The sequence below is a fragment of the Eumetopias jubatus genome, unplaced genomic scaffold (genome assembly GCF_037043125.1).
Source record: "Eumetopias jubatus isolate StellerSeaLion01/CBP00866 unplaced genomic scaffold, mEumJub1_p1.0 scaffold_10, whole genome shotgun sequence".
NCBI lineage: Eukaryota > Metazoa > Chordata > Mammalia > Carnivora > Otariidae > Eumetopias > Eumetopias jubatus.
Window position 1 is genome coordinate 68760128 of NW_028274816.1, and position 113672 is coordinate 68873799.

Sequence of the window (113672 nt, forward strand, 5' to 3'; positions counted from 1 at the left end):
TGGAGAAATGTCTATTCAAGTCCTTTGTACATTTTAAAAATTGGGTTGTTTTGTTGTTGACTTTTAGGACTTTTTTCTACATTCTAGATATTAACCGCTTATCCAGGTATGTGATTTGCAAATATTTTCTCCCATTTCATGGGTTGCCCCTTTACTCTGTGGATAGTATCTTTTAATAGGCAATCAAATTTTTCTACATTTCTAGTAGCGGCCTCTCTAGAAGTCTGTAAACTCTATTTCAAAGATTCCTCAAGTGACATGAACAAACAAGCTTTGGATGGCCACGTTTGGGTTTGGAGGACCCAGAGCAGAAAAAGCCAGTTGCCCAGAGAATACCTGATATTCAGGTTGTCTCTCTTGACCCCAGAAGTAGGAATGATTCTCGTGTAATTTAGGAAGAAACTGAGGCCCATGGGGATTGTGACAACTATAGAGATGTTAAGACTCTTAGGAGGTGAGTCATAGTTCAGAACACTTGTGTTTCCCCAAGGGTAAACTGGAAGCAAATACATCTCTGTGGGCATCATAAGCATGGTGGGAAACGAAGCCTAGAGAGCCACGTCATGTCGAAGCTGGAGGCAGAGAAGTATTGGAGACCCACTCCTGGGCCAGGGCTCCTACAGGCCTCCACATTGGTGTGGGCCTCCCTAGGTCCCAAAGGGCTTTCACAGAATCTTCTTTAAACCTTACACATAGGGCACCTGAGTGGCTCAGATGGTTAAGCATCTGCCTTTGGCTCAGGTTGTGATCCCAGGGTCCTGGGATCGAGTCCCGCATCAGGCTCCCTGCTCAGCAGGGGGGAGCCTGTTTCTCCCTCTGCCTCTCTCTCTTTCTCTCTGTCTCTCATGAATAAATAAAAATCTTTAAAAAACCCCAAAACCTTACACATAGATATTCCTATCCACAGTCTACCATGTTATGTCACCTTGCAAGCACTGGACTTGGAATTGAAAGCTTTGCTCTCAACTCTCAGCCCTGCCATTGAATAACTTGAGCCGTCAGGCCAGGCACTTTGCGTGGCTTGTAATCTCTCTTTATAGAAGGTGGATGAGAACTGCAAGCTCAAAGCTTAGGAAAGCCCCTCTCTAGCTCAGAGCCTGGTACATAATAAACAGTCAATAAGTGTGGTTGGGATCTGAGGAGGATGTGACACCCACAGAGGAAAAATCACTTACAATGGCCCTGGTATTTGAGAACTTATGGGCAAACAATGTGCCTGGTGCACATTTTCTTAGCAACCGTGTTTTCCCATTTTTAAGATACAGAAACAGATTCCTTTTTATCTAGAACAGTCCCACTGCCTCACCTCCCAACGCACCTTCCCATCCTTGGCAATTGTAAAGAGTCCAGGCCACTTATAAAATGTACCACTTTCTAGATTTGTCTGATGTTTCCTCGTGTCTAAACACAGATACAGTATTTTGGGGCAAGAATTCCAGTAGGAGATGCTGTCTACTTTATAATGCATCATATCAGGAGGCATCTGACGGCAGGTGGTAAGGCTAAGTTGGAACACTTCGTCCATGCGGTAATGGGGATCCGCTTTCAACCTCTGCACAAAATAAGAGCCACCAGGCTTTCAACTCAGCTCTCTTGACACCTGCAGAGTCAGCTGCGCTTGGAACCCGAAGTTCAGGGTTCATTGCCCAAGATTCCCTCTGGGTCTCCCAAGCTCAGCTCAGGCCCAGCTCCGCCCTGGTGGGTACAGCATGGCCCCGCCCCGGCCCCGCCCATCCTGGCCCCGCCCCGGCCCAGAGCGGGGAGCGGGGGGCGGGGGGGGGAGGCCCAGCCCCGTCGGCCCAGCGGGCGGAACCAATAGTGTCTGGCACTCAGCTCGACGTCGTCCGTCCGGACTCTGAATCCCGGAGCGCCGGGCGCACGAGGACGCTGTTCTCCGTGAGCTTCCGGGCGCACGCAGTTCTGCCGCCGCCGAGAGGGCGGAATTCCCGGTGCCGCTGCAGTGTCTGTCGGTGCTCCGGGTTCAGCCGCCACCATGGGGATCCTGGAGAAGATCTCCGAGATCGAGAAGGAGATCGCTCGGACGCAGAAGAACAAGGGTGAGGGCCGGCCTGGCGGGGCCTTCCTTTCTGCCCGCCTCAGTTTTCCTGTCTGTAAAATGGGGGAACAACTCCAGCGATAGAGCGGATCGGGCTCGAAGGCAGCAGAGAAGTGCCAGAGACGTGACCAGGTCTCGCAGCGCGCTGGAGGCAGGCAGGACCAGGCGGGATCCTGGTACCAGCGCGCTGGTCTGATTGCAGACGGTCGCTGTGAGATCGGCTCGGTGCCAGACCAGGTGCCCGATAGAGAAATCGCAGCGCGCAGCCAGCGTGTGACCCAGAGAGAGGCATGGTCGGGCTTCAAACCCGGGTCCCCTTTTGTGCTGGAAAGCCCAGGAGGAGACCTTTCACGGGTATAGCCTCACCCAGCATCTCGGGAACGGAGGCCATCAAGACTCGAGCCTGGCGGGCCTGGGTTTGAACTCCAGCGCCACCCGTACCTGCTGTGAAAGCTTGGAAAGTCACTTCGCCTCTTTGAGCCTCAGTGTCCTCATCTGCAAATGGGGATCATAATCCCCGTCTCATCTTAGCTCACAGCTAAATTAAACTAGATAGTGTGTGCAAAGTACTAGGCACATGGTAAGCACTCTGTATTTAAAGTAACCCCCCCCCCCAACCCCGGGCGCCTGGGCGGCTCAGTTGTTAAGCATCTGCCTTGGCTCAGGTCAGGATCCCAGAGTCCTGGGATCGAGCCCCCGGGTCAGGCTCCCTGCTCGGCGGGAAGGCTGCTTCTCCCTCTCCTGCTCTCCCTGTTTGTGTTCCCTCTCTCGCTGTGTCTCTCTATGTCAAATAAATAAAATCTTAAAAAAAAAAAGTACCCCCCCCACAGCTTAGATAGCACATAATAAAGGATCAAATTTGGAGTTCAGATTGTAAGGGCTGGAGGAGCTCACAGGAGAAGAGCAGTGGGGAGAAACAAATGATGACACCCAGGAAGGCTTCCAGGAGGAGGTGGGACTTGAACTGGTTAAGGGGAGGACACCCCCGGTGAGGGGCACTGCTGAGGCAAAAGCATGGCAGTCTGGGTGAGCATGGTGTGTTTATGGGGCAGTTCTAGATCTAGAACAATCTAGATCAGAAGGAGGGTCTGGAGTAATGGGGGATGTAATTGGCCCGGGTGGGTGAGGCCGGTTGCCTAAGCAGTCCTGCTGTGGGGTTGCAGAGGCAGGAAGCGGGGAATACTAGGTAGCTAGTCTCAGTGTCTGTCCTTCCTTGGCTCTTGTTTAGTTCTAGAGGCTGAGAAGTTGGGGGACCTCATTCATTCATTCATTCATTATGTGAATCTTCCCCAAGCCCTTACTATGTTCTAGGCATGAGACAGCAGGCACATCCTTCCCCTCGTGGAGCTGACCTTCTAGTGGATAGTCTTTAAACGAATAACCAAATAAACAAGATCGTTTCAGCCAGCCATAAATGCTGTGAAGACAAATGAGGTTGATCTAACAAGAGTGTGGGGGGGTGGTACCTGGGCCTACTAAGGTAGAATGATAAGGTAGGGAAGACCTCCATGAGGTGGGGACATCTGAGCTGAGACCAGAATGAGAAGGAACCAGCCATGCAAAGATCTGGGGCAAGACTGTTCCTGGCAGAGGAAGGGACGTCGCTGAGGCAGGAACAGACTTGGCTTGTTCAGGGATCTGAAGGTCTGGGGCTGGAGTGCAGTGATGGCAAAGGAAAGAGCCAATCATGGAGGGCCTTGTAGGTCATGGGAAGGTGGCAGTTGTGTTCTCAGGCAGTGGGAGTTAGTGGAGGGTGTTAAGCAGGGGAGAGACATAGTCTGATTTCTGTTTTGTTTTATTTATTTACTTATTTGAGAGAGAGGACAAGCAGGGGGAGTGGCAGGAAGAGGGAGAAGCAGACTCCCCACCGAGCTGGGAGCCCGACGTGGGGCTTGATCCCAGATCCTGGGATCATGACCTGAGCCGAAGGCAGCCGCTTAACTGACTGAGCCACCCAGGCATCCTCTGATTTCTGTTTTAAAAGTTCCCCCTGGGCGCCTGGGTGGCTCAGTTGGTTAAGCATCTGCCTTCAGCTCAGGTCATGATCCCAGGGTCCTGGGATCGAGTCCCGCATCAGGCTCCCTGCTCAGTGGAGAGCCTGCTTCTCTCTCTCCCTCTGCCTGCCTCTCTGCCTATTTGTGCTCTCTCTATCTCTGTCAAATAAATAAATAAAATCTTTAAAAAAAATAAAAAATAAAAGTTCCCACTGGCTGCCCTGTGGAGTATCATCTACAAGGATTGAGGAGAGTAGCAGGGAGCCTTTGGCAGTGGTAGAAGAGGGGATGTAAAGATGATGTAAGGATTAAGACCTAGTCCTTCCCTTCAGAGGTGCTCAGAATCTTACGAGCTGGGATGACAGGAAAGATCAGATGAACCTGACGCTTGCTGAACCCATTCTTGACCACTTGTCACTGCCATCAGTTCACTCCTTCACTTGGTAGACATTTCCTGAGTACTTGCCCTGTGCCACCAGAAGCCGGGATCCTGCCCCATTTGAGTGAGGGAAGTAAAGAAACAAGATAGTTTCAAGTGGTCATCAAAGCCATGAAGACAATAAACAGGATCATGAAGCCAAGAGGAAGGGTGGGGGTTACCGTAGATCGTAATAATAACCAACAGTTATTGGGTGCTTACCGTGTGCTAGTCATTGTTCTTAGTGCTTCCTGTAAGCCTTAGGAAAATCCAGTGGAGTGGTTTCTCCTGGTAACATCCCTGCTTTGCAGATTAAGAAACTGATATACAAGAAGATTACATAATTTTTCCAAAGTTACGCCCAGGAATGGCCGGGTGGGATTCCAGCCCTGGTTCTTCCCTTGGCGTGACATTGCCCACAGCCCCCTCCGGCTGGGTAGGGGAGGCCTCTTTGAAGAGATGCCATTTGAGCTGAGCCTCGAATGTTGAGAAGGAGCCAGCCCTGGGAAGATAAGGTTGCAACGGAAAGAATAGCAAATGCAAAGGTCCTGGGGCACGAATGGTGGCAGCTTGTCCTGAAGAAACAAGAAAGCCACTGTGGCTGGAATGTAGTACATAAAAGAGCAGAAGGAGATGTCGGAGAAGTAGCAAGGGACCAGGTTACCTAGCCCCAGCCCGCTCTTGTGGCGAAGATTTTGTAACACCTCCCTTTACTGTCATGAAATGCAGCTCCCTTTCGACAGCGTAACTTTTATACACACAGAATTTGAGAAAAATCAATGCCATGCCCTAATCAGAATACAAAGGAGGAGAAAAAAGAAAGTTTAATTAAAATAGTGTTTTTTTCAATATTTAAATGTTGGGGCATGGCCAGGTTGCAGCGATGTTACAATGAGGGCGTGAGATGGTTGCACCTCTCGGTGGCATCACTGGGTATGTGGCAGCCCCACGCACAGTGTGATGTGTTGGTGACTCAGGCACCCTACAAGAGGCATCACTGGTGATAGCCTGGGATCCCAAGCTGGTGAGCACCTCTAGGTAAAGTTTCCAACAACACATGCTAGAATCTTTCCTTAACATGCACGGAAGTTGCATTCCTGGAAATTTCAGTGTGTATTGACATTGTAAAAAAAAAAAAAAAAAAGTGCCCTGTGTTTCTATGTGAAACAGAATGAGGCTCTAGGCTCCAGTGATGCTAACCCAGGTTTTCCCTCTGCAGATGTCTTAGGGCTGTGAAAAGTCATATGGAACGTAGGAGGGCTGATGGTTGTGCCTCACTGACTCACACTTTGTAGGGCTGTGGGCTTTCCTGGTCCCTGCCTGATAAATGCCAATGGGGACTTCGCCATCACACAGACAACAGAAAACATCCCCCAGAATCCCCCAGGGAGTGGTGCTGCGCTGCCCCCCCCCCCCCCCCCCCCCCCGTTGAGAACCACTGACCTCGGATCGCACGGTCTCAATAAGGGGACTACCTTCTATCCTAAATGAAGTGAGAGGCTAAGGGGACCTTCTAAGCAGGGGGGTGTTTTCTTCCCTGATCTGGTTCTGATGTTTGCAGCTAGCATTTGGTTGTATGTGGGGGCGCACCTGACCCACGGGGCTTGGAAACCCTGGATACTTACCTTCCGTCTTGCTTTACGTCTTGTAGCCACCGAGTATCACCTGGGCCTGCTGAAAGCAAAACTTGCCAAGTATCGGGCCCAGCTTCTGGAACCGTCCAAATCGGCCTCATCCAAAGGAGAGGGTTTCGATGTCATGAAGTCGGGTGACGCCCGCGTGGCACTGATTGGATTTCCCTCTGTGGGTAAGGTCAGTGATGGTCAGCATGGGCCCTGGGGAGGAAGCAGGTTGTCTTCCAAACACGACTGTCCAGTGCCACCTCTTGCTACTTTTCTGAATTAGCTCCAGGCTCCGAGGAGACCCAACCTCCCCCAGGATCGGGTCCCACCCCTTTATCATCCTGCCTTGGCAACCATCGTTGTCTCTGTGGGGGAGAGGTGTTGCCACTCAGTCTCGGACCCATCCATCACGTACGAATGTTTACTGAGTGCGTACCCTGTGCCAGGCTCTGGGCCGGGCGCAGGTGGTACGGCAGAGACCAAGATAGTTCTGTCCAGTGAAGAGGCTGCTCAGATACAGGCTGAGGGAGCAATGACCAGGTGGCCTGGACAGGTGCTGGTGGAGCAGCTTTTAAACCAGTTCAACTAAAACGTGTCAAGCCCATTACTCTGGGCCACGCGTGAGGGGAAGTTGGTAGCAGCCACCACCTCTTGAGCGCTTATTGTTGGCCGAGCGGTATAGCTGTGTTTTGTACAGGTTTGGTTTTATTTTTATTTATTTTGTTTATTTTTAAGATTTTATTTCTTTATTTGACAGAGAGAGAGATAGAGAGCACAAGCAGGGGGAGCAGCAAGCAGAGGGAGAGGGAGAAGCAGGCTCTCCGCTGAGCAGGGAGCCCAATGTGGGGCTTGATCCCAGGACCCTGGGATCATGACCTGAGCCGAAGGCAGACGCTTAACTGACTGAGCCACCCAGGCGCCCCTGGTTTTATTTTCCCCTTTGCCTGGATAAGGGGTGTGTGTATCACAGGAGGTGGGGATCAGTCTGCTCTCTATTTACACACACACACAGTGAAGGTGGGATTATAGCTACGCTGGCCACTGGCACGTTTACTTCTCCATGGCTGTCTGTCCCATTCATACATTAGAGTTCCCTCACCTCGTAATGCCTGCCTAGAAGCCCCCACTGTGGTCCTAGTGTCATCAGCCGTCTGCTCCTTCCCTCCCGTGCCGATCGCCCGTTCTGGAGCTGCTGTTTCTGGAGGACGCATTCCTCCAAGTCAGCCCAGGGGCTCGAGGTTGTGGGTTTTAAAAATGCCCAGCAGCACTGCCATTTGCCCTCCGGAGAAGCTCTAGCTGACTCCATGTGAGGACAGTTAGGAATGTCTCCGAGCATCTGCTCACGGGATGCTGTGTCAGCACCGGGCAGTGAGCTGGGCCACGGACAGGTTAGAGGAAGACCCCAGACTCGGCGTCAGGGTCCGCAGAAGGCTTCCTTCCTGGTGGCTTGTAGGTGCTTCTAACTCTTTGGGAGCGCTCGTACCCCAGCTGGACTTTTATCATCAATACCCATCTGGATGCACTGTCCCCTTGCCCTCCGTCTGTGTGGGCTCAGGACACACAACATCCTTTTAGTTACCATCCAAGCCAGGTGGGATGAGGAGGGGAAAGTTGCTGGAGGCGAAAGTGACGCCAGGTGCTGGAAACGAGCCACTGCCCTCCGTGGCCCTTCCTCCTCCGGACCGCTAACAGTTCATCCAGCCGACACCTTGCAGCGCTCGGCGTCAGACCTGAGTGCCCGTTTGACACGCAGCTTCCTGGCCAGTGCTCAGATCCCTGTAGTGACGGGGTGCTTATGACCCCTCAACTTGACAAAAGCTGGACACGGAGCAGCGCAGGGGCCTCCTGCTCAGAAGGAGCTGATGCCCGCACTGCAGGAGCCCCTCGGGAGAGCTGGGACCGTCCCCATGTGTGCCCTCTGCCGGCTGAACCCCCTCATGGTCTTCAGTCCTGGCAGGGTTTCCAGATCCCTCTCTGTCTCTTTGGCCCTTTCTCATTTTTCCCCAATTCTGTATACTAGAACTTCCAAACATAGAAGAGGTAAAAGAACAAGTACAGTGTACTCGCTCTCTGAATCCATCGATTTTGCCATACTGCTCCATCTCTTCAGATTTGTGTGTGTGCGGGTGTATGGGGTTTTGTTTTTGTTTTGACTGACCCATTTGAGAATAAATTACATCATGCTTCAGGACCTTTCACCCCAAAATATTTAAGCTTGTATCTCTAAAAAATAAGGATATATTCCTACTTAGCCACAAACTATCACACCAAACAAAATGAACAGTAATTTAGGAATGATCTAACGCCTGGACCGCATTCTGATTTCAGCACTCACCCCCAAGTGACCTTTGCGGCTGGTCTAGGCTGTCTAGGACCCTGTAGGTGTCATCTCTCCGCCTGCCCTAATCTAGAACGGTCCCTTTTGTCAAGATCCTAATTCTGAAGAGACCAGACAGTGGTCCAACAGAAAGTCCACGCTCTGGAGCTCTCCGCTTGCTTCCTCATGGTGTGCTTTAGCTTGTTCGTCTGTTCGTTGTATTCCTGTGAGCCTAGAGTCAGGTAGAAACCCAGGACTTGGGACCAGGTTCCACACAGGAGCTGGAGTGGACCTCATTTTGTACCATGCCAAAGAACCCCTGACCGCTGTTTGCATCTCCAGAATGGCTTAGGGGGAGGGATGCCCTGTCTCCCTTCTGCATGGTCGTGTTAGCCTACCTACCCTCCCAAGCCCAGACAACTGGAAAGTCCGCTGCAAGGTGCTGCTACCGTGGCACGTGGAAATCAGGCCCTGTCAGCATCTCCTTAGTGACCTTGACGCCAGTGAATTGTCCTTGCCTGGGAGTTTTGTTAGCTGCAGTATGATGTCAATTTTCCAGTTCTCCTCCTCCTCCTCCTTCACTAATTAGCTGATGTTCCTCTGGGGAGTAGCGCTTTCTCTCATTGGTGTCGGCTCTTTGGTTAGCCTGAAAGAGTTCCTGGAAAGGCAGGACAAGTGCATATGTGCTGCCCTTAAATGACCAGCAAGATGTTGGGGTCAGAGCTGTCCCACAGCGTGACCGGTAACTATTTTTAGGCTTTAATTCTTGGGCCGTTGTTATGGACATCATCAGTTTTCGCCTGTTCTGGATTTTACTTCCAACCTGCCAAGGGCTTCTTTTCCAAGCCCAGGCTGGGAGAAGTGCTTTGTTTACCAAGGGTTGCGCCCTTGAGGGTCTGGCCCTGTGGCCAGATCCCACCGCCCTGCTGGGGATCTGGGCCCTCCAGCCATGGGAGGGCCAGGCCTCCCCCCCTGCAGAGGCCAGACAGGGTTGGAGTTTCCTCCTTTGGGCCTGCAGCAATGGTCACTCAGGGTCTTGGCAGCCAATGCTCTCAGGGCCACCCCACCTACCCATACCTCTCTGCCCCACCAGGTTTTTATCTCTCCTCAGGTTTCTGAGAGGCCCCCAGGGCGGAGAGTTTCTGGATTTGAGGCCAGTGTTTCTTTCGAGGTGTGAGGGTTTGAGTGAGAGGTGCCCCCAGCCTTCCTGGTTGCCGGAGAGGCAGGGTCCAGGCGGCCTGGTCACAATTGCATCTCAGGGTGTTTGTTCCTGATGCCCCGCTGACTGGGCTGCGGGGGGCGGGGCAGGAGGCTAGGGCTGGGTTTCTTCCCCCTCTGGCTCTGCCCACTGCTTTGCCAGCCCTCTGGGCCACTGCATCCATTGCTGTGGTCTCGCCACACTCTGGGCTTGGCGTACCGTGTGCCTTCTCATCTCCTTTCACTCCACGCAGCCCCCCACAGTGGGGACCGAGCAGATGGCTAGCGTGCATACGAAGGACTCGGAAGCTCCGGAGGAAGAAGTTTCTTGCCCGGGGGAGCCCAGTCTCTCTGACCCCCAGCCAAGCCACGGCTGTGGTCCCACAGTGCACCGTGGCATGAGCTTGCCCAACCAGATCCTTCCCAGCTCACCCCTTCCTGCCTGACACCACCTTCTCCTGCCAGCTGGCTCTGTCTCAGACCACGTCTGTCCCCTTGCACATCTCACCCCTCCCTGGGTGAGCAGCTGCTCTGAGTGCCATGGGCTGTTGCCTGCTTGAAGTTCTCTGGGGCCCAGGAGTGGCTGGCGGGTTTGGTGGAGCTAGGGAGGGGGCCCCGATTTAGAAACCAGTTCCCTGTGTCCACCTGAGACAGGCCTTGAGGCCTCCAAGGAAGGGACTGGCCCTCTGGTGCCCCACCCACCCTGGGCAGGGCCAGAGGTGACGTTTCCGGCTGTCTTCTGTCCCCACGCTGAGGCTGAGGAGTCTGTGCTGCCTGCATTCGGCAGGCTCCCGGCCTGTGGGCAGCCTCCCAGGAGGCTGGGACAAGACTCCTCACTGCAATGAGCTCCTTTTTCTCCTAGTCCACCTTCTTGAGTCTGATGACCTCCACAGCCAGCGAAGCTGCATCCTATGAATTCACCACCCTGACATGTATCCCTGGGGTCATCGAAGTAAGTTGGGGTGTGCTGGATTCCAGAAGGGGGAAGGGTGTGTGCTCGGGTTTGCAGTGGTGTGGAGGGATGTGGTGTGCGGGTGGGTGTCTGTGCGGAGGGAGACGGCTCTGAACTGAGCTGCTTTGCCCCAAAGCCCTGGCACCTCAGGATTCTGGCTGCCGAGACCCCAGAGATGCCTGACTGGTTCTGGGAGTCGGGCCGGCCCATGGCAGCTCTCCCTGGCACCCCGTCGTGCTCCGCTGTCCCACACCACCCCAGCTTGGGTCACTTGTTGCTGGCTGGCCGGATCCCCCTGGCTCCCCTGAAGCTTCAGAGCCTGGGGCAGCTGGGGTCCCGGGGCCTGGAGCCTCCGTGCTGCAGGGACGTTTTTGTGGAGTGCTCTTCGCATCACTGAAGATCCCACCGTGGTGGGATCGTAACACCTCGAGAGCCCCTCCCCAGCGGCTCCTCAGCTCGCGGGAGAGGGTCTGTGCGGGGCTGGAGCGGTGAGAAGACAAGGCTTAGGCCTGGCCCCGGAGGCTGACCCCAGGGTTTCCCACAGCCCCTGCGGGGCAGACTGTTGTAGGGCTCCTGGGGTCAGGCAGGCCCTTCCTGCAGGGACTCCTCTCCTGAACTTCTCTTCCCCATCCTAGTATAAAGGAGCCAATATCCAGCTCCTGGACCTTCCTGGGATCATCGAGGGTGCAGCACAAGGTAGGAGGTGGGGACAGGAGGGTGGGAGACAGGGTGGCTCTCAGCACCCCGGCCCGCCCTTCCAGAGGGTGTTGGGTGTCCTGGCCTCACTGTTAAAATCGGACGTGGCCGAGGGCTTGGACGGGTAGGGGGAGGCTCGCAGCCTCTCACACTGCTCCGGCCTCGTACTGTCGTGGCTGGCCCCATCTGAAAGCCAAGGAAACCGAGGCCCCTCGAGGTGAAATGACTTGCCCAAGATCACATAGCTCGCCTGACAGGTTTGAATTCGCTCTTCCACTCCATGGGTTCCAGCGCGGCCCCGCAGGGAAGCCTGCAGGGAGCGGACACCTATCAGCTGTGCTGCTCGTCCTGGAGCCCCATCCTTTGTCGTTTTGGTTTTGTGTGTTCTGAGATGGGAACATGCCCGGGGCTTCTGGGGGCGGCCCGCAGGGGGCGCCCCGCAGCCTCGCAGAGATGGGAACCAACAGATGGTTCTCTGGCAAGCGCCGGGCTGTGTGCTAGCCGCGGTCTCAATCCTCAGCTGGCCCTGTGAGTTACCGAGTGTCACCATTTCCTTTTCATAGCTGGGAGGGACGTCAGGGATGATAGGTAAAGGGTCTGCCCTGAACGACTGTTGACCGACTAAGGGGCAGAGCTGGGGTCGGCGCCCGCCTCTCTGGCTCTGTAGCCCCGGCATGGCCGGGCAGCAGGGCCTCCTCCCTGCGGGTCCAGTTGCTATCTCTGCCCTGTGCCCTCCTGTACCCCACCGTCATCGGGGCAAAGTCCTGCCTGCTTGGACCGGGGCAGGGGGAGTGGCGATGGTCCCCCACGAACCTGCTGTCCCCGCTAGCATCGTGGGGCCTGGAGGTGGTCTGGCCACGGTGGGGGGCAGTGTGCGGGGAGTGTCGGGAGGTAGCTGGCCCGTGAAGATCACCAGGCCCAAGCCCCTCTTTCTCAAAAGAGGGAGGCCAGTCCTGGCTGAAATCTATACTACCTAGATCCTAGTGCTGTGACCTTGGCAAGGTGCCTGGCTTCTCTGGTGGTCTCATAACCACAGCGTCTGATCTTTATGTGGCAGTTCCTAGAGCTCCTCTTCCTGTGGCGTCCTGTGTGATCCTTTCTGCAGCCCTGTGGAGGGGGGGTGGGTTATAGCGCCCGTTTCCAGAAAGGGCAGATGCGTGGAAATCCTCACACCATGGTAGCTTTGTGACCTTAGGCAAGTGATTGAGTGTCTCTAAACAAGGTCTCGGTTTTCTCATCTGTAAAATGGGTGTGGTGATGCTGCCTATACAGGATCGTTTTGAGGATTAGGCGAAGAAATGTTCATGCGGCCTGCCACACAGTAGGGGCAGGGGGAGAATGTTACTTCTCCTAGGGTGGCGATGTCAGATTGCCTTCTCCCCACAAGTCTCCATGAGTAAAACAGAATGTGGATTAAACAACAGCGCCGGGGAGATCCCAGCCCAGGGCTGGCACGTGCCAGAGACCATGGTGGAGCTGTTAAGGACAGGAGCCTGGGGCCCTGTGGGCTGGGGGCGGTGGGTGTGTCACGCAGGGCGTGCCTCTGTCCCCGTGTGACCCCATCTCTTCCACCTGTCCAGGGAAAGGCCGTGGCCGGCAGGTGATTGCTGTGGCACGCACGGCTGACGTCGTCATCATGATGCTGGACGCCACCAAGGGAGAAGTGCAGAGGTCCGCAGGGTGGTGTGGCAGCGGGGGGGGAGGGGGCGGGGGGCGAACTGATACATCTGGGGAGGTCCCTGGGTGGGCTCGTGGGATGCTGTGGCTACATCTGCTGTGTCCCTGAACTCATGATGGGTGACCCAGGGGCTGCTGGGGCCTCTCCCACATGGGAGCAGCAGCAGGCCTGTCCACAGGCTAAACCCGTGCGGTCAGCCTGGAGCATCCTCCCAGAGAGGCTCGCATCTGGCATGGAGGCGTCTGGAGGCTGAGGACTGCGCCGTGCTGGCAGAAGCCTCGGCCACCAGCCCCTAGCTGGCACAGGCCGTCCTGGCTCTGGCTCCTGCCTGCCGAGGCTGAGGTGCCTCAGTTGCTGCCCAGAACCCACCGGGAGCCCAGCCTCAAGCAGCAGCTTTATTCGTGCCCTGACCTGCTGGCTAAGGGGCACACCGGGCCTCCTTCTGTGTGCCAGTCGCAGACCCGGCCAGTCTCCCCTCCAACTGGCCAGAAGGTCCAGAGGCTCCCCCTCTGCAGCTTTGGCTTGTTGGGAAGGAACATTCTGGGTTCCTAGTGGTGGGTAGGAGAGCACTGGTCTCTCTCCAGCTGGGCAGGGGCTTCCTGTGGACCATGGAAGCCACCCGGCCTGCCTCTGGGCACTTGTGAAGGCTCATGGGGGCTCTACTCAGGTCTCTGCTGGAGAAGGAACTGGAATCAGTGGGTATCCGCCTCAACAAGCACAAGCCCAACATCTACTTCAAGGTGAGGCCCCTCTCCAGGCCTGGGCAGGTTTGGGATGATTGCAGCTGCCCCTTTGTGAGCAGCTCTCCCTTCCTCTCTTCTCCAGCCCAAGAAAGGTGGTGGCATCTCTTTCAACTCAACGGTCACGCTGACCCAATGCTCAGAAAAGCTGGTGCAGCTGATCCTGCATGAGTACAGTATCCTTTCCAAAAGCAGCAAAGGAGGGGCAACATGAGACAGGAGGCCTTGTGGCCCAGGATGCTAACAGACCACACCCCAAGCCACCCTGGATCCATCCGAGCAGCTACCAGGAAGGCTGCAGCCCGGTGACATGGGGCACTTCCTGTCCCCTTTGCCTCTGTGCTCACCAGGCTGCAGGCTGGCTGGGCCACAGCTGTGTACTCAGCAGGGCCTTCCTGACTCCCTGCCGGGTTCTAGGCACTGGTAGCCAGTCACATCTGGAAGGAAGGTGAGATGGTGAGGGAAACAGCCCCCAAGGACAGGGTTCCTGGCCTGGGGAAGCCTCAGGGAGAACCAGGGGCCTGGCTGTTCACCGCTAAAGTAACGTTGGGGGCCTAGGTGAGTCTCTGGAGGACCCTGGAAGACAGGGCAGAGCCCCAGAGGTAGAGGAGCTCAGCATATGAAGAACTAACCATGGGACAGGCTGTCTGCAAGGTCGTGAGGCCCCTGTCACCACAGGTATGCAAGCAGAGGCAGAGTGGCCTCCAGAGGAGAGCTTTGCATGGGGGAAGGTGGGTTAGACCGGTGCTTGCAGACAGTGCTCTTGGCACTGAAGCCTGGGGTTCCACTGAGAATTCTGGCAAGTACATTTTTCTTCTTGCCTAACTGTGAAGATTGAAGCCACTGATTGAAACTTTACATGTTCTGGTTCCTTTTGGAGAAAAAAAAAAAATGAGGGCACTCCCCAAACTTTACCATCTTGTAAAATCTGCAAGGCAGATGCCCTCTGAGGTCCCTTGTGGCACTGTTTCTTGGGTGGCCCTTCCGGCCCCTCTGGCACGGGGACACGAGGAGCCACTGGTGCCCAAGTGGCCCTTAATCCGAGCCCCTCAGAGATCTTCAATGCGGAGGTGCTCTTCCGAGAAGACTGCTCCCCGGACGAGTTCATTGATGTGATTGTGGGCAACCGGGTGTACATGCCCTGCCTGTATGTAAGTGGCGCCGGCCCCCAGGGTGCGCGTGCAGGAGGGAAGCTCTCCAGGGGCTGACCCGGATGCGAGGCAGGCTTCCCAGAGGAGCAGGAAGAGCCTGGGGCTGCCTCCACCCTCGCCTCCCCTCTCCCCTGGGGGCTGCATGAGGCTTGCAGACCTGTCTAGCTTGACACCGGGGCTCTAGTCCAGCCTTCCCTTCTGGGCGTGGACAGCGGCCCCAGGCCCCTGCAGCCTTTCCCCATCCTTGAGGCGGCAGGGAAGGGAGGACATTGGCATTGGCATTGCGCCGAGGCCTGCAGAGGGAGGAACTGTGGGCCAAGCCGAGGCATTTGGGGACCCATTTCCTGCACTACTTTGTTCCATTCCTTCCCCAACACCTGCCTCCCTGGTCTCAATCCCAGGTTTATAACAAAATCGACCAGATCTCAATGGAGGAAGTGGACCGCCTGGCCCGGAAGCCCAACAGTGTGGTCATCAGGTGAGCACTCAGCTGCCCTGAATCCTTCGTGTATATGAGCTCGTCAGGCCTTCCGGGCACCTTGGGCCAGGCAAGCCTCCCATGTGCGCCCGGGGCAGAGGAGACCATCTCAGTAACGGATTTGACCTGGTCCTACCCCGGATCGGCCTGGGCAGAGTGGGTGATGTGCAGTGGGCTCTGGTTAAGAAAACAGAAGGGAGGGGCGCCTGGGTGGCTCAGTTGGTTGAGCAACTGCCTTCAGCTCAGGTCATGATCCTGGAGTCCCGGGATCGAGTCCCGCATCGGGCTCCCTGCTTGGCGAGGGGCCTGCTTCTCCCTCTGACCCTCCCCGTGCTCATGTACTCTCTCTCTCTCTCTCTCTCTCATTCTCATGCTCTCAAAATAAATAAATAAATCTTAAAAAAAAAAACAGAAGGGAAATAGTACCACCAATGTAGATGGTTAATAATCACTAAGAGACTACAGAGCCTAGTAATTAAAGGCAGGCCTCAGAAAGCCCAAGAGTGTGAGCCAGCTGCTCCTGGTCCTCTGGAAGATGCGGCTTCCCCGGTGTCCTCAGCGTCCTCCGTGCCTGCACCGCGGGTAGCGTGGACGGTAAAGGGAACCGAAGTCGTCAGGTGGGTGGGGCCATCCTGGCCCCGCCCCTCTGGCCCTGCTTGGACGCGTGGGTCCTGGGGGTGCCTCCTGCAGTGTGGCTGAGGGCTGTTTGTTCACTAGTCACCATCCCTGCAAATTCCCCCTTTGGAGCAGCCTCGGGCTCTGCTCTGCTGGCGGTGCAGCTCAGACAAGGCTTACGGGGAGCGGGATGCTGAGGGACTAGGTGGGGTGACTGGTGCAAATGGTGGGGAAGGGTCCTGGACCATCTCCCGGGCATTGCCGGCTACTGCCAAGAGCGGCAGAGAGCGGGCATCCTTCCCGAAGGACAGCTCAGTTCCTCTCCTGCTGCTGCGCCCCAGACTCCCTTCAGGGGCTGCACGAGGACAGGCTGGTCCTCCGGGCGTGAGGTCACCTCCACACCACACCTTCACCTGCTGTGCTCACAACGTGTCAGCGGAGGTCAGGGTACCCGCTCAAGGTCTCGCCTGCACAAACGATGAAGCCAGGGGCCACGCCATCACTGACATCCCCACTGGGCTGCCCTGTGCCCGTCGCTCTCCTCCCAGCAGCTGGCAGGAGGGAAGCCCCCGTCCAGAGCACCGCGGAGACCCCCAGGAAAGACAGCCGAGCTCTTCTGGGCGTGACCGTGGCTGTGACCAGAGGCGTGGGCAGCTGAAGTGTCAAGCTGCCGTCAGATCTGTGGGCTTGGTCCCCCATGGGTGCCAGATGGGCTGCACTGGCCCCAGTGCCCTTGTCTCTGAGCCCGTGGGGGCTGCTCTGACTGGCCGCCTTCCTCCCTGGCAGCTGCGGCATGAAGCTGAACCTGGACTACTTGCTTGAGATGCTTTGGGAGTACCTGGCCCTGACCTGCATCTACACCAAGAAGAGAGGACGTGAGTTCGGCGGCAGGTGGCCCTGGGCTGAGTCGCCGTCCCTGTGGGGCTGCCAGGCTCTGCCTGTGGCACCCAGAGGTCCCAGTGCCCCTGGCTCAGCTTGTCCCGTACAGACCGCAGCTCTTTTGCCATCTCAGAGCTGGCAGTGCCCTCGGGCCCAGGCTGCTAGAGCCCTCGGCTGAGCCTTTACAGAATGCCGCTCTTTGGGGCTGCTGGTCTTGAGGATGCCCCGGGGTGGGGGGGGCTGTGGGGGGCAGGGCAGCGGGCTAGAGGCCGGCCCGTGGTTCCCCACGGGCTATAGCGATCACCCCCCTCCCACGCCCCCTGGGTCAGCACTTGAGCACGTGAATACAGAGGAGCCTTCACCATGCCCCCCCCCACCCACCCCCAGTGGCACACGTCTCACACCCTGTGACCTTGCGGCGGGGTTCTGGCAGTTTGCGGGGCCTTGACCTTGTCGGCAAGGGAGGAGGTGCAGCTTCCCCTGACTTGTCACCAGCAGCTGTCACGTCTTGCCAGTGCTGTCCAGAGACTCTGCGTGGCTGCATTTAGTTAGGGCTCTCGTGGCTGATGGGGTTGCAGGCCGCCTGAGTCGTGGACGTGGATTTCTGTTGATTTCCTGTGTTAAAGTCAAGGTTGCAGAACACCGCACAAGGATCTGTAGGGAGGGTGTGCCGAATGGCGAGGAGAAGGCTAAGCCAAGGCTGGGGGCTGGAAGGGCCTCTGTCCCCTGGTGGAAGGCAACCACAGGGCAGCTTGGGGCCATAACTGGTTGCCTCCGTGTCCCCCCACCCCCAATCTCTACCTTTGCAGAGAGGCCAGACTTCACAGATGCCATCATCCTCCGGAAAGGGGCCTCCGTGGAGCATGTGGTGAGTTGCCGAGACGCGTCCAGACGGCGGGTCAGGGAGGTCTCCGTGCCCGCTGCGGGGTTTTGCCGAAGGCTCTGCCAGCCCTTCGCTGATGTGGGTGACCCGCTGTGGTAGCAGAGTGGCTGTGGGCAGGCTCTGGAATTAGACCTGGCGTCGCCTCCCGGCCACCATTCCCAGCTGCGTAGCGAGCCCCCAGGCCTCCCCCAGAGGCAGGGGTGTACCGCCCACCCCAGTGGTGGTCTTCCGTCCGCATCCTGTCACACGCTGCTGCCCTGGGGCATTCATTTCTGTATTGTTAACTCCAAGTTGTGTTTCCCCAGTGTGCCGGCCTATGGCTCAGAGTAGCCGCCTCCATGCCCTTGGCCCCTCCTGGCTTCCTGTCCCCCAGTCAGCCCCCCCCCCCCCCGCAGCCCTCCCTGCTCCCACATCCTGCCCCCGCCCCAGCCCCAGATGGCTCTGAATGCTTTTTGCACTCAACACACATTTACTGAGCACTAACAGTAAACAACACAGCCCCGGTTCCGGCCAGAAAGGGTCCTTCAGGGGCAACAGATGCCAAACACCCAATGGCAGAGCTAAGAGGTCACACCTAAGGGGGAGTGCAACAAAGTAAGGGAATGGGGAGTGACCCTGAGTCTACACAGAGAGGCCACATGGTCTCAGGGGAGGGGACCTGATTGGGCCTGTAGACCAAGGAGGATCTGACTGTGAAGATTTAGGGGTGGTGGAAACCCTCCCAGGCAGGGCAGCGAGGTATGCAAAGGTCCTGAGGCAGAAGGGCGCTGGGCTGAGCCTGTGGGCTCAGGGAGAGGAGTGTGGGTTCCATATCTGGAGTTTTGTTGCAGGCTCAAAGGTCACCTGTCCCAGAATGTGACCCTGCACCACTTTTTACGAAGGTATATGGGCCCTGCAGGAGCAGGTGATAGCCCAAGAGCCTGGGACGGTGTACCAGGTCACACAGACAATTTAAGGCTTTGGTTTTGGGGCGTTTTGTTTTCCGTCTAGCTCATTTCTGTTCAGGATCTGTCCTGTGGGTGGGTGGTGGGCTGGCCGGCAGGCTATGCTCCCGCATTCATTCATTCAGCAAGCCCAGCCTGAGACCCCCGCCAGCTAGGGGCCCGGATACAAACGGGCAGGGTTCGGCCTTGAAGGCCGGCATGGCCGGCAGAAGCCACCTCCCTTAGATGACTCATAAGGAGCTCCGTGGGGGAGTCCCTGTCCCTGAAAGCCTGTTTCAAAACCTGTGGCAGAGGTGTGTCCCGGGGACTGAGCAGCTGTTGGTACAGGGGCCCCCATGTGCTGGTCCTCTGTGGGTTTCCGCTACACCCCCTGTGGGTACTTTCCTCTACCCTCTCACTCCCTGGCTGCTTGCCCAAGAGGACGTAGGACTTCAGCCACTCCAGGAAGAAAAGCGGGAGATGGCAGGAGAGTGGTTTTCTAGGCAGGGGGAATAGCAGGTACAAAGGCCCAGAGGCAGGAGCGAATGTGGGGAATGCTGGCTGTTTCCCATCAGCTGCACGGAGGGCCAGAGGCAGGAGGGGTTAGACCTAAGGGTGAGAAGTGCCCAGGGGTGTGGGGAGGGGTTTGGGGGGCCCGGCTCCAGAGCCTGGACTCTGTCCGCGAGAGGCTTGCTCTTCAGTGGTCACCTCCTCCCTGCTCGCTCTCCGCACGGGTGCCTCCCTCCTGGGACATGCAACTGTCCCAGGTGCCACAAGGTATATGAGAAGGCCTGCCTGGATGCCGACAGCAGGGGCCCAAAGTAAAGGAACCACGTAGACACCGGAGCCAGGCAGACTCAGGGTCATACCCTGGTTCCCCCGTACTGTGTCAGCCTCCCTGTGCCTCAGTTTCCTTTTCTGGGCGTAACTGAGCCCCAGCCCCAGGGCCTCTGTAATGCACCCAGCCTCGGCCCTGGTATGCATTCAGTAAGAGCTGATGAAGGCCTTGCCTCCAAAAGGGTCGTGGGCCATAAGCCCCCAAAGCAGCGAGGGCCTCGCAGGGCTGTCAGCAGTGAGAGGCGCGGTGGGCACGGGGGAGCAGAAGTGTCGCCGTCATCAAACGGTATGCTCTCTCCCCTCGTAGAAAAGATGGCCTGGGATGACCTTCCATTGTCCCCCACTGGTAGACACAAGTGCAGAGAAAGGCAGAGGAGGCCCAGAGCAGGTGGGAAATGTTCTCACAGGCTCAGCATCCGCACAGGAGCGGGGGCCGAGGCATCGGGGCTCTGGCCAGGACCCATAAGGCTTGCGGGCACCTGGGGGGAGAGGCAGCACCACACGGCCTTCCCTCCGGCCCCCGTCCACTTCACCTGCCCCCCTGATCCCAGGGGGAACAGCTGCCCGCCCCTCCAAGGCCCCCTCCTTCCAGCTTCCTTTAGGAGCCCTGGGATTCCGGAGGTGGGGCTGGATGATGTCCTGGGCGGGCAGCCCCAGGTGCCAGCCGTGGCCAGGACGGTGACCAGGTGTGACTCCAGGCTGAGGTGGGGTGTCCCGAAAACCACCCCTGCCCATCCGAAGGATGGCAGGAAGGCTGCTGACAGCCAGAGCCAGATCTTCTTCTAAAGGCTTCGAGAACATTTTTTTTTTTAAGGATTTTATTTTATTTATTTATTAGAGAGAGGGAGCACAAGCAGGGGGGCGGCAGGCAGAGGGAGAAGCAGGCTCCCCGCGGAGCAGGGAGCCCGATGTGGGACTTGATCCCAGGACCCCGGGATCATGACCTGAGCCGAAGGCAGACACTTAACGACTGAGCCATCCAGGCGCCCAAGGTTTCGAGACATTTCTAAAGGGCACCACAACCTTTGGGCCAGCCTGGAAGTGGGAGCATCAGAACAGCCTGCAGCCATGAACACGAGACTGGATCGAGCCAGTGGTGTTCACAGGCCACGGCTCTGAGCGTCTGCCTGGGGAATTGCTACTTCTTGGCACCTGCCTGGGGCTTGGGTGTGTGGCCAAGCTCAGTAGGCTCGGGTAGAGATTCCTCTCACTGTTCCTCTCTCCCACCCTCCAGTGCCACCGCATCCACCGATCACTCGCCAGCCAGTTCAAGTACGCGCTGGTGTGGGTGAGTCTCTGGGCCGGAGATGGGCGGGGGTCATGCCCAGCATCGCCCCCGGGTTGGACAGGAGCACGGCGTTCGTGCTGCTCCGTGCGGTGTCCCAGTTCAGGGGCGTGCGTGCTGACCCCTGCTGACCTCTCCCACTTTGGAATCCGGGGATGGTCAGGCCCCTGGGGACATCCTCCTGTCTGCGGGCGGTCTGCCAGTGCTGGGGCCCCCACTTCAGACCCTAGCATTCACACACCCCCCAACTTACGTACAGCCACACCCACCTTCCTCCTGTAATAGCTATACCAGGCGTGGCCCTGCTCAGGACAGAGGCTGATGTGGCCCCTTTGTCCCCTGCCTAGGGCACCAGCACCAAGTACAGCCCGCAGCGGGTGGGCCTGACCCATACCATGGAGCACGAAGACGTCATCCAGATTGTCAAGAAGTAGTGCCTCCTGCGGGGCCCCCTGCCTGCCCACCCTGTCTCCCCCGGGGAGTCGGACCCAGCTGGACACACCAAAGCCCAGACAGGAAATACATACAAATACATACCCCCCAGGAAGGGGTCTCTCAAGTCTCTGCTGTTTCTGGAAGTTTCTTCGGTAGGCAGATGATGAAGAGTGTACTGGGGCAGAGGGACATGGTTGGGGAACTTGGGCTGGGCTGGTGGCATGTGCCGTGAGACTGGCACCTTGGGTGGGGGTTCTGTGTTTGGAACCCTGGGCCTGCGCCCTACCCCTGGCCCCCCACTCAGGCACCGAGGGGGCAGGTTGCCCACTTGCCCTGCAGCCAGGGCCTCACGCAGACGGCTTGCTCAGTGCTGGGGCTCAGAGCCAAGCCTGCCCGGGTCCCTGGAAGCTCTAGTTTCTGTTGGGGCACCTTGGGCCTTCAGCTCCTCCCAGCCTGTCTGACACTCAGGGAGGGGGCCTCCCAGCCCTCTGCCCCGCCCCAGGGCTGCTCCATGGTGGCTTTAAGCCCCAGTTCATGCCCTCCTCAGCCCGAGGAGTCCTAATGTACTGCCCCCTCCCAGGGCCACCCCTGCCCAGCACCGACCCCAGGACCCGGGGCCTGCACAGACGCCTGGAGTGGTGGCTTTGGTGTTGGGTTTCTGTACTTTTTCCCCAAGCCCCTGGTCTTGGCTCTCCTTTCTACAATAAAGAGTGGAAACAATCCCTGTTCAGACTGAGGACAGTTCTGTCAGTTTGCTGAACTCTGTTGCCAGGCTGGGTCAGGGCCAGCCATGAGCCTGGTGATCCGAGGATGGCTGGAGCCTGGGCTGTGGGAGAGCAGGCCCAAGTCTGGGGTACAAAGGAGATATGGGGGACCTCCAGGGTGGTCTCTGCCCTGGAAGGTTGGCCAGGGACCGTGGGCCCCAGATGTGGCACCTCCTGAGGCCAGGCCTGGCTGCCAAGGTGGGCAGAATTCTCAGAAGGCCCTTGCGGCTTTCGGGGTGGCAGGGAGGCTCCCCTGTGAGAGCAAAGTAGCCGGATCTATCATCTGTTACCTCAGCAGGCAGGGCTGGACGGGCCTTGGTGTGGTGCCAAGGAGTGGCAGCAGGTGGTCACTGAGCCCCTGCATGCCAGGGTTGGTGCAGGGCCATCCCAGCAGCCTGTTCTCCAGGGACAGCAACTTGCCCTGGGCTTCTACAGCTTGTAAGTGCAGAGCTGGGATTTGAACCCCAGCTGGGGCTTCTGAGCCACAGGGGAGGCTTCCTGGAGGAGGTGGGCCTTTTGAGAGTGAATCGTAACAGGTTTTATGGGGCTCCCAGGCACTGGGCTGGCAGGAGGCGGCGAGGGCTTCCCCGGGGGTCTTCCGGTCCAGCTGGGCTGTGGAGCAGGCCCCCTGCCCCCCTTTCCAGGCTGTTCCTGGCTCCTCTGTCAGCTGCTCAGGCTCCTTTCCTGAGACAAAACAGGAATAATAGACATCATTAAATATACATGGAGCCCCAGGCGGTCGGCGTGGTGGGCTGGGCCTCCCTTCCCCGCAACACTGAGCGGCTCTGCTGGGCTGGCCATGCTCCTGGGGCCAGCCACAGGACCCCCATTAGACGGCATGCAGGCAGGGAGCAGGCCACGGGACCCAGGTAAGGAGAGCCCAGCCCTGGGCCCTTGGGGTCTGCCACAAGTACCTCTCCCCGGGTTGCAGGGAGGGGAAGAAGGGAGAGGGCAGTGGGCCTTGCCCCCTAACTCACAGTGAGGCACTCCCTGGGCCTCGGTTTCTTCATCCATAAAATGGGCATGATGCCCACACAGTTCCCCTCTCAGTGGGAAGGTCGGATGCCAAGATAGGCAAGTGCTCTGTGGCTTACCTCAGCCCTTCTCCCCACGGCCACCAGGCCCAGCCGTGAGGTCCCACGTAAGGGTTTCCGTCTGGGTGATGGTCACTGCTACTTCTTGCCTTGCAGGTAGGGAAGGTCCCCATGTTCACAGAGCATCAGATCCAGGCCTATTCTGTGCACCAGGCTGGCTGGGAAAGGGTGGGAGATGAGGCCAGAGGTCCTCAGGCAGTATGGGCTTGGGGCAGGCTTTGCCAAGAGTCTCCAGCCACTGGGCCACCATGTTCCCTACCACGGACGGGCTGTTTCCTGGGCCAGGTCTGTGTGTCCATAGATCCGGGCAATCTGCTTCTCTGTGTTGAACGTTTGGTTTTCTCGATGGGTGGCTGGCATGGTTATGCTGTCTGGGCCCGAGTGAGAGCCGAAGGAACCACATGCTGTGCACACCCAGGTCAGTGTGAACTGACGGCTTGCAGAGGAGTGTCCTTAGGGCTGGAGAAGCCCCTCTAAGAGCCCCTGAGGTCCCTGCCCCTCCCCCCCCACCAGGGTGAGTGCCAAGCGTTGGGCCCCACCCCAGACGGCCACCCCGTTGCCACCGCTCACCCTCCCTGAGCCTTCCAGCCAGGCTGATCCGAAGCCCCTTCCTGCTCAGAAGATCGTGAAGGTCAGTGATACCCACGCCCTCACTCAGGCCCATCCACAGACCACAGGGCTGCATTCCCAGAGGGCCCAGCCTGCAGCTTGCCTCGGGGGCAAAGGAACCCAGGGCATGAATATTCATTCACATCTGTGTTGTTTCTCTCCATGTCCCTCCTCTTCTGCTTAGATTCCCTGCCTCCTCATTTCAGAAACCTCCTTTGGCAAGAATCCCTCCCACTAAAGCTCATCTGCCCTCAAGATCCCCTCTGGCCTGGCCCCAGGAGCGGGGCTGGGGGGCTTGTACCGTCTGTTGGGGAGGGTCTCCCCACAGCAAGGCCTGCCTCAGGTGCTCCCTCGGCAGCTCTTCTAACCACCTCTGCTCCCCTTGAACCCCAGCTGGGAAACTCCTCATCTCCAAACGCTCCGGGCTCATCCACACCTCCATGATGGAGAGGCCGAGTCCAGGCCACCTCCTCTGACCTTCACACCTTCACACTGTGTGGATGACTCAGCCTCCCTCTGTTTCTCTCAATTTCTCGCTCTCTCTCCTGGGTCCGTCCCACTGATTTGCCAACTAATCTGTATTAGTTTGCTGCTCGTGCCGCCATAACGAAGCATCGCGGACTGGAGGTCCTAGATAATAGAAATTGATTCCCTCGCCTTTCTGGAGGCTGGAAGTCTGCGAGCAAAATGGCAGGGTTGGTTTCTCCTGAGGCCTCTCTGCTTGACTCAGAGGCTCACGGCAACCCTCATCCGGCCTTTTGTCTGTGCGCCTCGTCCACGGAAAAAATTATGAGCCCCTGGACGTGTCATTCCCTGTGGCCACCTGCTTTTCGTGGCTTAGCGCCTCCAAGTACCCCGCCCCCGTATCAATCTCACCCACCAGCTGTCCCCAACATGCTGCCTAAACAGCTCCTGCCCCGGCCCGATGGGAAGAGCAGTGCCCACCTTACCTATCGTGCGAATCTAGTGAGATACTAGAGCAAAGCATTCTGGACCAAGCCTGGCCCACAGTAAAACTTGCCAGTGTTGGTTTTGTTATTTTCAAAATGCATATGTGGTCTTGGCACTCCTGATAGCCTAAAACCCTTCCGAGGCTCCCCACTACTTTAGGGATAGAGACCAAAATCCCACCCCAGCCTCCAGGTCTCATGGGGCAGGTGCCTCCTGCCATCCTGGCTGCTTCTCACTCCACATGCTCTGCATCCCTTTGCCCCTCTCACCACTTGGCCTTTGCACATGCTGTTCCACCTGCCTGGAACACTATTCCCACTTTCATTTGAGTCACTCCCTCTCATCCTTCAGATCTTGGCTCAGGGTCACCTACTCAGGGGCACCTTTCTGGTCTTCCAATGCACTGTTCGCCCACCTGGCTTGTGGTGGGCCTGGCCTCCAGAGCCCTGCTCATGGCTAGCAGTGTCCCCCTTAGGGTGGCTCTTTGCTTCAAGTCTGTGTCCCTGTGACCCAGGGAGTTCCACGAACACAAGAGAATGTGGCTGGTTCCACTCAACTGTGGGGGCCCCTAGCACCCAACACAGTGGCTGGCCCCGAGATACACAACCAACATTGAGGAATGAATGCATGGGTGAGAAACTTGATCTCTGTTAGCCCCTCCGTGCGTGCTGCCGAGGCCGGGGACACTGAGAGGGAGATGGGACCCACAGCCACCGGAGAAGGGGCAGCCCTGGCTGACTGGGGCCACTCTCCCCATAGCCGAGGGGCAAGCCTGGGCCCCGGAGACCAGAAAGGACCATGGGAGCAGGCCGGGCTGCCCACAGTCACCCAGACCACCTGCCCAGAGCAGACAGGATGCCATCATGATGGCAGTTAACTCCAGGCTAGGCTCTCGAATTCAGTGCTTGCCTCACTTCCCTGCACGGGGAAGGTGCTATCAGTACCCACATTTACGGACGAGGAGACCTAGGTGCAGAGGCTGCATGACTTGCTGTGGTCGGATCCAGGACAGGAATGGGACCTGACCCAGGGCTCTGAGCCACCCCGCTCCACATCTGCTGGGCTCCCCAGAGCGCCGTGGGCCCTCCTGCAGCAGCACGGTTCACCTCTCTGAACATCAGTCTCTTCATCTGAACCAAGGACCCTCCACTTAGAGCAGACAAAGGATGTGGCTCTGGGACATGTCCTTGAGCCCGAACCTACCCTGCCCGCTCTCCCTGGCCTCAGTTTCCTCAAATGTCACATGGAGCTGGGGGACAGGGTTGGATCTTGTGGTCTCAGGCCGACATTCTTCCAAGAGCCCCTCTAATGGGGTGTTCCCACTCGCTGTTTCCAATCTCTTTTTTCCATTAATGCACTCACATGGTTCAGAAATCTAAATGATACAGAAAGGTTTATAGCCAGATAACCATTTTCATCAATTTCTCGAATACCTTTCTCAGTATTTCTACGTGTGAATAAAAGCAAAGAGCAATTTATATTCCTTCCCCCACACCTGTTACGAGAAAGGAGGCCCGGGGCTGTACTGTAGTCAATACCGTTCTGCACCATGCTCCCGTCATCAGCAGGTTCCGCGGATCATCTCCTAGCCACACACACACAGATGGCCTATGCTCTTTTTCACGGCTGCGTAGTAATCCATCGTGGACCGCACCGCGGTGTAGGTAGCAAGGGGCAGCTGAGCGTGTATGCCATTCTCGTGTGCACAAGGGCTCTGCAGGATGGAGTCCCGGCAGTGGGCTCCTCCCTCCCGCTCACCCTTTTCTCTAACAGCTTTGAGATATAATTCCCCCGCCACATGGTTCACCTTCTGAAGTATGTTTGATGCGGTGGGGTCTGAGACGTTCATGGGCACGCATACCCCGTGACCACCGCGTTCTTGGCTTCCTTGAACCTTCTCCCGTCGGGCTGGGACCACCCTCACCCCCACCGCTCTGCTGGGACCACCCTCATGGTAGCTGCATCCAGCGCCCAGCTCTCCGTCCTTAATCAACCCGCCCCGTGTGCCCATTTGCCACAGCTGCCCTGCCCTCCTCCCCAGCCACTCGCCACCTCCTTGTCCCCAACAGTGCAGCCCCGGGGGGTTCATTCCTTCTCCATCTGCACTCATTCCCTGGTGTCATCCTCTGGAACTGTCCTTCAACACCACCTAGATGCCCCTGACGCCCTGACTGATGTCATGAGTCCCGATCTCTGCAGTGCACGCCCCCTGCTCCCCGCCCCCACCGACTCCCTGGCGATGCCCGATGGGACACCTGAGACCAGCACGTGCAAAGCTGATGTCTGGCCATTCGTCCTCCACCTGCTCTGCCCAGTCTTCCTCACTCAGCCAGTGGCATCTCCATCCTTCCCCTTGTGTAGGAAGGAACCCTCGGAGGTACTCATGACATCCCTGTAAATCCTATTGGCTCCGCCTGCGAAATGTACCAGTGTCCCACCACTGCCCCCCAGCTCTGCTGCTTCCGGCCCAGGCCAGGCCCCCGGTGTCGCTCACCTGGACCACACACAGTGGCTTCCAGGCCAGTCTCCTTCTTCTGCCCTCACCCCCTGCCCTCTGTCCTCCTGAAGCAGCCAGAGGGGTCCTGGGAAGACTGAGGCCAAATTCCACCCCTTCTCTGCCACAACACTCCCACCGCGCCCCCCTCACTTGCTGTCAAGGCCGACTCCTCACCCTGACCTCTGACCTCACCTCCCACCTTTGCCTCTCACTGCATTCTGGTCACCCCAGTCTCACTGCTTCTGCACCACATCAGGGCCCTCCTGCTCCGCCCAGGGGTCCCTCCCTCACCTCCTGCAGCTCTTGGTCCCTGTGTCACTTCCCAGTGTCACCTTCCCCAGTCCCTACTCAGTGCTGCACATACACCCCCTCCCTGCTTTTTTTTTTAATCCACAGCGCTCATCACCACCTGACCAATTACAGCTCTTCCTTATTTTCCCTGTTTGTTGACAATCCCCCCAGCCCTGTGTGTCAACTCCACAAGAGCAGGTTTTCTCTGTCTCCTTCTTTGCTGTATCCCCAGTGCTTCGACAGTGCCTGGCCCATGAATGAACAAACAGCAAATGCATGCTGGCTACAGCACCCCGAGGACAGAGGCCAGGCTGGCTGAGGAGTCCGGGGGGAGCCCCAGACAGGGACACGGCCTGGGCCATCGCTATTGACCCATCAGAGATAAGCACCGTGGAGGCCTCGGTGCCTGATGGATGGAGGCCTGACTGGGTCTCTGGCTTGCCCAGGGGTTGAAGCAGGGCCTTCAGCCCTCAAAAATCCTGGAAGGCCCAGGCTCTGGAGTCAGCTTAGTTAAGCCCCTGCCTTCACCTAACATTAATTGAAGATCTGTGTTCAGTCATTCTGAGCCCTGTATGCCCAGATCCTTGATCTTTGGGCGGGGAGAGAACCTGAGGCCTCAGGTCCCAGAGCTGCTGCCCCTGAGTTTACAACCCCCAACCCCCTCCCCACCCCACCCCCCCACACACCCACTGTCTAACGAGTAACAGCCCCTACCACTTATGACGCAGATTCTCAAAAGTGGACTGGTCACTGGCCAGACAGTGGGTACCTGGCCTTGGGGTCAAATGTCCACACTGGAGCAATCAGCTGCACCCAGAGAAGGCAGGGGCCACAAGAACACTGCCTTCTCAGCAAAGGCAGAAACCGGGAAGAGAGGCCAGGGCTGGGGAGGCATCCCAGATACGAGCCATGTATGTGGCATCTCCAGCCACTTATGACACCCAGCAGCTCCATCAAGTCTTGCTTCCTCATGAAGGAGACAGGGCATGGCTTATCACTCCCATCCTACAGATGAGGAAACTGAGGCCCAGAGAGGATAAAGGGATTTCCTGAGGCCACAAAGCCAGTCGCCGGCAGAGCTAGGAGTCAGAGCCAGGACTGACCCACCCTCTGTTTTTGCTACCCCAGCCCCCCGGCCTGGGGCTTCGCAAGGCCCTGCTGGAGTTCCACTAAGACACCCCCACTTTGTCCTGCCTTCTGAGCTGGCAGCCCGGTTCTCCCCAGTGCATTATTCATGTTCCCGAGAGCTGGCCAGCTCTGGTTACACTGACCACAGCCCTGGACACCTGCTCTGCCCACTCCCCTCCTCCCTTGCCCAGGACCTGCTGGATCCAAAGTTCCCCTCCAAGGCAACTCAGTGGGCTTTGAACCTCCCACCCTGGCTCAGGAGAGGTGGCTCCCCTCTGGCCCAGGACGCATGTGCTAGGTGTATTCCCGCAGGTGGATTCCCTCTTCTGGGACTCAGAGTGTCCCTCTGTGAAGTGGCAGTGACCCAAGCATTCACCTCGGTGGGCTGAGGCGGCTGCGGCACAGGGAGGGCTTGACCCGACGGCTCGGTTGTCCTCCTGGCGATTCTGAGGCCAAGATGGCCTCCCCTGCTCCCTGGTAAACAACACCTACACACTTTCCACCACTGTTGGGGTGAAACCCAAGGCGGCTCAGGAGGAGATGAATTATGGATCCGCCCTCCCGGAACCCGGCTGCAGCCCGCAGCAGCTTGGCTGTCCCTCCCCAGGCCACCCAGGCCAGTCCCGGCTGCTCCCAGCCCCAGGAGGCCGTGCGTCCAGCAGCGGGCAGGAGACGCAGCGTGTCCCTCTGTCTCCAAGCCCCAGGGCTCGTGACACGGGCCGAACCCCGGTGGGGAGCAGGCAGCCACCATGGCAAAGGAGGAAGAGGATGAGAAGAAAGCGAAGAAAGGGAAAAAGGGGAAGAAGGCTCCGGAGCCGGAGAAACCCAAACGGAGCCTGAAGGGGACGTCGCGACTGTTCATGGGCTTCCGCGACCGCACGCCCAAGATCTCCAAGAAGGGCCAGTTCCGGAGCGCGTCGGCCTTCTTCTGGGGCCTGCACACCGGCCCGCAGAAGACCAAACGCAAGAAGAAGGCGCGCACCGTGCTCAAGTCGACGTCCAAGCTCATGACGCAAATGCGCATGGGCAAGAAGAAGCGGGCGATGAAGGGCAAGAAGCCGTCCTTCATGGTCATCCGCTTCCCGGGTCGGCGCGGCTACGGCCGCCTGCGGCCGCGAGCCCGATCGCTCAGCAAGGCGTCCACGGCCATCAACTGGCTCACCAAGAAGTTCCTCATCAAGAAGGCCGAGGAGTCCGGCAGCGAGCAGGCCACGCTGGACTCCTGGCTCAACCGCTCGGGCTCCCGCGTGGGCTCCCGCAAGCTGCCCTTCCCGTCGGGCGCCGACATCCTGCGGCACGGAGGCCGCCTCCGGAGGTTCCCCCGCAGCCGCAGCATCTACGCGTCCGGCGAGCCCGTGGGCTTCCTGCCCTTCGAGGACGAGGCCCCGTTCCGGCCCTCGGGCTCCCGCAAGTCGCTGTACGGGCTCGAGGGCTTCCAGGACCTGGGCGAGTATTACGACTACCACCGCGAGGGTGACGACTACTACGACCGGCAGTCGCTCTACCAGTACGAGGAGGAGGAGGAGCCCTACCTGGGCTACGGCCCCTACGGCCCCTACGGCCCCTACAGCCCCTACGGCCCCGCCTGGCCACCCTACGGAGACCACCCCCACGGGTACCCGCCCGAGGACCCCTACGACTACTACCACCCGGACTATTACGGCGGCCCCTACTACCCCACGTACCCCTACGGCTACGACGATTACGAGCCCCCGTACGCGCCCCCAGCAGGGTACGCGTCCCCCTACAGCTACTATGATGCGTACCGAGGCGAGCCGTACCCACACGGCTACGACCTGGACCCTTACGCACCTTATGAGGCGCCATACCCGCCCTACAACCACCCGTACGACCTCCCGTACGACGTACCCTATTTTGATCCCTACGGGGTGCCCTATGGCGCCCCCTATGGCGCCCCCTACGCCGAAGACATCTATGGTGGCGGGGACCAGGCCATCTACCCTCCCGAAGCGCCCTATCTTTACCCAGAGGAGCCGGCCTTCGCGTACCCGTGCGCACCGCCGCCCATCCTGTCGCCCCACAACCCGTACGCCCACCCCATGGATGACATCGCGGAGCTGGAGGAGCCGGAGGAGGCGGGCGGCGAGCGGCAGAGCACCTCCTTCCGCCTGCCCAGTGCGGCCTTCTTCGAGCAGCAAGGCATGGACAAGCCCGCCAGGTCCAAGCTGTCCCTCATCCGCAGGTTCCGCCTCTTCCCGCGGCCCCAGGTGAAGCTGTTCGGGAAGGAGAAGCTGGACGTGTCCCTGCCCCCGTCCCTGGACATCCCTCTGCCCTTGCGGGATGCGGACGAAGACGAGGAAGAGGAGGAGACGCCCCCGCGGCCCCCGGGGCCCTATGCCCAGCCCTTTTGGGGCTTCCTCAGGCCGCGCCAGCGCCACCTCCAGCGCGCCCTGTTGGCCTTCGGCGCCCGCCGGCGCCTGGGCTTCGACACCGCCTTGGGCCGCCCCCCGCCTCGCCCGGCCACCTCGCTGGCGAGGTTCCTCAAAAACACGCTGTCGGAAAAGCAGCCCATCCCGCGGCTCAGGAGCAGCCAGAAGGCGCGGCTGCGAGGCCCGGCGGTCCGGGAGGCGGCCTACAAGCGCTTCGGCTACAAGCTGGCGGGCATGGACTCCGAGCGGCCCAGCACGCCCATCGTGCTGAGGAGGGCCGAGGCGCGGGCTCGCAACAACAACAACTCGCACCGGCCGCCCGCGCCCCCGCCGCGGCCGCCCTCTCACTGGAGCGCGCTCCTCTCCCCGCCCGCGAGCCGGCGGCCGCCCGGCCCCGGGCCCCCGCCCGCCCCGCCCTTCGCCCCGGCCCTCTCCGGGCTGCCCTGGGCCGCGTCGCCCGACGGCTCCCTCCGCCGGCACCCGCCGCCCTGGGCCGCCCCGGCTCACGTGCCCCTCACGCCCCCCGCGCCCTGGTGGGCCTTCGTGGAGCCCCCTCCCGCGAGCCCCGAGGTGCCCCCCGACCTGCTGGCCGTCCCGGGCCCCCGGCCCTCCTTTAGAGGCTCCCGCCGGCGCCCGGCGGCCTTCGGCCTTCCCTGGACCCCGCTGCCCTCGCGCCAGCCCTCGCTGGGGAGCCCGCCGCTCCTGGGCTACCGCTCGCCCGCGGGCGGCCCGAACCCTCAGCCATCCCTCCGCGCTCCGCCTTTCCAGCCTCCCTTCTCGCCCCCGCCCCGCCGGCCCCGCTCGCTGCGGGAGCCCCCGACCCCGCGCCGCCTCTCTGGGCGCCTGGGCGCACCCCTCTCGCCCGTGCTGGGCTCCCCGCGGCCGCCCTCGCCGCCCCCTCTGTTGGGCTCGCGGTGGCGCTCCCTCAACCTGCCCTCGCGCCTCCCGCACACGTGGCGCCGCCTCAGTGAGCCGCCCACCAGGGCCGTGAAGCCGCGGGTGCGCCAGCCCTTTCCCCCGCCTCTCAGCGCTGGCTCCCGGCGGGTGGCGGCCGCTGCCCCTGAGACCCCGGAGAGCCGGCGCGAGTCTGAGGACTCAGACACACCCTGGACGGTGCCCCCACTGGCCCCCAGCTGGGACGTGGACATGCCGCGCCCCCGGCGCCCACCCTCACCCTGGCCAGGAGGTGCAGGCAGCCGCTGTGGCTTTTCCAGAACACCCCCTGTGCCCGAGAACCCCTTCCTCCAGCACGTGGGCCCTGTGCCGTGCCCTGCCTCCCGGCCTGAGGACGCAGCCTCAGACCTGACCAATGTCTTCCTGGGTAGACACCGCGACCCAGGGCCTGGACAGTTGGTAAAATCAGCCAGCCCGATCCCTGAGAAGCCGGAAGAAGAGGCCACTCTGGGGGAGCTTCAGCCACCAGCAGAGCCTGAGCCCTGGACCTCGACACCCCCCAAGGATTCCCCGCCAGAGCGGAAGGCGCTAAGGCTCAGCCTCTCCTACCCACTGGCCACGTGTGATAAGATGAGAGCCACGTGGCCACCATGGCGCCGCTGGGGGACACTGCCCAGTGCCCCAGCCCCCTTGGCACCCACTGGGGCCTCAGGGCCCCTGCCCAAGGCGGGTGAGCGGCGCCAGGCAGGCCCTGGGCGATTTGCAGTGGTCATGCCACAGGTGCAAAAGCTCAGTGCTTTCCAGCGAGTTCGTCCTGCCGCCCTGCAGCCCCCTGTCCAGGTGACCCAGGACCCAGAGCCCTGCCCCAAGCCAAGAGCCTGGAGTTTGCGAGGGTCCTGTTTCTGGCTGCCGGCAGAGGCCCGTAGACCCTGGCCACGAGTGCTCACCAGCCCCCAGTCCTGTCACCTGGGCCCTGGAGCCAATCGCCTGCCCCATGGGGGCCCCTGGGACGAAATTGGCCCCAAAAGCTGGTGGAACAAGGTATGAGGGCATAGCTCAGAGGGAGGGTTTGGGGGTTCGGTCCTGGGAAACAGGGCAGGAGACAGCCTCACGATCCTGGGGAGCTGCTGCCTGCTTGGGCCTCAGTCTTCCCATCTGTAACCTGAGGAGAACAGCCTTTGGGCTCCCAGAGCCTCTGGAAGATTGAACAACAGGATGCCCAGCACAGGTGGGCACGGTGCAGAGACTCCAGAAACTCCTCCCGGTCGGTTTAGGGAAGGGATCTTGGCCCAGCCTGCGCTCTGAGCCAGTCTGGATGGCGTATCTGTCCCCAGCAGCCCCTCAGAGATTTTGTCCAAGTGCAGAACTTCAGGACACGCCTGTCCACCCTGTCCTATCCTCACATCCACGTCCCTACTGTTTCTCTTGCCACCTGCTGACCCTCCCCCGGGCTGGAGTCTTCCTCTTTTGACTTCCCGCTTAAGGGCAGTTCCCTGGGCTGCAGGATTCTGAACTGTCCGAGGGCGAGGGGCTCCGGAACCCAACTTCCAGTGTCCTCATGGAATGGGGAGGAAACTGAGGCCCAGAAGGTCACACGGCAGATCAGGGGCCAGCCCAGGAGTCTGTCTGGGCCCCCCTGTGGGGTGCAGGGCAGGCGGCTTGTCTGAAGGGTGCCAAGCTTGTGCCTGGCTACCATGCGTATGGCGGAACGCGAGCCCGATGCTGGGTGGCCCTCAGTGGAGGGGGGTGGTCACCGGAGACTCCCCCGGGACGCCTGGGGTGGGCGGGGCACGCAGGGGCGGCGGGTGTTTCTCAGTCTCTGCACACGGTGCCCCGGGGAGCGGTCGGCTAGCCGGCCCGGCAATGGCGACCGGGGCGGCCTGGCTGCTGGGGGGACCCTGGCCCCGGCGCCGGGTGCCCCGTGCCGTGTGGGCCGCAGCATTGTGGGAGCGGGGCGCGGGGCGCCCAGGGGTGAGGGGCAAGGATGCCTGGGCCCTCCTCACCCTGGAATACGTGAGTGGCTGAATTATTCAGGGTTTGTGGCCACTGGCGCACATGGCCAGACGGGTGGGCGGGAGGCCAGGGCCTCCAGGGTGATACTCGCTGTGCCCTACTTAGGGGTCTGGTGACAGGCATGCAGTGTGCAGGGCTCCCTCCCGGTGTCCCCTTTCCCGGCCTGCTCTGAGAAGGGTGCGGGCTGGATCCAAGAGGCTGCAGAGGCGGGATGCACACAAACAGGCTTTTATGCCTGGGACACGTTCTTAGGTGTACTGTGGCCAAAGAAGGAAAGCGTGGATGTGTACTGTGTGTGTGCCAGGGTCTGAGCAAATGTAGCATCCTCGGTGGCGCGAGTGTGCACGTAGATGGGCCCGGTGGAGATCCCGCAGCCCACAGGTGGGCGTTGAGACCCCCCCCCCCCTGCAGCTGTGGTGGAGACAGCCCCGGCCCTCCACGCACTTGCGAATGGGTCAGCTGGACGTTGAAAGCGTGTGCCTGCACGTGTGTGTGCCTCTAGCCAGGCAGCCCAGGCCTGCATGCGTGTCCATAGGCATTTTGCAAGACCACAGGTGTGTGTGAGAGTTGCATGAGCTGCAAATGCCCTTGCGTATGGGTCTGAGTGTAGAGGGTCTACATGTTTGCCCTGGGATGGATGCAGGGATAGGATGCTGAGTGGGACAGTCTCAGTGTCCACCCTCCCCGAGGCCCCCTCCACCGGGACATGGGTATTCATTAGATTGTCACATAAGCAAAGATGTGGGGTCCACCCGGGGAAAGGGTGTCAGCACTGGGAGAGCATGAGGTTAGGAGGACTTCCAGGCAGGGAACAGTGTGTGTGTGTGTGTGTGTGTGTGTGTGTGTGTGTGTGTGTGTGTGTGTGTGTGTGTGTGTGTGTGTGTGTGTGTGTGTGTGTGTGTGTGTGTGTGTGTGTGTGTGTGTGTGTGTGTGTGTGTGTGTGTGTGTTCGCCCCCAGGTCAAGGATACTTGGGAGCACACGGGAGCACCTGCCACACGGAACACATGGGCAGAGGACAGGCATGTGTCCCCATGAGTAAAGCTTGCATACAGCCTCCACAGGCTACAGTATTCCACAGCAGGGAGGCCCCAGGACCCGGCCTGGCCTTGGCCTTGGGGTTCTCTCCTCCGCAACAGGAGCAAGTCCCAGGCGTGTCTGGGCCGGGTGGTCAGGCATGGGCACCCTCCAACCAGGCCGACCACAGACTCTCTCTGACAGATGCACTCCATCCGCAACCTGCCCACCACACGGTTCCACGAGCAGTCCCAGGAGGATGGTGTGGAGGACATGACGCAGCTGGAGTGAGTGGAGTGGGGCGCGGGGGGGGGGTCGGCAAGGGATCACCACGGGGTTGCCCACTCCTGGCCGAGCGCCTCCTCCTGCTAGGGATGCCTCTCACCTGCTGGAATGTTTCCAGAGCCTCCATGTTCTCATCTATGAAGTGGGGGGCATGTAGTGTCACAAAGCCAGTGTGTGTGTGTGTGTGTGTGTGTGTGTGTGTGTGTGTTTGTGTGTGTGTGTCTGAGCTGTGAGTCACACAGGCCTGAGTTCAAATCCCAGCCTCACCACTTCCTGGCTGGGAGACCTTGGGCAAATCACTTTGCTTCTCTGTGCCTCAATTTCTCATCTGCGAGATGGGGGTGGGTGGCTGTTACTGTGCAGGTGCCGGCATTTTGCAGGTGCCCAAAATGTGAGGGCTCTGCTGGTCAATATCATTATCCAGTCGCAGTGACTCACACCTCACATCTGCTTCCCGAGAGCATCTCCCCGCCCAGGGAGGTAGAGACAGTGATTCGTAGAGACATGGAGAAACCGAGGCACAGAGCAGTTAAGGACCTTGCCCGAGGCCTCACAATTGGTTGGTGTCAGACACGGGACTCGAACTGAGGCCTTTCTGACCAAGGCCCTGCACTGAGGGGGAAGGTGGGCCCAGATGTCCCCTCTTTATGCCCTCCCAGAGACCTCCAGGAGACCACCGTGCTGTCCAACCTCAAGACCAGATTTGAACGGAACCTCATCTATGTAAGTCCCGGGGCTGACTCTTCCCTGGGGTCAGATCAGAAAGGTAGCTGCCTCGTGGGGCCACAGTGGGAAGCACAGATTTCTCCGCTGAGCCCCCATTTGTGGCCTCTGGTTTGAATTCTGGGGTTTCTACCATTTGAGTATAACATGCTAGGGCCTAGGGTTCTAAAATCCAAAGTCCTAACACATAGAATTTTAGGATGGTGGGTGCCACCCGCAAGGGCTCTGGACACCTCAGAATGCCCTGGGCTCCCGAATCCCAGCCCACTCCCGGCCGTGGAGGTTTGACCTCACTTCGAGGCAGAAGCCTCTGGAGCCTGGCCCTGACTTTGCATAAATGAAGTACACGACAGCTGACACGGCCACCTTTGCAGGTTCTTGGCTATGGGGTTTTGCTGACTTTGGCTTTCTCCGAGCCTCAGCCTGGTACAGTGCCTGGAATTTTCCAACCAGAGTAGATGACCCATCGAGCAGTGAGAGGGTCCCAGGCACAAGCACGGAGGCTAGGCGGCCAGACACCTGGCCGCATGGAAACAGGGTCCCGGAAGCAGGGGAGGAGGGGCCGCGAGGAGGCGTAAGCACTGAGACCACTGTCTGCCCAACAGACCTACATTGGCAGCATCTTGGTGTCGGTGAACCCGTACCGAATGTTCGGAATCTATGGGCCAGAGCAGGTGCAACAGTACAGCGGGCGGGCCCTGGGAGAAAATCCCCCGTGAGTGTCTCTGGGGATGGGGAGGGGGCTGTCTTGGGGTCTCCTGGGTCCCTCTGCCTGAGCTTAGCGAGTCCCCGCCTGCCCCTGAGCCAAGGGTAGGTAGGGCCACTTAGTGGTGAGCAGCCCACCTGTTCAGCCCGGTGGTCTCTCCCCGAGTCTGGCCACAGTCCTCTCTAGGTTGGAGGCCACCGTGGCTCCGACCAGAATGGGGGCAGGGAGCATTTCCCCAGGGTGAAGGGTGGAGCAGAATTGGCTGCGTGGGTGGACAGAGATGCTCTCCTACCTGACCCCTGAGGGGTGTGAGAGGCAGGGTCCTCTTCCAGTGATAACCTGTGGCCTGTCTCTCCAGGCATCTCTTTGCAATTGCAAATCTCGCTTTCGCCAAAATGCTTGATGCCAAACAGAACCAGTGCATAATCATCAGGTGGGTCGAGCTGGGGATTTCAGTGTGCGTGGGGCAGGGTCGGGGTGGGGGAATGTATGGGAGGAATCTCAGATGACAGGTCTGCATCAGGCCAGACCCGCTGTGGGAGCTGGGAAAAATCACTCGGCATCTCTGGGCCGGCCCACCCGTGTCCTCTTGTGCCATAGGAGGTCAAAGAAGGGTAACGGTAGGAGGGAGCCCAGAGGAGGCAGAGACCTGGTTGGTGCTCACTCTGCTCCTTTGCCCCATCAGCGGAGAGAGTGGCTCTGGAAAAACTGAGTCTACCAAGTTGATTCTGCGCTACCTGGCCGCCATGAACCAGAAACGAGGCATCACGCAGCAGGTGAGTCTGTCCGCTGCGTGGTCTGCCTGACTCCCCGGGACTCCCGAGCGTAGTGCTCCCCTTAGTGCGCTCCTCGGCCCCACTTGGACGGATGGAGAGGCTGAGGCCAGGGTTGCACTGGGAGGGCTCCCAGGACTCCAGCTCTTTCTGCCACCACCCTCCCCACCCAGGGCATGGCTGCAGGGGAGCTCCCTCGTTCCTCCTGCCTATGCTCCGGAGCAGCTCTGGTTCCCACCCTGCTGGGCCTGGCCAGAGCAGAAGCCCCATTTCTCCTGCCTGGCCTCACCTTCCTGGTGGAGTAAGAGGCAGGACGGGCCTAGGCATGGGGGTGGGCTGCAGGAGATGCTGGGGCACTGAGGACACGGGACTGGGGGAAGTGCAGGCTTGGAGATTGGGGAGAGTGCTAAGTCTTCCAAACCTGGGAATGTTAGACCCTCGGTAAAGCTTTCCCGGGGACACACTGTGTCAGGCCTGGACTAGGGGATGAGGAAGTAGGCAGCAGCAATGCCGACAAATGTTCCCACCCTCATGGGAATTTCGTTACAGTAGAGGACACAAAAGGGAAGAAATACGCAAGGAAATTATGTGTATATGAAAGGGTGGGAAGTTGTGGACAAAAAAAAAAAAGGTAGGAGGGTGGGGCGTTTAGAGGGTTATAATTGGAAGCATGGTGGTCAGTGAAGGCTCTGCTGAGAAGGTGAGGGAGTGGGCCCTGAAGCCATCTCACGGAAGGGCAAGTGTGCAAAGGCTCCCCGAGGTGTAAGGAGGTCTGGTGTGCCCAGGGGATGGCAAAGTGGCATCGTGGAGTCCAGGTGAGGGAGGACAGTGGCTTTGGCCAGGGAGGTAGTGACGGAGCTGGTGAGCACAGCTAGACCCGGGTGCAGTTTATTTATTTATTTATTTATTTATTTATTTATTTATTTATTCATTTTAAAGATTGTATTTATTTATTTGACAGAGAGATGCACAGCGAGAGAGGGAACACAAGCAGGGGGAGTGGGAGAGGGAGAAGCAGGCTTCCCGCAGAGCAGGGAGCCCGATACGGGGCTCGATCCCAGGACCCTGGGACCATGACCCGAGCCGAAGGCAGACGCTTAACCATCTGAGCCCCCCAGGGTCCCCCCAGGTGCAGTTTAAAGGGCAGCCAGCGACTTGCTGAGGGACCAGATTGGGGTGTGAGAGAGGGGATCGGTCCAAGGGCAACCCCAGGCATTTGGCCTGAGCCATAGGCCGTGCAGAGCGGCCATTGGCTACATGGGCAGGGCTGTGGAGAAAAGGCGGGTAGGAGTCTTTTCTCCTGAGGAGTCTGCTGGGCGTCCCTATAGAGATGGTGGGAAATTGGTGGATACACCATGAGCCTGGAACTCAGGGAAGGTGAGGCTGGAGGCAAAGGCCCAGCAACTCAGACTCCAGAACCTCCCTTTGCTCCAGGTGGGGCTTTCAAAACCTCTAAGTGTAGACTTCTGGGAGGACTGGCTAGGTAGGCAGGGAAATGTGTGCTTTGAGCCCTCCTACGTCCAGGTGCTTTAGATAGGGCGTCACACTAGAGCCACCTAGCAGTCCCAGGAGGCAGGTACGTTTGTGTCCATTTATGGACTGGGAAACTGGGGTCTGGGAAGGGAGAGCACTTACCCCATGTCCGGAAGTGTGGGGGCAGAGGAGTTGGGATCTGAAGCTCAAGGCGGAGAGCAGTCTTGGCAGGGGTCAGGGAGGACGGTCAGAGTAGTGGGGTGTGGCTGGGTCTAGGGCTTTCTGTGCCAGGCCTTCTGTAGATGTGAGGATGGGCCTGCCAGATGCAATGCTGCGGGCTCATTTCCTAGCTGCCGCTCTGCCCTGCTCCCGTAATCTGGCAGTCCTTACCTAGGGTCGGTTTTAGGTATGGCTGGATCCAGGGTCTTAAACGATGTCCCTTGTTTGGGCGCATCCTCCCCATCTAAGGGCATCATTCTCAACCTCTCTCCCATCGATCAGCAAGATAGTGCCACAGTGTACCACCCACATCTCCCAATGTGCCCAGAAAAGTCTCAGGGTCTCCTTCTGTTGGACTGGTTTGGGCCACGCGTCCTCACTGGGCCCAGTGGTGCCTCAGCGGGCCGAGGCCCAGGCCACAGGCTCTGCCTCTGGGCTGGGAATGCGACAAGTGTTCCCCGGGGGTGGAAGGTGGCTGGATGCTGCCCAGCCCAAACCACAGGCTATCCCCCGACCTGCAGGTTGAGCGGGAGGGCCCCATGGGACCACATGTTCACCCGTCCAGCCCAGCAGTCCTCTCCCCAGCCCCCGGCTGGGCATTAGGGACAGAGGAGTGGCTCACTCCACACTCAGACGTCCGCAAGGGGATTTCAGACTAGGGGGTAGCATAAGCCGAAGTCCCGGCAGACCCCAACTCACTGAACAACCACGGGCCAGCTCCCACTCTCGCCCGGGCCTCAGTCTACTCCTTTGTATGATGGACATAGTATTTCCTGGGCTAAATGGGACCAGGAGCGTGAACAGATGGAGGGAACTGGCACCTTCCCCAAAGTAACATTTCTGCAGAGAGCGGGCCTTCCCTGCTTCTTGCCTGAGAATTTATCCCGAGGAAATGACTCAGCCCGAAAACGCTGTGTACACAGATACGTGCATGCTTGGCGCAGTGTGATGATCTCTCTCTTGGACTCCGGAGTCCCCGGGCACACTACCTCGCCTTTCCGAGTTTGTTTCCTGATCTGTGCAATGGGTGCATCAGTACCTACCTCGCAGGATGGTTAACAGCCATATAATTAGGGCAAAGGGTCTGGCACGCGGTGGTTGCCTAATACACGGGAGCTGGGACTGGCTCTGGCTTGGGCAGCTCTGCGGTGCGAAAACGCTGGTCCTCATGTCATCCGTTCAGCAGATGTTGTTTGAGGGCCTCCGATGCTCCTGGTCCGGTGTAGATGCTGGGGACCCAGAGATTGCACACAAAGATCCTTACCTGTGGAGGCTGACCTTCTTGGGGGGCTGTGGGTTGGGGGGGGGGAGACTGGATAATAAGGAAGTGAGAGGATTTGCCAGCAGAGGGCTACAGAAGGAGAGAGCTCTGGTCCAGAGGCCGGCGTGGGCCTGGGTGGGTCAGGTGGGCCATGCGTGGCGAGGGAGGAAAGTAGGGGAGAAGGGACCAACCAGGAGCTTGGCTGTGCAAGGGCTTGGCTTTGAGCCTGAGTGACGTGGAAGCCATGAGGGGAAACATGACCCAACACAGGTTTTCAAAGGACCCCCGGAGGGAGCAAGGCCAGGATCAGGAAGGCGGCTCCTCCAGGAGCCCAGGTGATTGACCAGCGGTGGTGGCCATGGGGATGGGGTAAAGAGAACATCCCCAGAACCTTTTGGCAGGTAGACCCAGCAAACTCCCACACCCTGGGGTCACACTGCAGTCTCCAGGCCCAGACAGCTGGGGTCTCGACGGTTCATGGGTTTGCTCTCACCTGGCAAAGTCCCTGCCTACCCCAGTGGCCCAAAGGTGTTGGTGGTCCCTCCATGGTCTAAGGCCCCTGGCATCCTGGAGGGAGAGGGGTTCAGTACTACAGGTGACCTGCCTCTGTTCTTGTTCTTTCCTCTTCCTCTGTCATGGGTGCTCCTGAAGATAAAGGTACTTGGAGTGTGCATGTGTGCCTCTGTGCCTCTGTGTGTGTGTGTGTGTGTGTGTGTGTGATGGCAGGATGGGCAAGAAGGGGCATCCAGCTGCCTGTCCTGGCTGGGGGCTGGGAGAGGGTAGCTGTGGCCTGATGTGGGGGTTGACAGCATGAAGGGTGTTGGGGGGCACTGGGGAGACCCAAGGATTCCACCAGGAGCACACCTGCCGTTGCCCCTCACAGAGGGGGTCCTCGGGGAGGTCCGTGTCTGCGAAAACCTGGGGGTGGTCCTAGCTATGCTCCCTACTCCAGGCCCCCAGAACAATTCCCACATCTTCTGGGGTCCAGATCCTGGAGGCAACACCCCTCTTGGAGTCCTTCGGTAACGCCAAAACCGTCAGGAACGACAACTCCAGCCGCTTCGGGAAGTTTGTGGAGGTCTTTCTGGAAGGGTGAGTGGGGCGGTGGAGGGAGGGGCCCCACAAGGCCTTGCGGTGCACCCCATGTCCTGGTGCAGCCCCTCAGCGCCCACGCCAGCCACCCCACCCACCCACCTACCCTGCACAAGCTGACTGTGCTCCCCCTCCCCAGGGGCGTGATTTCTGGTGCCATAACCTCCCAGTACCTGCTCGAGAAATCCAGGATTGTGTTTCAGGTGGGACAGGCCCCCACAGGCCCCCTCAGGCCCTCGTGTGCTGGGACGGGCTGGGGGTAGGCAGATACTCAGAGCCTGGCACCTGGTGGGGCTGGGGCAATGCTGAATCAATGAACAAGGATGTGTGTCTGTGTGAGCATGTGATCTCCCCTCCCTCACCCCCTCCAGCCACACTGGCCCTTTCTTGTCCCTGAAACACCAGCCATGATGATCCTGCCTCAGAACCTTTGTACCTACGATTTCTTCCCTCTGAGCACCCCTCCCCCCAGACACCCACGGGACCCAACCCCTCATCTCCTCCAAGTCTTCCCTGAAATGGCACCTGCTCAGGGAAGCTACCCCATTTAGGATGAAGCCCCTCTCCACCCCACCAGAACCCCCAGCCCCTTCCCTGCTTTTATTTCTCTCCAGAGCACTCTGTTCTGTCGGACATGTCTTATTTCCCCCCCAGCGGCTTGCTGGGTGTCTATCTCCATAGCTCACAGGTGGGCTCCAGGAGGTCGAGGGCCTCCGTGTCCCTTGTTCCCCACTGGATCCCAAGGGCCTACGACAGGGCGTGGGGTGCAGTTGGCGCTTAGCCGCCCCGGCTGAGTAAACCATCAGGAGGCCCTGTGTGTGCACAGCTGGGCCGTGGACACAGCACACGTAGGTGTGAGTGCCCGGTGTGCACAAGAGAAGAAAGGCTACCTTTCTCTTATTCCTCCAAACAAAATTAAATCCTGACCAGCGTTCCAGGGCTTCTCCGCCCCCAGCCCAGGCCCAGTCGGAGCCAGGCTGGGGACTCACTCTTCCCGGGTGCCCGGTCTCACCCGTATCTGTATGGGCGGGCACACCTGGCCTTGTATGTGTGTTGGGGGCTCATCTAGGTGGGTGGCTCCCTTCTCTGCACCCACCCACCCACCCACCCTACAGGCCAAAAACGAAAGGAACTACCACATCTTCTATGAGCTGCTAGCCGGGTTGCCCGCCCAGCTGCGGCAGGCCTTCAGTCTGCAGGAGGCTGAGACCTACTACTACCTGAACCAGGTGAGCACTGGCAGGCAACCAGGGGCCCCCCAGGCCTGGCAGCCCTGCCCCATCACCCTGGGCAGGCTGAGAGAACCAACTCACGGTGTCCTAATAGCCTGTGAAGGTGATGGGGCGTGGGTGGCACGACCTTGGATTTAAAGTGTCTCATCACGACAAGGGTGACAGGCATTTTTAGGGTCCAAAGTGGGGGGAGAGGAGACCTCCCTGACTTCATTTCTCCATAACCTAGAACAAAGCTAAGCAGCCTGGAGTTATGGCACTTCCCCTTTTGTGCCTCAGTTTCCTCATCTGTGAAACGGGGACAGCACAAGACCACTTTTTAGGGATATAGTGGCGACTAGATGAGCGGACATATATAAAGCGCTGGATCAGGGCCTGCCTCCTGGCCCGTGGGGGGGGAACAGAGCTGGAGTGCCTGCCCAGGATCCCTGACCCACGGCCCCTGCCCTGGGGCAGGGCGGGAACTGTGAGATCTCAGGGAAGAGTGACTCCAACGACTTCCGCCGGCTCCTGGCTGCTATGGAGGTGCTGGGCTTCAGTGGTGAGGACCAGGACAGCATCTTCCGCATCCTGGCCTCCATCCTGCACCTGGGCAATGTCTACTTCGAGAAATATGAGGTGAGAGAGCCCACAGCCTGCCGTGGGGCCCTGGCACCCTCAGGACACAGGTTATCTCCTCAGAGGCTTGGGGGCCACGGTTATTTGCCTTTCCGGGTACGCCAGGGGCGTTTCATTTGTTCTCTCCCCCCCCCCCCCCCGCCCCCACCATTGAGGTCACTCCTCTTTTTTTCTTATTGATGTATGAGAGCTTTTTACATATGAAAAGGAAACCAACCCTTTGTCCCTGATGGGAATTGCCAATACGTTTTCTGGCTTGTCATTTGTATTTTGATTTGTATCCAGGTTTTTGTTTTTGTTTTTGTTTTTTTTGGTGTTTTGCTTGATGGTTGGTTGGTTCTGTTTTGGTTTGATTTTTTGCCATCTAGATTTTTCAGGTATTTTATTTATGAATCTTAAATAAATTTTAGATTTTGTATCATTTTTAGAGAGACACTTATCTCTCTAAAGTTGTAACAGCTTTCTCCCATCGTTTTTTTCAAAACTTTTTGTGGTGTGTTTGTGTGTGTTCACATTTAATCTTTGGTTCCTCACAAATTTATCCCCGTAAGGTGTGAGGTAGGAATGCAATTTCTTTTTTTCCACATGATTATTCAGTTACCCTAATCCTGTAATTGGAGAAATACAAATTTATCATTTGTATTACTATGTACTAAGTTCTCACGTACGTTTATGCCTAATTCCTGATTTCCTGTTGTGCTTCATTAAACTACGTGTTGTGTGTCTATCTCCACACTGTTTTGTTTGTTTAAGATTTTATTTATTTATTTGAGAGAGAGAGAGAGAGAGCACGAGCAGGGGAAGGGGTAGAGGGAGAGGGAGAAGCAGGTTCCCTGCTGAGCAGGGAGCCCAACCCCAGGCTCCATCCCAGGACCCTGAGGTCATGACCCAAGCTGAGGGCAGACACTTAACCGACTGAGCCACCCAGACGCCCCTAAAATTCTCTACGGTGTTTTAATTATTGTAACTTTATAACGGGTTTGACTATCTTGTGGGGTCCCCTTCACTCCCTTTCTATCTCAGAATTTTCCTGGTTTTTCTAGCCTGTTTATGTTTTTTTATATGAACTTTAAACTGAGTTATCTAGTTTAAAACACACTGGTGTTGGTATTTGGCATAGACGGATGCGCAGGAGACGGCCTCCGTGGTGAGTGCCCGGGAGATCCAGGCCGTGGCCGAGCTGCTGCAGATCTCCCCCGAGGGCCTGCAGAAGGCCATCACCTTCAAAGTGACCGTGAGTCACTGGGGCCCCGGTGTAGGCGGCTCCCTCCACCTCGAATGCCGTTCCCTTTCCTACGTGTACTCATCCTTCAAGACCTGATGCAGGCGTCCCCCCATCCAGGGAGCCACCCGACCCCTGTCTGGGTCATTACCTCCCCTGGGCTCTCACAGCCCCTGGCCCTTTGTCCCTTCCCAAGGCTGATCTCCCTGGGTCTGCCCCTGCCAGCAGCACAGCCAGGCAGAAGGGGGATGAGTGTGTCCTGTTCTGCCCCTGGCCGGCTGTGTGCTTGAGACCAGTCACACCATCATCCTGGCTCTCTTCCCCATGCCCCCGCTAATCCTCCGGGGGCTTCCTGGAGGTGGTGGCCAGCCCGCTGTCATTCAGGGGCCTCATCCCTCCCCAGGAGACAATGCAAGAGAAGATCTTCACCCCGCTGACCGTGGAGAGTGCCGTGGATGCCAGGTGAGGCCTTGCTCCGCCCCGCCCGACCCCCCAGATCCCTGCCCCCCACCCCCGCACTGTGCCCACCTGCCCCAGCACCATCCCTGCTCCAGAGACGCCATCGCCAAGGTGTTGTACGCGCTGCTCTTCGGCTGGCTCATCGCCCGGGTCAACGCCCGGGTGTCCCCACGGCAGGACGCGTTGTCCGTCGCCATCCTGGATATCTATGGCTTCGAGGTAGGGCTGCACGGGTGGGTGAGGGGCAGGGGACATAGAACCTCATCTCCCTCCCTTCTCTGTCGACAGCATACACAGTCATCTGCCCCTGCTCTCCTCCCCTCTCCTTCACTCACGCACAAGCACTCCCCGAGGCCACGGAAGGCCGGGGCGGCGGGGGGGGGGGGGGGGGGGGGGGGAGGGGGGATATTGGGCGGCCGGGGCCGGTGAGCGGGGCCCTGGGTGGGGACATGTGAGCTACTGGCCAAGGAGGGAGCAGGCCCAGCCTCACCGCCCACCTGGCAGGACCTGAGCTTCAACAGCTTCGAGCAGTTGTGCATCAACTATGCAAATGAGAACCTTCAGTACCTTTTCAACAAGATCATCTTCCAGGAGGAGCAGGTGTGCGGAGCCCCCCTTAGCAGTCCTGTCCCCTCCTGACTGGCCGGTGGGCCTCCTTGGAGCCAGACAGGATAATGCTGGCTCTTTAAGGGCAAACCGGGGGTGATCAGGCGGAGCGCCGGGAAAGGCATTCTAAGCCAAGGACCAGCACCTGTGAAGGCCTGTGCTCTGGACGGGGAAGATGCTGGGTGCTGAGCCGACAAAAGCCCTCTTGGGGGCGGGGCGTGTCCTTCTGCCCTGCTTCAGGGCTGTCCCCGGCGGAGGGTGGGACAGGGCTCAGAAGTGGTTCGTGTTGCCCTCCTAGGGAGTGAGCTTGCTGTGCAGGCAGAGGTGCCCCTGGCCGGGCCCCTTCAGATGGATCCCGCCTGGGAGGCAGGGCGGGTGGGGCCTGGGCAGGGTGAGGGGCTGAGCGCGTGACACCCGCAGGAGGAGTACATCCGGGAACAGATCGACTGGCGGGAGATCACCTTTGCCGACAATCAGCCATGCATCAACCTCATCTCACTGAAGCCCTATGGTATCCTGCGCATCCTCGATGACCAGTGTTGCTTTCCCCAGGTGAGCCACGGGCGCTGTGTGAGCCTGGTCAGGTGGCTCAGCATCTCTGAGCCTCATGTCCTCATCAGGCCATAGGTCCTGCCTTCTCTGCTCTGTCCTGGGGGACAGGAGCTCAGGGCACCCAACCTGCCATTCACGACCTGGGTGATGGAGGCTGGATAGGGGGCTGTGGGTGTCCAGAGGAGGGTACCAGCCTGGGAAGTCACAGAAGGCTTCCCGGAGGAGGTGACCTTGAGGTTGGGCCTCAAACTCTGATTGGAAGACACAAGTGGGGGGGGGAGTCTACTTAAGCCTCCCCACCCGGGACAGTGGGCAGCCGGAGGTGGCTGTGATTTGCTCCTCCCCAGCGCTTGCCGGGAGGCAGTTCAGGCTGGAGGATCTGCCCCTAGCCCCGGAACAAGGTGCCCAGGTCCCCCGCCCACCCTCTGACCCCCGCCTGCCTGCAGGCCACAGACCACACGTTTCTGCAGAAGTGCCATTACCACCACGGCGCCAACCCGCTCTACTCCAAGCCCAAGATGCCGCTGCCCGAGTTCACCATCAAGCACTACGCAGGCAAAGTCACCTATCAGGTGAGACCCGGGACAGCCTGCACGGCCTCTGGTGCCACAGTCCCTGCAGTTGGAGACCGAAGCACAACGGGGGCTGTAGACACTCCCCCCTCGTTCTAGTTCTGGCCCCCTGCTGATCCTCAGCTGTGTGACCTTGGGCAAATTGCTTTCGGGGCCTATCTCTACGACATCTGGAAAATGGGGATAATGATAGTGCCGGTCTCAAGTGGTGAGTGTGGAAGCCTAGGGCTACAGTGGGTGATAAAGAGTAGCTGTTATCAGTAATGATGCAGTCACTCTGTTATCTCAGACACATTCCTGCCCTGGAGGTGTCTCAGGCCAGGATTCCAAGCCTCTGTCTCCACTTAGGCCTTGTTTTCCTCATCTGTAGGACAGACACAGGACAGTGTCCTCCACTGAGGATGGGGGCCGAGACCCAGACTGGTTATGTGCCCCCCTCCCCAGAGGATGGGAAGCGTAGTGGGGGCAGAAGGGGAGGAGACCACAGCAGGGAGAAGGGTCCAGTACCTCCTAGGACAGATAGGGAGATAGAGGCCTGTAGGGGCAGGGCCAGGGTCCCCCAGCGGCTGGGAGCCCCTGACCCACTCTAGGGAGGAAGGGAGGTAGGAAGGGAGCAGACAGGCTGATGCACACTGGGGTATGTTATCCGCCTACCCTGTCCCCCAGGCTGTGTGGGCTCCAACCTAAGCTGCCCCCTTGTTCCCCCTTTGCAGGTGCACAAGTTCCTAGACAAGAACCATGACCAGGTGCGCCAGGATGTGCTGGATCTCTTTGTGCGGAGCCGGACACGGGTAAGCAAGCCCCGTCTCCTGCTACTCTGCACCCCCCTCCCCCCCCGCCAAGCACCCAGCCCACCATCAGGCCTCTCTCGCAGTCCAGGAAATGGGGCGGTCCCCTAGGTACCCAGGTGCTGGTCCTGCCTCTGGTGCCCCCTAGCTCCAGCCAGGCTCGGACCCTGATCTCAACCCTAACCCAGAGTCTTGCCTTGCTCTGTACTTTCTCCCATTCCTGGTCCTGCCCCTTGAAGGGTCATGCCCCTGGCCAGCCCCACCGGATCGCCCTGCCTGTCCCCTGGCCCATCCTGGCCCTGCCCACCCAGCTGTGCCCTGCCCTGTCCCCTCACTGAGCAGTTCTCCCAAATAGCCCTGTTGTTCTCAGTCACTCACCCCATTCTCTGGGCCCCCACCTTCTTCTCTGTCAAATGGGCACCCTCCTCCTGAGGTCATTGCCAGAGTTCATGACCGTGTGTGCAGGAGGCCACCTTGGGGCCAGGTACACAGTCAGACTGAAGAAAAAAAGTCAGCCCGACCATGAGACAGGTCCCTTGGAAGGTGCTGTGCACCCTGACTTGAGAGGTGTGTAATCCAAGAGGACAGCGGCCTTGCAGAGAGAGGGCAGGGGCCCAGGGAGGTAGTTTTCTTATCCTTCTGGTTTGGAGATTTGACTCTTTTTGTTTTTAACGCCTTTTGTCCCCCCCACCAACCTCTGTTTCCTCGTTTCTGTCTCTCGGCCCCCTACCCCCCTGTGTCTTCCTGTCTCTTGGTGCCTCGCCCACTGCCCCGGCCTCAGGTGGTGGCACACCTCTTCTCCAGCCACACCCCACAGGCTGCCCCTCAGCGCCTGGGCAAGAACAGCTCTGTCACCCGGCTCCACAAGGCACACACAGTGGCCGCTAAGTTCCAGCAGTCACTCCTGGATCTGGTGGAAAAGATGGAGAGGTGAGCATGCAGGTGGGCGGGCACCCAGCCTCACCTCTGACCCACCCCACAACCCGCAGGGGTAAACACTTCCCTTCTCTGGGGCCTCACATCGCCCTCCTCCCACCCCCGTGCAGGTGTAACCCCTTGTTCGTACGTTGCCTGAAGCCCAACCACAAGAAGGTATGTGATGGCTGAGGTCCCTGGGAGAGTCAAATCCTCTTCCCCGTGCTGTGTGACCTGGGACAAGTGGCTGTGCCTCTCTGGGCCTCCATCTGCCCAGCCCACTGTGGGGACTGTTTGTCATTGCTAGTGCCCGTGGCACATGGGTGGGCCAGTGTGCAAACTCCCTATCTGGGCCCTCCTTACAGGAGCCAGGCCTCTTTGAGCCAGATGTGGTAATGGCGCAATTACGCTATTCGGGGGTGCTGGAGACTGTGCGAATCCGCAAGGAGGGCTTTCCAGTGCGCCTGCCCTTCCAGGTGTTCATCGACAGGTACTGCAGTCAGGGTGGTTCCTGAGCTCCACAGATCCTTACCCAGCTCCCCCATGACCCCGGGAATACAGAACCCAGGCAGGACGGAGCTTGCCATGCACAGTTGCTCAGGTTGTGTACTACACAAGATCATTACCTGCTGCCTGTCACAGAGCAGATATATTTATTGTTCCCCATTTTTTTGTAGTTTTATTGTGTGTGTGTGTGTGTGTGTGTGTGTGTGTGTAGATTCCAGAGTAACTTTAAGCTATTATGACAAGTTTCCAGCAGATGGCAGTAAAGTGTCGTATTCAACTGAAACCACAGGTACCGCTGTCTAGTGGCCCTCAAACACAACCTGCCAGCCAGCGGGGACATGTGCGTGTCGGTGCTGAGCCGCCTGTGCATGGTCATGCCAAATATGTACCGCATCGGTGTCAGCAAGGTGAGTCCCAGCCCACATGGCTGCAGCCTCTGGAAGCCTCAAGTTCAGGGGCTTCAGAACTCGAGCCGGTGCAATGAGAAATGCCCCGACTAAAGACTACCGGCCCAGAGGCAGTGCAGGGGAGCTTGGCCAGTGGGAGGCTAGTCCTGTCTCTGGCCCTTTGCTCGGGCCGTTCCCACTGCCTAGTTCCCCGTCTCTGCTCCTCCCACCTCTCGGCGCGCAGCCCGTCCGTGCCTCACCGCCCGCCTCCCCTCCTCAGCTGTTCCTCAAGGAGCACCTGCACCAGCTGCTGGAGAGCATGCGAGAGCGCGTCCTGCACCTGGCAGCCCTCACGCTTCAGCGCTGCTTCCGTGGCTTCCTCATCCGACGGCGGTTCCGCTCACTGCGCCGCAAGATCATCCTGCTGCAGAGCCGGGCTCGGGGCTACCTGGCCAGGTGCGGGGCCCACATGGGGCAGGACTCGCAGGCCAGGCCTGAGCTGGGGTACTAAGCTCCCCGTCCCGGAGGCGTGCAAGCTGAGAGTCGGGCCTCTGCGGGAAGGATGTTCGGACTCTCTCTGTCTCTGCGTTCAGATGTCCTTCCCACCTAAGCCCCTGGCCCTTGTGATCTTTCCAGCTGAGAGGGGCCCCAGGCTGCGTCCTAGGAGCCCTGGGACGACAACCCGATGGGACGCACGTGCTCCAGGCCCTGCCACTTAATTTGCTGTGTGGCCTTGGCCAAGTCACTGCCCTTCTCTGAGCTCCACAGGGCTCCCACAGTGAACCCTGGGCGCCGACGCTCGGGCCTGGCTGGCGTGGGCATCTCTGCACCTTGGCCACCCTGTGATCCCAACCCCTGCCCTCCCCACCCCCCTCCCCCCCAGACACTTCTTTCCGCCCCACCCTCAGGCGGCGGTATCAGCAGATGAGGCGAAATCTGGTGAAGTTCCGGTCCCTGGTGCACACGTACATGAACCACCGGCATTACCTCAAGGTGCAGGCCCACCCCTCGCCCTACTCCCGGGAGCCAGGCAGCAGGGGGAGGGGGGAGGCACTTAGCATCCAGGAGGGGCCTGTTGGCCTCACACCATCTTGGGTTCCAGTCCCCACTCTGCCACTCGCTAGCTGTGACCTTGGCCTTCCCTAACCTCACTTTCCCCGCCTACCCCTGGGGTTATGGAGGGGCTTCTGCGAGAGGTTGCACGTGGAGGATTTGGCCTGTGCTGGGTTCCCGGCGGGGCCTTCGGTAGTCGGCTATGATGGAATTTGTCGACCTGAGTGGCACTAGATCTTTGGTTTTGCTCTTAACTTAATGCCCGTTTTGGCTTGTTGTCATATAAACCAGCCACCAGAAAGACAAACGTAGTCCCCAAAGCCTTGAAGAACCCCCCTGGCTTCTACCGAAGGCTTTGTGGAGCCACAGAGGAAGGGACTCTGTCACGCTGCCCAGAAATCCCCCTGTATTTCCCTTTCCCCGAAGTATTACTCCCTCTGCCTCGTGTCTCTGTCTCTTTCTCGCTCTTTCTCCCTCCCCTTCCCGTTTCTCTGGCCATATCTTTGCCTCCTCTCTGCCGCCTGGGAGGCCTTGTGCGAGCCGGCTCGGGCTTCCCCCCCCCCCCCCGGGGGCCTGCCGTCGCCTCTGCCCACCATTCCCCTGCCTTGACCATCTGCTCTCCTGCAGCTGAGGGCAGAGCGGAGGCTCCGGGCGGAGGAGGCGCGGCTCCGGGAGCTGGAGGTGGGTGCGGGCACTGGGCAGCTGCAGGGGCAAGAAGGGAGGCTGGCAGACGCGACTTGTGGCAGGCCTGCCCCTCACTCAGCGCTGTCCCTCCAGGAGCTGAGCAAGCGGGAGGTAGTGGCCGTGGGGCACCTGGAGGTACCCGCTGAGCTGGTGGGACTCCTGCAAGCTGTGGCAGGTCCGTGAGTGCTGGACGCTGTGGTGGGGGCGGGCACAGGCAGGTGTGGGAGTCTGGCCCTCATGCCCCCCCCCCGCCTCCCCACAGGCCTCAGACCAGCCCCGGTGCCCCGGGTGGCCCCTGTGCGGACCCCCCGGCTCCAGGCTGAGCCCCGTGTCACACTGCCCCTGGACATCAACAACTACCCCATGGCCAAGTTTGTCCGATGCCACTTTAAGGTAAAGGCTGGCGTGGACCCACGCGGCCCTGGCCAGTGGGCACTGACCGATGAGAACTGATACTGCTGTCAGCCTGGGCCAGGCTCCTGGCCATGCCCTGTGCTGTGGGGTATGAGCCCCTGAAGTGCTGGATCATGAGGAGCCTGGGGGCTCCAGGGGAGGGCTGGACAGAAGTGGGGGGCCCTCAGGGGCTTAGGAAGTGGCCGTTTGCCCACCAGTTGGAACTATTTCAGAAATTTAACAACCGCTCGAGCCACAGGACATCATCCCGGCTCTCATTTTGGGCTCTCCAGGGTGCTCAGATGGTCTCCACCCCCAGCCTGCTGACGGCCAGTGTCTGCCCCGCTTCAGGCCTCAGTATCCCCATCCACCCGCTGGGGAAAGGAGCCCTTACCTCTCTGGCTCTGCCCCTTCCTGGCACAGAGCAGTGGATCCAGATGTGCCCACGAGCCCCAGCTCTGGCCCCACGGCCCCGCCCTGTGCCCGCAGGAACCTGCCTTCGGGATGCTGACGGTGCCCCTGAGGACACCCCTCATGCAGCTGCCAGCAGAGTGCCATGCAGAAGCCGTGAGCGTCTTCAAGTTGGTAAGGGTCTGCCCAGGCCACCGTGGAAGTCTTAGGCCGTGAGCCTCCTTGTCTTGCCCTCTGGGTCGTCCCCTAGCCCAGGCCATTTAGCCCAGCCCTCTTCTTTGGAGGGAAGACTTCTGGAGAGGGTGGGGGTAGGGGGATGGGATCTGGGCTCCTCTCTGGGCTAGGGCTAATCCCACTTTGAGGATTGGAAGCCTTTCTTCTCCCAGCCGTCTTCCTGGCAAAGAGGCTGCCCCAGAGCCTCTGTGCAGCTTCCCAGCGACACCAAGAATAGATCCAGGTCCTCTGCTCGAGGACTTCCTAGTCCGAGGGAGGAGGCAGAGCAGACCTGACCAGTGACGACTAGTGTGGACAGAGGTTAGGCACAGAGGCCAGGAAGTCTAACTGGACCCCTAATCCAGTTCTGGACAGAATCAGAGAGGGCTTCCTGGTGGGAGGGTAGGGGGTGGACATTTGAGCTAGACTGGAAGGAGTCAGACTCTGCTAACCAAGACAGAGGGAAAAGGCACAGAGAGAAGAAAAAGTTGATGGAGTCAGAACACATCAATTGATGAAAGTCGGAAGGGCAGAGGCAAGAGGGGGTCCCAAGGCCCTGTCTGCCAGATCCAGAACTTGGATTTCATTCCACGGGCCCTGGGGAGCCAAGGAAGGTGCTTCTGAGGGAGGCGTGTGGTCAGATATGAATGTTAAAAAGCACTCTCTGGGGCCTGGATGGAGCAGGCGGTAAGGGGCTGGCTCGAGGCCAGGGATGCAGGGAGGGGCTGGGGCTGTGTCGGGATCGCTCGTGGAAGCTTCATGAGCAGGAGAGAAAAGTCAGTATGCACTTTGGATCTCGACTTTCTCATAGTTGGCACAACCCACCTGGTCATTTGGCACAGGGTGTGGCAATTTTATTGTAACCTGGGGGGCTGTTATATGACCTTTCCTGGGGCACATGGGAAGGATGTGAGGGGGTGCATGTTGGGGGTGGTGGGACCCTGGCAGGAACCACCTTCCAAGGGGCCCAGGAGAGTCTGTTTGTGGCCCAGATCCTGCGTTTCATGGGCGACCCCCACCTGTACGGCGCCCAGGAAAACATCTTCGGGAACTACATTGTGCAGAAGGGGCTGGCGGTGCCCGAACTGCGGGATGAGATCCTGGCGCAGCTGGTCAACCAGGTGTGGCGCAACCCCAGTGCCCACAATGCCGAGCGAGGCTGGCTCTTGCTGGCTACTTGCCTCAGCGGCTTTGCACCTTCCTCGCGCCTCAGCAAGTACCTGCTCAAGTGAGTGGAACCGGCCAGGGCCAGGCCCTGAGGATGGTGACACTGGCGTGAGCCCCCCCCCCCCCCCCCCCCCGCCGGGCAGGATGTCAGTGGTCAGGCCGAGAGTGAGGTCTCTGTGCTTGCAAGCTCGGGCATCGGGACTGGTCAGGGGCTGCTCTCTCCGTCTCCACCGGGCTCAGAGCAAGAAACAAGGGCAGGTCTTCACTCTGGAGGGTAGGGCTCAGGAAAAACTTGGTAAAGGACTTGCAGAGCTCAGAGGACGGCCAACACCAGGGTCTGGGGAATTTGGGGAAAAGGTGCTGACCTCTCACATCACGGGAGTAGAGCCCGGTGGTTAGGAGTATGGACTCTGGACGCAAGAGGGTCTGGGTTCAAACCCCAGCTCAATCTCTAAGATGCCGGAAGGGCTATGAGAGGCTAGCTCTTGTCAGCATCTTGGTGATGTGGATGATGACAACGATGATGATGTCCCCCTGCTGGGTGAGAAGGGTGATTTGCAAAAGAAAGGGCTCCGGCAGGCCCCGGGTGCAAAGCCCAGCTCTGATACTGCCCTGCTGCATGACCTGGGGCAAGTCACTGCCCTTCTCTGAGTCTCTTTCCTCACCTGTAAATTAGGATTGGTAACAGGACCCACCTTACAGGGGGGCTGTGAGCCTCAGAGTGTCCAGAGCCTCACCTGGGCCCTGTGCAGTAGGTGGGCAGCCCAGTGGGTCAGTCTTGTGAATCTGGCACAGCAGGTTAGGACCACTGCCTTCCTGTCTGGGACTTCCTGTGGGCACAGCTCTGGGTTCCCTCTTGTGGCCACCGGCCACCATGGGCCTGCTCCACTGTTGCTCCAGCAGCAGGGAGGGAGCCAGGGAGCCAGGTATGTGCAGTACCTGCCCCTGGCGGGCATCAGTCTTGTTGGACTTGGGCCAAGTTGAACCCTCATGTCCATCTCTTGTATAGATGAGAAATTGGAAGCAGGCTCAGAGGGGGCAGATGACCCCCTGGGAGGCTTGGTGAAGGGGTGGAAAACAGAGTCTTCCAGAGTCCCAAGTTCTGGCCCATACCCTGCTGCAGCTCCCACCTTGTCAATGACATTTTGCTCCAACAAGCTTTGGTGGGCCTTCCTGGAACCTCTTTGGCTTCTCCTTGGACCTCGGTGGTGGCTTGAGATACTTCTCGCTAGGCTTGGGACCCTTTCAGCTTAGTCCTGGGACTCTGGGATAGCCTGAGATCTTTTTTTAGTCTAGCCTCAGAACTCTGGGGCTCACCTGAGGCCCTTTTAGCCTAGTCCCGGACCTCTGGGCTCTCCTGGGACCCCTTCAGTATCATCCCAGAGCTCTGGACTATAGCCTGGGACCCTCCTGAGCTAGCCTCAGAGCTAGGGCCTTCTTAGCCTGACCTTAGAGCTCTGGGCTAGCCTGGGCCTCCCTCAGACTAGACTTAGAATCCCCCTCTATCGCGGGCTAGCCACAGATCCCTCTTCATCCTGGCTCCAACTCCCGCCCGTCAGGTTTGTGTCTGATTATGGGCAGAATGGCTTCCAGGCTGTGTGTCAGCACCGTCTCATGCAGGCTATGGGCCGGGCCCAACAGCAGGGCTCCAGGGCTGCCCGCACCTTCCCCCCGACCCAGCTCGAGTGGAGAGCAGCCCAGGAGAAGGCCAGCATGGCACTGGATGTGGGCTGCTTCAATGGTGAGCTGTCCTCTCTCCACCCATGCCTGCCTTCGGGCACTGCCTGCCTTCGGGCACCTCCTCCCTCTGTCCCTCACGGAGGGGCAGCTAGAGTCAGCAGGCCCCAGTATGCCCCAGGGATCAGGGGAAGCTGGGGAGGGGCCCTCTGGGTGTGGCTCAGGAAAGAGGTCAGCATGTGGGGGCAGGGGCTGGACCTGGAATGGGGGAAGGGAGCTGGGGCAGGGAGGGTGCAGATCCAGGGTCCAGGACAAGAGTGGGGGAGCCTGAGAACGCGGTGCAAGCAGGGAAATAGCAGGACTAAGGCCGCAGATGCATCCTGGCTGAGCCCAGCACCTGCTACTGTCCCAGGCGACCAGTTCTCCTGCCCGGTGCACTCCTGGAGTACGGGGGAAGAGGTGGCCGGAGACATTCTGAGGCACAGGTTGGCTCCTGGCAGGCCCCACCCAGCACACCTTTGTGTACTGGGGAAGGGGAGGAGGGGCGGGAGACCGGACTGCCCACCCCCCCCACCCACCCCCCCGCCACCACCATGGGGTCCACTCTGGTCATGCTTGGGGTCTGGCTCATGTTCCACGGTTTCTCCGGGCAGTACCTGTTGGCTCCATCTCTCATTTCTGCCCCTCCATGTGCTGTCACCAGAGGCCTGGCAGATGGCTGGCGGGGCTGGACAGTGGCCATGAAGAATGGAGTCCAGTGGGCAGAGCTAGCAGGCCATGACTATGTGCTGGACCTGGTGTCCGACCTCGAGCTGCTCAGGGACTTCCCGAGACAGAAGTCCTACTTCATCGTGGGTGCAGAAGGGCCCGTGGCCAGCAGGGGAGGCCCCAGAGCGTAGGTGGCTACCCGGGCCCTTCAGGCAGATGGCCTCTCCTAGCACACGGCTTTTCTCGCAGCTGCTGGTTCGGAGCTGAGTTCTAAACCTAAGCTTTAAGTAACCTCTACAGCCACCGGGGGGCTCATACTCACAACTCCAAGATCAAGAGTCAGATGCTCCGCTGCCCCCCAGGGCCCCACCTTTAAAGGGAGAGAGTCACCCATTTCCAGAGCCCAGAGGAGAACGTGGTGATGGTGGTGGGGGTGGGGGTGATTCTGGGAGGGCCATGATCTCGCAGGACGTCAGCTGCTCCCTGACCCCCTGCCCTACAGGTTGTTTGGGAACTGCTGGGACTCAGATGAGGACACGCCCACCAGGCCCCAGTCCCAGGGACACGCACTCAAAGTGACTGACTCCGATGGGTACTGCAGCCACAGCGAGGATGGTACAAATGGGGAGACTGGGGCCCAGAGAGGGACAGCGACCCACCAAGGTCAACCAGCAGTGGCCACTGTCTCTGGTGGGGAGGGATCCTGGGGGCTGTGTGGGGTGATCAGCGGGAGAAAAGAGCTTGGCTTTTGTGTCCCCCACCTCCCCCAAACAGACTCAGGCAGCCTGGGAGAACCCTCTGTGCCCCACAAAGGACTGGACGGCTACCTGGACAGCCTCTTCGATCCTGTGCTGTCCTATGGGGATGCGGTAGGGATGTGGGCAGGTGTTTGCAGACACCTGGGAGCACGTGTGCACCCCGAGTCACATACCCACAGGGTGATGCAGGAGCCTCTCACAGCCAGGGTCGGGGGTGGGGGCATGTCTCGTCTGGGTCTCTCCTGGGGGCCCGGCAAAGGCTGAGGATGTCCTCATGGCTAGAGGCTCCTGGCTGACCCCCGAAGGACCCACAGCTAAAGGTCCAGGGCCCCCCCTCCCCCTCTGGTGGGAGCCAGCCCCCTCAGGCACCCTTGCTCATTCCGGGAACTCCCAGGAGCCCCTCCGTGGTATGATGTGGGCCCTGAGAGGACACAGCGCCTCCCTGAATCTGTTTACTCTCCTGTGGAAGGGGGGAATGGGTTTGCGGAGTTTGCAGGGCTGTGGGAGTACTGACTGTGAGGCCGCATGAGTGGAGGCTGGGCACGGAGCAGACACTAGGCTGGCGGGAGGCCCCGGGGACAGAGGAGGTGGCCGGTGTCAGGTGCCCGTTGCCTTGGAACCTTGGGAGTATGGCGGTGGCGGAGACACTTGAGCCATCTGCTGCCCCCAGGACCTGGAGAAGCCAACAGCCATTGCCTACCGCATGAAAGGGGGAGGCCAGCCTGGTGGCAGCGGCAGAAGCAGCCCTGAAGACCCCCCCAGGAGACCCCCAGAGCCAAAGCCAAAGCCAAAGCCAAGTCAGTGCCTGCCCCCAGGGTGGTTCCAGGGTTGGGCGAGGTGAGGGGGGCTCCTTCCCCTGCTAGGATGGAGGCAGCCATGGGCTGCCTGGTGGGGGTGAGACAGCAGCAGGGTGGGGGTTGGCTAGGGAATTCCCACTTGCCTCCATCTCCCACCCCTTGAGATCCACGCCCTCTGACTTACCTCCCCCCGCCCCCCACCCCCACCCCCACCCCAGTCCCAGGCCTGGATGCCTCCACGCTGGCTCTGCAGCAAGCCTTCATCCACAAACAGGCTGTCCTCCTGGTGAGTGCCGGATGGGCTGTGGGAGGTGCCCTGAGCGCAGGGCCTGCCCGGTCACCACCACCACCTCTCCCCAGGCCCGGGAGATGACCCTGCAGGCCATGGCGCTCCAGCAGCAGCCTCTGAGTCCCACCCCAAGGCCCTTGCCCCCGGAGGTGAGCCTGGCCTGCCCAGGTGAGCTCTGTGCTGCTCTGGGGCAGTAGGCCTACAGCCTATCCTGGGCAAACACGAGGTCCCTGAGAACGGGCCGGTGTGTCCCAGAAAGCGCACCCTACGCCCTGTTCTCTGCAGAAACCCCTAGCGCCAGAGGCACGGCCGAAGTTTGTGGGCACTGGACCCCCAGCCAAGCCTGTACTCCCGCGCTCCACTCCAAAGCCTTTGGCTCCAGCCCCTCTGGCCAAGGCCCTGAGAGCCCCCACCAAGCCCGTGGCCGCCCCCATTCTAGCTCAGGACCGGCTTTGTCCAGAAACCAGTGAGTGTCCTATCCCAGCGGGGGTGGCGGGTGGTTCCCAGGACAGGACTGGGACTGTAGCTGTGTCCCCTGTGGCCTTACCCTGTCCCCCACCCCCACGCCTTGCCCACAGCTTCTCCCTGCCCGGATCTGGTCCGGTATTCAACGCTCAACTCTGAGCACTTCCCACAGCCCACACAACAGATCAAGAACATCGTGAGGCAGTACCAGCAGCCGCCGCGGGGAGGCCGGCCCGAGGCCCTCAGGTCAGCTCTGCCCCCGTCCCCGCCGTCCGGGCCTCTGGAAGAGTGGCCTCCTCACCGTATGGCCATCAGCCGTGTGGCCGTTCACCCGGGTGGCAGCCCCCTGCCCAGCCCCCTTCAGGGAGTGAGTTTGCTCAGGCAGAGGGTCCAGGTGAGCCCTCCAGCCAGAGGAGGGCCTAGACGGGTGTTTTCTAGGTTGTGCTGTGTGACCTCAGGCCAGTCTCTGATCCTCTGTGGCTGCTCACGTGTAACGGTGGGGGTGGGGGGTGGGGGAGGAAGTTCCCTATTACAGGAATTTGTGGCTGGGAAGAAGAAACCCCTGTCCGATCCCCGCAGGAAGGATGGCGGAAAGGTGTTTGTGAAGCGGCCAGACCCCCACGAGGAGGCGCTGATGATCCTCAAGGGGCAGATGAGCCACCCAGCGGCAGCATCTGGCAGCCAGGTGGGGGGCACTTCCGGCCCGGGCCCCAGCAGGACAGAAGACAAAGTGGGGCGTTAGAAACTCAGAAACCTGCTGCCCCTGCCGCTGCCCCCTTCCTGGGTGCCCCCTCTTGCCCCCTGAGCACTCTCTTTGTGGTGGGGACAGGTGCCCAGAGAGGCCATGGCCTTGGTCAAGCCAGTGACCAGCACACCAAGGCCATCCATGGGACCCACACCAGGTGAGAGGCCAGGAGGGAGGGAGAGAGGGAGGGAGAGACACGAGGGTCCAGGCGTATGAGTGAGCCTGTGTGAGCACAGGGGAGTCCTGGTCTACGTGTCCGTGGCATGTGATGTGGGTGTGTGTCTGAGGTCCCTGAGCCCACGTGGACCTACTGTGTGCACATTTGTGTGAGGACATCAGCACTTAAATAACACTGATTTCAGGCCAGACCCGTTCTGGCCTCACTAAATCCTCACTAAAATCCTTCAAGGAAGTACTGTTTTTGTCTATACTTTACAGACGAGAAAACAGACACAGAGAGGTGAAGTGACTTGCCCAAGATCACACAGTTCAAAAGTGTCAGACCAGGGATATAAACCCAACCCTCCTAGCCTCACAGTTGGAATCCTAATCTCTATGTCCTCTGCCTCACGGCAACCACAGTGAAGCTTAAAATACATAAATCAGCTCACATCAGGTCCCTGCCAAAAGCTCTCCCGTGACTCCTAGGATGAACTCCAGACTTTTCACTACGGTCTGTGAAACCCTGCATGATCTGCCCACCTCCCCAACCTCATCCCCTCCCCCTCTCCCGTCAGCACACTCTGTTCTTGGAACACAGCAAGCCCACTTCTACCCCAGGGCCTTTGCACTTGCTGTACGTAGAATGCTCTTCCCCAGAAGATCTTTGCATGCCTGGCCCTCGTCATCATTCAGGTCTTGGCTCAGTGTCATCTCAGAGAGGTGTGCCAGATCACGGAAACCGAAGGACCCTCACAGGCCGGCCCCTAGACTCTTTACTAAGTAGCCCAGATTTATTTCCATCCCAGCTCCTGGAACTGAGAGCTTTATTATGCCTTGTCTGTTCTATCTACATTTACCACAAGACTCAACAGAAGGGCAGGTACTGCTTTGTACTGTTCACCCCCCAGCCTGTAGCACAGACCTGCTGCCTACACTAGGTGATCTATATATGTGTCAAATGAAGGATTGAGCCAGGGTGGAGCTGTATGATTGTGCATGTGCCCTCATGATTGGTGTGTCTACAGCCAGGGGTGTGGGAAACCGCTTCGCCCCAGCCCCTTCCCCGACAAGAGGTCGCCCCCAATCCCCTTCCTCATCGGCCCTCCCTCCCTCACTCACTCATGCCTCTCTGACTCACTGTGCTCCCCAGTGCCGCCTTCGCGGTCGCTGGAGCCCCCTGAAGAGCTCCTGCAGACGCGGCTGCACCGCCTGGTGAACCCCAACTTCTACGGCTACCAGGATGCCCCCTGGCGGATCTTCTTGCGCAAAGAGGTACCTGGCCCGGCTGAAGCCAAGGGAGGGCTGCAGGGGGGCGGAGCCCTCTTCCCTGCACAGGGCAGGGAGGAGGGGCAGGGCTGGGGTGGGGCACGAGGTGGGGCCTGGGCTAGAGGGAGGAGTCAGGGCCAGGGGTCCTGGTGGTTTGGAGCCCACTGTATCTAGGGGGTGGGTCCGGGTATGAAGCAAAGTGAGGGGACTGTCCCAAGGGCCTCACTGGAGCCCCGATCCCACAGGTGTTTTACCCCAAGGACACCTACAGCCACCCTGTGCAGCTAGACCTCTTGTTCCGGCAGGTGAGGTCTTCTTTTCCCTTTCTGCCTCAGTGTACTCATCAGGGCAATGGGTACATAGACTAGCTGTCTGCAGATTTCGCTTCCGTACTCTCGGATTTGGGGTCCTTGACCACAGTGAGGATGGGAAGCTGTTCTACTGAATTTCCCACCCTCGTGGACAAGGTCAGTAAGCCCACAATTTGATTTAACCAGACACACCGTTTGTCTGAGCTAGGTGGGCCTCAGAAGTCAGATCCCAGCCCCAGCAAGCAGAGGAGGAAGCTAGGGCCCAGGAAGGGCGGCATGGGTTGTAGAAGAGAGGAGGAAGGAGGGGGGCCTTTGTAAATGGGATCTGATTCACACAGATGAGACCGCTGCTGCAGAAATAGGACCCTCCGCGTTCCCACTCCCACTAGAACAGTCCAGCCTGGGCTCCCAGCTGGGGGAGTCTCACCAGCCACCCGCATCACGGCCCCTTCCCACAGATCCTCCATGACACGCTCTCCGAGGCCTGCCTGCGCATCTCCCAGGACGAGAGGCTGAAGATGAAGGCCCTGTTTGGTACCGTAGGGGGCGGGAAAGGACACGGATGGGGCAGCCAGCTAGAGTCAGGCCAGTGCTTTCCCAGAGGGAGATCGGGGCCGACAAACCCAGCCCCGTTTGCCTCCCGGACAGCCCTCCTGGCTCTGCTTCTGGCCTCTTCCATGGCTAGGTGCCAGGCTGCATTCAGTTTTGCCTGACACACAGTGTGGCCCTAGCCATCCTGTCTGTCTGTGTAGACACTGAGAACACGCTGTTCCAGTACCTTCTTGCCGGGTGTCAGCCTCCCTCCCTGCAATGTGGGCTGGCAGGGGAGGAGGAGGGAGGGTTCTGACCTGACCCGGCATCCCTTAGCCCAGAACCAGCTGGACACACAGCGGCCCCTGGCAACAGAGAGCGTGAAGCGGGCCGTGGTCAGCACCGCACGCGACAACTGGGAGGTCTACTTCTCCCGCCTCTTCCCCGCCACGGTGCGAGCCCCCTGCCGGCCCGCCCCCCTCACCCAGGGGCTTCAGGGAGGAGGCTAGAAGACTCTCATGTGTCCCTTATCCCCGCCCCAGGGCAGCGTGGGCACTGGTGTGCAGATCCTAGCCGTGTCCCACACAGGCATCAAGCTCCTGCGGATGGTCAAGGGCAGCCGGGAGGCTGGCGGGCAGCTGCAGGTCCTGCGCACGTACAGGTGACCGGCAGGCGAGACTGGGGCTGGCTGGAGACGGGCGTGGACCGGCAGAGTAGCATCTCCTCCCCCACTTTCCCCAGCCAACCGCCGAGTGCCTACGATGTGCCAGGCTCCGTGCCAAGCCCTTTTAAGCAAGTCCATTTTACAGACGGGGAAACTGAGGTTCGGTGAGAGAAGTGGCTCGTCTCAGGTCACACAGCCAGGAAGCGGATGAGCTAGAAGCCCACTACCCTGTCCTGCCTCTTAGACTATACCCCAGCCCTGCCCTCCTCACTGCACAGTGGGGGCGTCTGGGTTGTGAACAGCCGAGTTCTGTTGCAGCCGGGAAGGGCAAGGGTGCTCTGGCATAAGACGTCGCTGAGTCCTTGGACCCCTCCCCTGCCAGCAGCCCCTTTTGTTGTCTGTCACGCAAGGACAGGGATAGAGGCTCGCTTATTGGTCGCGTGAAAGCCCCTTGCTTTGAAAGATGCAGAGAATTTGGTCAGTGGGTGAAAGAGATACATTTGTGTGAGCGAGATCTGGGAGGTTGGGTTAAAAAGCAAGCAAACAAAATGGAGCACGGCAAAGGGTAGTGAGGGCTGGATGGAGTGTGGGTTCACAGGGTGCTAGGAAATGAGCGGGAGCCATAAGCGGGATGGGGAGGGGATGCTGCGCGAGCTCCCCGGGTCCCATGGTGGCAGGTGGCAGGGGGCTTGGGTGGAGCTGGGCTTTGGGAGCGGTACAGGGCAGCAGCAGGGGAAGCAAGATGGGTAGGGAGGGAGGCGCCCTCCGGCCAAGGAGCCCTGCCTTCATGCCACTTTCCCGTTCTCCAGCTTTGCAGATACCCTGTTTGTGACCATCCCCTCCCAGAACATGCTGGAGTTCAACCTGGCCAGCGAGAAGGTCATCCTCTTCTCAGCCCGAGCTCACCAGGTCAAAGCCCTGGTGGATGACTTCATCCTGGAGCTGAAGAAGGTCAGGGTCCTCCTACGGATGCCCCTTCCTCAAGGGGCAGGGGGCGGAGAACAGGGCTCTCCTGCACCGTGGACACACCAGCCGCACCTGCCGGGGAAGCATGGATGCCAGTGTGTGTGTGTGCGTGCATGTGTGTCCACAGACTTTGGTCATCTTTCAGGCCTTTCCACAGGCCGTGCTGCCTTCCACCTGGGACACCTGTTCCCACTTTTGCCGGCTCCTTCAGAAGCCTTTCCTGATGCCCTCATCACGGGTGTCACAGCACCCCCCTGCCCCCGAGCTCCAGGGCGAGTGCCCCCCCTCGGCCTCCCGCAGCCTCCCTTCCTCCCGACTGGGCAGCCTCAGGCCCAGCAGCTGGCCTCAGTGGGGCAGCCTCGGGCAGGGATGGGATGGCTAGGGCCTATACATGTGCCCTGACGGCCACCTGTGTTCATCGGACCCCTGACTCCAGCCCATTACAAGGCCACCCCTTCGACTTGCATAGCGTCCTTCCCTCTCACACCCACGGAATGGTCCCTCCCCCAGGAGTCAGGGAGGAATGGCTGTAGATGAGAGGAGCCGGGGCATGGCCCCAGGCTTCTGGGAGGAGGGGGATGGGACCGCAGCCCCTCACCCTGCCCCTGGCGACCCAGGACTCGGACTACGTGGTCGCGGTGAGGAACTTCCTGCCCGAAGACCCCGCGCTGCTGGCCTTCCACAAGGGCGACATCATCCACCTGCAGCCCCTGGAGCCGCCTCGAATGGGTCAGGGCCGTGGGACACAGTGGGTACAGGACGGGGATCTGGGCCAGGGGGCCTCCCTGGCGGCTGCTGACATCAGCTCGACCCCCAGGCTACAGTGCCGGCTGCGTTGTCCGCAAGAAGGTCGTGTACCTGGAGGAACTGCGGCGCAGAGGCCCCGACTTTGGTGGAGACCCCCGGATCCCCTCCCAGCCTCCAGTGCTCCCAAACCCGGAAACCCTAAACAGTTCCTCCTGGCTTCATGCACTCACGCTGCACATGCTCGGTGGGGCTTTCTCGGTGCCCCAGAGGGGTCTGGCCTGGCCAGGCCGCCTCAGGCACCTGCTGCGGCCCAGTCAGTTCCTTCTGGTGGCCCCTAGCCCAGACCTCTGTCTGCATATCGGGCTGAGGGGTCTCTGTGTTAGCGTCCCCATGTGTGTGGCCTGGGTCTCTCTCTTTTTCCGAGAGTCTACAAGCACCGTTTTCTACTCTACCTGCCACTGAGGGAATGCCTTCCCTTTCCCTGTGTCCTTGTCTGCAAATAGGCTCCATGGCATGCCTCCCTCACAAGACCCTGGGGCAGGGGCAGGAAGGTGCTCGAGTATTTCCTAGAGGGGCCCCTTAATCCCGAGACGAGACCCCTCTGTTTTGTCTCAGACCCCTTAACCTGTGCCCTAGGCTGGAGGTTCGGGACCATCCACGGGCGCGTGGGCCGCTTCCCTTCGGAGCTGGTGCAGCCTGCAGCCGCCCCCGATTTCCTACAGTTGCCAGCCGAGCCGGGCCGGGGCCGGGCCGCCGCCGTGGCCGCTGCCGTGGCCTCCACAGCGGCTGCGTGGGAGGTGGGCCGCCGGAGGGAGGTGAGACCGGCAGGGCCCGCCAGGGGGCTGAGACAGCCGGTGCAGGCAGACAGGAGCAAGGTCAGCCAAGGGTGTGGCCAGTCCCAGGATAGGGCGAACCTGGTAGGGCTAGCCAGATGTGTGACCCACAGGACGTGACCAGAGATGGTTGGAAGGTGTGGCCAGATGGGGTCGGGATGGTGGGGTCAGCAGAAGGATTGTGATGAGACCCACGGGGCAGGACCAGCCTGGGGGCCAGTAGGGGTGGGGCTGGGCAAATGGGGCGAGGTCAGGCGTGTGGAATGGAGCTAGCGAGGGGTGGGGTGAGGTAAAACTAAGGAGCGAGAGAGGGAGGATCAGCCACAACCAAGCGGCTGTGGCTGCCAACCCTAGGCTGAGATGGGGGGGCGTGGCCAGGTGCCTCAGGGGGCGGGGTCAGCTGGGCCCGTGGGAGGTGTGACCAGGCGGAGGGTGCCAGGACTACTGGGGGGGGGGTGGGTCTAGGTGGGTGGGGGCTAGGCCAGCCTGAGAGGGTCTGGGCAGAGTCAGCCTGGGGTTGGGTGTGGCAGCTATGAATGTGACCAAGTGTGGCAGGACAGGACCTCTTAGCTCTGGCCCTTCTGCAGGGTCCCCTGGTCAGGGCTGGCCCCCCTGACCGAGCAGAGGACAGCCTGACGCTCCCCCCGTACTCGATGCTTGAGTTTGCCCAGAAGTATTTCCGAGACCCACAGAGGAGACCCCAGTGAGTGGTGGCCCCACCCCTGGTCCCCACTCTGAGGAAGGTCCTTCTGGGGCTCCTTGCAGCCATCCAAGTGGGGACACCCCACTTCTGATGGGGGGGGATGAGAAACCACCCAGATGTGAGGTCCGCCTGCAGCCTCCGCTTCCGGGAGCCTTCCTGCCTGGTTGACGGACATTGGGTCGAGAACATTCTGGGCGGAATGGGGATGTAGCCGGAGGCTCAGAGGCGAGACTAGTCAGTAGTGCCTGTCTCCTGTTGCAGGGATGGCCTCAGGCTAAAATCCAAGGAGGGTCGGGAGTCCAGAACCTTGGAAGACATGCTTTGCTTCACCAAGGTGTCCAGCCCCAGGCCTGTTTCCCCATCTGTAAAATGGTGATGCAAGAGCCCCCCTCCCAGGCCCCTCAGGCGAACAGCCTGGTCCTCGGTGGGACCCCTCCCAGCTCTCAGCACCCCGAGGGCCTGATTCCCCCCAGCGGCAGCATCTGTCCCCATTGCCAGACAGGCCTGGCCACCTCTTCTGTGATGTGGACCCTCCTGTCATAAGACGGGAGGCACCACCTGGCCCTCCTCCTTCTGACTTGTCCTTCCGCCGTCATGACACAACCCCCCCCCTCCTCTCACAGACCCCACTCCAGGAATCTCTCATCGAGCTCAGCGACAGCAGCCTCAACAAGATGGCCACCGACATGTTCCTAGGTGTGGGGTGGGATGGGACTGTAGCCAGGGCCCGGGGGCCGGGTGGGATCCGGCACTGTGTGACCCTGCTCCTCTCCCCGCCCCCCGCCCCCGTCCTAAGAGTCTTCCCCTCCCCACAACTTAGACCTGGGGCCCCATTAAAGGAAGAGGAGCCACCAGCTGCCTCGGGCCGTACCCTCCCAGGGATGGACCCAACCTTGGGGTACCCTGGGGTGAGTGGGCAGCTGGGGTGTCTGGTGGCCTGAGTGGGACGAGTGTTTCCTATAGCTGTGATGAGGTTCATGGGCGATGCTCCGCTGAAGGGCCAGAGTGAACTGGATGTGCTTTACACCCTCCTGAAGGTCAGTTCAGCAGACTTAAGAGCCAGATGCTCCCTTTCCTGCTTGTGTGGCTCTCGGTTTCCCCATCTGTCAACCAAAGTTGCAGGACATGGCGGGGCGGGGCGGGGGGGGGGACCCAAAAGGGAGTCCATCCTACAGGTGGGGAAGGGGCTGGGGAAGGGACACCAGGCCTTTCTCCAAGTGCACACCCTGTTCTTCTGTGCCCGGTGTGTGGCACGGGCCCTGGCCTGCCCTCCTCCAGCTGTGTGCGGACCATGAAGTCATGCGGGACGAGTGTTACTGCCAAGTTGTGAAGCAGATCACGGACAACACCAGTACCAAGCTGTGAGTGAGCTGGGCCTTTACCTCTGCCCCCTAGTCCCCATGCTGTGTCCCTGCTCCAGGAGGGGCCGGTGCAGCCTCTCGCCCCCCACCCGGGTCTTCCCTCCTGATTCTCTCCCCGCTCATCATTTTCCTCATCCAGTCGACAGAGCACATGTGCTTGGAATTGCTCAGCCGCTGCTGAGCCTCGCTTTCCTCATCCATAAAATGGCAGTGATAAGGTGTTAAGTCCAGGATCTTGGTTTCAAGTGACAGAAGCCCCATTCAAACTGGTTTAAGCAAAAGAGGGTTCAGGTGACTGAAAAGCCTAAATATAGCTTCAGGCATGGCTGGATCGAGGTGTCATTGGGAACAGGCTTTCTATTCTAGTCTTGCTTCTCTGTGTTGATAGCATTCTTAAGTAATATCTCCCATCCACTGGAACGATGCCAGCTCTGGGGAGACATTTTTCAGCTCAGTACTCTTAGGGAAAGCAAGATGGACCTGATGTTGTAGCAAAAATTCCCAAATCCAGTCTTTTTGGCTTGAGTTGGTCCCATGCCCATCCCTGAACCAACCCCCATGGCTGGAGGATACGGAGTTTGACTGACTAGAACTGGGTCAAATTTTCATCCCTCAACCCATCACCAGATCCAAAGGAAGGCCGAACTCTAATTGGCCAGACCTGGATCAACTAACCATCCCTAAACCAATCACTGTGGCCAGGGGGCTACAGTGTTCTAGTTGGCCAGACCTGGCTCCCATGCCTGGTGCCAAACCACGGTGACCTAGAGAGGAGTGGGTGCTTTCTTAAAGGAAGCCCAAGTGCTGTCCCCAGACCCCAGCGGTGTCACCCTGGGGTGACAAATGAAACCTCACCCGCGGGGCAGGGTGAAGGTGAATGACTGTGTCTTGCACAGGACCGACACACAGCAAGTGGCCAGCATGGGATGCTCTTGTTACCACTAGGTCCACCCTCCCGTCCCCATCCAGCTTACCTCCCCGACTCGCTCTCTATCCCCCCCCCCCCAGTAGTTTTAGAAGCACTCGGCATATCCTCCTGCCCCTTCCCAGCCCCTGGCCCTGCCTGCCACTACCTGTGCCCAGCCCCGGTGCGTTCCTCTTGCCCTCCTTCGAGGACCTCCTCCCAGGAGCCTCCCCAGAGAGAGTCTACCCAGAGAATACTCGGGTTTTTGTGCATGTCTGGCCTGTCCTGTCAGGGGGCCTTGTCGCCTTCTCTCCCCGTCTCCCACCCTGGCTTCCCAAGCAGAATGTACCTCGTGCATGGCTGTGGGGCGCCCCCGCCCCCCTCTCCTTGGCCGGGGAGCACCCTCAGCAAACAGGAGCTGCCTGAGAGTTGGAGACGTCCAGCCGCATCCCAGGAGGCTCCTGGCGCGGCACTCCAGGGCTGCGGGCACCTGTGATGTGGCCCCGTGTGCGTGTGCCCTCAGGGACAGCTGCCTGCGAGGCTGGAGGCTGTTCTACATCATGGCTGCCTACCACAGTTGCTCCGAGGTCCTCCAGCCACACCTTGTTCGCTTCCTCCAGGACGTGAGCCGGACTCCAGGCCTGCCCTTCCAAGGTGAGGGGCCAGTGAGTGGTGACCCCGGGTAGTGAGCACGTGGAAGGGACTTCTAGGTGGGCCGAGTGGGAGGAGCAAAGTCCTGGAGGTGGGACTGTGTGGCATGTGGGAGAAGGAAGGAGGCAGCAAGGGCCTGGAGTGCCGGGGGAGGCCCTGCTTCTCTCTCGGCCATTGCGAATCCACAGGGGTCTTGAGTGGGTCTGGGCAGGGGTGAGACCCAGCTGGTGGCGGGGTCTCAGCCTTTCCCCCCTTGGAGTCTGGGGGAAAGGGGCCAGGCCTCAGCCTCACCCCGACCCTTGTTGCCGGAGCAACCCCTGGGTTCCCCCTAAGAAAAAGGTCATCATGGCAGTCATGAAGGAGATAGGGCACCTCACTTTGCCTGCCCCCGAGTCCTCCTCTTTGATTCAGTTAACATTCCCAGACCCTGAAATGAATAGACCCAGCTCCCCCGCAGGGAAGGGCTCCCAGATCCGTGGAGGCAGCAGGATGTGCCCAGAAGTCTCACCTCCATCTCCTCCCCAGAGCAGAGCAAGGGCACTCTTTGACCCTGAGAAACAGACGGTGCAGTCTTCTGCACCAGGCTCTGGGTGAGGGAGGGTGGTTGGCAAGGGGGTCCCGGCTGGCGGGGGGACATACCCCCCAGGCAACAGCTGGAGGTGACAGCTATTTTCCAAGGCTCATAGGTAGCCAAGGGGACTGTGGGCTAGGCAAAAGGCTTTAAGCACATGGGACGTGGGGGTTTGAATGCAGCTCTTATACTGCAGCGCTCAGCCTTGGGCAAATCCCTGCCCCTCTCGGGACTGTTTCCTCAGCGAACACATGGGAGAGGAAATGCCCCGTAGGTTGTGGAGAGAAAGCAGTGGGCTTGTGGCTGGTGGCCGGAAGAGCCTCTTTCTTGCGCTGCCTACCCCGGGCAAGGCCTTGACACCCCGTCTCTGCAGGTATTGCCAAGGCCTGCGAACAGAATTTGCAGAAAACCTTGCGCTTCGGCGGCCGCGTGGAGTTCCCCAGCAGCATGGAGCTTCGGGCCATGTTGGTGAGCGTGGGGTGGGGTCAGGAGGAGCGTGAAACAGGAGCCCCGCCCAGAGACCCTGTGGGCACTCAGCGTTCATGAGTGTTCCTGCCCACGCCGGTCCAGAGCCCCTTGGCTTGGGGACTTCCATGGCCGGGGACAACTGCTGGCCCAGATCCCAGGACCCGGCCTCTCTCATCTTCTCCCCTCCCTCTGTCCCAGGCGGGCCGCAGTTCCAAGAGGCAGCTCTTTCTTCTCCCCGGAGGCCTTGAACGCCATCTCAAAATCAAAACGTGCACTGTACGTGTTTCTGGCAGGCAGGTGCTGGAGGGGTGGGGACACCCCAGTCTCTGGGATGGGCCCCCACGTGCGCTGAGCCCTGCAGGGCACGACTTATGTCTCAGGGAAGCAGACCGAGTCTCAGAGAGGTGAGGGTCGTACTGCCAAGAAAGAATCTGAACCCTGAGTCTCTCAGACTCCCAACAGCTGTGCTCCTTCCCTGCATGAGGCCGATTCTCAGAGGATTGTTCGTGTACCTGCAGAAGGCCCGAGGAACTCTGTGCTTGGCTTCCCGGGGCCTGGGCCGACTGGGAGGATGGAGATCGGCTCAGCTGGCCCAGCCTCACCCTCCCCTCCCTCCAGGTGGCCCTGGACATGGTGGAAGAAATCTGTGCTGAGATGGCTCTGACACGCCCTGAGGCCTTCAGCGAGTATGTCATCTTTGTCGTCACCAACCGAGGTGAGCGGCCAGGAGGACCAGGGACGCTGGGCCCAGCCTGTAAGGCCCAGGTCAGATGCCACTTCCTTCAGGGAGCCCCGGGCTGCCATGCCTAAGAACTTTTCTGTGCACCGAGCACCCCCAGCTCTGGACGTTGGTCTTGCCTACCAGAACGGAAGCTCATGGAGGACAGCGGCCTGCTCAGCGGGAGCCCGTGGGCCCTGCCCTCAAGCAACTCACATCCTGGGAAGTTTCCTTGAGTAGACCCTGGCTTCTGGAGCCCCCCTGTCTCTCAGCTGTAACAGTGGTCCCGCCCGGCCCTTCTCACGCGGCCCAAAGCTCCTTCCGTCTGCGGCCCACTCTAGACCGCAGGCTTGCCTCCTGACCCCCGTGGTCGGCCCCAGCCACCTGCACCCAGCTCTTGTCGCTGCCTGGGCTCTGAACTGTGTGTCCTCGGCCCTGCCTGCCCGGGTCCAGCTAAGACGGTGGGGGGGGGGGGGGGGCCGTGGTAACAAAATGGTCCTCATAAGTGACATTTATGGACCAGATACGGTGTCCTAGGCACAGTTCAAAGCATTTTAATTGTAAAACTCCTTTAAGTCCGGCAGCAACCCTATGAAGTAGAGACAGTGATCAGCCCCATTGACAGGGAAACTGAGGTGCAGGAAGGATGAATAAGTTTCCTACGGCTGCTATAACAAATTACCACATATTTCGTGGCTTAAAAACAACACAAATGTATTATCTTAGAGTTCTGAAGGCCACAAGTCCTGAAATGTCAGCAACGCTGGCTCCTTCTGGAGGCTGTAGGGGAGTATCCCTTTTCTTGCCTTCTCCAGCTTCTAGAGGCCCCACCACACCCCTTGGCTCCCAGCCCTTTCCTCCATCTTCAGAGCCAAGAGTGTAGAATCTTCAAACCTCTCTCTCTCTCACCTTCCGACCTCTCCTTCGGAGAACCATTGAGATGACATCAGGTCCACTTCGATAATCCTGGATAATCTCCCCTTCTCCAATTTCTTAATTTAAGCACATCTGCCAAGTCCCTTTGCCAAGAAGGCAAACATATTCACAGGTTCTGGGGAGTAGGGTATGGACCTCTCTGGGGAGGGGGTCCATTATTCAGTGGAGGTTAAGGGATTTCCCCAAGGTCACACCGTGGGGATTTGAACCCGGGCAGTCTAGCCTCAAGAGTCTAGACTTTGTCATCATGTCACCACACCCCCTCTTCGGTAAAATGTTACTGAAGACGTGGGATGGGGAGCAGAAAGGTCAATGCAAGAAGGCAAAACTTAAACCTCCCTCACAGACTCAGACCCCCTCATTGCCAGGCCCCAGGCCTCCTCACTCCCAACCCATTCCTGGGTTGGAGCTGGGCAAGGGGTCTCTCCTGAGGGAGTTCTGTAGAAAGGCACCCATGGGTCTCATGATCTGTGGCCTGTGGTGCTTCTCCCCGTCCCCAGCCTCCTCTGGAAAGGGGCTGGGTTTCCTCGGAGCATAACCCAGGGCACTTTCTGAGATCTAGGTAGGCTGTAGCTTAGACCGGAATTATTCCCAGCTCTGCTCATCAGCATTCTGCAGACACAGGGCACGCTGTTCCATACACATGCTCCCCTTTAGGAAGGACTCCACGTGCTGGAGCGGGAGGGGCCTTGCCCAGGCTCTGCAGCCACCCCTGGCTCTCCACAGGCCAGCATGTGTGCCCGCTCAGCCGCTGTGCCTACATCCTGGACGTGGCCTCGGAGATGGAGCAGGTGGATGGTGGCTGCATGCTCTGGTTCCGGCGTGTGCTCTGGGATCAGCCACTCAAGTTCGAGAATGAGCTCTACGTGACCATGCACTACAACCAGGTCAGCACATGTGGTCCACTCTGGGCTTTTGGAACCTTCCACACACCCCTGTGCGAAGTCAGACTGGGCTCTGAACTGTGCCAACAGCCTTGGCATCTGACGCCTTCCCAGCTATAGCGACTCTTGGGTGCATGCTCAGTTTTCAGAATCCCCGGCCCACTGGCCGTTCCTGAACGCTGCAATGCAGATGTCCACGACACTCTTCCTTGGCCACTGTGGGGACTCCCATGTGGCCTTCAGGACCACGGCCCTCCCCGCTCACCCTCACATGCCTCTCAGAGTTCCCCAAAGCCCAGGAGGGTGGCCGGCCGCCCCAGCCCAGAAACGAGTGGGAGCGGAACTATTAAAATCGCGTGTGTTCACGTCTTCCTCCGAGAAAGCGTGAGCGTAGGCCTGCCTGCAGCCCCTCATCGGGAATTCTCCCCCGCAGGTCCTGCCCGACTACCTGAAGGGCTTGTTCAGCAGCATGCCAGCCGGCCAGCCCACCGAGCAACAGCTGCAGCAAGTGTCCAAGCTGGCCTCGCTGCAGCACCGGGCCAAGGACCACTCCTACCTGCCCAGTGTGTGAGCACCTGCCACCTGTTGGCGCACCCTGTTCCCCCCCCTGCCCCCCCCCCCAGCGGGCCCTTCCAGGCCCCAGCACTCCACTCCTGCACCCGTGTCTGCCAAGCTGGCTGGGAAGGTTGGGGGGGGCGGGGCTGGTCCTGGCCCTGGAGCCGAAATCTTCCACCACCCAGTGTGAGCTGGGACTCAGCCTCCTTCTGCAACACTTTGCATCTGGTGGCTCTTCAGAGCTCAGAGAAAATGGAACGATAAAAAAGCTTTGGAGAGGCACAAAAGCACAGGTTTCTGTGGCCATGCAGAAAGATTTGGCCGCAGAAATGTTCATTGCGGTACCGCAACCCCAATCCCCAACAATAGGAGAGTCTTTAAATAAATCCCAGGTGTCAGGCACCCTTTAAACTGATGTCCCCGAAGAGGTGATACATCAGTCATCCTAAGACTTTTGGTCTCAGAACATTTTTACTCTCTTAAACATAGGACCCCAAAGAGCTTTCGTTTATGTGGGTCGTACTTACAGTATTGAAAATTGAAACCGAGAAACAACTTAAAATATTTGTTTGAAAAATAAGGATGATGTATTAAACAATATAAATAACTATATAATAATTGTAGTTCTAAAAACACGTGAGAAGCAGTTATAAGTCAAGCAACGTAAATTATGTGCCGATACAAACAACTTCTAAAAAACAACAGTATTCTGCTAAAAAATCTAGTGAGGAGAGTGGCACTAGTTTACGTTTTGCCCATCTCTTTACCAACTGGCCTAACAGAAGACCAGCTATGGCTGGTCAGATGTGCTTCTGCGGTGAGCTGGGATCTCACAGGCCATGTGGCCTCCGGCAAATTTCACCTGTGAGAGCACAAGAGGGGAAAAGGCTAAGTAACATCTTAGCTCCTAACGTTATCGGGGAAATGGCTTTGACCTCCCAGGCCCTCGGCCACACCCTGAGAAGCCCTTGGTATGAATAATAGTAAGATAACGTAGGCAGGTACGCCGTCTGATGTCCAGGAGCTCATAATGTGGTAAGAACCCCGTACGTAAAACTCTTTTTATGTTCCAATTTTAGGCAAAAGGCCAAGGAAGCACATACAGCTATAATCCCAATCCTGGGGAAAAAAAAAAATCACTGAGTTTTACTTTTTGGAAGGCATTTTGCGTCCATCATCTCAGCTCATCTTTATTTTCCGCCTTACAGACAAGGAAATTGAGGCCCACAGAGGTGACAGGGCTTACTGAAGCTTACCCAACTAATAGGTGGGGGAACCAGGATCCAAACAGAAGGGACTGGAGTAGGGGCTCTGTTGGCCCAACGGGTCCAGCCTAGAGCCCCACGCTTCTCCACTCCAGGCTCTGACCCGCTGCTGGTGGTCACTTTGCCCCCCCCCACCACATTTCCCCCACCCTGGTGCGTCTCACCCCTTGGCCTGGGCTTCCCCTTGGGGATTGGGGCTACAAAGGACTAACCCACCTCGGGTTCAAGCCTCGGCCCCCTAGTTCACTCAGTCACCGTGTGACCCAGGGCCAGTCAGGGAACTTCTCGGAGCCTCAATCCCCTCATCTCACACAGGGAGCTTATTGGTAGGGGCCACGGTCATGGAGCCCCTGCCATGGACCAAGGCGCCGAGTGAGCACACTTGACAGGCAGCATTTAGTCATCCAGGGAGGTGCAAAGATCACGTCGGTTTGGCCTAACACCTGCCCCGCAGTGAGGACGACTGAGACCGCGTGCAGGGCACGTGTGACAGTGGGCACTCAGGCCCGCTCTTCCCTCCACACGCAGGCGAGAGGTGCAGGACTACATCCCGGCCCAGCTCTACGGCACCCTGGCCGGCTCGGCCTGGCTCAACCTGCTGGGCCAGCACCGGCAGCAGACACAGGCGCTCAGCCCCCACCAGGCCCGTGCCCAGTTTCTGGGTAAGCGCCTGCGGCTGGGGCAGATAAGCGAGGGGCGCTCCTGGAGGGTGGGGAGGGGGGCACTTTTTTCTTTGCACAAAAGCATTTTCGGTGCTAGCCCAGCCGAGCACCTGCCTGGAGAGAACATCTTTCTAAAATGTTCACCAAGGCACCACCGAGGCTCTGCGCGGCCCTGGGCAGATGGGGGGGGGGGTGCTGGAGAGGCGGGAGGAGCCCGGGGGTGAGGACACGTACGCTGGACGCAGCCTCCGAGGGAGGACGCAGGCTGCCGGCTGACTGGCCGCCCCTCCTCTCCCCACCCCAGGCCTCATCAGCGCCCTACCCATGTTCGGCTCCTCCTTCTTCTTCGTCCAGAGCTGCAGCAATGCCTCGGTGCCAGCCCCCTGCATCCTTGCCGTCAACCAGAACGGCCTCAACTTCCTCAGCACCGAGACCCACGTGAGTGGCCGGAGCCTGGCCCCGCCCCGGCCCCGCCCCCTGCCCGCACCACCTCGGGGGGCTGAGCTGGGCCCCGGTGGAAGCCAGCCCCAGCACACCGCAGGCACAGGCTCTGGCCCGCTCTGAGCCTCACGTGCCCGTCCGGAACATGGGTATAACAGCAGAACCCACCCCATGGGGCTGTGGTGCAGGTCAGCCGCGGTAGGCACTCACATAAATAGCGCACGGGTCCAGACACTGATTCTTCGCCGGTCTGGAGGCCCGACGCCGGAGAGCAGTTGGGTTTCCCCCGAGGCCTCTTTCTTGGCCTGTAGATGGCCGCCTTCTCCCTCTTTCCTGGCCTTTTCTCGGCATACACATCCTCGGTGTCTCCGTCGTGTGCAAGTTCCCTCTTCTCCTTAAGAACACGGGTCGGATTTGAATTGCGCCCACCCTGACAGTCTCATTTCAACTTCGTTTCCTCTTTTCAAGGCCTTGTCTCCAAATACACTCACACTCTGAGGGACGGGGCGTTAGGACTTTATTGGAGGTGATTCTAGGAGACACGGGAGTGAGGAAGTGAGACCAGGAAGGGACGTCTCACACAACTTGGGAACACACCTTCTGGAAGGGTGTGTGAGCAGCAAGCTCCCCCTGTGGGAACTGGCGCTCAGCCCCATGTTGGGGGTGGGCACTGGAGACAGCCTGGAACACGCCCCTTGAAGGATGCCCTCTGTTCTGGGGGCGAGGGAGCTGGGGTGTCTGCCCACCTTGTCGCGCTCTGTCACTAACTCCCATTGCTCTGGCTTTCTGTGCACGGGCTTGGGCTTTGTTCCTGGGGGGCAGAAAGAAAGCTCCAGACAAAGAGGGGCAGATGTTAAGAAGTAGCTTTGATGGGAAGGTCGGGGCACCACCACTGGCACCTACTGTACCCCTAGCACCCAAGGCTTCAGAACAGTGCCCGGCACACTGTAGCTGGGTGCATCTGTATTTGTGGAATCAGTTTCACAGGTGAGGAAACTGAAGTCCAGAGAGGTAAAGCGACTTGCCCCAGGTCACACAGCAAGTCCTAGGGAACTGGTACTCCAGCCCAGGAGTCCTGCCTCCTATGGATCTGATCTGCAGGGGAGAGGTAAGGGTGGGTGAGACTGTCCCACCCACAAGCCTATCTCCTCCCCTCTCCCTGTAGGAGCTGATGGTGAAGTTCCCCCTGAAGGAGATCCAGTCAACTCGAACCCAGCGACCCACGGCCAACTCCAGCTACCCATATGTGGAGATTGCACTGGGGGATGTGGCGGCCCAGCGCACCATGCAGCTGCAGCTGGAGCAGGTGGGTCTAGCCCGGGTACCCAGGCCTTGTCACCCAGCCCCTCCCTCCTTCATTCCACCCACCAGGCTCTCTGCTGGGCCTGGCTCCAAGGTAGGTCCAAGGTGCCCCAGGGAGCATCCATCCAGGCTAGTGCTGGGGACAGAGCTAACTCAACTAACCCAACTGAGCATACAACTGTAGGTCATTCGGGGGGTCTCCCAATGAAGCATCTTAGTGGTAGGCTCATGGGAAAGGGCCCAGGTTATTTGCAGAATGTTGAGGAGTTTGTTGGGGAACTGGGGAGACACAGCCAGGGCAGGGAAGGTCTGAAAAGTCCTTAAATGTCAACCTAAGAATCCGGGACATTCCCCTGAGGGCACTAGGGAGCCACAGAAGGTTGGTGAGAGGGCAGGGACACAAGTTTGAGGAAGCTCACCTGGACTGAGGCTTGGAAGACGAATGGTGAGGCGTGGGATTGAGGGTGAGAGGGTGGGGTCCTCATGTGACCGAGAAACTGAGGTCCACCTGCCCTGTATCCTCCCATATTTTAGCAACTGTGGCTGCTTCTTAAAAGGCATGGCTGACCTCTAGACTCCCGTCCAGTTCTCACACCCCTGGGGTGAGAGTTCTCACCCCACTGGGGAGAGAAGATTGAGGCCCAGGGAAGGTGTGGGACCAGGACTAGGGCCTACACATGTCTGCCCTTGCCAGCCTTCCACAGCCCCTCAAGATCTGGGCCTAGGACTGGCCCCCACACCGGGGCCTGCCTTGGAGGGGCCCACCTCCCAGGGCAAGAGGGAGGGACTCCCACCGCCCTAGCCCTGCCTCTGAGGGACACAGGAGAGCCCTCTTGGCTCCATGTACCTCTTGGAGAGCTGCAACTCAGGACCAGGCCCCCCAGTCTGCTTCCCACCGCACCCCAGTTCTGCTCCTGCCAAGCTCACCCCTAGTCCTGGCCTTACTTTCTGGCCTGGCCTGCTTCCCAGAACCTTCCTCTCTGAGCTCACACCACAGTGAACCTACCTTCTGCTCCTTCTTGGGCTCCTTTTCTGCTGCCCCCTCCCCTGGGTGATGTCTAACTATGGCCGAGTCTGAGCCCCGAGCCCCGAGCCCCGCACTCTTTCTGGCCCCGAGGCAACCGTGCCTGCTGTGACAGCCCCCATGTTTCTGTCTCCTGCCCTGACCCCTCATCATCTCCCCTGGAGACCCACAGGCCTTACTTCAGAACCCTCCCAGGCACTCTCGGGCCCTAACCCAGGGGCCCTTTTCATCCCTGTTGCCTCCTCTCCGGCCTCTGCTCTCACCCCCTCACCCTCTGCTCGCAGCCCTGGCCTCTTCCAGCTCCCTGATGCCAAGCTTGCCCTCACCTCTCTGCCCCAGACCCTTTGCACTCATTGTCCCCTCTTCCCCAGTTCGATCCAGGGCTCTCCCCCTCCTTCCCTTTATTTGGGTGGCAGCGCAAGCATCACCTCTTTCCAGAAGCTTTCCCTGACCCTCCTCCCTGATGTATTACTATCTTCACCTTGGTAGACCTCCTCAGGGCTTGCATATCAGTTACTTGTTTACATATTGTCTCTTTCCCCCACCAGAATGCCAGCCCCAAGAGCCCAGCTCTGTGTCTGTTTTGTCTACGTTGTGTCCAAAGCACAGCACCTGGCACGTAGTAGATACTCAGAAAGTGGTTGGTAGGATGGACGGTTGGATGGGTCCTCTTTGGCTTTTCCACTTCCTTGCAGACCCCCAACCCCTTTGTGCTGCCACCTCTGCCTCTGGCATGTTTGGGGGGGCGGCGCATTCATTCATTCATTCAACATGTAACCACTGAACATCTTTACGTAGCAGGCTCTGCACTGGCTACAGGGAAACTGAGGTCACTGTGACCCTCTCAGCCCTGGCCCTCACCGAGCCCCAAGTCCAAAGAATCTCTCCAGTAGCCCACGATCAGTGCTGAGAAGGCTGTAGCCGAGCTTCCCAGGATGTAGTCAGTGAGGGCTTCCAAAAGGAGGTGGTGCTGAGTATTGCGGCAGTGCAGCCGACAGACCTAGGTCCCCGTCTCGCCCACCTCTGATAGGCTGCATGAGGGGATCTCAAGGCGCCCCACTTCTTACGGAGCTTCAGTTTCCACACTTGTCAAGTGGGGCCACGGCTCCAGGGAGGCCTCGCATTTTGCACGTGGGTGGGAGGGTTGGCTGGAGCATCGGCTGGAGGGGACGATGCCCATCATGCATGCCCTGATCTCATCCCCAGAGGGGGCCCCCAAGCGTGGGGCAGGTGCCGCTGATATCAGCACAGATCGCTTTGGAGTGGGGCCTTGGGCCTCTTACCTCCTGGGTTCAAGTCCCCACCAACTACCTACCAGCTTCGAGGTCTGGGGCAAGTGGCTTCAGAGTTCTGGCCTCAGTTTCCTCGCCGGTGGAATGGGGTGTGAAAGTGTCTGCCTCGTAGGGATACGGTGCGGACGGGAAGGGGAGGGTAAGCTGCAGGAACTTTCGGGGCGGTGCATGGTACACAGTCACGGCTCAGCCCGTCCTTTCTCTCAGAGCAGCTCCCGTGGCCCCTCGCAGATCCCTGCGGGCATGCCCCCGCCGCCTGTGGTCTGAGAACCACCCTCAGGTGGACTTTCCACAATTCTCTGCCGCCTCTTCCTCCCCACCCCATCTGGGAGCCCTGAGGCTGGCCCGTGGCTTATTCTCTGCCCTGGGTGCCCCGTGGTAACCATGGCAACACATCACTAGACACTTACCACTTATCGACTAGGCTCATTTTTTCCATTTAAAGGGTTTCCATGTAATAAAATCTCACAGAATCCTCCCCGCAGCCTTGTGAGGCAGGCCCTGGGAAACCAAGACCCTACTGATGAGGCCGCTGAGGCTCTTGAGAGCTGAAGTCACCAGCCCTAGGTCACACTGGTCACACGCAGCAAAGGTGGCAGATGCGCCTGGTCTCCTGCTTACTGACCCCTTCCAGCCGGGAGGTGGGGACAAGGGTGGGACCCGCCAGTCCTCTCCCAACCACATCTCACCCCAAGGGGAGAGCTGGGGGAGTGTCTCTGGGCGCGTAGACTCTCACCATCTCTCCTGCAGGGCCTGGAGCTGTGTCGGGTGGTGGCTGTGCACGTGGAGAACCTGCTCAGTGCCCGTGAGAAGCGGCTCACGCTGCCCCCCAGCGAGATTACGCTGCTGTGACCCAGCCCCCGGCCCTCCAGCCGCCCTCTCCCAGAAGGCTTGCTGTGTGGCCCCAGGGAGGTACTGGGCCTCTCTGGGCCAGTGACCTCTGGAAGGGGCCAGACCCTTGGTAGGGAGACCAAGAGGTGGTAGGACGAATGACCTAACTTCCCGGGAACCCAAGAAGACAGATGCAGAGTTGGGATGGAACTGCAGTGTGCGAACTTGGGTCAGATAACAGGAGGAACTTCCAAAGGCTGGCCCCTGGGGCCTGGCCCCAACTCGCCCCTGTAGCAGAGAAGCCCCACACCAATGGCCTAGTCAAACTGGACTCTGCATTTGCTTTACCGCGGGTCTGATGTTCAAATCTGCTCCAGCTCCACATCTCAGCCCCTCACATGTCCTCCTTGAGTGCTCCCCGCACTGCTGCTCAGCTTGGATTTCTGATGCTTGGTCTTGTCTGTGCACATAAAGGGTGTGCCCGGCAGCCATTCCTCCCTCCACACAGTTGCTGAGTAGCTGGAAAAGCAGCCTAAGGGAGGAGACAGGAATTAGGAGGCCCAGCTGAGCCCCTGACTCACTGCCCATGAACAGAGTATCCAGCAGAGACCTGTTCTTCTCTCTCCCTGCAGACCCGTCCCCCCCCCAACTGCACACTCCTTAGGTAGCCCCAGCCCCAGGCCCCCATCACTGGATGGCTCACACAAGGTTTGAGGGGGGTATAGTGGAGGGAGAGAGAAGTTTCACATCAGGGTCTGGGGAGGAAGCACTCTGGCAAAGGCTTCCCAGAGAATGGGACACAGAGGTTGGGTTTTGAGGGATGGGTTTAGGCATTTGCTGGGAATAGATGGAGGGGAGGGGAGTGAACATTCCAGAGAAAACAGTGTTCATTCCATATTGTATCCCCCAGAGCCTAGGACAATGCCTATCACAGAGTAGGCACTTGAACAACGCTTGTTACGTGGGTGAAAGGATAAATAAATAAATAAATGTTGATGAAAAGTGCTGGTACTTTGGGGAACTTGGGGAGGAGGGAGGTACTAGGCTTGGGAGAAGGCTGGACAGGTATCTGAGGGCCTAAGTAGCTGGAGCCATGGTGCCTGAGGACAGATGTATTTACTCATTCCACACCTATTAAGCACCTACTGTGTACTAGGCAAATGCCAAGACCTGGGACTTGCTCACAGTGAAAGCACTATAAACCATGACAAGATCTGTGAGTGGCGTTAGCTAGGTGATGAGGGAAGGGAACAGCATGTGGGCATTGCTCGTGGAGGACTTGAGACTGAAGAGGCCAGCAGGGGTGGATGGAGTCAGGCTTGCAGGCTACACTAAGGATTTAGGATTTCATCCCAAGAGTCATGCGGAGCCTTCGAAGGTTGTTCAGTGGGAGAAGGGTTGTAGTCTGCTCATATCAGACTTTGAAGAGGTCATTTCGACCACAAAGCAGAGTGAACGTTGGGGACGGGGAGGTCAAAGCGGGAGCTGCTGTCGTGTCAGCCGGGAAACTCTGTGGTGTGGACACTGCTGGTGGTGACAGGTGGGGAGAAGTTGGTATCTCTAGGGAAGCAATCAGGCTGTCCTGAGACAGGGAAGGTCAAGGAAGAGCCCTTCACACATAGGCCACGGGGCTGTCCTGCTTTCAACACTTGGGGTGGCATCCCCCAAAGCAGCCCCACTGAGAGAAATCCAGTGTGTGTAGCTGATTTGGGAAGTGAGGGAAATGGAAAAGGAGCCAGAAAGAGTGCGTTTTCCATCAGGCTACCCCTGCTGCAGTCACTCTGCCCAGGTGAGAGGCGAGAGGACTTCTGGGTTTCAGAATCTAGGTGGGCCTTGTGAGTACGGCCCCTTGGAAGTGGCTCCTCGAGGTTGAGCTGCCCTCCTGATGCGCATGGAACTGAGAGGAGCCTTCCAGCCCATCCCTGGCCAGGCTGCAGATCTATGAGCTGGAAAGGTGACTGAAGCCTACGTTTTGGGGGTGGTTTGCCACATAGCATCGGACAACCCAAACACCAGAGCTTTGGGATTTCAGAACCTAGCAATTCAAGCCCTTGTAAAAGGAGGTCACAATCCCCAGAAGGCAGAGTGGAGAGTCAGGTGTGACAGGAGAGTCAGACCCTGCCCTGTCCTTCGGGCACCGTAGGGGTACCACACTAGGCCCCTCTACCAGGGCCAGGACCTAGAAAGACAGGAACTCCAGGTAAGTGTGGGGAGATCCAGAGCAGAAGGGACCAAGCTTCAGGGTTCCCAGCCAAGCGTGTGGTGAGAACAATACAGGAGAAAGGTCTAGGTGGCCTGGGAGCCCGAGACAGTCAACTGGTAAAGGCTTGAGGTCCCAGATGGGTGTGGCAGGATGCACCATATTTGGGCACCGAAAAGTAACCAGAAGGACTTCATTGCATCCCCTATGTGGGACAAGTGGCTAGACTTGGTCAGGTTCTGGTGTCCACATAACTCCCCTTGCTGGTTCCCCCTGCTTAGGGGTGCTGCCTGTTGCCCAGAGCCCACAAGCCTATTAAAAGAATCCTCGCTTGGTAGTTGAAGGCTGTGGAGCCAGCTGATTAGCTGTGTGGCCTTTGTGTGGAGCCAGCTGATTAGCTGTATGGCCTTTGGCAAGCCCCTTGCCCTCTGTGAGCCTCTGCTTCCTTCTTTGTATACTGGAAGCACTGACAGAAGTCTTAGAGCAAATACTTCCTAAGGGACCATCATTATGTCCAGCATAGGATACAAATGGATGTCCGGGGTGGGGGAAGACTTTTTTTTTCCTTTAAAAAGCTAATTCTCACCAAGTTTTTACTCTGCACCAGGCATTGTACACACACTGACTCATTTAACCCTCAAAGTACCCCCAGTGAGGTGAGTACTATTATCACCATCTTATATACGGGAAAACTGAGGCCCACAGAGTTATGAAGCAGGTAACCACCAAGTGACCTAGCCAAGATTCGAACATAGGCAGGCTGGCTCCACAGTCGGTGTTGTCTCTCGCGGAGGCTCAGAGAGGGGAGGGCTCTGGCTCCAGAAGAATCAAGAAGGAGGGCACCGAAACTTTGGATGGGGGGGGGGGTCCTGGGATGGGAGAGGTTGTTGAGACCCCTAGAGAAGAGGTGATCTTCCTTTTTGCCTGGGTGAGGGGAGCTGGGCGCCGCACAGGAGTCTCTGGATTTTCTCACAACTGTGATATGACCTCCCTGTCAAGCAGGTGTGTGGGCAGAATCTAGTGCCCCCCATGTTAGAGGGCAGTTTAGAGGCAGGTGGGTGCGGGGCTTCTGAAGGGCCTGAGCCCTCACAGGCCAATTGCTCATTATGCAGGCAAGGGGTCCCTGCCCAGGCGTTCACACAGCACGGCCGAGGCGGGACTGAAGCAGGAGCCCTGGCCACCTTCTCACTAGCCGCAGCTGCCTTCCTACCGCCGCCACCACCACCTGCGCCCACTACGCCGGGTCGGAAAAGGGCAGGAGCCAAACTTACTATAGGCTTCGTGCCTGCCCCATTTTCCCCTGCACCTGCTGCTTCTTGGGAAGGAAGGTGGCCCGGCAGGGAGCTTGGGGACGGCTCTAGAGTCCCAGGTGTCCAGGATTCCCCATCTCACAGGCCCTGCCGGCCTAGCCTTGCCCAGCAACGACACAACCCACACCTCCCAACAGGGACTGGCAGGTCCTTCGGTTTGGAAACTGAGACCCTGACTAGAGATGTGCAGTCCCCTCTGCTTAACAGACATGACCTCGTTTCGTTCTCACAGCTAACCAAATGTGGGGGTACTAAGGTTATTCATTTTACAGACCAGAAGACTGAGGTTGAGAGAGGGTAAGTCCCTTGCCCAGGGTCCTACAGCCCGTCGGGAGGTCCAAGATTCAAACCCATGTCGGTCAGTCTGGTGCTTTGGCAAGTTGGGGGGCGGGGGCGGCAGTGGAGAGGATGCAGAGACACACGGGCTGGGAGCAAAATGGCCAGGGAGGTGAGGCTGAAGGCAGATGCCAAGGCCAAATCACGAAACCAAAGATGCATTTCATTTCACTGAGTATCTGGGAAGGCTGCTGGGGAGGTGAGCGGAGCCTCAAAAAATCAAAATGGAGACGGGTGGAAGGAACTGGCATTTCAGGAGGAAGAAACAGCTTGGGCGAGGGCCAGGAGGTGTGACAGAGTATGTCTGAGCGAGACTGGCGCTCAGAGTTCGTGGAGAAGGGAGAGGAGGCGAGGCCCGAAAGGTCTCAAACAAAGGCTCTGAACGCCAAGCAAAACAGAGGAACTCGATCCTGGGAGCCCCGGGGGGTTCTCGAGAAGAACCCCCAGCTGGGGACCCGCCCCTGCGCGGAACCGCCACGCCTTTGCCCACGCCACCACCCTGTCCAACCGCACTGCTTCAAAACTTTGGAATTGTCCCTAGTAATTAGCTAAAGTTTTGCCTTCGCCGTGAGCCTACTCGTCCCCCTGAGTTTCCTTCCGTCGTTCCCGAAGAGGAGCCCCTATACCCATCTTTAAAACCCGAAGGAGAACCGACGCCAAACCCCCGCGCGTCCCGCGGCTGCGCACGCGCCCGCCGCCACCGGGACGTGACTCGTGGAACGTCCACTCCGGGCGGCGGGGAGGCGGCGGGGGTGGGGGGCAGGGAGGTGCCCCCTCAATGAGTCCAGCTTCTGCAGCCGTCGCCGTCTGGACTTAGAGCTGGGACCCGGTGCTCTCGGCCCCGCAGTTCGAGGAGTTTCGGCCGGTTTCAGAACTTTCCTAAAGAGTCTGAGGGCTTTTCTCCGTTGGCGTCCACATTCGGGCACTTCCATAGCCACCCATTCACCCCTCAGGGGTCCTCGACGCCCTCCACGCAGTTAATTAAGTGACGGACGCAGTAACCAAGGCGACCACTTGATTGACAGACACGAATGCGAACCAATTTCCGGAAGCTCCCGTCTGGGCCCGCCCGGCGCGTGGCCGGTGACCCAATGAAAGAACTGGAAACGCAAAAGGGGGCGGTGACGGGGCAGCCTAGGTTGTGGCGGTTCCCCGGTGGTTGCGCGTTGAGGGCTGAGGCGTTTTCGAGCCTTTGGACGATGCCGTGACGCAGCATCGCGAGAGCGTTGACAGTGTGAGCGCACCCCTGTGGAGGGAGCCCTTCGGTCGCGGAGGAGGCGCGTCAAGGAGGCAGGTTGCTGTTTGAGGGTCCTCCCTCGGAGTCCTTCAGTGAGTGGGGGAGGGGCGTCGGACGCCGAGCGGTCCCCGTCTGCGCTTGCGCGGGCGCCTCCGGTGACCCGGCCTACACGCACGCGCATGCCCGCTGCGCGCGGAGCCGCGGTGGCTGGCGGCATTGCGCGTGCGCGCTGAGGAGCTCGCTGAGGAGCGGCGCTGGCGGACGTCGGGCGAACGGCCCGTGACGTCGTGAGGAGCAATTTAAAGTGCGGGCTGGGCCGGGCGTCTGAGGGTCTGGCTGGGAGTCGGGTCGGTCCTCCGCAGCGGCCCTCCGCGGCATGAGGCGCTGCCGGCGCCCTTGCTCCGTGGGACGTGAAGAAGGTGGGGAAGGAAGCCCTGTTGCCGCCACCGCTGCATGACCCGCCGCCCCTGAGGCCCGACCCCGCGCCCGTTCCCTCGACGCCCCCCCCCCCCCGCCGGGTCCCCCGGTCTCGCATGGGGGCCTGGCGCTGAGGGAACCCCATTTCTCCGGGGGCGCCGGGGCGCGTCCTCCGAGAGCCATGCCCGGCCGCCCCTCCGGCCCCGGAGGACCCTAGAGCAGCGTCGTGGGGGCCATGGCGGCCGCCAGCGGTTACACGGACCTGCGTGAGAAGCTCAAATCCATGACGTCCCGGGACAACTATAAGGCGGGCAGCCGAGAGGCAGCGGCCGCCGCCGCCGCCGCCGTAGCCGCCGCCGCCGCCGCCGCCGCCGCCGCCGAGCCTTACCCGGTGTCCGGGGCTAAGCGCAAGTACCAGGAGGACTCGGACCCCGAGCGCAGCGACTACGAGGAGCAGCAGCTGCAGAAGGAGGAGGAGGCGCGCAAGGTGAAGAGCGGCATTCGCCAGATGCGTCTTTTCAGCCAGGACGAGTGCGCCAAGATCGAGGCCCGCATCGACGAGGTGGTGTCCCGCGCCGAGAAGGGCCTGTACAACGAGCACACGGTGGACCGGGCCCCGCTGCGCAACAAGTACTTCTTCGGCGAGGGCTACACGTACGGCGCCCAGCTGCAGAAGCGCGGGCCTGGCCAGGAGCGCCTGTACCCGCCGGGCGATGTGGACGAGATCCCCGAGTGGGTGCACCAGCTGGTGATCCAGAAGCTGGTGGAGCACCGCGTCATCCCCGAGGGCTTCGTCAACAGCGCCGTCATCAACGACTATCAGCCCGGCGGCTGCATCGTGTCTCACGTGGACCCCATCCACATCTTCGAGCGCCCCATCGTGTCCGTGTCCTTCTTTAGCGACTCCGCGCTCTGCTTCGGCTGCAAGTTCCAGTTCAAGCCCATCCGGGTGTCGGAACCTGTGCTTTCCCTGCCGGTGCGCAGGGGAAGCGTGACTGTGCTCAGGTAACCCACCCGGGAAGGAGGGGGCGCCCCTGCATCCTGCCGCCTTAGCTGCCCACCCTCACCCAGGAGGCGGCAGCAAATAGCTCGCCTTTACAGTTGTGACCCATTCTTCTGGTTTGGGGGGGAGAAGGGGCAGGGGGGAAAAGGGGTCTGTGTTTAAAACACGTGTAGTAAGGAAGCAGGGGAGGGGTCAGGGAACCAATCTAGAATTTTGTATCCCGAGGGCAGGTTTGGCGTGATCACACACGCTTGACTAAGAATTGATACAAAGGCGTCTTTCTAGAAGGCTGAGATTTTAGAAGTCTGTTTTCTGTGTGTGTTTTTTAGCAAGTCACTTTTCCGTTTCTGGGTCTCTGTTTTCAAATCTGTGCTTTTAAAAAAATAAGTGGAACTCTTATTTGAGAGTCTGTCCAACTCAGCCATTTTCGTGTTTTTGTTGTTTTTTAAGCGGAAGACATATGTAAGGCTTTCTTAACCGAGAAAATATGGAGGAAGGTCCCTGAGGGTATTTAATAGATACAGATTCTCTCTTCCCAACACTTTCCAGGGAGTGACTTCCCTGGAGACGAACAGATGAGTGGTTGAGGCAGAAATAGGGTGTAGCGGACTCGGAAAATGCAGCCCCTGTTGGCCGCAGAAGAGCCTGTTGGCCCTTTGTAAGAAGGTGTTACCTGTTACCAGGGCCATATGAAACCAAATAAAGTGGATCTTTTTACCTGGTGCTTTGTAGTTGCATCAGGCACAGAATTTAGGTTCTTGGCCTGTTTTGGGTCCCAGATCGTGCTGAGAATTCGCTCAGTACCCTGGTCCCCAAGAAGATTTTCTGCTGGAACGTCTTTGTTTATATGGAGTAGGAAATTTTTATTGGGAGGTGCCTCCTTCCAGCCCTAAAACAGGTAACCTAGCACTGTATTTTCAGTAATTCCCAAAACCTCTTAGGAGCTCTAGACTGCAGCTGCACAGAGCGGCTTGCTTGACCACCGAATTCTAGTATAGGATCAGAACGTGCTGAGTTTTTGTGAACAGCTTAACTTCTGAAGTCCGAGCCATGGGCCCTGGTCCTGGGGAGAAGTGGGTTCCTTAATATGAACTCTCTTAATGTGAGGCAGGTCATTGATCTCATTTGAGTTTAGCAGCTGAGGCTGCTTCTGTATCTGGGAGTGGCAGCAGAGCCTTGTGATATCCCAAGGTCTCCTGATGGGGAAGTTTGGGAAGTCAGTGGTAGCCGAAACAGTACTTTGGCTTCCTTATGCATCTGAAACTTAGATGGCCGCTTATCCATCAGGTGCCCCTTTGTCATTTGGGTTTCCAAGCTTACCCTTGGATCTAAGTGGTGCTCCCAGATTAAGGTCTTAGTGTAGAGCCCTTTAAGATGGGATTTCCAGGACAGACCCTCACAAGTGGCTTGCTGTGTAAGGCAGTTTGGTGTCTGACTTCATTGAAGGGCTCTTGATCCTAAAAGGAGCTCACACAAAGGCCGTTTAGTCTCTTAAGGGAATATGAATTTTCCATAGTCACAGGTCTTTAAGGTTGTCTTGAGGAGGTCTAGCAGTGGTTGGGTGTGTAATGGGTGCTCATAAGACGCAGTTTGTGACTTTGAGGCTTTCCCTCCCCCTAGCGCGCATGCGCGCGCACGCACACACGCGCACACACACGCCTTGTCGAAGAGCAGAAGTTTTAAGTTCTTAAAATACAGATCTGTTAGTGATCAGCAACAGGATTGCATCATCAGGAAAATTCTCTTCATCTTTTCCTTGGAATAGTAAAGTCCTAAAGCTTTCCCAGTTCTTTCCAACTCCTGGATTCTGACTTGGCTCTGGTGTTAATGCCGGAGGCTCAGCCATATCCTGAAAAAGTGCTGCCCCAGGCTTTGACTCCAGCTTGGCTGTCATTTGCTTTGAGACCTTGTGGGCATTCTCTGAGTTGGCTTTCCCATCTGTAAAGTGGGGGTAATGCCAACTTCCAAAACCTTTTAGAATTAATGTTGGTGATTTGGTGTTTTATAAAGAGCCTGGCACGGGGTAGGCGCTTAAGTGGGTATTTGTTTTCATACACAACCCATTTAATGATCCCTTGATCTCGTCTGGGAAGGGGCTAGGGATTGGATGGAGCCTGCATCGTGGCTCTTCCTTCATAGAGTTCACAGCCTAGTGGGAGCCACAGACAGTTACAGCCCAGGAAAATAACTGCAGGAGTACTTTGAAGGTGGGGGGACCATTTTTGGAGTGTTAGAAGTTTTTAGTAGGAGGAAATGAGGTAGAACTTGAAGGGTGACTAGAACTTAGCCAGGCAACGAAGTTGTTAGTGAGAACACGGAAGCTTTGGTGGCAGTAGCAGTGAGTAGCCATAGGTAAGGGGGGCGGGGGGCGGGGGGCAGGTAGATGCTGACTTGAGGCTGATGGAATTCGTTTTTAGTTCTCAGATTCAACCTGGACCTGAAGTAGAGATTCTGGCGAGGCATGCCATGGGAAAGCACTAGATCAGATCTCATCCGTAGTAGTACTATTGACATTTTGGGCTGGCTGATTCTTTGTTTTGTAGGGGCTGGTCTGTGCATTGTAGAATGTTTAGCAGCATCCCTGGTCTTTGTCCACTAAATAGCAGTTTCACCTTTATGGTGACCAAAAATGTGTCCAAATATTGCCAGATATCCCAGGGCGGGGCTGCGAAAATCATTCCAATGGAGAGCCACTGCTCTAGGGTTCTGGATGCTTCCACTAATTTTAATTTTCTAGCACCTGCTCATTTAGTACCCTCAGTTTCCTTGGTATGCAGGTGAGTGAACACCTGCCTGTTAGTAATGCCTCTCTTTAAGGGCTGCTTGGACTCTTCTCCAAGCTGGTAAGAGGGGATGTGATGCTTTCTTTCACTTCCTGGTGTGTATCCCAGTCCGGAAGTGATGAGCTGTAAATTTGCAGATTGGAAGACTGGGGCTGGTGAAAATAGTGGTTCTCTGAAGGTGGGGAGGGTTTTTAGTAAGTCTCATGTGACTCAGACCTCAGTTGTTAGCAGTGGAGTCTATACCCGTTCCAAGGCTACATGGCAGGAATACTGTTTTATATTTAATAGTTGTCAGTGTAGACATTAGTATGTGGCAAACATTGACTCAGCAGTATCCAAATGTGGGCATTTGGAACAGTGCCTCACAGACCCTTCTGGAAGTGCTTTAAAGGACTTTCCAAATCCAGTGTTTTTTCTTGTCGTCGTGTTTGTAACCTTCCCATGTTGAGCCTAGTTGGTCCTCTCTTAATGCTATAGTCCAGGGAAATAAGTATCTTTTTACCTTCTTTTCATATCCCTTCTTTCCACATTTCTTCTCCTGTTCTCTGTAGGGTGAATGAGCAGATTAAAACACATTTTAGTTGGATTAATTAGAATAATTACCTCAAGACTAATTGCTTACTTGCTGCTACTTTTAATCACTGCTGCATGGTCTGTGGTTGTGGTGGCCACATGCCCAGAGACCAAGGCCTTAGCCACCTGTCTGGAAATGACTTGTTACCACGAGCCATGGGACACGCAGAGGTGAGCGCAGCCTGTAACTTCTAAGTAATAACTGATATTGGGTGGAGTGAGTGGGCATCTCTTGTCCGTTCTGGGCTAAGGGCTGATCTTGTTCAGCTGTTTGAGAGCAAAATTTAGCTTTCTGGCTTAAAATAGTTGGGAAAGTAGGGCAGATAGGTCCTGGGCCACATCTCTTGTGTGCAGTCTTCTGATTCCATGGCAGGGGGAGGAACCTCAGGATGAAGTCAGGGCTGTGCGTTCTCAGGAGGAGCTCCGGGCCAAGGGGATTGGTTATACTTGGTTCTGCCAGGCCTAACAAGATGGCAGAAGCAGCAAAGGGAAGGAAGCTAGCAGGTGAACCATGGTCTTAATCGTGACGCTCAGAGCAAGCAGAAAGTAAATAGGTCATACACATGTCAGGGCTGGCTGGCCATTAGAGGCATAAGGCAGGCTCATGGGGGCTGCCCAGAGTACAGGTAGCTGTAGCTGAAGGGAGGCTGTTAGGCAGTCTTAGTGATCTTGGCCAGTCCCTCCACCTCTGGTTCTGTTCTGTCCTGGGCAGGGCACAGAGTGGATGTTGGGGAATGGTGGCTGTCTTGGAAATGTGCCTTAACACTGTCTCCAAGACTGTCCCCTAGAGGAGAAATGTACAGTCCTGCACGGTCCCTTAGAGTTTTTCAGACTCTTCATTTAACCTGCACCTAATCCTCTAAGGAAGGATTTGCTTTGAGATCTGTTTTGTAGATGTAGAAACAGAACAGTTAAGCTCAACACACATTTCATTTAGCGTCCACTGAGTGCAGAGACGAATAAGGCCTTTGCAGCACTTAGTCTTGCAGGGAAGACACAATTTCCACAAAGCCAAACATAGTAGTGGGGTGGGGGGGCGGTGGGTGGTGTGGGGGAAACCCAGCCTGGGGGATTTGAGGAAAGCTTCCCTGGGGAGAAGAAAGACTCTTAAGAGTCACTGAAAGCCATAGTGCTAGTGGGTGACGGAGCCAGGTCTGTCACTCTTGATGTTTGTGGCGTGCTGGTCACTGCTACGTGGGGTGGGGGGGACTTGAAAGGACTCAGCCCAGGCAGGGAGCAGGAGGCTGACCAGCATGAAGTATTTCCTCTTCTCCCTTCCCTGTGAAAACAAAGAGCAGGAGGCACTGGAACTTTTCTTCATGCCAAGGGTAAGGCTGGACCCAGGGCATATTAAGTTTCAGGCTGGCAGACTCTGACTTTCAGACAGTTTCTCTTGTAGTAAGTAGGTTTCTTAGCAGTAAATAATCCTCTGTGGTCTCTGCTGGACATTTTCTGTTGAAGCTTAGCCAGAAGAGCTTCCCTTGGCCAGAACTTAGGGCCTCCTGCTGCCAGAGAAGCCTGAGATACTGAGGAGGGGTCAGTATGTCACAGCTGCCAGGAAGTTCTAGAAGACCAGTACTAATGAGCTGTTCAGGTGTGTTCAGTGCCACGGTCATTTCTGGGGGTCCGTGTGGTCTTACCTCCACACTAGTTCTTCTGAAGCCTGGGCTTAGTGGCAGAATTCTGGAGGCCTTTGGGAGGTGGGGGCAGTTAAGGTTTGACAGACGTCTGGGTTTACTCCTTCTGCATTAAGGGAAGTGGTTCCTTGTTGAAGATGGGAGGTGAGGGTGGAGCTACCTGTAGCCATGTCAAACCGATTAATACTTGCAACAGTAGGAAAGGTTGTCTGTGGCTAGTACTGCACGTTCAGGCCTTAGAAATGCGCCTTGGGGGGCACCTGGGTGGCTCAGTCGTTAAGCGTCTGCCTTCGGCTCAGGTCATGATCCCTGGGATCAAGCCCCACGTTGGGCTCCCTGCTCGGCAGGGAAGCCTGCTTCTCCCTCCCCCACTCCCCCTGCTTGTGTTCCCCCTCTCTCTGTGTGTCTGTCTCTCAAATAAAACCTTAACACAAGCAGGGGGAGTGGGGGAGGGAGAAGCAGGCTTCCCTGTCGAGCAGGGAGCCCCATGCGGGGCTCGATCCCAGGACTCTGGGATCATGATCTGGCCGAAGGCAGACGCTTAACTTAAGACTGAGCCACCCAGGCGCCCCAAATAAATAAAATCTTAAAAAAAAAAAAAAGTGCCTTGGATTGCCTTTGGGAATTGGATTTAGCTCTTTGGGGGAAGTCCTGTGTTTATACAGGACTGTCTTGCACCCCACACCTGCATTCTCCCATTGTGGAGTGACAAGAGCCTAGAACGAGCTCTGGAATTGGCTCTGGGAATGGGGCCCATGAGGCCTCTTCTGCTGGCAGATCCCTGCAAGAGGAACCCAGATCACATTTCCTGGGCAGGTACTGAACCCAAGTCTCTAGCTTGCCCCGCGGTGGTCCAGGGCCCTCTGGCTTCTGTCCTGTGCTTAGTAAATGGGAATGCCGTGCCAGGCACACTGTATTATTATCTAACTTAATTCTCAAAATAGCCCTACAGCTTCCAGGGGTGTTAACCATGTAGTCATAGAACTCTAATTCTGCCTACAAGGGAAGAGACAGTGTTTCCCCTTTTAAAAATCTTATCATTTGGTGCACCTGGGTGGCTCAGTAGGTTAAGCGTCTGACTCTTCATTTCAGCGCAGGTCATGATCTCGGGGTCGTGAGATCGAGCTCTGTGTTGGACTCTGCTCAATGCAATCTGCTTGGGATTCTCTCTACTGCCTGCCCCCCACTCTTGTGCATCCGTGTGCGTGGTGTCTGTCTCTTTCTCAAATAAATAGAAAACATTATTATCATTAGTGGTCATAAAAGAATACATAAGTTGTAAAGCATAACAAAGTGAACACCCCAAACCTACTACTGTCCTTATTACAGATGAGGAAACAGGTTTAGGCCCCCAGCAAATGACTTCCTTAAGGTCACAAGGCTAGTAGGCAACAAAACTCGGGTTCTCACTCAGGTCTCTTCAACTCCTCTGTGTGTGGCATTTCTCACTGTAGGCCTACAGATATGAATGCGTGTTATTTGAGAGAAGTTTCTTTGGTCAGTGCTCCATTAAAAAAAAAAAATTGTGTTGCTGTAGTAATTCTCAGATCCCTTAATACAGTCATGCTTTTTTAAACTCTTCGATATTTTCCACATTGATTTGGTTGTGGACATTTGTCCATAGTCTCTTCTAAGACTGATGGTCCCAGAGAAAACTGAAAACCTCTGGTCTAGGAGCAGCAGCTCAGAGAGGAAATCTTTAAAATAAAGGTTTGGGGGATGCCTGGGTGGATCAGTCAGTTAAGGGTCTGCCTTCGGTTCAGGTCATGATCCCAAAGTCCTGGGATTGAGTCCCACATCAAGCTCCTTGCTCAGCAGGGAGCCTGCTTCAGCCTCTGCCTGCTGCTCCCTCTGCCTGCCACTCACCCTGCTTGTGTGCGCGCGCATGCTCCCATGAGTGGTGTCTCTCTCTCACTCTCTCTCTCTCTCAGAAATAAATAAAATTTTTAAAAATGGTAATAAAGGTTCTGTCTCTCCCAGCATGGCCTCAAATCAGAGGGGTTTCCCTCTTGGACTTATTTTCTATTTGTCTTGCTTCTAGTTCTTGCCCACATTGGGGCAGCCTGGCCATTTTGAGGCGTTCCTCCCAGGCCTGCAGTGTTTCTAACGGTCACACGGGTGTCTTTACAGCTGCCCTTGAGAAGGGAGCTGATGAGCAGCTGTGGAGAGGACGATTTGTGGTCCAGGGTTGGCCAGGGAAAAGCTGAGCAAGACAAGGCTGAGGTGTTCACCTCCCACCGCGCCTGTGTCTGGCTGTGTAGAGCCCTGCCTCGGCTCAGTGGAGGAACTTGGGGTGGGAGTACCTCTTGGGTGCCATGCTCCTGGTTGAGGGCATGTGAGGAGGCTCAGGATGCTGAGTTTGCTTCCGGAGTTTCAAATCGGAAAGATGTTAGCTGTGAAGAGGACAGTCATCTACCCACATTCATTGGTCTAAGCAGTTTTTTAAATTGTGTAACTTGATGAAAATAAATAGATATTTGAGTGTGATGGGAATTCTTAAAATATCCCAAACACAGCTGTCTTCAAGATTTTTGGATCCCCCCAAATGGAGGTTTTTGAAAGCTTGTTTTCAAGTAGACAAATTGAACATTGCAGCCTTAGTTCTCTGGTGACTCAGGGCTGTCCGTGTCTGCCTTGGCTTCCTCTTCGTGCTGAAGGGGGACGGGGGCAGGGAAGGAAGAAGAGGAGATGCAGTTCTTGTCTTCCCACCAAGGTCTGACCTAAGTCACTCTGGCTGCCTGCAGAGTGACTAAAGGTGTACCTTCTTGGGGGCCCTGTAAAAGAAGGGCTCTTGGCTTGTGTGGAGAGATTGCTGCTGTGGTTTCTGCCTTCAAGCCTGCCTTTGCCTCATCCCAGGTTTTTTCCTTGAGTGGAGCATCCTAGAGCTTCACAGGTGATTGCCCTTTCCATGTAGATCCTTGAACCTCTCAAAATAACAGGGCAGAGGTGGCCTTAAGACCTGGACCATATTTGTCTCTCTTTACCCTGTAGGGACTTTGATTGTCTGTTCACTTTCCAAGCTCATATGCTCTGTGTTTATTTTCAGTGGATATGCTGCTGATGAAATCACTCACTGCATACGGCCTCAGGACATCAAGGAGCGCAGAGCGGTCATCATCCTCAGGAAGTAAGTGCCCCGGTGTCTGGCACCTGCAGGACTGTCTGGAGATGTAGGTCTGGATTCCCTTAGAACTTGGCTCCTCTGTATCAATAGCATAGCAGCATGAAGCCTGGGAGAGGAAAAGGCTATCAGGTCTCATACTTTTTGATTTTAATTCTTTGAGGAAGAAGCGGTTTTGTCTTTTCTTCATTGGAAAATTAAGTTCTGTGTCTGTTTAAGGAGTTGGGGGCTGAGCCAAAGCACATGCTCCCAGTGTTTATGGACACAGTCTTGAGACAAGATTTGGGGACCCCTCTTCCAGACCTCCCCTCCCCCTGTCTCTTCCCTCATCTCTTTGGTTCTGATTTGTCACATGTGATCTTGCTGAGTATTTTTAGACTGTGCCTTAGCAGCCTGCTTTAAAAACGCCTGGGTTTTCACTTCTGGGAGGAGCAGGGAGTGAGAAGAGGAAACGAAGGTGGGAGGTTAGGCTGCAGTGTTTAGCAGTGGCATAGCTTGTGGCTGTCTCTCCTCTCTGGCCAGGGAGTTAGGGATGTACTGACCGACATCACTAGACCTGGCTCTTTAGCACTTCTGGTTTTCTGCTCGTGGAGTGAATGGACCGAGCCAAACAGATGCTGGGTCAAGACAAGCTTGTCTTTAGAGTGGAGTCCCAAGAGGCTAGATGATTGTCCAGGGTTGTCAGGAGAGCAGACCCAGTGCCTGGACGCCCCCCCCCCCCCAGGCTGGAACACAATGTCCCATAGCTTGCCATCTTTTTTTTTCTTTTTTTCATTTAAATAGTATTTTTAGAATAGCCTTAGATTTACAGAAAATTGTAAAGGTAGTACAGAGTTTCCCTGTACTGCGTGTGTACCACTTCCCCGATCTTAACGTTTTATATTAGTAAGATATGTTTGTTACAGTTAAGAAAGCAGTATTGATATGTTATTATTAACTGAAGTCCTTATTTATTCGGATTTCCTTAGTCTTTTCCTAACATACTTACTCTGTTCCGGGACCCCACATTACATTTAGTTGTCATGTCACCTTAGGTAGGCCCCTCTTGGCTGTGACAGTTTTTCATACTTGCCTTATTCGTGATGACACTAACTGGTCAGATATTTTGTAGAGTATCTCTCCATTGGAATTTGACATTTTTGTAATGGTTCTACTGGGGTTCGGGGTTTGGGGGAAGACCACAGAGGTAAAGCTCCTCTTCTCTTCAGTCCTGTCCAGGGCACAGGACTTCTCACTGTTGATGTTAACACCCGGCTGAACTTGTGTTTGTCGGTTACCTTCTGCACTCTAAAGTTACTATTTCCCCTGCCTTAGGAAGGAAGTAGCTGTGTTCGTTGGTTACCTTCTGCAGGCAAAAGTTACTCTTTTCCTGTCTTAGGAGGGAAGTTGCTATGTGCAGCCCCCCAGCATAAGGAGTGGGGAGTCACCACCCAAGTTATTTGGAAGTCTTCTACAAAGACATTTTGTTTCTTCTTCTTTTTCTTTTGTGTATTTCTTTATTCAGTTGTTTACTTACATCAATATGGATTTAGGGGTATTTGTTTTATGCTCCAGTTATTCCAGCTTTTGCCATTAGGAGTTCTCTCTTTTTTTTTTTTTAAAGTACATCCTTGTTTTTTGGCTTGCCATCTTTTTAACTTCAATCTGTAAGTTGAGCATCTTGGCCTTTTGGGTCCAGAACTCCAAAATAATGTGGTGGATGAAATCTCTTTGGCATGGCTCTACCAATTTGTCAAGTCAAAACTTGGGGTGTCTGTTGTACCTATATAGAATGGAAATGCTAGAGACCTGAAGGACAGTCCTGGGGTGCAGGCTGAGTAGCAGGCACACGTGGGAGCTGCAGACGGGTCCGTTTAGGAGCTGGCAGCGTCTCACCTGTAGCCTAAGAATATTCCCAGAATTCATCAGAAGGGTTTTTATCTGCCTTTCTTTCTTTTCCTGTGGTTCCCAGCACAGGCCAAAACCCAGAACACGGAAGTGATACAGCCCAGTTGTAGCTGCCTTCTGGTCTCTTCTCCCCAGTCATTTCTTCCTGGGCTATACTGGCACTTCCAACTCAGCCAAGGCCAAGTGGCCCACCTAGGCCAGGAGCTTGGAGAGGAACTCCTAGAGGGATATAAAACCAGAGCAGCAGCTTCCCAGATGCCCGGCAAGCCCCTCAAAATAGCTTATCCCAGGGAAATCTTCACTGGAGGCGCAAATGAAGTGGCCAAAGCTGGAGTGTCAGGTCATTCTTCCAGCTGTTTCCTTCCTCTTCAATGGTGGCTCCCTTACTTGACTTCCCGGGCTGGCTGGGTCAGATGCTTCTCAGTGGAGCTAGGAGCCTACACTGTTAACCAGGTCCCCCCGGAACCTCTTTGGCCAGCCGGGCCCCTGGTAGTGGTCTGACCTTGGAGAATTGACTGTTGGTAGGTAACTGATGCTCTTTGACCTTTTGACTTGAATGGGCCCAGGAGCCAACCACAGACTGGGTTAGAGAACAGAAGCACAGAGCCTTGGTTATGAGGGGGCTGGAGAGGAGTGGGAGGATGGCCCTCAGCCAATACTGCCCAGCTGTAGGGAGACAACTCCGGTTACCAGATGAGAGGCCCAGGATAAAAGCCGGGTTCCTTGTTGGGCTTTGCCTGTCCATGCAGCCTAGCCTTTTGGCGTTTTCCTTGTTGTCTTGTACTCCACACTTACATTAAAGTACTTGGAGCTCCTAGTGTGATCCATGGACTTGCATCCTTGCAGCAGTGTAGCCTCTTTTGGGAATGTTTTCCCATCTAACATGTTCATCTTATCCTCCGCATCCTACCCTGCAAATGACCCACGTATGCACAATGAAAGTTGGTTGACTTATCCGTCAAGGCTCAGGTGTTGATCGTTTTGACACGCGGAAAGCATCACAAACGTACCTGTAGCCTTCTCAGTGTATCCCCTCCCCCCACTTTAGACTGTTAATATATAGTCTATATTTGCCATCGTGAATTTCCAAATCTGCATTCTGTGGGGGCGGGGACCCTGTTCAGTCAGGCCCAGCATTGAGGCCTGGCCCAGAGGAGGTATCAGAGGAGGACAACACATGTGAATGAGGAGCAGCTCCAGAGTTAGCTGTATGGGCTTTGTCTTGGAAAAGGACGAGCTGGTGACAGGATGAAAAAGGGAGCATCCTGGCCCAGGCACTGCCCAGACATCAAGGATGTGGCCTTGACAGGTACCTGGCTGACTTGCTTGCTGGTGAGGCTGCATCTAGATGGGTGGAATCTAGGCATTGAGCCTGGCCCTGCTCCTCATAGGCAGAGGGGGGAGGAAGCCAGTCCTGCCTTCTCTTAAGTTTGGATAAAAATTGTACAGGCTGTTGTGGGAGGGCTTGGGTGGCTCTGTCACGAGCTCTGGTCAGTCAGAGCTGGGACTATCCTTCCAAGTGCCTCATGGGAAATGGGTGGGTGGCCACCAAGTGCCTTTTGATTCAACAGAATGTGGCGCCTTTGAATGTGGTTGGTGCTGAGTCTCCATGTGTGTGGCACCATTGTTTCTCATGGGGAGGACTGGGAGGCTGGGAGTGACCACCTGAGGGTTTCCCCGTGAGTGGAATCCTCGGGCTGCAGCTTCGTATTGTAATCTGTTCGGGGTCACAACCAGGAAACGGCTGAGTAAGACCCTGACCCTGGGTCTGCTGGTATGTAACAGGTTGGCATTTTGCATGCCGGAACAACACAAGCAGAGTGAATACTGTCTTAAAAGCACAGAGAGTATCTGCTGGAGCCCAGCAAACGACAACAGCAACAAGAAACAAAAATTTTAAAAATTACATCCAGCTCGGCGGGGGTTGGGAGTGGGGGGAGTTCGGACAGGATTGGGAGTGGGGGGAGTTGGGACAGGATTGGTAGATCTGGCTCCTGAGCTGGAAATCGCTGGCCAGGCAGAAATGGTAAGCCCAGGGCGCCTGGGTGACTCAGTCGGTTAAGCGTCTGCCTGCCGCCCAGGTCATGATCCCAGGCTCCTGGGATTGAGCCTTGGCATTGGGCTCCCTGCTAAAGTGGGAGTCTGCTTCTCTCTCTGCCCCTCCCCCTGCTTGTGCTCTCTCGCGTGTGTGTTCTCTCTTTCAATGAAATGATAACTCTTGGGGCGCCTGGGTGGCTCAGTTGGTTAAGCAGCTGCCTTTGGCTCAGGTCATGATCCCAGGGTCCTGGGATCGAGTCCCGCATCGGGCCCCTTGCTACTTGGGGACCCAGCTTCTCCTTCTGCCTCCCGCTCCCCCTGCTTGTGCTTGCTCTCTTGTCTCTCCGACAAATCAAATCTTAAAAATTAATTGAAAATTCTTAAAACCAAAAAACCAGTAAGCTTAAAGGCTAGGTGTGAAGTATAGAGGATCTGTGTAGTTGAGGGGAGGTATGGGAAGAAGGTCTTGGATCAACTCTTGGTCATCAGGAGATGGCTTGTGGGCGGGCCTTCAGGGCCTTCGGTTGGTGGCCAGGGCACCCAATCCCTTGGTCTTCAGGAGGCACCCAGGGCTGCCCTAGGTCTGCCTACAAGATCTTGTATTCCTGCATGGCTAATCTCTCTAGTACATAAAGTGGCTCAAGGCAGTGTTAGTAGCCCATTTCTTTGCTTTGGTTAAGTGAGCTCAGCTTAGTGGGTTGAAGCTGGGAAGAGCAGCTAGAGGTTCATTTGCCAAATGTTAACCAAGGCTGGTATGCCAGGAAGCAGTGGGGTGAGGGATTTGCATGAGAGAGACTTTGTAGGAGGCTGAGTTAAATGGCTTATTTGGTCGTTCAGAACAGGGGACTCCCAGGGGTCAGGGGGAGACTGTTCCTGAAAGCAGAGTAACCCCAGTATGAGGCTCTGTGTGTGTATGAGCAGAGGGTGAGAATGGAGGGTGCATTCTGGGCTTCGTCCCTTGGGGAGGGGCAGGGGTGGCCAGCTCTTGGTTTCCCTGACTCGGCCTGAGACGTTGCCCCCACCAAAGACCTGTGCCATTGCTTCTGTCTCCATGATTCTCGTCTCCTAGGCCAAGGATTAGCCTACCTTTGTTTCTTGGTCCAGTGAGTGTGTGTGTCTATGTGCATTTACCCTGCACAAGGAATGGGGGAGCAGTTAAGACCACCTGGGGATGAAACTGGCTTAAGCTCCTGGCCTGGCTTTGCCCTGTCTTCACTGAAGACAAGTTGGTTATCTGAGCCCTGTGTCCTCACCTATAAATTGGGTTAGTGGTGGTGCTAGGGATGGTTAAATTCAAGAATGCTGTGCCTGCTTCTCCTAGCCCCTTCCTTACCGTACTTGTTCTCTGAATTTGATGAGTCGGGCAGGGGATGAGGAAGGCTGCTGTCCAGTTGAGGGAAGGTGTGAGTTCAGGCACCGCGTGAGAGGAAAGCGAGACCTGGAGATAGGTTGTTCACTGGGCCAGGCCAGAGAAAGCAAGCTTGTTGTCTGGCCACCTGGTGTTGTGGAGGATATCGGTACCTAACCAGGCCTGAACGGGGGATTCCTAGGCACCCATGATGCTGGCCCTGTTGTCTGGCTATCATCCGTAGAGCTCTGGGTTACAGGTATGTGGTAGGACATGTTGGTAATCAGGCTGAACGAGTTGGAGAGGCCCTTGGGGCCTGGTTATTGTGCAGGCCTGGGTATGGAGGTCTTCTGGGAGCCCTGCTAGGACCATGGGCTTGGGGTGCCCTCTTCTTTGGGTTATACCCCTCATGTGCCTTTCAGGCTCTCCTGAGACCGGTGTAGAAGCCTGCTGTGGTCAGAACTGTCTTGTGGGCAGCGAGGTGTGATGTTGGAGGGAGTTTGGTGGAAGATGGGGAGTGGTGTCAAGAGGGGGTGGGTACTGTTGCGGGAGAGAGAACAGTACTGTCTGCGCTTTGTGAGAATCTGATACTCAGGTGCTGCAGCTTAGGCCTAGAGGCCTAGGTCACTCAGTAGATAAGGGTGCTCAGACAGACCTGCTGCACTGCCTCCCTGCTCCATCTTGAGAGTCAGGCTTTGTAAGCACAAGGGTGCTTGGTGTGAGGGTGGAGCCGGGAGTTGTGGGATGGTTGGCTCCAGGTGCAGGCTGGTTCCTGGTCTCCCAGAAATGGTGGTCTGCCTGGACAGCAGTCTGCTCTGTTGGAGTACAGAGAGCCCACCTGGGCTTCAGAGGCCATCATGGGATAGTAGCTGTGTGACTTAGGCCAGTGATTTGGTCTCCAATATAGCATTGCTTCCCATCCTTACGGTGGAAGTAATCCTTCTCAGCAGCTTCTCTGAAGGATTAGAGGATTCAGTGAGTGATAAAGGAACATGAGGAGAGCTCCTGGGATGGTCAACTCCCTCTCTTTGCCCTCAGGTCACATGTTAATGTGTTAATATTAATGCTTAGTCATCCTCCCTTTGTTTTGGCTTCCCCAGGATCTGTGCCCAATCCCTGCTTTGTCCTGGGGGCTGTCCTGACACCGTGGGTGACCTCACATACCTGGGGTGCCTTGCTGTAACCCCTGGATGTTAAGTCAGATCTGTGAGGCAGGTGTCTGTTCCTCTTGCCACCTGAGGCGGCCCAGGCCCCAGCCCTTACTGCTAGCACTTCCTGACTTCCAAGTTTATGGATCTTGTTTGCTGAACCCTGAGGGGCCTGGCATGCTCCTTGGAAGTTAGCTGCCTTTTAAGAGGGGTGTTCTCAGAAATTAAGCTGTCAGTGGGCAGTGGGTTTGGGATCTTGCTCTAGCCTGGCTTCCTGCAGCACGGTAGCTTTTTGGAAGTGGAAGGAGGGCAGGAACTTCTCCAGCTATTCTGAGATGTACTTGTAACAGCCCCAGGGGATGTGTCAGGAGCACTTTGGGGACACAGAGCTTATACTGCCCCCAAAGTGGGTACGAGAGACAGGGTTCTTAGTAGGGCCTCCTCTGATCATCCCTTCTCTTGAGGGCCGCCTCCTGATGGCGGTGGTGCTGTCTCGTGCAGAACATCCTTCCCCTCCTTTAGGCAGTTCGAGAGAAGCAGAGCCAGTCCGTGTCCTTCGCTTGTCTAGTCTCCGCTGGTCCCACCTGTCTACCTAGCCTCTCCAGTGGCCCTACCCCCATGATGGGGGGCCACCACCGCTGCCCAGGCTGGCCGCTCAAGAAGGGCGGGGGGCGGGGAATCCCCTCCAGGGATCAGTGTGTGCAAGCTCTGCCTGCGTGGCAGGATGTGCTCAATGTTTTGCAGCCCCAGAAGTGCCGGGGCCAGCCAGGCTCTCCCTTGGTGGCTGTGCTCTTGGTTCTCTTGCCGTCTGTCAGTCATCTGAGAAAACAACTGCAGGCTGCCAGGCCCTGCCTGCCAGGGCTTCACTGGGGCTGCTTCGTCCTGCTGTATTTTTCCTGCCCTGAGCGTGTGCTCCTGGTACCTGTGCAGTCTTAGCATTGGCGTTAGCTCCACCGTGCTGGGGGTGGGTGTGAGGGGGGGCTTTCCTCCATAAGTCTTCACAGCCTTGGAGGCCTCTCAGCCAAGCTTAACAGCTGATGTCTTACTTGGTCTGCTCTCCGCCACCTGGCCCTCTCAGCCAGGAAGGGTTGGGGTGGGGGGATGAGGCCTGGCCTGGTAATGAAGAGGTCCTTGGGCTCCAGTGATTTCTAATTCCCACCCTCGTGTCTGGGTGTTGGCTAGCACCACCTCTTCCTGATAACCGTCTCAATCCTAGCCTTGAGGGGCGCCTGGGTGGCTCAGTCGGTTAAGCGTGTGCCTCTTTAGCTCAGGTCATCGTCTCAGGGTCCTGGAATTTAGTCTGGCTTTCTGCTCAGCAGGGAGTCTGCTTCTTTCCCTCCCTCCCTTTCTCCCTCCCTCCCCTCTTCCCCTCCCCCCTCAAATAAATAAGATCTTTTTTAAAAATCTTTTTTTTTTTTTTAACATTTTATTTGTTTTGGGGAGAGAGAGGGAAACAGCAATTGTGAGCAGGGCAGAGGAAGTAGCAGATTCTCTGCCGAGCAGGGAGCCCGATGTGGGGCTCAATTCCAGGACCCTGGAATCATGACCTGAGCCGAAGGCAAATGCTTAACTGGCTGAGCTACCCAGGCACCGCCCCCCCCTAAATATCTAAAAACAAAACAAAACAAAAACCTCCTAGCCTTGAAGGATGCCACTGGATTTCTAGACCCTTAGAACTGAAAGAGGCCCTAGGACCAGCCACACTTCTTCCTACTTTGCTTAGGTGGAGAAATGGGCCCAGAAAAGGGTGGAAACCAGCCTGGATTCTAAGTGGCACCATTAGGGCTGGATTTTCCTTTTGCTGCTAGGTAGGTCCTGGTTCCCTGAGCTTGGAGGGCCCAGAGTGGAGGCCGAAACTGGCAGGCCAGTCTGTACAGCTGACCATTCTGCTTCCGTGTCCATGAGGCCAAAGCAAACAGGCAGGGGAAGTTGCCCTGCTGGTCTGCCCACCGCTGTGGGCCTGAGCGCATTAGAGCCTTGGTTCCTAGCTAGGAGGCGCCCCCTGCTGGCTACAGGAGAAAAACCCCTGCCCAGGGTCAGAGCCCTGTGGTTACTGCTTGTCAGGCTTGGTTGGAGTCTCACCTGGGCTTAAACCTTTCTCCCACGACTTCTAGGACCCGTAACCTTTGGGACCTAGTTTTCCCCATCTGTTTACAGCAGGTCAGCCAGTCGGGGGGCGGGTAGGTAGAGGGACCTGTGAGGTTTGCATGTAGTTGTTACGAAGAATACCATGTGGCTTAGGCCAGGGCAGCTCTCGGATTTCCCTCCTGCTGTCTTCCCTGCAGTGTTCTTGTGAGGTTGCTTTGCTCTGACCACAGCACCTTCCTCAGAACCAAGTGACTGTTTTGTGCACAGCTGCCTTTGGGAAGGGTGCCTTCAGGGCCTTTTGCCAGATGTGTCCCCATCACTCCCCACCCCAGGCTTCTCTCCTTGCTGCCTTGCTCCCCTTGCTGCCACCAGCCTGACTTACCAGCCTTCTCTGTACCACACAAGAAGCCTTGGGGCTTTGAGGTTTCCCAGGCTAGCTTCCTCCTGGCCTGGCTTCATAAAGGACTCCAATCATGGCCCTGGACTATCTCCCTGCTCACCTTCTCCCTCTCCCCTGTCCATACTTTCATGTTTTCCCTTTACTGGGCAGTGTGTTCCTTAAAACTCACGCCTACTGTTTGGTGGGGATTTTGCCTTCAAAAGCCTTTTGGCCTTGACTTGGATAGCATCCTGTAACTGGCAGAAGCTGCCAGGTGGCTGTGGTGGAATCATAGCCAAGCGTGTGAATGTTGAGTTGGGCCTGGGCTTTCCTGGCTCTGCCACAGCCTTAGGGTTCCTGTAGGAGAGTCTCTTTTCCCTTTTGTAGGCCTGGACCAGGGGAACCTTCTTTCCTGTCTTGATATTTCAGGAAGGATGAAGGCATCTGCTTGAGTATTATGGGGCCCTCAGTACTCTGGCAGGTGGAATAGAAGCCCCTGGAGAACCTCTGGGCCGAAGCAGGGTGAGTGGGGCTGCTTGTCCAGCTAAGAGAGAACCCTGGATCTTTCCCCTGGTGCAACAGATCTTTCTCACTAGAGGTCTCCAAACAGAAATGTTCCTGTTCCTACTCCTAAGCCTTAACTTAAGAAGGTGGGTCTTTGCAAGTCAGCCAGGCCTAGTTGAACCATGAGGAAACTGAGGCACAGAGCAGAGACTGCTGGCTCCCTGCTTCCTGGCCAGAGAATTGGTCTGATGGGGCCCACACCCTCCCCAGAGGCCCACTGGTGACCCCATGCATGTTTCCTTTGCAGGACAAGATTAGACGCACCCCGGTTGGAAACAAAGTCCCTGAGCAGCTCTGTGTTACCACCCAGCTATGCTTCAGATCGTCTGTCGGGAAACAACAGAGACCCTGCTCTGAAACCCAAGCGGTCCCATCGCAAGGCAGACCCTGATGCTGCCCACAGGTGCTCAGCTTAGGGACCTTCAACAAAGGCCAGCAAAGCAGCCCCATGGCCTGGCTGTAGGGTGAAATGGGTGGGGGAAGCCTGGGGTGGGTGGTTCGGAGCCTGGCATTGACCACCTTTCCAAGCCTTATGTCTGCTGCTAGGTCATTGGCATTGGTGGCATTCCCACCTAACCCGTGACCAGCTGCCTGCACCCCCAGAGAGCGGGGGTTGAGACGAGATTCTGACAAGTGGGAAGGCTTTGTGGGCTCCCTTTGACTTGCCTCGCTCAGTCCACCCAGACAAATACTCTTGTGGGGTATACTTAAATGTTAGGAGGGAAGCTCGGGCCATGGAGGATAGCAGACCAGGGACCCATTTCAGAAGGGTTGGGGGGAGGATTTCTGGGAAGTGTTTAAGCTGAGATGAGAAGGGTGAGGAAAGCCGTATGTGAAGGCCCATCTAGGCAAGAGGTACTTGGGCTGAAGCCCTGAGGCTGGAAGAACTTGCTGGTCAGGGGCTAGTGGAGTTGGTGAGCAGATGAGGGGTGGGCAGAGCACGGGGACAGAAAAGAGGAGGTGATGGCAGGACGGTGCAGGGCCTTGAGGCTGTGCTGGGATGGGAGGAGCCTCCTGTCCAGCAGGTTTGGCAGTGTCCTGGCGTACTGGACTCAGCCAGGCAGACCTCCCAGGGTAATTGGGAGGTGTTTCAAAGACTAGACGTGGCCACTGCACTTAGTGGGCAAAGGGCCGATGCCAGTGCGTCCGCCATTGCCGCCCCTCCTGGAGAATGGCTGAGCTGGAGTGCGCCAGCCCACAGGTGGTGAGGGATGCTTCCATCCACCTCTTCCCTTGCAGGCCTCGGATCCTGGAAATGGACAAGGAAGAGAACCGGCGCTCAGTGCTGCTGCCCACACACCGTCGGAGGAGTAGCTTCAGCTCCGAGAACTACTGGCGCAAGTCCTACGAGTCTGGGGAGGACTGCTCGGAGGCGGCAGGCAGCCCCGCCCGAAAGGTGAAGATGCGGAGGCACTGAGGCTTGCTGCGCCTCCCGGGAACTCTGGTTAATACTCACGGAGCTGCCCCCTCCTTCTGTTCATGTCGGTGTTTTGTTTTGTTTTTCTTTGGTTTTTGTTTTTCGTTTTTTGTTTTTTGTTTTTTGTTTTTTTTGATCCTTACATTTTTTTTCTCGGGTTTGTTGCCTGTTAAGGCTGAAGAACAGAATTGGCTGGGACCTGATTCTCATGTTTTTGGTTTTCCTACAAAATGGAAAGGCTGTTGGCATCTATAGGGGACAGAAGCTCACGCTGGAGTGGCCAGTAGAGGTGGGGGGGTAGCTGTCCTCAAGTGGGGCCGTGTCAGACTGGGTTTATTTAAGAGCAACAAAGTGTTTTGGTTAAGAAAATTCTTGTTTTGCTTTAAATGTAAATCTTCCTCCGTGTTGTAAGTGAAGTTCAGTCTTCTGCCCCTTCTCTCCACCCACCCCCCATGTCTGTGTGCTGGGTTGAGATCTCATGTTCCTTGTTGGCTCTGCAGGAGGCCTGCTGTCCTCCCCCCTCTCACCCATTCTCCAGGCCCTGGAAGCTCACGCAGATAGCCTCTTCCTCCTCCAGCAGAGTTGTTCAGGATGCCTGCGTGGAGGTTTAAACAGTCCTCTGCCACCCCAAAGCTTTTGGCTGAGCCCCTGGGCTTCCTGCACGCCCATTGGCCTGATCTGCCCACAGGTCCCTGAGCTGCTGAGGGGCTGGCTACAGTGGTCCTGACCTTTCTTGCCAGGAGCACGCCACTTTGCTGGGTTGCTTCTTTCAAGCATATGCGTGTGATTGTACGGAACAGTTAGACTTACCACGTTGGGGCAGTTTTAGGAATTGTTTCTAGCTAGAGGGACTGGTGTCCTTCCAAGTCTAGCATTTGGGGTATGGAAAATTGTTGTGGTGTGTGGTAGGGTTTTTGTTTTCTTTTGTTGTTGAGTTTTTATTTTTTCCTTTGGTCTCCTGACTTCTTCCTAACCCTTTCCTTTCTCCTACGTTGGCCAGCGTGAGCCTTCTTTCCATGTCATCCCCATAGGAAGGTGCCTGTCCGCCCCCTCTGTCTGCCTATAGCATGCATCCAAGGCCAGAGCTCAGGGCTGCAGATTGGGTTGGTGCCTCCTCTCCTTCAGGGGCGTGAGAGCTGGGGAAGGGGCTTTGAAGAAGTAATAAAAGGAAAAAAGATAGTTTTTGGCAGTTCCCACCTACTCAGAACCTTGAAGGTTGCAAGGTTTAGATGATCTAGATTCATTAGGAATGTCTCCTTGCCAGCCAAGGCCGAGACCCAGGCCTGCTGAGAGCAGAGGCCTTCCCAGTCCCCAGGCTGCCACCACCCCAGGGGGCCTTGTCTTACAGAGGCCCAGGCCTGAGGCTGCAGAAATCTAGGGCAGCCACCACCATCAAGAAGCCCCTCTCAGGGCCCAGAACTCCTTTGCCAGCGTGGATTCAAGTCGGGACTGCATAACTAAAGCAGTTGCAGTTTTATTTTTTTTTACAGCTTTTTTCCCAAAAATGATTTGTAGTTGTGTGTGCAGCACTTTGCCCTGATATGTGTGCTCTACAATAAAAACCAAATCTAATATATTTTGAAACAGTTGTCCGATACTGTTATAAGAGAGGACTTGCATTTGGTGCTTCCTTAATCCCCTTATTTTCTTAACTCTGAACCCAGGCTGGGGAGGCCAGACAGAGTTCATTGCCCACCAGGGAGGTCCTCATGGGAGGTAATAGGGCTGGGGGCCGAAGGTGAACTTCCCCTCTGCCTGCTGTGCTCTCACCCACTCCCAGGAGGATGGACCATGTGTCCAGGTGCCCCCGACGCCATGGGCCTACAGGAGCCAGGATCACACCCTGCTGAGTTTTTGAAGCCTTCCCCCCACTGGACGTGACAGGCTGTGTGCCAGTGAAGGAGGGACAGGGTGAGCAAAGTTGGGGAGAGCCTGGCCTTTGTAAAAGATAAGCAAGTGGTTTTGCTCGTTAAACAAATTCTTGAGTTCCTTCTATATTCTGGCTGAGCCCTCACTGTGACCTCATCAGTGAGCAGAAGTCTTCTGGTCCCTGCTTTCAAGATGTGTACTACAGAGTTGTGGGATACAGTTACAGGCGTCAGGCAGATGTGTTTGTGTGGACTGGGGTTGGAGCCCAGAGGGTTTTAGTCCCTCCAGGTCCCAGACCTGGCTGCCAGATTCTGGTCAGCTTGGGTCTGCAGTCTCCCTCGTTGACTTCCAGTGCCCAAGCCAGTCTGGCCAATTCTTGCTGTGGAAACCTGGCAGCAAGTCACTTAACCGCCCATTTCAGAGAGGAGAAGAGAGAATCTAATCTAGAGGGAGCAAGTGACTGGCTAGGGCTCAGTCCTGGAAATCGGTGACAGGATAGGAAAGGCAGTGGGGGGGAGCCTGCATGTGGTCTGTGGCTAGTTAGGCCTGCGGGGGTAGACTGGGTCCCGGTTGCCCCAGAGAGGAGACACAAGCTGAAAGGGAAGGTAACTTGCTCAAAGTCCTCCAGACTACAGGGCAGAGGGGGGCACCTCCCACTCTGTGCCCAGGCCCCTGGCTCAGGCATAGAATGGGGGGGCTCACGTGGAGGGCTGGGGAGCTGCCGCTCTACGGTGGTAGCTATGACGGAGTCACACCTGGGCTCTTCCTAGTCCCAAAGAGGCCCTTTGCTCTGCAGGAATGAGAGACCGGAGAGGCTGGGGCAGGGGGCTCCAGCCCTGGTAGCTTCTGCTGCATCATTGGCTTCAGTCTCTGCCCAGCAGTTCCACAGCACCCCATCTCTGGACTAAACTAATTTTCTGAGTAGTCCCTAAGCCTGCCGGGGTTCTGCACCTGACTCCCTGAATCTGACTCTGCTCCCACCCCAGGCTTGCACACAGTAGGTGCTCTATCAACATCTGGCACTAGCCCTGCCTTCGTGGGGAGCCCATCCCATTCCTTCGATCCTATTGGCTGGGGAAGTTGCGGCCCAAAGACCCCTTCGTTGAAAAATACGAGTGTCCTACTGTGTGCCAGGCTCTGCGCTGGGTGCTGAGGATACAAGACAGACCTGGTATAGGTCTCTCTCGCACATAGCTGTTCTAAATTGTGCCGACACAAAAGGTGTGTAGCACAGAAATTACAAATAATAAAACACACAGTACACTCTTTGTTATTAAAGTTCTGTATAGCCAAGTGTTCCTCACAGGATGCTTTTGTCGATCTTTTTGATAGATTCTTTTATTTGTAGCTTATCTGTGGTTGTAACTCAACCGTGATATGGCAAATGGAGTTGTATCCCATTGCTGATTATAGTTTTCCAGGGCTCCTGTAACAAAGTACCACAAACTTGGTGGCTAAAATATCAGAAATGTGTTTTTTCACAGTTTGGAGGTCTGAAATCCAAAATGACGATTGCTGGGCTGAGATCATGATCGAAACCATGCTCCTTCTGGAGGCTCCAGTCCTTGCCTCTAAAAGCTTCTGGTGGCTGTTGACGTTCCTTGATCGTGGCCCCATAACTCCTGTCTCTGCCTCCGTGGCCACATGGCTGCCTCTTCCGTGTGTACCAAGTCGCCTTCTGCTTGTCCCTCATTAGGACACTCGTGATTGGAGCTAGGGCCTACCAGGATGATCAAAAATAATCTGCCCATGTAACGATCTTTAGTCACGTCTGCAAAGTGGAAAAAAATGCACAGATGCCAAGGATTAGGACCTGAAACCTCTGGGCGTCACTGTTCAGCCTGCTACACTACTCTTTTCCCGATAAGTCTGTCCTTAAACCTGGGACATGGCCTACTGATTGCTCATCGTTGGAACAAACTATGTTAGTTGGATTGAAATTTCTCAGCCTCAGCACTACTATTAAATTTAATCCGCATTATTTTCTCTACTGATTTCTTAAATCTAGACCTGTGCTGTCCAATATGGCAGCCACTGGACAGTTTGGCTGTTGAACACTTGAAATGTGGCTGGTTTGAATTGAGATGTGCTTTAAGTGTCAAATACACACTAGAATTTGAAGTTAGTATGAAAAAAAGAATGTAAAATATATCATTAGTTACTTTATATTGATTACGTGTTGAAATGACAATATTTTGGACATACTGGGTTAAATAAAATACACTTTAATTTCACCTGTTTCCTGTTACTGTTTTAAATCTGGCTACTCACAAATTTGAAATCACGTATGTGGTTTACATTCTGTTTCTATTGGATGGCACTGGTCTAGAAAATCAACAATAAATCCAGCCTGATTGGTGGCGTTTGCTGATTGCTGTGGGGTACACACTCCCTTGGTGGCTGATTGAAAGCTCTCAACCATAAGGTCACTGAACACAGTTGTGAAGAGAGGGGGACAGAAGCACATGGTTGTACAGGGTCTCCACCTCACAGATACCACAGATGTAAGGAATGAAAACGTACAGGCAATAGCAAGACGGAACATAGGAAGTGCTTAGTTTTGAGCACTACCTTTGTTTTTAACATAATTCTATATGATCTTCAAGAATGTTTTAACAAATGAATTGCAAAATTCCTTAAAATTTGACAATTGGCTCTTGTGAGTAGCTTCCCATGGGAGGGTTTTGAGCAGAGGACGTGATCAGACTTAGGATCCCTCAGGCTGCCGTGTTGAGGACAAGTCAAGATCATTAGGAGATTGGCACTGGCAAGAGATTAAGGGGCTCGGAACCCAGGAGCTGCGGCCTACGGTGGGGCTGGAGTTCTCCAGCTAGGTGTCTGCGTGCTCGCTGGTGCACTACCACCCCGTGCCCACAAGGAGGCAGCAGGGTCCAAGCGACAGTGCTTCAGAGCGGGGCCGGGGACTACTGTACCTCAGTTTGGATGGGGAGCTAAGGCCCCAGAGGCAAGAACTTAGGTTCCCCGCCACTTCTGCCCTGCTCGGCCAGGGCCCCCAGGTTTAATGGGTGTGTGGAGGAGACCCGACTCACCAGCGCATGATCCTGTGAACCTCTGCAAGTGCCAATGCCTTCTGCCTCCTCTGGCCCTCACCCGGTCTCCCCAGGGTTGCCTCTGGGCTTCCCCAGGCCCCTGGCTGGCTTCAGCACAGTCCTGAGTGTGCTGTGTGGTCCCATCGCTTCCACTCCAGGCAGGGAGACTAGGACCCAACTCCCCACCCCCTCCTGGACTCTGTGAGTGTGGCCCTTGACAAGCTATCCGAGTTTATTCTCATTTCAACCTCTGATACCTTTCTTGGGGGCCTGGGCTCAAATCGTGACTGCTACGTACTAGCTGTGTGACTTCGGGCAAATTACTTAACCTCTCTGACCTTGGTTTCTTCTCGTGTGAAAGGGGCATAGGAGTAAATGAATGACAGTGGTGCCCTGCATCGACGGAATGCTCAGTGCTAATAAATGGTAGCAATTAATATTTGCCCCCATTCTGCAGATGAGTAAACTGAGGCCCAGAAAGATGCCATGGCAGAGGCAGGATTAGAACTTGGGGCCATAGGAATGAAACACAGATAAGCCTACCACAGCGTCAAGCTGAAGCCTCAAACCCGACTCTCCTGCAGGGGGCAGGTGCACGTGAGTCCCTAGGTCGGTCCCCTGGCCCAGCGTGAGCTGAGGAAAGCCCACCTCAGGATCCAGGCCCCGGGGGTGGGGCGTGGGGGGAGTGTCAGGGCTGAGTCCTGCACCCAGGGTAGGAGCACTGGGCTGGCGGTCCAGAGACCAGTCACTTCTCTCTGAGCCTGGTTCCTCCCCTTTAAAATGAGGACAGGCTGGGTCTGCTCCAGTACTCTCCCTACTTGTCTGGCCTTTCCTTCACTGAGGCCCCGCACACTGTCCGCCTTCTGCGGACCGAGGCCCCCAGATCCACTGGCCCTTCGCCTGTCTGGGCCCTAAAGAATGCCCTCAGAGCCAGCTTCATTTTGCATACTGTGCAGCATCAGGTGCTCTCTCCTCCCCACCCCTAGGCCCTGGCTCCCCAGTGGCCTGTCAACCCCCCACCCACCTTTCTCCCGCCCCAGGCCCTGCCCCCACCCCCAGCCCACACTCCAGGCATCCTCGGGCCTGCCAGGCCCTTAGAGGAGCCGCCAGGAAGAAGCTGCGTGTGTGGTTTGGGCCTCAAGAGGAGGGTCGTGGCCTCGGCCGGGATCTGGGCCAGCTCCTGGAAGGCAGGGCCTGCCTCCCTCAGCCGGGTCTTCCCCTCCCTCGCTGCCCCTACTCTGCCTCCTTTTGGGGCTTTTCCACGTCACCCCTTCTTCCCTCCTTTTGCCCCTCAGGTGGCCTTGGCCAAGTCACTTCTGTCTCCTCAGCTTCCATTTACTGTCTATAGAGCGGGATCGTCCTTGTACCTCCCTCCAGGGTTATTGCAAGGATTCAAGCAGATAAAGCCCAGATACAGCATTTACTGGCACGTCTGCCTCTGAGGATGCCCTTGATGCATGCCAGCCTGGCTCAGGGACACCCTTGTTACCCACCTGCCTCTCCACATGCCATCCACCACCCTTTTCTGTGGATTTGACTCCTAAACATTGTGGATTATCGTTGTTTTTTTTTTAAGTTTATTTTATTAAAGAGAGTGAGTGAGCAGGGATGCGCAGAGGGAGGAGAGAGAGAATCCTAAGCAGGCTCTGTGCTCAGGGGGGAGCCCATGTCTCACAACCCTGAGATCATGACCTGAGCTGAAATCAAGAGTCAGATGCTTAACCGACTGAGCCGCCCAGCTGCCCCAAAATCAGGGCTCCCATGTTTTATATATATTTTAAAAGATTGATTGATTGATTCAGAGAGTACGAGCGGGAGGGGCAGGGGGAGAAGGAGAGAGAATCCAAAGCGTAGAGCCTGACACGGGGCTCCATCCCGTAACCCTAAGATCACAACCTGCGCTGAAACCAAGAGTTGGATGCTTAACAGAGTGCACCACCCAGGCGCCCCTGTGTTTTATATTTTTAATGAAATATTTCAAACACATTGAAAAATACTTTAACAGAGAAGCCACAGGAGCACCCACCACCCACACATGTTAATATTTTGTTGTATTGGCTTCAAATCTTTTTCAAAATTTTATTTATTTATTTAGTTATGTGTTAAGTACCTACTCTGTCAGGCACTGCGTTCTGGGCATGGTGGACACAGCATTAAAAAACCAGCAAGACCTTAGGGAGCTCACTCTCAAGCTGGGGAGACAAAATACACGTAAAGAAGTCAAGGGGCGCCTGGATGGCTCGGTTGGTTGAGCGTCCAACTCGTGATTTCGGGGGCTCAGGTCACGATCTCAGGGTCCTGAGATCCAGGCCTGTTCCCGGCTCTGCACTGAGCGGGAGTCTGCTTGAGATTTTTTCTCTCCCTCTTCCTCTACCCCTGCCCCCACTCACTCACTCACTCACTCCCACTCTCCCTAAGATAAGTAAATCTTTTATTTTATTTGTTTTTTTAAAAGATTTTATTTATTTGACAGAGAGAGATACAGCGAGAGAGGGAACACAAGCAGGGGGAGTGGGAGAGGGAGAGAGTGGAGCAGGGAACCCGAAGCGGGGCTCGATCCCAGGACCCTGGGATCATGACCTGAGCCGAAGGCAGACGCTTAACAACTGAGCCACCCAGGCGCCCCAATAAATAAATCTTTAAAAAAAATTTTTTTAGGGCGCCGGGGTGGCTCAGTTGGTTAAGCAACTGCCTTCGGCTCAGGTCATGATCCTGGAGTCCTGGGATCGAGTCCCATATCGGGCTCCCCGCTCAGCGGGGAGTCGGCTTCTCCCTCTGATCCTCTTCCCTCTTGTGCTCTCTCTCTCTCATTCTCTCTCTCTCTGAAATAAATAAAATCTTAAAAAAAAATTTTTTTTTAAAAATCAAATAGATGGTGGGTGCGAAGAGTCATCAAAAGAGTCAGGCAGGGAAGGGCATCAGGAGTGAGGGAAATAGGCTTCTTTGAGCAAGTATCATTTAAATTAAAACCAAAAGGATGTGCGGGATTTGGCTAAGTGAAAACCTGGGGGCATAGTGTTCCAGGCGAGGAATCAGTGAGTGCAAAGGCCTGAGCTGGACAAGTGGCTTACCTGAGGTCATCCACCTAGCAAGGAGATGCCTTGGGATTCGAAGCCAGACCTGAGTCTCACCTCAGAGCTGGGCTAGGGCCCTGGAGTGCCTGAGCAGGAGGAGGGAGGAGGGAGAGGCCACCCCACCCAGGAAATGCCGAGAAGGAAGCAGTCCTTCCCTGGCCTGAGGTTGACCGGAGGCTGGGAGATTCGAAGGAGGGACCTGCTTTCCCTTCCATGTTCCCAGGATAGGTATGACGGTGCCTGAGATCACTGAAGGTCCTGTGTTCAAGCCCTTCCCTGGGCTCCCCCTGAGCCTCAATTCCTTCATAAAGCAAGGAGCCTGGCGGCCCGGCCCTATTGCCTTGGGCTACTGCAGTAATCACTGGCCTGTTCCCGAGGAGGCTCTGGGGGACTGGAGCACGAAGAGTCATTAGTGCCCCAGACCCTCCCAGCCTGGGAGGGTGCCATCCCCGGTGCCATTCCTAAACCCTGCCCTGTGTGTGGTTGGGCTGGACCAGTCTACCCACGTCTTAGTTTACCCATTTGTACCCCAGTGGACCCACTGAACCCCCTTCAAACTGATCGGATGAGGCCAAGCTGGGCCTCAGAGTCACCCGAGAAAGGACTGGCTTAAAATCCACATTCTGGGCCCCCACACCACAGGCACTCACATTTGGGGGACCTAGAATCTGCATTGTTTACAAGTGTGGGGGGGTGCATTCTGACACTTTACGAACCCCTCCTTGCGGCAGGGACCCTTCTCTGTCCACCCCCAGGCCTCCAGGACACTAACGGGTCAGATGCCTCTCCCGGGCTCCCACAGCCCCCACATGTCTCCCGTCATGGCACAGTAAACCCTGCGTGGTCATGGTCTCCACTCAGCTCTGCCCCTCACGCCCCTGCAATTGTGAGCTGGGGGTGTGGTGGAGAGGCACGGCTGCTCACTGCCTGATGACTAAGTCCCCTTTCAAAGACAGAGAACTGGAGACTGAGGAAGGGCAGGGACTGGCCCAGGGTGATAGAGGGGAAAAGCTCACATGGCAATTAGCAAGCACTGTGTCAGTGGGTGGCAGGGCAGGGGCCAGAACCTAGGCCTCTGAGTTGCCTGAGCTGCCTGTGTTGGGCGTGGGGGTGGGCAGCGGCCAGAGGGCTCTGAACCCTCTGTCCAGCCGACTCTGCCCACAGCTCAGGTCAAAGCCCCCCACTTGCCTTTGCCCATCTGTCTTAGCTTCCTCAACAGTAAAGCAGGGAATACAGTTCCCTCCATCACGGGTAAGTTGAGAGCATTAAGTCAGTTGAACCAAGAAAGGCTTTGGAAGAGTGCCTGCCACACAGGAGTTACCCTTGATCATCTTCCCTGCACTCACCGACTGCTCCCCAACCCGCTCCTCTTCCATATGCAGCCCCAAGCCCAGGGAAAGGCTGAGCTGGGCTGCTGTGGGCGTGGGCAGGCGGTGGGGGACAGCCAGGCCCCTGTTGCTTGGCAGCCACCCCAGGGTCAGGAGTCAGGCCTGCCTCCCTTGACCCAGCTGGTGGGGTTGAGGCCTGGTCCCCCTGCCCCACCTAAGCTTCTGGGAGCTCCCTCCTGCCCAGCCCTGAGCCCAGGCAGCCTGTCC

The 113672-nt window shown here is 57.4% G+C and overlaps 3 protein-coding genes across 6 annotated transcripts; all 3 read left to right on the forward strand.

Moving 5' to 3' along the window:
• The first annotated feature begins 1867 nt into the window (after positions 1 to 1867).
• On the forward strand, positions 1868 to 21876 carry DRG2 (developmentally regulated GTP binding protein 2). Its single transcript, XM_028089531.1, has 13 exons — positions 1868 to 2057; positions 6120 to 6280; positions 10467 to 10556; positions 11192 to 11252; positions 12833 to 12923; positions 13598 to 13670; positions 13756 to 13846; positions 14724 to 14821; positions 15223 to 15299; positions 16701 to 16789; positions 17603 to 17661; positions 20671 to 20724; positions 21069 to 21876. The coding sequence occupies exons 1-13, from the start codon at positions 1994 to 1996 to the stop codon at positions 21153 to 21155; spliced, it is 1095 nt and encodes a 364-aa protein (XP_027945332.1). The 5' UTR covers positions 1868 to 1993; the 3' UTR covers positions 21156 to 21876.
• Positions 21877 to 29239: 7363 nt separating this feature from the next.
• MYO15A (myosin XVA) lies at positions 29240 to 79240 on the forward strand. The gene is made up of 65 exons (XM_028089564.2): positions 29240 to 32815; positions 35007 to 35089; positions 35747 to 35810; positions 36416 to 36525; positions 36875 to 36949; positions 37202 to 37292; positions 40894 to 40899; positions 41231 to 41334; positions 41474 to 41537; positions 42450 to 42563; positions 43023 to 43184; positions 44305 to 44418; positions 44810 to 44868; positions 44961 to 45084; positions 45370 to 45465; positions 45892 to 46023; positions 46470 to 46595; positions 47309 to 47386; positions 48165 to 48313; positions 48430 to 48475; positions 48664 to 48788; positions 49095 to 49212; positions 49472 to 49647; positions 50100 to 50184; positions 50872 to 50925; positions 51022 to 51103; positions 51191 to 51321; positions 51811 to 51906; positions 52938 to 53173; positions 54672 to 54853; positions 55202 to 55274; positions 55493 to 55684; positions 56000 to 56160; positions 56272 to 56366; positions 56926 to 57052; positions 57271 to 57338; positions 57413 to 57490; positions 57627 to 57807; positions 57920 to 58052; positions 58386 to 58491; positions 58636 to 58708; positions 59864 to 59985; positions 60225 to 60284; positions 60749 to 60824; positions 61158 to 61273; positions 61364 to 61482; positions 62295 to 62436; positions 63069 to 63180; positions 63269 to 63343; positions 63835 to 64013; positions 64619 to 64734; positions 64996 to 65068; positions 65358 to 65430; positions 65698 to 65771; positions 66013 to 66095; positions 67523 to 67653; positions 68595 to 68689; positions 68888 to 68965; positions 69308 to 69404; positions 71070 to 71230; positions 71661 to 71794; positions 73576 to 73709; positions 74014 to 74147; positions 75316 to 75456; positions 78519 to 79240. The coding sequence occupies exons 1-65, from the start codon at positions 29240 to 29242 to the stop codon at positions 78618 to 78620; spliced, it is 10572 nt and encodes a 3523-aa protein (XP_027945365.2). The 3' UTR covers positions 78621 to 79240.
• A 4333-nt stretch (positions 79241 to 83573) lies between these two features.
• Positions 83574 to 108187, forward strand: ALKBH5 (alkB homolog 5, RNA demethylase). Of its 4 annotated transcripts, XR_003607056.2 has the most exons (6): positions 83574 to 85104; positions 93142 to 93222; positions 102915 to 103070; positions 103907 to 104063; positions 105865 to 105995; positions 107438 to 108187. XR_003607056.2 is itself a non-coding variant. In XM_028089541.2 (5 exons), exons 1-5 carry the CDS (start codon positions 84335 to 84337, stop codon positions 105940 to 105942), a joined length of 1242 nt encoding a protein of 413 aa, XP_027945342.1. In that variant the 5' UTR covers positions 83574 to 84334; the 3' UTR covers positions 105943 to 108187. The 4 variants fall into 4 exon arrangements, 3 of the variants coding, with proteins under 3 accessions (XP_027945342.1, XP_027945343.1, XP_027945344.1); XM_028089541.2 differs by having other exon boundaries at positions 105865 to 108187; XM_028089542.2 differs by lacking the exon at positions 105865 to 105995.
• Positions 108188 to 113672: the final 5485 nt, after the last annotated feature.

Bases quoted from the DNA above. Each gene is read 5' to 3' on its own strand.
- DRG2 (XM_028089531.1), top strand. From the start codon at position 1,994: ATGGGGATCCTGGAGAAGATCTCCGAGATCGAGAAGGAGATCGCTCGG. The intron at 13,671-13,755 runs GTGAGGCCCCTC...TCTCTTCTCCAG, and splicing joins AGCCCAACATCTACTTCAAG to CCCAAGAAAGGTGGTGGCAT. The intron at 16,790-17,602 runs GTGAGTTCGGCG...CTACCTTTGCAG, and splicing joins CTACACCAAGAAGAGAGGAC to AGAGGCCAGACTTCACAGAT.
- MYO15A (XM_028089564.2), top strand. From the start codon at position 29,240: ATGGCAAAGGAGGAAGAGGATGAGAAGAAAGCGAAGAAAGGGAAAAAG. The intron at 44,869-44,960 runs GTGAGGCCTTGC...TCCCTGCTCCAG, and splicing joins GAGAGTGCCGTGGATGCCAG to AGACGCCATCGCCAAGGTGT. The intron at 55,685-55,999 runs GTAGGTGGCTAC...CCTGCCCTACAG, and splicing joins AGCAGGGGAGGCCCCAGAGC to GTTGTTTGGGAACTGCTGGG.
- ALKBH5 (XM_028089541.2), top strand. From the start codon at position 84,335: ATGGCGGCCGCCAGCGGTTACACGGACCTGCGTGAGAAGCTCAAATCC. The intron at 85,105-93,141 runs GTAACCCACCCG...GTTTATTTTCAG, and splicing joins GGAAGCGTGACTGTGCTCAG to TGGATATGCTGCTGATGAAA. The intron at 104,064-105,864 runs GTGAAGATGCGG...ACCCACTCCCAG, and splicing joins CAGGCAGCCCCGCCCGAAAG to GAGGATGGACCATGTGTCCA.